The sequence below is a fragment of the Myxocyprinus asiaticus genome, chromosome 45, assembly GCF_019703515.2.
Source record: "Myxocyprinus asiaticus isolate MX2 ecotype Aquarium Trade chromosome 45, UBuf_Myxa_2, whole genome shotgun sequence".
Classification (NCBI taxonomy): domain Eukaryota; kingdom Metazoa; phylum Chordata; class Actinopteri; order Cypriniformes; family Catostomidae; genus Myxocyprinus; species Myxocyprinus asiaticus.
In genome coordinates, this window is record NC_059388.1 from 31,060,723 (window position 1) to 31,190,722 (window position 130,000).

The 130,000-nt window shown below is 39.4% G+C and overlaps 3 protein-coding genes and 1 long non-coding RNA gene across 4 annotated transcripts in view; 1 reads left to right on the forward strand and 3 right to left on the reverse strand.

Moving 5' to 3' along the window:
- The window catches only part of LOC127435231 (uncharacterized), a 24,067-nt gene extending 12,924 nt beyond the window's left edge, over positions 1 to 11,143 (reverse strand). Inside the window, exons 1-2 of the long non-coding RNA XR_007896157.1 lie at positions 10,981 to 11,143; positions 10,767 to 10,850 (exon numbers count right to left, since the gene is read on the reverse strand). This is a non-coding gene — a long non-coding RNA (uncharacterized LOC127435231). The remainder of the gene's footprint in view (positions 1 to 10,766; positions 10,851 to 10,980) is intronic.
- Positions 1 to 35,984, forward strand: part of LOC127435198 (muscarinic acetylcholine receptor M2-like) — a 108,020-nt gene extending 72,036 nt beyond the window's left edge. Inside the window, exon 2 of the mRNA XM_051688470.1 lies at positions 33,618 to 35,984. Within this exon, the coding sequence (XP_051544430.1) occupies positions 33,680 to 35,170 (1,491 nt within the window). The 5' untranslated portion in view covers positions 33,618 to 33,679 and the 3' untranslated portion in view covers positions 35,171 to 35,984. The remainder of the gene's footprint in view (positions 1 to 33,617) is intronic.
- An 11,207-nt stretch (positions 35,985 to 47,191) lies between these two features.
- Positions 47,192 to 104,069, reverse strand: LOC127435222 (pleiotrophin-A-like). The gene is made up of 5 exons (XM_051688505.1): positions 103,884 to 104,069; positions 59,381 to 59,469; positions 57,608 to 57,781; positions 56,331 to 56,489; positions 47,192 to 49,411 (listed from the first exon to the last, which is right to left on the reverse strand). The coding sequence occupies exons 2-5, from the start codon at positions 59,466 to 59,468 to the stop codon at positions 49,356 to 49,358; spliced, it is 477 nt and encodes a 158-aa protein (XP_051544465.1). The 5' UTR covers position 59,469; positions 103,884 to 104,069; the 3' UTR covers positions 47,192 to 49,355.
- An 18,096-nt stretch (positions 104,070 to 122,165) lies between these two features.
- Positions 122,166 to 130,000, reverse strand: part of LOC127435201 (tubby-related protein 3-like) — a 17,693-nt gene continuing 9,858 nt past the window's right edge. Inside the window, exons 8-13 of the mRNA XM_051688474.1 lie at positions 128,090 to 128,278; positions 127,888 to 128,000; positions 124,868 to 124,985; positions 124,687 to 124,785; positions 124,434 to 124,605; positions 122,166 to 123,583 (exon numbers count right to left, since the gene is read on the reverse strand). Coding sequence (XP_051544434.1) covers positions 123,450 to 123,583; positions 124,434 to 124,605; positions 124,687 to 124,785; positions 124,868 to 124,985; positions 127,888 to 128,000; positions 128,090 to 128,278 — 825 coding nt within the window. The 3' untranslated portion in view covers positions 122,166 to 123,449. The remainder of the gene's footprint in view (positions 123,584 to 124,433; positions 124,606 to 124,686; positions 124,786 to 124,867; positions 124,986 to 127,887; positions 128,001 to 128,089; positions 128,279 to 130,000) is intronic.

The window sequence follows — 130,000 nt, forward strand, 5'->3', positions numbered from 1 at the left end:
GCAGTGACCCGGCGCAAACCCTAGAGATCCTCATCACACACACACACACTAAAAAAACACAGTGTACAGCTACCCATCAGCCCTGAGCCATCATTACTGCTAGGGTGACCATAATATGACTGCAAGAATGTGTGTGTGTGTGTGTGTGTGTGTGTGTAAGAGAAAGAAAGAGATGCACTGCTGTCTATTGCCTACATAGCAGCAATTACGGGGCCGAGCACACCAATGACAAACATTTCAGAATCAGAATAAGAATCAGAATGAGGTTTATTGGCAAGTATTCTCACATACACAAGAACTTTTTTATTTTGGTGATAGGAGATACAAGTGCACACAGAACATTACAGTGAGACACAGAATATAAAACAAGGTAAGAGTATAAACAGACAAACAAATAATAGGACATAACAGAATGGCATATGTACATGTGAAATTGGTAATGTATGTGCAAGGTAGGGGTATGTACAGTTATTGAATTAAATATGTGAATTTACATAAGTACATGAGATATGTATTTACATTATTGCACTATGGATTGAAAATAGAATTGCGTGATGATTTTAAGCAGAGTGGTGAAAAAAGACATTTGTTTAATTACTTAGTGTTGTACCAATGTGTATAACTTCTGAACAATAGGTGGCGCTGTCACGAAATTGATTTGGTAATGTAAGGGCTTGGTCACAATGCCATATAAGAAGTTTCATGTAAATACGCCAAAGCGTTCAAGAGATACATCCTCAAATCCTTTTTTGGGATCTTGCCATTAAATGTATTGGTGCGTTAAACGAGAACGGTTTGGTCTATCAAAAAGTTTTTCATAACTTTTTGTCATAAGTGTCTCTAGATGAAGCTAAAATTTGTGAAAATTGGAATAGGATTTTTCTCCCCAATTTGGAATGCCCAATTCCCACTACTTAGTAGGTCCTCGTGGTGGTGCGGTTACTCACCTCAATCCAAGTTGCCTCCACTTCTGAGACCGTCAATCCGTATATCTTATCACGTGACTCGTTGTGCATGACACCGCGGAGACTCTCAGCATGTGGAGACTCATGCTACTCTCCGCGATCCACGCACAACTTACCACACGCCCCATTGAGAGCAAGAACCCCTAATCGTGACCACGAGGAGGTTACCCCATGTGAATCTACCCTCCCTAGCAACCGGGTCAATTTGGTTGCTTAGGAGATCTGGCTGGAGTCACTCAGCACACCCTGGATTTGAACTCGTGACTCCAGGGGTGGTAGTCAGCGTCAGTACTTGCTGAGATACCCAGGCCCCCGAAAATGTAGGCCGACCATGTCAGATTTGGTATCAACGTACCTGGCATGACCCAAGAAAGATAGCGACACAAGTCTCATGACAATAGGCCAAATTAATCAAAAGTTATAAGCATTTCTTTGTATCTTTTGACCACTAGGTGGCACTGCCTTCTAAGGGGCTATTCACACAAGAGACATTCTTGCATTCAAAAATAGCTAGACGCAGCAATAGAGAAAGTCTTGAGACACATTTTCAAAAGAACAATTTTTAGGAGCTCTTCACATAGGATGAGTTCCTGCATTCGTATCCATTTTTCAATTCTCAAAGTGTTTTTTAAAGGCAAGAATGTGTTATTTAGGGCTTTAAATAAAGTAAGAATTGCATTTCTTAGTTCCAAATATGTCTTCCTCAAAAGTAGAGTACTCGGAATGACCCAAGGAAGTCTCATGACAATACGCCAAATTTACGCAGACAGGAAAACTGGGTATCATATGACTGTGTATGCCCAGACAGACCGACAGACAAAAGTACGAAAAGAACTGTGAATGGAATAGTTAAGGAACCAGAATCGTAATTGTTAAATTCCTTATGATTCCCTTTTGTCCTGCCAATGTAGGCTTTGTAGGGTTGTGTAACACAGCCATAGAGAGTAGTGTAGGTGTGCTAATGGCCGTGTAGGTCTCCACCTCTAGTGCCCTGGTGTTGGAGTATCTGCCCCAGCGTGCACGACGACTGCACATTAAAGCAGCCTCTGTCCCAGCCTTCAGCCATAACCCACCATACACTAATATATATGATAATGACACCAGCACACAGTAGCGAGAGCTAATATCATTTTCCCTCCCATTAGAGATTTCCTGTCTCGCTTGGCCAGCGTTCCTGCTGTCAGAGTGAGCACACGCCTCCTGAGGGTCCCGCTACATGCAATATACACTCAGCTTTCTACAAATCATTCACACTCAAATACACTTCATATGCATATCAAAACATGGGCTATGGCATGCTGCCATACGATAGCCCTAGAACTGACCATACGACAATGTCTGTAGTATGCAGTATAGGTCATGTGACAGTTGCACATACTGCCTGAAACCTTTTGAAAGGAGACAGTACAGTAGGGTGAATTTAGATAAATTGCCTATTTTTTGACAGTCACCTCAGTGTCAAAAAGTTCCCAAATTAACCTGAATTCACTGTACATACTGTACAGAATACACTGTAGTATTCCATTCATACTGAACCCCTCTTAGTACACACTTCACATATCCTGTACGTAGGCATTGGAGTGATGGAGAGACAGGTCTCAGCTCTGCAGGCAGTCTGCTAGTACACAAACAAGCAAATCAAATGCCGTTAACTAAACAAACAACACGAGAAAGGCCTTAAAGCACCATTAATAGCTCATTACCGAGCACAAATGAAACCCCACTCACACTATTAGCCTTTCTGAACATATGAGCTTTTATGGAGCATGTACTGGATGACTGATATTCAGTGCAGCTTTAATCAGAGAATTTTATTTTGTAAACACTACACTGCAACACTACAGCAACACTGACTAAAAACACCTTTCTGCCAAGAGAAAAAAGCATACAAAAGAGCTAATGGGTTCTTTCATGTCAAATCAACCAAATTTCAGTAAAATCACCGGCTGAAATTTTTGATTTTGTTAAAACTTTTTCTGAAGAAAGATAAGCATAATATATACTGGTACAAGCACACCAATGGCAAACATTTAGATTGAATATAGAATTTCTGTGATGATTTTAAGCAGAGTGGTAAAAAAAAGACCTTTGTTTAATTATTTACAGTGTAGTACAAATGTGTATAACTTCTGACCAATTGGTGGCGCTGTCACAAAATTGACATGGTAATGTAAGGGCTTGGTCATAATGCCATATATGAAGTTTCATGTCAATACACTAAAGCGTTCAAGAGATACAGCCTCAGAATCATTGGTGCGTTAAACGAGAACGGTTTTGTCTATCAAAAAGCTTTTCATAACTTTTTGTCATGAGTGTCTCTAGATGATACATGCCAAATTTCGGGAAAATAGAACTTACGTTCTAGGAGGAGTTCGAAAATTGTAGTATGAAGTATGGCCAAAATTGTAGTATGAAGTATGGCCGACAATGGCAAATTTGATATCAATATACCCAAGGAAGCTAACGACACAAGTCTCATGACAATAGGCCAAATTAATCAAAAGTTATAAGCATTTCTTTGTATCTTTTGACCACTAGGTGGCGCTGTCCCCAAACATTCAGGACATGGCCCCAATGACACATACCAAATTTCGTAATGATACGCCAGTGCGTTTGTAATCTACAGCAATTTAAGATAAATTCAAAATGGCCGACGCCCAATATGGCGGACATAGGAAAATTGGGTATCATATGACTCTGTATGCCCCTAGGAATCTAAAAAGACCAGCCTCATAAATTTAGGCCAAACTATTCAGAAGTTATAAGCAAAAATTGTTGAAGCATTGTGAAGATACAGCCTCACGTCCATTTTGGCGTGTTTGCAGTCAAATCCGTTGAAGCGCTACTTGAGAATGGTTTTGTTTATCATAATAATAATAATAATAATAATTTGTTAAATTTATATAGCACTTATCTAGACACTCAAAGCACTTGACATAGTATAATAAATCTCATAACTTTTTGTCATGAGTGTCTCTAGATGTTACATGCAAAATTTCAACTCGGCATGACCCAAGGAAGCTAGCGACACAAGTCTCATGACAAGAGGCCAAATTAATCAAAAGTTATAAGCATTTCTTTGTATCTTTTGACCACTAGGCGGCGCTGTCCCCAAACTTTCGAAGTACCTTAAGGACATGGCCTTGATGACACATACCAAATTTCGTAATGATACGCCAATGCGTTTGTAATCTACAGCAATTTAAAGTAAATTAAAAATGGCCGATGCCCAAAATGGCAGACATAGGGAAATTGGGTATCATATGAATCTGTATGCTCCTAGGAATCTAAAAAGACCAGCCTCATAAATTTAGGCCAAACTATTCAGAAGTTATAAGCAAAAATCGTTAAAGTGTTGTGAAGACACAGCCTCACGTCCATTTTGGCAAATTCGTTGAAGCGCTACACAAGAATGGTTTTGTTTATCATAATAATTCGTTTAATTTATATAGTGCTTTTTTAGACATTCAAAGCACTTTACATAGTATAATACATTTCATAACTTTTTGTCATGAGTCTCTCTAGATGTTACGTGCAAAATGTCAAGCGAATTGGACATACGGTCAAGAATGAGTTTGAAAAAGTAGTTTTAAAAAAAACAATCTAAATAGCGGTAAATTCAGTGGGTGGAGCGGAAAAAAATTATTTTGTTACTTGCAGTTCAAAAGTTATAGGCCAAAACATAAGTGCAACTTTGTACTATTGGGGGCACTACAGGGTTTGTGTAACAGACCCCAAATTTGGGTCAGTTACACTTGAGAGTGTCCTCTATCAGTGTGCCAAAGTTAATAACTTGCCTATGTACGGTTCTACGGGCTGCCATAGACTTTCGGCAGAAGAATAATAATAAGAATACTAACAGATACAATAGGGGCTTCTCATCTCCGGTGCGTGGCCCCTAATGATGATGAAAGTCAAAATATGAAATGCCATGAATCAATATTTGTAATCCATTATTTTGTATGATTTTAGAGCAAAAACAACAACAAAACACTTTTCTGTGTTGTTTTCCAACGCTGGAGTGCCTATAACTCCAGAAGTATTAAAAATACTTTAATATCCTTATAGATAATAATTGTTGTTTCACTTTCAGTTTGTATCTTCATTTGTAAGGCCCTATATGGTTCAATCCCAGAGATATGGGGCTCTCAATGTGGCTTCATGCATACATTTTTACATTTTATCAATTTTCAATGGTCAAAAACTAAATGTGGGTCACAAGAAGCTTGTTTTTATGGTCCAACCAAACAAAGTTCTGAAGTATAAATAATGTTGAAACTAGAAATGTACCTTTATTTATTCACACAAGAACAATTTTATGAGTTTCAAGAGTCCAAAAATACACAGTTTTGAAGAATAAGCGACAAATGCGGCTCTTCAGTTACTGCAATACCTATTATCTATTGTTTGGATTCAGAAATGTACATCTGCAAAGCATTGGAATGCATCATTAGGGGTCCAACAACCAATTAGTGCTTCAAATATAACCTTTAATCACTTGCTTGTTGTCTTGTTGACCCCAGCCTAGCTGGGATATGTGAAAAAGAAGAATTTCACTGTATATGTGCAAATGTATAATGTGTGATGAATAAAGAAAATTATTAATTATGAATTATTAATTATTATTATAATTATTGCTACATTTAACTGACTGATTGGCATGAAAAGCCAACTCATGAGTCAGAAAAAAAGATCCAATTGAACTCAATCAGGATGAAATTTCTATCTGATTGAAATAAGTGGTGCTTTGCTCTGCTGAGGAAAAAGTAAATAAAATAATAATTGCCATGAAAACTTTTAAATCTGACTTCTTTCATAACTATAGGAGGGTAGGGGATACAATATTGGGAATTGATGACATCGGCTACAAAGACAACGTTTATGGATTGGCCTCATTCACATCCATTGTAAGTGTCTCACTGTAACCTCGATTTTTGCTTTTTTTAAAGAAAAGGAGGGACGAGTCAAAAATAGTTTTTGTGGGAATCAACATTATGCCGCAAATGCTGTCGATTGAGCTTAACTTGAAAAATTCCTTTAAATACCACACTTAAACATTGCCTATTTTACGAAAGCCCTGGAGTCTTGTTGTCCTGGTTTATTTGCACGCTTCCTAACGAGGATGTATTAATGGGTTTATTTTGGCAGCAGCTTTGAGAAATGACTTTATTTGCTGTACAGCTGCCAGTCCTCTTTTCTCCAACACTCACGTCTCTTTCTCAGTCTCAGTCACATCTCAGGGGCAAATCACTGCACGCTAATACAATCATTAGAACGTCTGCTCTGAATCGCAGCATAACCATCCAACGGTTGATATGAAATCAGCACTTATTCACAATGCGGACGAGGTGCCCACCAAAACTCAGAATCCATAAATGAGTCAGCTGCAGTAACTCAGATCTCAGATGGAGGATGTTGGAGGAGAGTCAGACAGGCTGTGGGCAACACCGAACTCACTCACTCAAATACACCACAGTATTTTAAAGCCATTACTCGTCCACGTTATAGCTGAGAGGAGAGAAAATGAAAACCAATCACCCTTGAGCACATTACAGACTTCAGTCACCCCCGCCTCTCTCGTGTCCTCTTTATCTAGCCAATAAATCTCTCTCAGCACAGCACAATACTGTCATTCACACACAACACTGTCCTCATGTCAAGAGTTTAGACGGAGGACTGTAACAGCAAATCTCAGAACGTAGAAAGTCAATTATGGAATTCACAATCACGTACAACATCAACGTATGAATATTTCAGGTCATTTTCAACTTAATGTCTAACCATAGACAGTCATTTCTACTCGTCTCTCAGTTTGTTAAACAGCACCAAAAGCTGATTTTGGAACAATCGGTTTATCAGCAAAAATGAACAACGAGGGGCCTGGGTAGCTCAGCGAGTATTGAAGCTAACTACCAACCCTGGAGTCACGAGTTCAAATCCAGGTCGTGCTGAGTGACTCCAACCAGGTCTCCTAAGCAACCAAATTGGCCCGGTTGCTAGGAAGGGTAGAGTCACATGGGGTAACCTCCTCGTGATCGTGATTAGTGGTTCTCGCTCTCAATGGGGCGTGTGGTGAGTTGTGCGTGGATCACGGAGAGTAGCATGAGCCTCCACATGCTGTGAGTCTCCGCGGTGTCATGCACAACGAGTCACGTGATAAGATGCGCGGATTGACGCCACCACGAGGACCTACTAAGTAGTGGGAATAGTTTTAAATAAAAAGAAAATGAGATGAAGAAATTTTCATTTGTAGAATATTTAATCCACTGGAATATATATATATATAACTGTTATGTAATATATTTGAAAAATGTTAGGTTGAATTTCAAGCCAAAAATAGCTATTTCGTGATATAGGGGAGACTGGGGCTAGTTGTCACAATTTTTACTCAGGGAATATTTCTCAGGATAGGTTTATTTTTGAAAGTCAGTACAGCCTATTAGAGACTTTTCAGCAAAGAAAAAGTAAAAAGAAAAGTAAAACAATTATGAAACACATGATGATTTATTCAATAACAGAAATGGAAAATCTGACATAAAAAAATATCAAAACATTGTTTTGGCCAACAAATATCTTTGTTACAAATTATGACATTTAAAACACATGTGACAACATGCCCCGATTATACATTTAACCGATCTATAAAAACATGCCTTAATAAAATAGTTGATATACTGTAGGCCTTAATGTATGGCAGTTTGGTTTGATTACGTTTGCTTGTTAAGAGCTATTAAAATATATATAATGATAGGGTAGGTGTTTGAAACTAACATACAAAACCTCTACTAGAGAAAACACACATTTGTGTAATTGGACTTTTGACTCCAAATCTTATCATTACTGAGATAAAGCCCATGTGACAACTAGCCCCGGTCTCCCCTATACCATAACCATGATATGTGATTTTTCTATTGTACTGCCCACTATTACATGAGTTATGTTCAAGTATGACTGTTCAAAATGTTGTTGCATATTTTAAACGAAGCATGCTAGCCTGCTATTCTTCCATTGTACGTGAATTACAGTAAACATGTTTCCTGTCCATTTCTATACGGCAAGAAACTAGTTCAAATTCTTGTCTGTGTTAATCGACAACATGCTGTCTATAGACATTAGAAGTAATCTAGAATGTTCCTTCGGGAGCACTGAGACACGACCATACGACGATGAAAACCTACAAGGTGAAGGAAACAGAGTTCATCATCACCCTCTCACCCGCTTTTCTGCTATTCTGCCAACTGGGATGCAGAAAATTATGCAAATGAGCGGATGTGCAAATGTGAGGTATTTAATATACAGTATGCATAATTAATGAGGGCAGAGGAGGAGAGAGAGACAGCGTTCACTGAGCGGGGGATAATTGAGGTGCGCTTAGTGAATAGCTTAGAACTTCTCTGTTCGGCATTTGATGAACAAAAAGATTTTCAAGGCTGATTTTCATATGACGGGAACACGGATAGAAGTGGCAGAGAGCTGGCGAGCGGCACACAAAGAGCAAAAGCGGGCTATTAATTCATTACAGCTGACTCATTACTGACCCGCGTGCTCACATTTACACTGTCGATGTCAGACATGGGCGCCATGATAAAGGTTAAGCCACTTGAAATGTGATGTGTCCTGTAAGAGTGTGTTTGAGGTGGGATAAAGTGTCGGGTTAATAGTGGATCAATTGTGCAGTGTTATGACAGCTGCAGGCCATACATAGAACGATCGGCTCAAAACTCCATTCCAGGGATTAAATGTCATCAGGATGGGCTGATAGCACAACTCTCAGCCACTGTCTTGAAAATATATGCTACCTATCAGGATGTGCTACCAATGCTATATTCGCATAGTTTTAGGGTTAAGGTTTGGGGTAGGGTTAGGACTTAGTACAGCCTCACACCATATCACACTATCTGATAGTTATGCTGGTAGCACATCCTGATAGGTATTATCTGCCTGACAAGATGTGCTACCTAGGTTTTTAACACATTTCATGCTATTGTAGTACATACAGACAGGTTCTCCCGTGCCTCCTGACATGTGCTACCCATGTTTTAACTTTACATATCACTGTTTTTACTGCTGGTAGCACATCCTGAGCACCGGGTTTGCCGAGAACAATGGCGACTGTCTGTACTAGACATGATGACACACTTCCTCTAAACAAAAGCATCTGTAAGATACATTAAATGAGTGTATGATCCTAGATCCGCTGTGCCCTTGTTAAGCAACAGGAATCATTACCAGAATCAGAAACGGAATTGCTAAATTTCATGCGATACCCATCCCTAGCAACAAACTAAAACACTTACAGTCGCAATAAAAAGTATGTGAAGCCTTTGGAATGACTTGCACTTATGTATAAATTTGTCTTAAAATCTGGTTTGAACTTTATCTGAATTACAATAATGAACAAACACAATCTGTTTTTACTGATAACACACAAATTATTGTATTGATCTTGTACATATTGAATACATCATTCAAACATTCACAGTGTGGGTTGGAAAAAGTATGTGAACCCCTAGGCTAATGATGTCAACAAAAGCCAGTTATAGTCAGGAGTTGGAAAACCTGGCATCCAATTATTGAAATGAGATTGTAGGTGTGGGTTAGAGCTACATCGACTTATAAAAAGCACTCAAACATTTTGAGTTTGCTATTTGAAAGAAGCATCTGCTGGACCATGCCTTGCAAAAAAGAGATCGCAGAAGACCTACGATCAAGAATTTTTGCTTTGTATAAAGCTGGAAAGGGTTACAAGGTTATTTCGAAGAGCTTAGATATTCATCTGTCCACCGTTAGATAAACTGTCTATAAATGGAGATGATTTAGTACTATAGGTACTCTCTCTAGAAGTTGCCGTCCAGCCAAGATGACTCAAAGGACACACCGCAGAATGCACAAAGAGTTCAAAAAGAACCCTAGAGTGACAGATAAAGACTTGAAGGAATCATTGGAACTGGTTAACATCTCTGTTCATGAGTCTACTATACAGAAAACATTAAACAGGTATGGTGTCCATGGCAGGACATCACGAAGGAAGCTGCTGCTTTCCAACAAAAACATTGCTGCGCACCTGAAGTTTGCCAAAGACCATCTTGACACTCCACAACGCTACTGTGAAAAATTTTGTGGACTGATGAATCTAAGGTTGAATTGTTTGGGAAGAACACACAGCACTATGTATGGCGTAAAAAGGGCACCGCATACCAACATGAAAACATTATCCCAACAGTGAAGTACGGTGGAGGGAGCATCATGATTTGGGGCTGCTTTGCGCTTCGGGACATGGACCGCTTGCCATCATCAAGGGGTATCAAGATATCCTACAGGATAATGTCAGTGCTTCTGTGTGCCGGCTGAAGCTCAGTAGAAGTTGATTGATGCAGCAGAACAATGACCCTAAACATCGACGTAAATCCACTACAGAATGGCTTCAAAAAAAGAAATTCCACCTTTTGGAGTGGCCCAGTTATTAAATCCAAGGGTTCACTTACTTTTTCCACAGCACTGTGAATGTTTAATGGGGTGTAAAGACATGTAAGATTATAATTGTTTGTGTGTTGTTAGCTTAAGCACATTGTGTTTGTCTATATTTGTATTTTCCATAAAGATGAGATCACATTTTATGAGCAATTAATGCAGAAAACCAGCTAATTCCAAAGGGTTTACACAGTTTTCAAAACAGAATAACTTTTCAAGTAATGAGCTACTTAGTCCAAAAAGGAGCATTGTAGCATGATAAACCACATTGTTGACCAGACTTTCTGCTGTTTATCAAAGGTCTGGCTACTTCAATAATGAGTAGCTTACCTTTCCAGTGTCCTCTGAAATGTCATAAAAACCTGTTTGCTACCGGATTCATTTGGCTCTGAAGTTGTGCATCACGTATTTACCCTGTAAGATGAGAGAGATGGAGAAACAGAGAAACAAAGAAAGGGAATAAGAGGTCAGTGAAAATAATGAAGAGGAACAATGCTTTATCTCTTCTCTGCTCTTTCTTTTTCCCATTTTCTCTATCGCTCACAATCTTAATGAGTACGTTTGGTCCTCCGTCCTAAAGCAGCACACGCACCATAAGTCACCACGAGAGCCAGAGAGGTAGACGAGACACAGAAACAGCTCAGCAACGGCACCAGTGAATGGACAACTCCACACACAAACACACACACATCTCTTGCATCTCTTTCTCAAGGACACCACTGAAAGAAACATTTCTTTCTTATTGCATTGCTCTCCTTCCTTTGACCTACTGTTGCGTAACTGGTGTGTTTGTGTAGCTGTTTGTTCTCGGAGAACCATGAAACACAGTATGAAAGCATTGTAATGATGAAAAATCACAAGTGAAACCTCTTTAATATCTCGATTGTTTCTCCTAGACAGCTGTGAGATTAAATGGAGACAGGCATTATGATCAAAACTGAACAAGTGCTTTGAAATTTGCAGACAAATCAAAGTGTTTTGTTTTGATAATTTATTTAAAAAATTGCACTGCACATGTTATTGCAATCAGTTAAAACATCGAACTCATTAAATAGCCATGTGTCATATGTTATTGGAAAGCTCTCAAACAGTAGAATACAACCAGCCTATTTGTTTTACTCACAGATAAAAATATAGCGAGTAATAGCTAAGTATATTTCTTTGACAATTATGTTGGTGTTACTTATATGCCGCGTTTTCGCTTATAACTTCACAAAACATAAACGGAACATAAAATATCACATTTCATTACTTAGAGGAGGCAATTATCTTTCAAACGAGCCCCCACAGGGTAATCAGATGCATAGATCATTAGATAATCCACATGAAGCACAATGTTATATATGGCCACCAGGAGATGGCGCCAAATACATGACACATACTCAATGATGACTCAAATGACACAGAATGAAACTCTAAAATCATGTCTGCATGCTATGCAAACTTTTAATCATTGTTGTGTTTGCATGCGTAATTAGTTCTTATGTACAATTATTATGTTTTATTTGTTTGGAGAGGCTTTTGGACACTAGGATAAATTATTTTTGTAATGCTATAACTTTTGATTGCTTTGTCGTATCAACACAAACTTTTACTCAGTTACAGTTGACATGATTGAGAGCATGATCAGAACTGCCTTATTTACACCCAGAGATTTTATGTATAATGTAAAATAAAATTAAATAATTTTTAAAAAAGGACATTTTTGGCACGTTTTTTTTTCAGCAGTTTCTTAGGCTGAGAGTCTCAGAATGTATTATAATCTATATCATTAAAAAATGTTTAAAGTTGACCCTACTTGTTTTTGTTTTATGTAGAGTCTTTAATTTTGGGTATGCAACTGAAACACCATCAGAGCTTAAATTAATAAATAATATATAATTTTTTCACATAGCGGTAATGAAAATATCATTATGACCATCTTTTTTCCACATTGCGGTAATGAGAATTGGGGGGTAAAATGTGAGCAACTGTTATGAAAATAATGTCACAATGTAAAGGCCCTAAAAATAGGCTTCATTTTCTATATGCAGAATATAGCCTGATTTCATATTGGTTTTCTATTGATATTGGAGTAAAATAGGACCAGGACATTTTCTTGACAGGGTTCATGAAAATCACCCAGATATGAAATTATCAGAACATCCAGCACTCTGGGAATTCTTCATTTATGATTCATGTGATCTGTTTAAGAAATCAAGAAATTCAGTCTAGAGAGATTCATTGTGTATTCTCCTCTTTCCTCTGATGTAACGGTTGACTCGTACAGCTGGTAAATCTGATGGCAGTGTGCGTGTATCTGTAGTCTAGACAGCAAGGGTTCGTGGTTCATCTCAAACATGCAGACTTGTATTTTCGACGTAATCAGAGTCGGCAAAAAAAAAAAAAAAAAAAAAAGGAGGGTCAATTCTGAGACACTCAGCCTAAAGCTAGGGTTAGGAAACTGCTGAAAAATCACAAAAACAAAATTGAGCCAAAATATTACTTTTTATTTTATTTTTTCTGATTTGACATTATATATCTCAGGGTGTAAATAAGATGGCTCAGAAAACCTGCTTTTGTTTTGTACCCAATCATGTCAACTGTATCTGAGACATTTTGTGTTGATACGACAAAGCAATCAAAAGTTATAGCATTACAAAAATAATTTATCATAGTGTCCAAAAACATCTCATAATTACTGGGTAACATTTTACAACAAGGTTTGCATTAGGTATCATTAACAATGTATTTTTAATTTTAAAAATGGACTACTATATGTAGAAATTAATATGAACTAAGATTAAGTATAGTTCATTGTTAGTTCATGTTAACTGATGTTGTTAACTAATGCTAACTAATACAATCATAAGTGTTACCCAGAGTGTACAAGTGTTGGCCAGAATGTGTGCAAAAGTGAATGAAAGTTAAAACATCAGTGAAAATCAGGTAACTACATAAAATGACATTTTAAATAGGGCCTATAAACACGACACCTCGAAATATACATTTGTAAACAAATGTTACGAATAAACACATACCTCTTAGAGAGCAGAGATCTTTGCAGACAGGACGATTTGGTTATTTTCCAGATTAATTGCTCATATTTTCATATATAGACTTTATATCGGCAGTGTTTTAATTCCTTCCCCGGCAGATTATTCTTGAGAAAACGTGAAAAGCCCTGATGATATGGCAAGCGCTGTTTCTGCTATCCTTTACAAAAAATAAACCTCACAGACTCAAATATCCACAAAGCAATATTTTTCATAACTTAATTCCTGCGTTTCTGTCAGGCGTGTATTATTCAGCAAGGTGTGCATTGAACTGGACTGTGGAGAATTTCAAAATAAAAGTCATCAATGTTTCTTAATCTTATGACTAGTTAGTTAATTGACTTTGCACATGTTTGCGCCTTTGCGGGCCCCCCCAGGCACGTCGGGAACCTAGGCGACCCCCTGTTTTGCCTGTTGGATGGGCCAGCCCTGCCTACATGCATTGGATATTAGAGCTACAAAGTTATCAAACGATACTTATTTTGTGTCGGTCAAGACTGTAGTTATTCATATTTTGACTACTTTTTTTCTCACAGGTTAATTAAACATATTGCATCCCCATCATTATTGAATCATCATTCTTTGTGTTTTTTGTTTACAGTTTTGTTGTAGGTCCTGTGTGCAACTTTGGTATTTATTATTATTTTTTATTATTTGCTTGCTTACCGCAGTTTCAGTTATTATGCACTAAAATATTTACAGGTTATTCCAATTCTACTTTCATAGACACAAATTACACAAGTAAATTATGATTATATTTGAGTTTTCACTGCAAATAAAAAAATATGCAAATTGCATTGCATCTTTAAAGAAAAGCCAATTCAGTCATTATTGGCTACAATATTTGGAAGAAGTCTAGCCAAGACCTGGTGGACACGTCTGCTTCTAAGATTGCAGAGCAACAGTTTGAGAAAGTTAAATGTTGACATGTTTATAGCTAGCTACCTAAAGAATAAAACGTGGTTTAAAGGCCAAGCATTTGCAAACCAATGAAACTCTATTTGCAGTAATGGGAGTGTTATTTATGGTTGTCGATGTGCTCATAGAAGTTGCTAATGAGTTGGGAAAGTTATAGGTTGTGGGTGTAATTCATATTAATGGCCTTGAACAGAAAAACAAGGCTATTTAAGCAGATCCTGTTTCCCATTTCAGTTTGGACACTCTGTCACAGGTTGTGGCCATTCTGAGAGACTATTAGACTCTGTGGACACAAACACACACACTTTTGTGGGCGCAGTGCTGAGGCTCATTGCTATGCATTATGTGGACCCAGGCAACAGCAAGAAAACCCACTGCTAAACAGCACGCGGTCAAACTGTAATGGCTTATACAAGAACATTACCACTGAGACACACACACACTCCTGATGTGAGACACAAACGTCTTTCGCACACTTCCCTCTGCCAAGATTGCAACAACAGGCCAGATCTACATGATGAAATGAGTTACTTACCATCTTCATTTTTAAAAAAGTATCTTAACAAAGAGGAAAGCCATTATCCAGAAGACTGCTGTGACAACAGCAACCAGCCTTATTGAATGACCAATGCCATCTAAAGTCCAATGTCCTAAAAATAAAAAATAAACATTTGAAAGTCTCAGAAACAAAAAGGTTTTTGACTGTTTTTAAACTCAGAAACAAATGAAAAGGCAGTAAACTGGAAGATGGAAGACTGTTTTCTAGGTGGTCACTGTTAAAATACTCATGGTTATTTTTGCAAGAGCTATGTGCACTATATGTTGTGTAATCTTTAACAAAATTAAAATAATAAAACTTGAATACATTTTGGTAATGATTACACAATACAATTTGGTGGAAGTTTGTTATGAAATTGAAAGGCGTAAATCTTTTTTTATTTTATTTTTTAATGTATTTTTTTTCCCCTTTTTCTCCCAATTTTGGAATGCCCAGTTCCCAGTGCGCTTTTAAGTCCTCATGGTCACGTAGTGATTCGCCTCAGTCTGGGTGGTGGAGGATGAATCCCAGTTGCCTCCATGTCTGAGACCATCAACTCACGCATCTTATCACGTGGCTTGTTGAGCGTGTTGCCACGGAGACATAGCATGTGTGGAGGCTTCACGCCATCCACCGCAGCAACCACGCTCAACTCACCCACCAAGAACGAACCACATTATAGCGACCACGAGGAGGTTACCCCATGTGACTCTACCTTCCCTAGCAACCGGGCCAATTTGGTTGCTTAGGAGACCTGGCTGGAGTCACTCAGCATGCCCTGGATTCGAACTAGCGAGCTAGCGAACTCCAGGGGTGGTAGCCAGTGTATTTTACCACTGAGCTTCCCAGGCCCCCTGAAAGGTGTAAATCTTTTTTTTTTGGGGGGGGGGGGGGGGATTTTTCCCCTTTTTCTCCCAATTTGGAATGCCCAATTCCCAATGCGCTCTAAGTCCTCGTGGTCGCATAGTGATTCGCCTCAGTCCAGGTGGCGGAGGACGAATCCCAATTGTCTCCGCGGCTGAGACAGCCAACCCGCGCATCTTATCACGTGGCTTGTTGAGCGCGTTGCCACGGAGACATAGCACGTGTGGAGGCTTCATGCCATCCACCGCGGCAACCACGCTCAATTCACCACGCGCCCCACCGAGAACAAACCACATTATAGCGACCACGAGGAGGTTACCCCATGTGACTCTACCCTCCCTAGCAACCGGGCCAATTTGGTTGCTTAGGAGACCTGGCTGGAGTCACTCAGCATGCCCTGGATTTGAACTCGTGAACTCCAGGGGTGGTAGCCAGCGTATTTTACCACTGAGCTACCCAGGCCCCCCGAAAGGTGTAAATCTTAAATATTTTAGCAATAGCATTCCCACAGCATTCAAGGCAGTTCAATTTCGGGACAAAATGAGCAGAATTCTGCAGAATAGATTTGTTAAAATGTGTTGGTAAGCTTGGTATCGATACAGATTTGATTAGATTTCGACTCAAAAGCTCTCGATTCAATTCAGTTCATATTCATTTGGGTATATTTCATTAATAATGTCCATTTTTCTAAGCCTACATATAAAATAAATTAACCCTCTGCTAATGCTGTTAATTATACAGGTACATTATGAAAATATGAATTTTACAAATTTTATTTTATCATTCGTTTTTCATAATTTGTCACATTTCAGTTTTAAAAAAAATTTACAAATCCATGTGTTCCATCAGTATAATTCCTTCAATATAATATCTTGAAATTGCATATATTATATTTAGTGCAGTCAGTCGATAATTTTTTTAATCGTGATTAATCGCATAATTTTTGTAGTTAATCGTGATTAATCACAGATTTTCAAAGTACTGAAATTTGACACTATACATACTTCTTTTCCTGTCGAAATGCATTTATTTCCATCTTAGAAAAGAAAACATAATGTAACAATATAATGCTTTAATAACATTTTCCAAACAAAGCCTTCCACAGTATAAAGATAGAAATGCACTAAAACAGCAACAATTCAAGTAACATTAAACGTTTCCCAACGTCTAAGTGGGAATCTGACTATTTTAAAGAACTAGTTTGCACACAGGTTGCACATTCATTTCAATAGGAATTAAATCTCTTAAACTCTCATCCTCCACAATAATAATCTGCCAGGTGACTGTGACTATCCACTTACCTAAATCATGAATCATGAAGCCGCAATCATGATTCCTGTTAGGGCGTCAACGCCAGCGCCATTTGCGTTTTGAACTCCACATGAAAAGCGCTTGAAGAAAAAAGCGTCTCATTCTGCATTTTGGTGGTAGTTAAGACTAGAAGTGCTTCTGTGGTAATTAAAATGTGCCTTACTTAGGCTGAAAAATGCTTGATTTCTTTCTTAAGTCCCATATGGGCTTGTTTTGTACATCAAATACCGTTAAGAGCCTTTCTCCATCATTTCTTCACTGACACTGAATCACTGCTGTGTGTATGTTTGTGGTGTGTGCGTCAGTCTAATGACTATGGGCGGACACATCGCGAAGTTTCCGCCCTTCCAATCAGTGTTTATGCTGATTTATGCTGTATAAATTGTAAATGCGTAAATCACGATTAAGAAAATTTAACTTGTTAAACTTTCTTTATTAATCGCAGGGGTTAACACGTTAATTCTGACAGATCTAACTATATTGCATATAATCTTTTTGTTACATGTTTATTGTTTACATGCATCATTTTTTTTGCAAAAATGATTTGCAAATATTTGCATTGATTTGTAAAACAAGTGCTAAAACGGTGCTGTCTCTTTAAGAATAGCGTCAGTTCAGTGAGTGTCTTACAGGAGTGTTTTGGTTGAGCTGAGCACATATTAACGAAAGAGTCATGCGTCTTATTTAGCACATCCATGTTACGTGTGATTGGAATTACATATTTCTTTTTTTGCTGTTTTTGATCAACAATTGACTGTAAAGAACATAAAGGATATATGTGTGGATCTTGTCTTTGGACACATTACATGAAATGGGTCAAATCAAACTTTAACTTTCAACACACAATGAAAGGATCTCGCTGCTGAATTTCTTCTCCACTATACTACTCAATCACTGCTGAGTGAAATCTCAACATTTAACAGCCAGTGATTAATCACAGACATTTTTAGTCACATAGCGCAAAATTTGATCATGTAATTTGCTCAGATTTTGGAGGGTTGAGCACAGAGTAAAAGATTCATCTTGGGATTTAAGAAACGATATCAAATGAAGATCACGAATCGAAATTTTTACCCAGCCTTAGAACTAAGCATGCTTAACTCTTATTGGTCGCTGAGAGCCAAAACATTTAATAAACGAACACGCAAGTGGTGGAGACGTGTAGAATTTTGTGAATGGTGGGAATTCTATAGAAATATGTGGAGCAGATTTAGTACCATGTGTGTCCATGTACTTATCAAAGAATCACCAAATGAAAAACAAGGCGTTTATGTGTGTGTGTTAATCTGTCCTGAGCAGAGACCCAAGATGCCAGATGTTGCCGCTACTGTGTGTTTGTGTGCCCTTAATGGGCTGTTTCAGGGCACTGCCAGCGTCCTCCATCCCCCACTGATCACATCTCAATCTGCCAACACTAACAGCTGAGACCTCACGCCACAATCGAGTTAACCTGTCCAAGAGACCATAACACACACACACAGAGTGTAAAGGCCGAAAAACTCTCTTCAAAAGTACATGAACGCAGATGCTTTTAGCAACACAAGTTTGAATCTGTGCATCGTTGCGTTCCAGTAAGAATGAGTTTTCCCTTTCAAGCAAACTAAAGATGGCGGAGCAACAGCTAAAAGAGAATATTTCTGAGAAAGTAAGTTAGTCAATATATTTATAGCCATTTTTATCGCCCCTTTCTGTATTGAGCTTTGTTATTTCCAGAGTAACACAAGAACGCACAGTTAAGCATGTTGAACCCGACCACGCATTGTAATGCGTTGACCAAGCGCTCGCATCTGTGTACACGTAACACTTGACACATACTCTACGCAACTATGTAAATGCAAATGCATCTAGTTACATGTTGTGTTATGAACATAATTCATAACAAAAGTACACTCTGCATTCTCAGTACTTCCATAAGGGGTGCTATAGTCGGCATTACACCGTGTAACAATTTTTTTTTTTTTCTTTTTTTTTTTGTGGTTCCTGGGTAGTAAGTGTTATTTCCTAATTGCTTATGCCTCAAAAGTATAGAAAATGGCTATTATTCCCCACAAACTTTGCTTTTGTGACCAGGACAGTGATATTATGAAATTTCCAGAACATTCCAGATAGATTCAGTGCTGAGTAAACTTGGAGTAACTTCTAGAACTTTCCATTCATATAAATAGTAGTATAAATACAGTGGCCTTAAGCCCACCAGTTCAGTTTAGTTCCAGCTGCCTAAGTGGATACATATCTGCATTTTTCTGAGATGGCATCAAGAGGCTGCAAGCATCCGGCAGACACATTTTGCTCAAGACAAGAGCGAAAAAGTACTCTGTGGAAGCATCTGTTAAGATGTGTGAGGCCTACAAGGCATATTTCGGCATGCCTGTTGGGGATCAAGACAAACCCTAGGCACATAATTTCACCTGCGAGCACTGCAGAAAAACTCTGGAAGATAAGATGGACAATTGTTGCTCGGAATTTTATGTTATAAAACTTGTTAATTTTTAAAATTGTAAAAGTTTTTAATTTTAAAATGTTTTACAGTTTTCATTGTTATTGAAATAATATATCATATATGAAAAATGTTGCAAGAATCTCTTACACATTAGTCATGGGTGAAATAAATGTATTTTTGTAAGATGGTACAGAGGGGAAAAGAGAGCCATGAAGTTCGCTATCCCAAGAATTTTGCGGGAACCCACTGACCACTCAAGCAACTGCTACTTCCAAATGTCGGACTGGCAAGATTGCACCTGCTATCACATATCCGGACCTTCCTTCATCCATCGCCCCGGTGCCACGCTGCCATGAGCTCCCCGTTCTCCCCGCAATCGGAATCGACTTTAACCAGAATGAGTGGCGCCTCTTCATTGACAGCTCATCCAGGAGCCTCAAAGCCGTGCTGGTCCATAATGGTAACAAGTACCCGTCTGTTCCCCTGGCTCACTCGGTGCACTGCAAAGAGGATTACAACAGCATCAAGACCTTGCTGGACGCCTTGAAGTATGATGAGTACATTTGGGGGCTGATTCATGAAAGTGATTTACAGTATAATCGTAAATCTCGAAAAACTACTCACTTCTAAATCTTTTGTAGTCATTTTTGTATTACTTTAGAATAAATACATGTTAATTTGGATTCATATGTTGTTTTTTTTCTGACTTTATGTGAACGAAAAGACACAAATTCACCCATTTTCTCATTTGAAATAGGTACATTTCAAAATATCACTGTCCTGGTCACAAAAGCAAAGTTTGTGGGGAATAATAGCCATTTTCTATACTTTTGAGGCATAAGCAATTAGGAAATAACACTTACTACCCAGGAACAAAAATTGTGTTACATAGTGTTGTTAGCGTTGACTGTATTCTTCTACGGTCATTTTTCTCAGTCAGGTCAACTACTGTAATGGTTGAGCAAAATTTTGAAAAGAGTTCTTAAAGTTAGTTTAACTATATAGCTAGCTACCTGGATAATAACATCCCCATCGAACGGCACAGATTTTTGAAGGTAACTTTACCGCCCCATTGAGAACTGATGTTTGTTACCGTCACAGTAAAAGCCAAAGTAAACTTCGGTTTTCCAAGTGATGCAAATTTCGTCATCAGCACAGTTCGTGCAGACTGTCAGCGTGCAGCTATGTTTTTCGAGACACGCGGACAGTCCACATCTTGACTGTCCTAAAGGTACAGTCGTAGTGTGCATGTGTCGCATCGGCTCGTGGTTAAAAGACTATACTTTGAAGGTTGAGCACTCGACTGTTGGCAAGAGGTAATGGTATGTGGTAAAACACTCGAATGTTGGCAAGACGTAACGGTGGGTGGTAAAACACTCGACTGTTGGCAAGACTTAACGGTATGTGGTAAAACAAAGTATACCCTAGTTTTAACGCTTGCAATATTTTGGCCAAGCATTCGAGTTGGCTTTTGCGTACTTGCATAGAGTATGTATGTGGCCTAAAGCTGCTGATATTGTGTACAAGAGACGCACACCACTCTTAAGTTAAACTCTTTGACCTCAGGTTTGCGTTATGACCGTTTACAGTCAAGGGGTCCATCTGAGAGCAGCTTACTCTTGTGAACATCTTCCAGAATGATTCTGAGATGTTAAGTGTGTTTGTCAGTCGCTGTCATACATTAAAAGTCCAGACTGACAGCGACAGATGGGAAAGACGACGCAAACTCTACTGCTGCCTGTCACGAGCAATCAGCACTCTGTATCAGGACACAAACACTGACTGCTTACAATAAACACACACACAAATTTTGATATTACCAAATCTTTCCAACAAGACACTCATTTGCGTGTGGAATCTCATGTTGTTTGTTAGCTTTTGTACGTTTGACTTCAAAGCGTCTCTGCTCAGTTTGTCATGAATCTTTCAGCCTGCCCGAGTCAGCCGACACACCTGCTGCTATACACACACATACACAAATACACACCTGCCTGGCACCCTAAAATACTCAGAATAGCAGGCTTCCTCTGTATCGGAAATCTCTAACAAGGTGGAAAAATATATGTCTGCATTTTCACTCACCTGTAAGAAAGGAAAATCACAAATGAGATCTATTTAAAGGGTCAGTTCACCCAAAAAATGAAAAGTCTGTCATCATTTACTCACACTCAAGTTGTTTCCAAACCTGTATGACTTTCTTTCTTCTGTGGAACACAAGAGTAGATCTATTGAAGAATGTTCAAAGTTCTCTGTCCTAAAGGGGACTGGGATGTCCAGCTCCAAAATTTGCACAAAAGCACAACAGATAACCAAGTCTGCGGACCCACTTTATATTAGATATCTTTAACCACTATGTACATTTGATAAATGTTTATGCATTTGATATGATGTTTTTATTATGTACATACGTGTTGTTGCATTGTACTTACATTTAAAGTACCTGCATTTATTTACATCTGTAGTTACACTGTTAACCTTACCCCTAACTCTAAACCTAATCCTTAAACCTACACATACCTCGACCTCAAGAGCAGCAAATGTGTGACATCTTGTGAGAATTTTGCAGAACAACATACAGTATAGTTACACAATAAGTGCATTGTATTGTATGCAGACCTGGTAAAAAGTTTCCCAGTCATTTTTATTGAGACCTTTATATAACAAAAAGAAAAAAAGGTAAATCTGTTTGTTAATACAAAAACTCAACCCCAGGGACATTAAAGTGCTCAAAGTTGGCGAAGCACCCAACTACGTCACCTGAGCTATGAAAAAGCAATAAAATCACACACACACCAACCACGACCCCAAAACACCCCTCAACGTGTCCACGCCACGATCAACTATGCAGGAAAGAAAGAATCTCTACACCAGAGAAACAACATCATTAAAATCTCATTGAGGCATCATTCATCCATTTAGATTGAAATCTCATGCCACTTGCTAATCAGAGACCACAGCTGACTTGACATTCAGTCAATAATGAAGAAGACACCGGCACTGTATTCACGGAGTGTAAATCCTCCCCCATCACAGCTGTATGTCAGCACATCAATATTGAACTCTAATGGTACTGCAATACAGACAGTTTGTTCTATGGGCTAGTGCTGTTAATGTTTAAACTTTCTTTACGAAATGTATTATATTCTAATATAATACACCCATGGCAGATGAGCCAAAAAATTCCATAGAGTTACACTGAAGAAGGGACCTGAGCCATATCAAGAGACTCGAATATCATAGAGAATTAAAGGTAAACTCTTTTAAATTGGACCAGTAAGCAACACTTTAGCAACCACATAGAAATTCCCTATTTATCAGGGATGTACCGATGTATCGGTTTCCGATATTTATCTGCCAATTAATGACAAAATTAAAACCATCTGCAAATCGGGTTAAGCATGAAAATGGTGATATGGAAAAATGACGGTTCATTTATAATTAATTATCATCGCACTTTGTGAAAACTCTTTGAATTCAAATGCACAATACAGAAATAATGATAGCCACAAAATATACTCTAAAGACCATGTAATATTTAATTTTTATTATTTCTCGTTCTCACATTAATGAGGAAAAACCGTCCGTGCGTGACACTTGTGAAAGCGGCACTTACCTATACATGATGAGGTAAAACCATCCAAAACGCTTTGAAAACAGCAAACTTTGTCTTCTGAGACATTGGTATTGTATCCTGCACGATTGACTGAGATAAGATTGAAATCGCAATAAGGTCTTGCACAATTACAAAAGCTTGAAAGGCTGCATTTAAAAATAGACTGCATTCAGCACTTCAGTCAACACTGTGTAAGCAAGCGGCGCCCTCTAGTGGTCTGGACAGCATATCCCATTATCCATTACACCACTATAGAATTTAAAAGGGCATTTTGTTCCTTTGTTAACTATTTATTTTTAATTATGTGGTTGACATTATCATGGAATTGCCCTACATAATATGTTTGCATAATATGAATTTGTGATATTCTATTATATACAGTACAAACATGTCAAATGTGAGTTCTGTTGTTTTGAACTGCACAAACAGAAGTGCAAAATTGTTTTTTTTACATCAAGCATCATGCTATGATATTTAGTTATTTTTCAGTATTTTTTTTTTTTTTATCTTTTTATCTTCTATTTATCTTTCATTGTGGCTCTCTTTAAAATTTTGGCCTGACGTGTGTTCAGATCCAATGTTCAATGGAAATTACTTATTGTTAGAAAAGCTTTTGTACCTCTTTGTACATTTTTAAAACACAATTCCTGAGCAAAACAGTGATCAGATGACAAAATAAGGTAAGTGAAAATATCAAAATAAGCAAAGCAAAGGTAAGCAAAATATCGTTATTGGTATCAGTATCGGCCAATAGTTATTTGTTAAAATCAGTATCTGTATCAGCCAAAATTTTCATATCGGTGCATCCCTAATATTTATTATTTAATAGAAATTAATAGATGCAAAGACAGGGTTGGTGTGGTGAAGGGATGCCTATAAAGTGGTAAGCAGCCATTTATAATCCGAGTTGTGTTTTAAAACGCCATCAAAACATTAGCAAAACTATCTCAGCAAATAAATTATTGGCGTAGACTCATGTTAGAGGTTCTTCTGAGTGTCTTTTAGCAGAAATCTTTGTGGATCCATTCCAGAGAGCATTATTCCTGATAAACACTAAAGCTGCATCTATTATACAGGTCAAGAGGACTGTTGAGTGTTTATGTAAATATGCATCCATGGCTGACAGCTGATATTCATCACTGCAACAGTGACTGCACTGCGGACACAACCTTAAAACGGCTTCTCTTCGAATGGAGAAGGAAAAGAGTAAGCAAAGGATAGAAAAGGGCAAAGAGAAAGCTGTAAAAGTTGAAGATCAGTCCCTGGCGCGTCCCACAGGGCAAACGCAATTTTCAGCTCTACTGAGCCAGTTCCACAACGGCTGAAGTCCAAAAAGCTGACAAAACTTATTCATAACGCCAAACTCCTCGCTTCTGTCATTCAACATAAGGCTTCAGCCGGTCTCAAATTTGGACCGGAGATCAGAGAAGTCCATTAGTAAACAGCTGAGGGATGTGAATGCAGAATCATTTTAGGAGAAATGAGAGCAACAAACAACAGGGCTCATAAGAGCCAAGTATACAGATGCTTAATGAATCGAAAGCATTCCATTACACCTGATTTGTCAAGCAGGTCTGAGTTTTCACAACTCTAAAAACCGATTATTATCATATTCTAAATGAAATGATGCCTGAAGTCTAGTGACTGGAAGGGGGAGTGCGGAGAAGTTAATATAAAGGAGGATCAATTCAGGTAAAAAATATTTTGAAGCCAGAAGAAAGGCTGTGTCTTTCGAGATGCTGTGGAATGTATGACACACAAGCTCTGTTCCAAAACTGTGTGCTGCCTAGACAGTGTTGTAAGGCATCATTGGCATACCGACACAAAGGCCATTTCAAAAGCTAGGCAGCAACCTTATGTGGTCTTCTAAGATGCCTAATTTTGGCCAAATTCTAAGGCAGCATTCAGTATCCTTGGAGAATAAGGCTATTCCCGAACGCATTGCAACCAGCTCAATTTTTGCACTTCCTGTGAGGAGCACCAACTGTATGATGCACAGAGTTGCTATCCATGCAGAACGTTTCAAATCGGTCCCTTAAGAAGTTCCATTATAGTTTGGATGCTGCCTTAAGGAGTGGTCACTCTTACCTTTGCACGGCAAAATTCCGCAGGCAAAGAAGGCTTGGATAGATGTTGGGCATGTATAAAACCAGCAAAAAACGAATTGCAAATGTAATGGGAGCCAGCTGGTACATGATAGCTGTGCGGTATGTGTAAACCTCACTCCCCTGGCCTCAAGAGGCGCACTAGCGACTGACGCTAGAGGCTGTAGCCTTAAGCCTCCTCGTTAGCGTGCCCACCTCCCATGCCAGAGATGCAAGTCGAGCAGGACTGGTTACAGTGGTGCCGTGAACCAGATGGGAGTGAGGTTTAGGAGGGTGAGTGTAATGGTAGCCAGCTGGTAGGTAGCTGTGCATTGTGTAAACCTCACTCCCCTGGCCTCAAGAGGCACACTAGTGACTGACGTTAGAGGCTGTAGCCTTTAGCCTTCTCATTAGCGCGCCCACCTCCCATGCCGGAGATGCGAGTCAAGCAGGACCGGTTACAGTGGTGCCGTGAAACACATGGGAGTGAGGTTTAGGAGGGTGAGTGTAACGGGAGCCAGCTGGTACATGACAGCTGTGCGGTATGTGTAAACCTCACTCCCCTGGCCTCAAGAGGTGCACTAGTGACTGACTCTAGAGGCTGTAGCCTTTAGCCTCCTCATTAGTGCGCCTACCTCCCATTTCGGAGATGCCGGTTCAAATCCCGCTCAGAGTGGGTCAAGCAGGACCTGTTACAGTGGTACCGTTACCCGGATGGGATTGAGGTTTAGGGGGTTGAGTGTAAGGAGCGGGTCGAGCAGGACTGTTTACAGTGGTGCCTTGACCCGGATGGGATTGAGGTTTAGGGGGTTGAGTGTAAGGAGCGGGTCAAGCAGGACCGTTTACAGTGGTGCCGTGACCCGAATGGGATTGAGGTTTAGGAGGTTGAGTGTAAGGAGTGGGTCAAACAGGACCGGTTACAGTGGTGCCGTGACCCGGATGGGATTGAGGTTTAGGGGGTTGAATGTAAGGAGCGGGTCAAGCAGGACCATTTACAGTGGTGCCGTGACGCGGATGGGACTGAGGTTTAAGGGGTTGAGTGTAAGGAGCGGGTTGAGCAGGACCGTTTACAGTGGTGCCGTGACCCGGATGGGATTGAGGTTTTGGGGGTTGAGTGTAAGGAGCGGATCGAGCAGGACTGGTTACAGTGATGCCGTGACCCGGATGGGATTGAGGTTTAGGGGGTTGAATGTAAGGAGCAGGTCGAGCAGGACCATTTACAGTGGTGCCGTGACCCGGATGGGACTGAGGTTTAGGGGGTTGAGTGTAAGGAGCGGGTTGAGCAGGACCATTTACAGTGGTGCCGTGACCCGGATGGGATTGAGGTTTTGGGGGTTGAGTGTAAGGAGCGGATCGAGCAGGACTGGTTACAGTGGTGCCATGACCCAGATGGGATTGAGGTTTAGGGGGTTGAGTGTAAGGAGCGGGTCAAACAGTACCGGTTACAGTGGTGCCATGACCCGGATGGGATTGAAGTTTAGGGGGTTGAGTGTAAGGAGCAGGTCGAGCAGGACCGGTTACATAAACATAGCAATCAAACAAAAGTGTACCAGTCTAGGGTCACTGTTTTCCAAAGTATGCAGTAATAGAGAGTGTTCCCTATCTGTCACTCACTCAACATTGTGTCGATGTAGTGACACTAGGGGTCACTCTTGGGAGCCTGAGACACCTCTGGTCTTTGATAAAAGGCCAATGAAAATTGGCGAGTGGTATTTGCATGCCACTCCCCCAGACATATGGGTATAAAAGGAGCTGGTATGCAACAATTCATTCAGATTTTCTCTTCGGAGCCGAACGGTCATGCTCACTGAGCTGAATTCCCACGACTGTTCATTCACCTCTGCTGGATCTGACGGCGCATTTCAGCGGCTTCTCCCCCCTCTGCACTGGTGCAATGCAGAGAATGCCCCTGGGCGCTTCGGCAGAAATAAAAGAGTATATTTCTCTAAAAGAGCGGCACACACGGAACGTCTTTTTAAAGACGCGTCTTTCTAATCCATCTGGCACCATCTGGCACCCGCGACCAGACCTGTGGAATCTCCATGTCTGGCCCCTGGACGGGACACGGAAGACCTAAGCGGTGGTAGACACGATCACTCAGGCTAGGGCCCCCTCTACGAGGCGCCTGTATGCCTGTAAGTGCCGTCTGTTTGCTAAGTGGTGTTCTTCCCATTGGGAAGACCCCCAGAGATGCGCAGTCAGATCAGTGCTTTCCTTCCTGCAGGAAAGGTTGGAAGGGAGGCTGTCCCCTTCCACCTTGAAGGTGTACGCTGCCGCCATAGCAGCACACCACGACGCAGTCGACGGTAAGTCCTTAGGGAAGCACGACCTGATCATCAGGTTCCTAAGAGGCACCAGGAGGCTGAATCCCTCCAGACCGCGCTTCATTCCCTCATCGGACCTCTCTGTAGTTCTTCAGGGTCTACAGAGAGCCCCCTTTGAGCCTTTGCAGTCAGCCGAGCTTAAGGCACTCTTCTTGAAGACTGCCCTTCTGACTGCACTCACTTCCATCAAGAGGGTAGGTGACCTGCAAGTGTTCTCTGTCAGCGAAACGTGCCTGGAGTTCGGTCCGGGTTACTCTCACGTGATCCTGAGACCCCGACCGGGCTATGTGCCCAAGGTTCCCACCACCCCTTTAGGGACCAGGTGGTGAACCTTGCAAGCACTGCCCCAGGAGGAGGCAGACCCAGCCCTGTCGTCGCTGTGTCCGGTGCGCGCTTTACGCATCTATTTGGATCACACACAGAGCTTTAGAATCTCTGAGCAGCTCTTTGTCTGCTTTGGTGCACAGCGGAAAGGAAGCACTGTCTCCAAGCAGAGCATCGCCCACTGGCTCACTGACGCCATAACTATGGCATATGTCACCCAGGACATGCCACCCCTGGTAGGGCTACAAGCCCATTCTACCAGGGGTGTAGCGGCTCCCTGTGCCTCTCTAACAGACATTTGCAGTGCAGCAGGCTGGGAAACACCCAACACCTGTGCAAGGTTCTACAACCTCCGGGTGGAACTGGTTTTGTCCCAGGTAGTGGCACGCAACACAAGAGGATGAGCCCGGGATAGCCGGCCGGGTGTATCGCTTGCACATAGTGCCTTCCACCTCCTTTTGAGCTGAAGATGTGCGCCATTAATTCCCAGTAGTGTTCACAAGTTTGTTCCCTGGTTGACTTCCTCCGTGCCCTGTGGCAGTCGAGTTTTCGGAGAGATTAGCTGCCGGCCCAGTACACATGCTAACTAAGAGCCCTGTTCTGGGGTAGGTGCTCCACATGTGGTGGTTCCCTGTAAGGCTAACCCCATGCGATTATATATCTTCCGCTAATTCGTTTCCCTGTTGGCAAACTGCGTCTTCCTTGGGCAAAGCCCCTCTGCCCCAGTCTCCATGTTTGTAGTAACTCCTCCCCCATTGGGCAGGATCTACCTTGAAGACTCTCCACATGGTTGGAAAGACCATGTGATGTATCCTTCCACTTAAATATCCCCCCCTCTCTTTGGGCGAGGTGTGGTCTCCGCTGTGTCTTCCCCTTGGGAGGGACACCCCCCGACTAGACCTGGCGGCCCAGTCGGATAATCCCCCTTCTTTTTTAGGGAGTGGAAAAAAAGAAGGGGAAAAGAGGCCATGACTGGGTTAAGCCTGTCTCTAACTTTTGGGTAGTCAACTTGTCCCAAAAAGGGCCGTTCGACACTCATAACTATATTGGGGGAGGTTACGTGTCGACCTGTTGTGCTGGCTATGAGGCACACAGTAGTCTGCCCACCACACACCGCCAGTTCACGTAACACAGTTCAGCCAATTGTGGCGTTTCGTATAGGGACCCCTAGTGTCACTACATTGACACAACGTCGAGTGAGTGACAGATAGGGAACGTCATGGTTACTTGTGTAACCTCCGTTCCCTGATGGAGGGAATGAGACATTGTGTCCCTCCTGCCACAACGCTGAACTACCCGCTGAAATGGCCGGACCTTATACCGGCTCCTCAGCATAAAACCTGAATGAGTGGTTGTATACCAGCTCCTTTTATACCCGTATGTCCAGGGGAGTGGCATGCAAATACCACTCACCAATTTTCATTGGCCTTTTATCAAAGACCAGAGGTGTCTCGGGCTCCCAAGAGTGACCCCTAGTGTCACTACATCGACACAACGTCTCGTTCCCTCCATCAGGAAATGGAGGTTACACAAGTAACCATGACATTTTCAAAACACCCCATTTTCGATGGAGGAAAATGGCATTCAAATGAAAGAATACACACTAATCTGGTTTAATTTGAAAAATCCGTTTTCAGTTTCTGAACATCATCATTTTCCAAAGTACGCAGCAATGGAGAGCGTTTTCAAACTTCGGTGCAGGAAAATGCAGATCTAGTGTGGATGAGAGGAGTAAAAGAAGAAAAATTATTATGTTTTCAAACTAAAACGTATTACTCCGTAATTTTCCATAGTATGTGGTACTAGAGAGCGTTTTCTAAATGGACTGTCCCAGTGTAAGAATGAGAGGTGTAAACGACACGAAATCAAGGTGTTTTCAAATGAAAACTTATTTGTAAGGACGTGGTCTTAGAAGGCAGTTGCCTATGTAGGCCGTAGACAGCACAGCAGCTTGCTCGGTTTTGGAGCAGAGCTTATTTATATGCGTGTGCATGTTTGTCTGAACGTATCGGCCTTACAGATAGTCTGTAGCGGGCAGCGATGTATTGTGTTGTGGTTATTGACTCCTCCCTGGCAGACTTAGCGGGCCCTCTCTGCATTGTTGCCATTTGCCTCTTCTTAAAACACAGATTGCTGGACATGAGCGTTTTTATAGCGATTAGTTTGGCTTAGTGCCGTGGCTAATGCCATGATTAGGGCTTTCTGGCACTGGAGATAAGTGAATTCTCTCTGGTTATTCAGAAGCTGTTCTGGGGGAAAGAAGCAAATAAGGCGACGTTTTAATGGAGAAAAACAGAGTGAACTGTCGCTCTGTAAGACTGATAACCTCTTCCATCTAATCACCATTACCGGACTATTCGCATTCACTGAGAGAGAAAGGGAGGGGGAGAGAGACTGGCATTAGGTTAATTTTGCCCCCAAGTGCTGGTATGGGAACAGTTCCTCTGCTCTAATCCTGATTTTTAATACAAAGAGGAAAGGCACGACTGAGCGAGCACTGGGAGATTAAACTGACAGTCTGAATTTGTTCTTTTTCCTGATGGTCCAATATATCAAAGCACTATAATGTTCAAGAACAATCAACCTGTTGTGAGCAGTCATCCATGAAAACATTCACATACACATACAAAAGTGTACATATGAGATGCATTTCAAACAACAGAAAACAGGATTCTTTTACACTTTTAAAAATACAGGTTTCAGAAGAGTCTTTGCTCAACATAAGGTGCTTTGAAGAACATTTGAATAATGCAATATATATTTTTAAAGAGTGTAAGACAACAATAAATTCAGTCATGAAAGAACACACAGAGGGAAGATATGATTATATTCTGGAGCTGGATCAGACAGCATGCGTGTTGTTGACTTTGAAGCACAAGTTAAAAGCCACAGACGCTTTCAAGTGTGAGCAGTGCTTAACATTTCTCTTTCACTTAATTTCACCCATTTCATAATTCACAACGGTTGAAATCTGGAATCCACCCTTTACATTTTAATTGACACGATGTTGGAACTCTTTAACATGGTAATTTGGTGTTATGAGTGTGACCATCAAAACTTATTAAAAAAATACATGAGAATATTTGGTTCTGTACATTCACGTGATGGCACAGATGTTTAATCACATTTGACCACTCAGAACTGTGCAGTTCCCTTGGTGAAAAACCAGTTAATGAAAAATCTATTTTCTAAATGCATGTTATTGATCTTATTGTGAACGATTCATCCATACAATTTTTTTTTTTTTTTTAAACATATGTTTTCATCTTTAATTGAAATGAAATAACTTGATCTTCCATTGAAATGACAGACTTCTCTCTGGTGATGTATGCGGGACTTCTCCAATCATTTAGTCCACTTAAACCCTGCCCCTTTCTTTTTCTTTTTTTCTTTTTTCTCCCAATTTGGAATGCCCAATTCCCAATGTGCTTTTAAGTCCTTGTGGTGGCATAGTGACTCACCTCAATCCAGGTGGTGTAGGACAAATCCCAGTTGCCCATGCATCTTATCACGTGGCTTGTTGAGTGCGTTGTCACAGAGACATAGCATGTGTGGAGGCTTCACAACATCCACCGCGGCAACCACGCTCAACTCACCACGCACCCCACTGAGAACGAACCACATTATAGCGATCACGAGGAGGTTACCCCGTGTGACTCTACCCTCCCTAGCAACCGGGCCAATATGGTTGCTTAGGAGACCTGGCTGGAGTCACTCAGCACGCCCTGGGATTTGAACTAGTGAACTAGCAAACCCCAGGGGTGGTAGCCAGCATCTTTACCACTGAGCTACCCAGGCCCCCCTGCCCCTGCCCCTGCCCCTGCCCCTGCCCCTGCCCCTTTCTTAAATACCACAACCTTACGTAGAGTTGAACAAAGGCTCAATCGCATGTTGGTGAAGATGGCAAGGTGTATTTATTATCGTTCCTTAACCCAAACTTCCTTGGTCACGGGTCAGCTGGCTTGAAATTACATTTCGAATGAGGAGGAATAACGGCGAATTCGCTGTTCACTAAGGTGATCCCTAATGAATACAATGCTTCAGATGCCTCTGGAGTTTATTTATCTTGGGATGCACAGCATGAGTATGTGTTTTTTTTCCCTTTATATTTAGTGTATTGTGATTCAAAGCATTAAAATATGGTTATCTTTTACTCACTCGTTTTTCAACAGCTACAGCCTCTTCGTAAGCAAAGATCATGATGTGCTTGTGCGTTTATGTTGTCATTTTGATCATAAATGTGTTGAGATCACTGCTCAATTTCACCGATAACTGGCTCTGAATCAAGCACCATGGTGGTAGGGGTGTGTGTCCGCTGCAAACTCGCATTCACATCTGCCTCCGTTCCGCTATACAACGGCCATATTTTCACAATCCAATCAACAACCAATGGATAAACTCAAATCCACACCCTACATTATTTTCTTGTTCGATAAGCTGTTTTACTCAGAAGTACGTCACAATACGGAAGTAAAGTCGGTCGCAACTTCTGTTTCATGCCGGCTTTAAACATTGAACTTACCTTTGTTACTTCATCTCAAAATGCGCCGTCGCGGTTAAAGTTTTGACGAACTCTGTGTCAAATATACAGCGGGTAAATTCATTAAAATCACTGTTAGGATTCTTATAGCTATACAGAGTTTAAATCCCAACTGGAAAGGACACATATACAGATATTTCAGGGAATATTTCAAAAATGTTCCTCTCAGATGAAAATTGTCTTCATTCATGACGTCTCCATCACCTAAACACTTATTAGCGAATGGCAGATTTCTCATCTGGTTTGTGTTGGAAGCTGCATTAGTCTATTAATTATAATGTTTTGTTTTGATGTCAAATCCAATATTAGTAATGCATCAAATGATTAAATAATAACTGTTATGAGAATATTGTTATTTGACCATTTAATATTAATTTCGTAATAAATGTTGGATATAACAATTGTTAACAATTGAATTCAACAGTCTTTGAATCGAGTAGCAGGCTACTTAACTTTACACTAATAGAGAGTATCATGTCAAGTCATTTTTACTTGTATAGCGCTTTTCACAACACATATTGTTAAAGAAGCTTTACAGAAAATTATGCTTTAACAGAAAAAGAAACTGTAATATCTGTAATGTCTTGAGTCATAATTGTGCGACTATAATGTTTAATTGAACATGTACCATAATAGTACCATGGTTTTCTTTGAAGTACTGCGTTAATATGGTACATAAATATGGTAATTGTTCAGTACCATGGTACATGTCTCAAGATATGTTTTTGTGAGTGAAATTAAAGGAATATTCCAGGTTCAATGCAATATTAGCTCAGTCAACAGCATTTGTGGCATAATTTGGCGTGTGGTAAGTTGCGCGTTGATCTTGGAGAGTAGCATGAGCCTCCACATGCTGTGAGTCTCCGCGGTGTCATGCACAATGAGTCACATGATAAAATGCGCAGATTGACGGTATCAGAAGTGGAGGCAACTGAGACTTGTCCTCAGCCGCCCAGATTGAGGTGAGTAACCGCACCACCACGAGGACCTACTAAGTAGTGGGAATTGGGCATTCCAAATTGGGGAGAAAAGGGGATTATTTTTTGTGGGTATTAACATTACAAATGCTGTTGATTGAGCTACCCGGTATATTCCTTTAATGTGAAAGTTTCTCTTTCCAACCAAATACATGTCTAATCACTCATCATCATTTGCAAATTATTAAAGCTAGACTTTTCTCTCCTTTGTAGGTGTCAGAAGTGATCCGTCCTGCCTAAAGTGAACTGACTGACTATACCCGAGTCTGGACACCATGGATACAATTAACTTCACCTTCTGGAATGCCTCTGAGGGCAATGAGACCATGGAGACGGTGGACGAGAGTCCATATAAGACTGTGGAGGTGGTGTTCATTGTATTAGTGGCCGGCTCACTTAGTCTGGTCACTGTGATCGGGAACATCTTAGTCATGCTCTCCATCAAGGTAAACAGGAGCCTGCAGACCGTCAACAACTACTTCCTGTTTAGCCTGGCCTGTGCTGACCTTATCATTGGCCTTTGCTCTATGAACTTGTATACAGTCTACATTGTGATTGGATATTGGCCACTTGGCCCAGTTGTGTGTGACTTGTGGTTAGCGCTGGACTATGTGGTGAGCAATGCCTCTGTCATGAACCTGCTTATCATTAGCTTTGATCGCTACTTTTGCGTCACCAAGCCACTCAGCTACCCGGTGAAGAGGACGACCAAAATGGCTGGCATGATGATTGCAGCAGCTTGGGTGTTGTCCTTCATCCTCTGGGCGCCAGCCATCTTGTTCTGGCAGTTTATTGTCGGTGGACGCACAGTGCCAGAAAAAGAGTGCTACATTCAGTTCTTCTCCAACGCTGCGGTTACTTTCGGCACAGCTATAGCCGCTTTCTACCTGCCCGTTATTATCATGATGGTGCTGTACTGGCAGATATCCCGTGCCAGCAAGAGCCGCGTCAAGAAAGATAACCGCAAGCCATCAGGCGGCAACCTTGATGTAGCTTCGCCCAATCAGACCCGTGAAAACATGGCCAACAAACCCAACAACAACAACGTAAAAGCAGAAGAAGCAGACAGAGGTCAGACCCAGATAACAGATGATGCAGCCAACCAGCACAACACCAAACTTCAGAACGGCAAAGCGCCATCCACAGCTAGCAGAGAAGTGGAAGGGGAGGGCGAAGAGGGAGCTCGGGGGAATTGCGTTCCTGCCGAGGAGAAAGAAAGCTCCAATGACTCCACCTCTGGCAGTGGCGCCATAACCAATCAGAAAGAGGAGGCGGCGCCATCTAGAGCCAACGACAGCCAAGGTCCCTCAAGGCATTGCTCCAAAGCTGGAGGTTCCAAACTTACGTGTATCAAGATCAACACCAAATCGCCAAAAGGAGATTGCTATGCTCCCTCGAACGCAACCGTGGAGATCGTTCCGGCCGCCGAGAGGCAGAACCATGTGGCGAGGAAGATCGTGAAGATGACCAAGCAGCCACCTAAGAAGAAAAAAGCGCCAGCCTCGCGGGAAAAGAAGGTGACACGCACCATCATGGCTATCCTGGTGGCGTTTGTGGCTACCTGGACACCCTACAACGTGATGGTCCTCATCAACACCTTCTGCTCCAGCTGCATTCCCAACACGGTGTGGACCATCGGATACTGGCTCTGTTACATCAACAGCACCATCAACCCTGCCTGCTATGCCCTCTGCAACATCACCTTCAAAAAGACCTTCAAACAACTGCTGCTCTGCCAGTACAAAAACATACGCTCAACCCGATGAACATCACTATAGTGTGGATGTATGCATGCATGTGTGCATTGTTATATTTTATGTGTGTTTTGATGATAACAGACGTGAGAGTATACATGTGAAAAGAGAGCAGGGGAAGTGATTGTAAAAGGGCGTTCACATTGAGCACATTTATATGCACGTTCTTACACTTACAACATGTAAGGTCCCGTAAACGCCTTAAACTAAGGTCATAAACGGTTTAAGCAAATAACAATTGGCACACTATTAACACGATTTTGCAAAGGTGTAAACACCTTTTAGTTGTCTGTGTATTGCTGTGCATTTAATAGCGCTCCATGACTAATTATTAAATCAAATTCCTACTTGACTGCAGTATCGAAACGTATCTGCGCTCCTTCTGTAGTCCTATATGTTGCTACTCACAGCAAAAAGTTAGTGCTCACTCATGTCGCCTCAAATCACCAACTCTCACTGAAAATAAATTACTTCAGGTTGCTGCCAATTGCTGTCAGTGTGAACGCCCCTTAAGTCAGTCGCAATTCAAACAGAGATTGGAAAGTAATGAATAGGTCCGCATGGAATCTGCGCCAGCTGAAGGGTCAAAATTTTGTCAAAAAGTACAAATCCTCCACGCCTTGCGGTTTCATTTATAAAATACTTTGATGAATTTGATTATGCTCTCAGCTTCCAATAAGTCTGTGTTACTCTGAGCTCCATTTAAAAATCTAACCCACAAATTATCTCCTAAAATCAGTGCAGAAAATGTGAATAAAAGTCTCCAGATTTCGTGCGGGCCTGATAATAAGTATTTCTCAGTGGGTCTGATAGACATGTGATTGAATTCATCGGGGTTTTTTTTCTTTAGATGTAGCACTTTACACACGTAGAAGTGATGCATGCTGCAAAATGAGTGGGAAAACGTGCTCAAATATTTTATTTATAAAAAAAAAAAAGTTAAATGTACAAAAAAATGAAAGTATAAATAGTTAGAGTCTGTACTATTCAATAATACACAAATAACGGGACAACAGGGCTGACTGAAGATCCAAACCAAATGTGTGTTTCAGTGTAAAAATCATACCTGTATATAAGTGTACATAATCATGTACTGTATGTGTTGCGTGTGTGGAAGCATGCTGGATGATGATGGCGTTTGAGATGGAAAGCTAGTTTCAAGTAAGCATGAAGCAATGTTTACAACCCATTTACTTCCATAAAAGCATGTATTTCAGATTGAAACAGGATATTCAACAAGAAAAAAATGAAGGTCCATTAGAAATAGATTGGATCGTGAAAATGTTTAGTTGCATACCAGAATGAAGCCACACGTTTGAATTTGAGGGGTTTGTGAAAAGTCATTTGATCTTTTTGATGAAAGATTATGAAGACAATTTGTTACATTTGGAATAACGTGCACAATAAGATCATGAACATGCATTAAGAAAGCAAATGGGGTCAATTTTGAATTCATGTTGACTTCAAAGCTTACGTTAAAAGGAAGTGTCTGATTACGCAGCTACAACAGGTTGCAGTGTTTATGTGTGTGTGTGCTTTCCCCTTTCCGAGAGCAATAAGAGAGTTAAAGAGGCTCTCTGGTGTGCCCGTATGTTAAAGTGAATGAGTTTTGAGTGCTCGGGGTCTCCAGGGATGCAAATTTGAAGCTTTTAAAGTGAGCAGACGCGCAGGATAAAGAGGCTCTTACAATCACATCCACCTCACCTCTGCTTTGCATTTACACAAAACAGTTCACTCACGGCTGCGTGAAAAAAGGAAAATACCATCTACACAAAATGAACAGTGCCGTAATTTAAATCAAATACTACAAATCCGGTCATGAAACCGAAATCTTTCAAAGTCCCTTTTAAAAGGGCAAAACACTTGACAGGAGACGACTTGACGCTCATTGGCTCAGCAAAAACGGCACTTTGTGTTCTTTTTTACAGTGTTAGTCTGTTTTTACAGTCTTTTCTGAAATCATTTCTTCTTTAAAAGTCTTTTTTTCTTTTTTTGATAAATAATTTTCTCATCCCAGTTTAATATGGCAATTTTAAGTCATTTGTTGGTTGATTTTATAGGTTGATAAACACTGTAGATCTAAGCATCCCAAACAGACGGACACAGCAATATTTGTTTAAACAATGGCATGAGATTGAAGCAGAACTATCTGTTTGTCCAACTAATGGAACATGGGGGGGGGGGTGGAGTACCAAGTACTATAAAGGCCAATATTGACAATATAATTGTGATCAAATTAGTCATTTATATGATAACATAATATGTTTCATTTTTAAGATTTATGCATTTCAATTTAATAACACATTTCTATCAAATTGCTTTGTGTAATCTTAAACAAAATAAAAATTTATGAAACTTAAAATAGGCGATTTACTTTTTTAATTTAATTTTTACTCAATTTAATTTGATGTGCAATTAAAATTGAAATGCTTAAATCTTAAAAATATTTTTGAGAGCATATCTGTTTTTACAATTATAGGCCAAAATAGAACTTCTGTATTGTTTATCATTTATTAACAACAATTACAGTACATTATCAATGTTTTAACAACTTTTAATTTAAAGGTGCTGTAAGCGATTATTTTCATGGAAAGGTATTCAAAAAATGTTTCTACTTCCTGAAAGATATCACTGAAATAAGTGTTGTGAGATATCTCACCGGTCTCTGTGACAGCTCTAGACTCTGTAAACAGCAAACAAAAATGTGTCCGCGGTCTCTGACACTTTCAGCCTGTCAATCATTTTGCATGATCTCATAGTATTGTAGTTGCAGTGAATTATTGAGGCTTAATGCCATTTTTATGCCATGTTGCTTATTACAGTTGTCAGTAGAGGGCGCTATTTTGCTGCTGTTGTTTTTAATAACTGTTTCTGCATGATGTCGGTCTCAATAAAGCTAATTTGATATCTTAGGAGTGCGGGGTTTTGGAAAGAGGGGGCGTGGCTAATCCAACAGCACAGTCTCTTGGAAGTAGAACGGCTGAAATCGCTTACATCACCTTTAAGTAAATTTACAACAAATGTCACACAAATCCATTATAATAAATGCCAAATTTAGATTAAATAGTAGAATAAAACTGCACGTTTTTTGTCTTCAAAGCTTCAAAACTTTCATGGTCATTATGATTATAAAAATGTAATCAATATTTTTATGTGAGGTTTGTTATTCTTGATACATCACTATTGGAAGCACTGATTCGCTAGGATCAATCAGCCCGTCCCGGTGATGCTGGTGGTGCAGAAATTACACACTTTAGACACATTGGGGTGGAATAAATTAAAGGAATATTGGATTAAAGGCTCCTGACATCTCAAGCGAGCATTCATGGCCTCATTTTAAAGGACATCATCAAACACAGGAAGTTAAACTGCGTGATTCGTGGCACCCGCAGCCATGCGTGCACTCTGCTGGAACTTGTGTTAAGAGAAGTAGCCTGCAGATACACGACGTCCTCACGACCTGATTACGTTCCTGCTCTCTGGGTTTAGGTCTGCCTGTGGGCGACATGTTTGAAACAGTTGTCTTTTGTAGAATTTGCCTTGTTTTTTCCAACAGATTTATGTGTGCGCGCGTGTGTGTGTTTGTGTGTGTGTGTGTGTGTGTGTGTGTGTATGTGTGTGTGTGTGTGTGTGTGTGTGTTTGATTACCCCGGAAAGGGGTTTAATATAAATCACAGGTATTTGCCTTGTGAAATTAAAGGGCTAAAGTACATAAGCTTTCTCATCTCATAATAATATGCCATGTTCCCATTTGTTGTTTTTGATTCATTCAATCAGATAAATAGAATTAGAGCAGAGGATCATGGGATATGCCAGTCAATTGATCACAGAACCGCAGCTATTATGTGACAGTGATGTATGCTGGGGGAATTTATCTTTTATGATGGAAGTCGATGATTGACGTCAATGGACAGGCTTGTTTGTGTCGTGTACAGTAGAGAGGGTTTTACCATGTTGGTTGCAGTAATTTTGCACCATAATCTGGATAAGAGTGATAAGTCCAACATAAAAGTTTCATGTGGTTAAATCAAAATTCTTAAATTAAATTACAATGGTAATAATAGTTTCCACTAAAATAATGTAGTTAAATCAGTTATTGTTTCTGTTCCAGATATTTGTTAAGTCTTAGTCATTATTCACTTTCACTGCATATTTTTCCCAAACAATGAAAGTGAATGGTGACTGAGGCCGCCATCTTTGTGTTCCACTGAAGAAACAAACAATAATACGGGTTTGGAACCAAATAAGGGTGACAACAGAATTTTTATTTTTCTCATTTAACCCCAAATAAAAAAAATAAAAATAAAAAAAATTAAACTATATTTTACATATAGAAAATAAAGCCTGCATTGAGGACCTTTAAGATTTGTTGCATTGTGACATTGCTTTCTGGACACTTTAAGCACATTTTACCCCCCAAAATATCATTACAGTAACACGTCCAGATGTTTCACTTTTACTATTCCCATTGTTTTCAATGATGATTCTCATTAAGATAACACAGTCATTTTTTTGTGTCACAGTAAAAAAGCTGTAATGCTGTTGTACAATGACAATTCTTTACATTAAAATCATCAAAAATGAAAGGCATTTCCAAGGGAGAATTACTATGATGTATAATTGAAATAGCCATTTTCTTTTTTCATTTCGCGCAAATGAAAATATCTTAATGATCATCTTTTTTCGAATCGCGGTAATGAGAGTTAAAGGGTAAAACGTGCGTAACTGTCATGAAAATAATGTCACAATGTAAAAAATCTTTTAAAAAAATCTTAATTTAAGAAATATACAAAAAAATCATTTTGCTGTAATGTGAATATCAAAATGACCATCTCTTTTTGCATCGCGGTAATGAGAACTGGAGTGAAAAATGTGTGTAACTGTCACGAAAATGATGTCACAATGTAAAAGATCTTTAACAAATTGTAATTTAAATCATATAAAAAAATTCACTTTGTGGTAATTAGAATATAACAATGATCATCTTTTTCGCATCGCGGTAATGAGAGTTAAAGGGTAAAATGTGCGTAACTGTCATGAAAATAATGTCACAATGTAAAAAATCTTAATTGAAATAATATAAAAAAATCTTTTTACAGTAATGAGAATATCATAATGACAATCTTTTTTCGCATCGCGGTAATGAGAATAAAAGGGTAAAATGTGCGTAACTGTCATGAAAATAATGTCACAATGTAAAAATTTTTTTTAAAATCTTAATTTAAATAATAGTTTTAAAAATAATTTTGCTGTAGTTTTCGCATCGCGAAAATGAGAAAAAAACTGTAAAATGTGCGTAATTGTCATGAAAATAATGTCACAATGTAAAAAATCTTTTAAAAATCTTAATTTAAATAATATATAAAAAAAATATATTTTTTGCTGGAATGAGAATATCATAACACTGTTTTTTTCCGCATCATGGTAATGAGAATAAAAGGGTAAAATGTGTGTAACTGTCATGAAAATAATGTCACAATGTAAAAAATCTTTAAAAATTTGTAATTTAAATAATTTATTTTTTATTTTATTTTTTATTTTTTTAAATTGCGGTAATGAGAATATCATAATGACCATCTTTTTCTTATGTTGGTAGTGATAATTGAAGGGTAAAATATGCATAGTCAAGAAAATAATATCACAAATCACAATGTAAAAAATCTCAATGGCTCTGAAAATAGGCTTCATTTTCTATTTGCAAAAAACAATGTCTTATTTGTTTCTTTTAATATTGGGGTAAAATATGTAGGACCAGGAGAATCATCTTTTTGGGTGAAAATTACTTTAAGAAAAAATCAATTCACTTTCCATTTAATCTCATTGCTATCTAGGAGAAACAACTGAGATATTTAATACTGTATATTATATTTTGGTGGAAACTGTGGTTACCATGGTAAATTCTTGTGAGAAGAGGAGGGAAAAAACACCTTGTATTTATACAACCATGTATATATTCATATTTCCTTTTATGGTACACTCTCTCTCTCTCTCTCTCTCTCTCTCTCTCTCTCTCTCTCTCTCTCTCTCTCCCACACACACATTCATTCTGTGAGTCTGTATTTTCACCTCATCCCTTCATGCAAAATTATGTTTTTTCGTTTCTCTGCAGATTATCTACTGTCCTCCTTCAGCTTGTCTTTGACCAAAGCTGCTATTGTATAATGCCAGTAGAGCTGAGTCTCGCACACTGACACACAGACAGCTGTCTCACCCCTCTACCCGCTCTCTCACGGGCACCACGGTGCCCCCTTTGCCCTCACTGGACACATCAATGTTTGTTTACTCTAACAGACAATGTGATTGCGCATCTTTGCCAGTTTTAAGGCAGTTTGACTTAGTGAAAGAATCTCATGTACATGTCCGGGTCATATTTCACGTGGGCTCATTTGCAAGATTAAATAATTGTATGTTATAAGCGAAAACGCGCATATAAGCAACACCAACATAATTACTCACTATATATTTGTCTGTGAGTAAAACAAATAGGTTGGTTGTATTCTACACTTCTTGAGCTTTCCATCGACATATGACACATGGCTATTTGATCAGACTGATGTTTTTACTGATTGCAATAATATGAATAGTGCACATTTTTTTAGAGGTGAAATATGACCTTAACATTTGGGTGAGGATAACCCTTGCAGTGTGTGTGATTGTGTGTCAACTTCAGATCTTTATATAAGTGGACATGTGTGTGATTAATCTCCATGATGCAGGTCAGAGGTCGTGAAAGGTGCACGCCGGTGTCGCTGATTGTGAATGTTATTAGCTGCATGCGTGACAGGTAGTGCAGATGTCAGAGTCTTTGAGTTACACGCCCCCCACTGAGACCCCATCCTTAAATGGGGCGACACCCATCTGACTCACTCTGTCCTTCAGATGGAGAACGGAGAGAGTGTGAGAGAAGATAAGATGATACTGTAATTCTCTCATCATTCACTCACCTTCATGCCGTTCCCACAAATTAAGATATTTAGAAGAATTTATGATGTGTCTTAGTCAATGGCGTCCAACCCTTTCAAGCTCCAAAAAGTACAAAAAAGACAGCATAAAAGTAATCCATACCACTCAAGGGGTTTAATCCATGTCTTCTAAAGTGATATGATAAGTTTTGGGTAAGAAACTGACCAAAATAGAAGTCCTTATTCATTATAAATCTTGACATCTGGCCCGAACACAGAACAGGCTTCAAGACAGTAAGCGTGTTTACATGCACATTCTTACACCATTTATGCATAATAAGCCGACAACGTGCACGTTAATGTAAATGCATTAAACAGCTTTCCTTTATCGGTGTAAGGTCATAAACAGCCAAAGGATAAACTGATCGACACGGGTAGATTTTTGCCAATTATGGCAATCTCGCGTTACATGTAAACACCTTAACCGGCATTCTCATCGGCTTATCCAATGTGTGCACGTGTTGTGCGTATGCCTCTTCATCAAAAACAGAGAATAACGGGATTATTTCATTATTTTCCTGCTTCGTCAGATTTTTTTATCAAGTTGATTTTTAGGAGTTATCAGTGTATTGGTGTGCATGTAATCGCGCTCAGTGATTATTTGATGCTGCATGTGGTTGCCAGGTCCTCAATCTTTGTATTATTATACATCCATTAGATGTTGCCTTTTCATTTTCTACTGTTTTTCACCAACCTTTTGGCAACTGCGATACATGGTGAAAGTATCCTAAAAAAACTCAACCCGCAACTCTCATTTTAACTCGCGTCTGCATTTTCAAAATAGCCCAACTGGGCGTGAAAACCGTGAACCTGGCAACGTTGTGTCTGATTCGTGTACAGCACTCTGTGCATGCGTCAAGCCTGAAGAAGTGTGTGTGCTTCTCTCATGAACACGCCAGAGACGGCAGATGTCAAGATTCATTGTGAATAAGGACTTCAAATTTGGTTTGTTTGTCACCCAAATTGATCGTATCACTTCAAGGAATAGTTCACCCAAAAATGTAAATCCTCTAATATTTACTTACCTTTAAGCCATCCCATATGTGTATGACTTTCCTTCTTCAGCAGAACCAAAGTGAAGATTTTTATAAGCACATTTCAGCTCTGCTTGTCCATACAATGCAAGTGAATGGGTGCCAACAGGCTGCTGGCTATTTGACGGTCCAAAAGTCATATTGAGGCAGCATAAAAGTAATCCACATGACTCTAGTCGATCAATTAATGTCTTCTAATCAATTAAAAAATCGCTTCCTGCCAGCAGTCGACACATCGTTGCTGCCACGTGACATAAGTGCAATGGCGCGTTCACGTGAGAAGTTGGAAGTGCGCGCTTTGTAAACAACAGAGGAATGAACGTTAAGCGAGAGTTAGGTCATTTCAAACAGGAATACAGCGCTGGCTAGAAGCAACGATTAAAAAACGTTTTAATTATCAATTTGCTTCTTACACCAACCTATCGGTTTGCTTCAGAAGACATTAATTGATCGACTGGAGTCATGTGGATTACTTTTATGCTGCCTGTTGGCACCCATTCACTTGCATTGTATGGACAAATTGAGCTTAAATTTGCTTATAAAAATCTTTATTTCAGTTCTGCTGAAGAAGGAAAGACATGCAAATCTGGGATGGCTTAAAAGTGAGTCAATCATGAGAGAATTTTCGGTTTTGGGTGAACTATTCCTTTAAGAAGACATGGATTAAACCACTCGAGTTTTATGGATTACCTTTTATGCTGCCTTTATGACCTTTTTGGAGCCTTGAAAGTTTTCGATCCCATTGACTTGTATTGTATGGACAAAAACACCTCATACATCCTTCAAAATATTTGCATTTGTGTGCTGCAGAAGAAAGAAAGGAAAGAAATAAAGTCAAACGAATTTGGAGCAGCATGAGTGTGAGTAAATGTTTAAAGGAGAATTGTCATTTTGGGTGAACTATCCCTGTAGAAAAATACAAAATGTAAAAAGATGTTTAAAAATCTAAAAGCTTCAAAGAAATGAGTTACAGCTCCTAATATATAGCCTACACTTTCCCTTAAACTACAAACAAACACACTTTTTGCTGTTAGAGCTGAGCCATCTTCATCCATCATCATCATCATCATCATCCTGCTAATCAAACTGACAGCACAATTAATATACAGTAAAAGGGCTTGAATGTTTTTACGTTTAATCAACATAACAAAAACATTCTGCTGTTCTCTATATTTCTTTATGTAAAAAAAAAAAAGAGTTACACTAAAAACAGGTGTAACATATTTCATTTATAATAGTTCATTATTTACAGTGGTTAGTTTAGCTGTAAATGATTGTTTCTTGAAATACATTTCTTCTGTAAGCACAACATTTTTTTGTATGCTGATACCTGTTGTGTGTGTGTATGTGTGTGTGTGTGTGTGTGTGTGTGTGTGTGTGTGTGTGTGTGTGTGTGTGTGTGTGTGTGTGTGCTGGTCACACACATGTCTTTTGTATGATTTGCAGGCCCATGACACAGGGATCCATACAGAAATATCTTTCCATTTACATGCTCTCCAACAGTGTGTGTTATCCCTGGAGTCCCTCAAGCCTCTCATGAGTGTGTTTCTTGCATTGTATGTATCTGTGTGTGTACAGAGTGTGTATGTGTGTTTGCAGAGAGAAATTATCTAAGTTTGGACAATCAGCATGTGTGTGAATCTCAAATTTAGCGTGTGATGGAGGTCACGCGTGCTCACACGGCCGTTAATCTCTACAATGGCTGCCAAAGACACACTATTACCAACCTACTGACAAATACACAATATTAATGTTTTTTTTAATCAATGAATGAATGAATGTTACATTTATATAGCGCTTTTCGGACATTACACTCAAAGCGCTTTACACAGTGAACAGGGGACTCTCCTCAACCACCACCAGTGTGCAGCATCCATCTGCAGCCATAGTGCGCCAGTACACTCACCACACACCAGCTATTGGTGGAGAGGAGAGAGTAGAGTGATAGAGCCAATTAATGTATGGGGATTATTAGGAAGCCATAATTGATAAGGGCCAATGGGGGAAATTTGGCCAGGACACCGGAGTTACACTCCCACTCTATATATACTCTATACTCAATATGTAAAGTAATTCTGCTGTATATGAAATATGAATGTAGTGGTAATCACACTCTGATCGGATTACAGCAAAAATGAACCAAGCCATACGAGGCCATTAAACCTGACAGAAAATGGCGTGAAAAAAGCTAAATGAAGTTGGTGGTGGCCATATAGCGACAAAAACGGTAAATTAAACCAGCTAAATTTGTATATTCTAAAGAGCTTTATGGCTATTCTTGATCAAGGGTACAAACATGTGCATAAAAACTAAACAGACAGTCCAACTCCACTTGTAAGATTGTATTTTGGCATAAGGACGGGCAAGGAGGAGGCGGGAACCGGCTGAAAAAGGTTTTCATTAACGAACACAGACACACATGCAGCGCGGCCGTGTCTCGCTCTCCTGATCAGCTAATTCAGTGCCGGCTGTGCACCATCACGACTCGGCCAAGCCCTCCTCCTCGTCACACTACTCCCCCGCCCGATTCAGGCCGAGGTGCCACCGGACTGACTTACTCCATCCCCCCACCTCAGGAGAGGAGATACCGCCCTTCTGGCCGTTCCGTCAGCCGGTGGTCAACCCTGCCTCCTGTGAGCCTGGGGGAGAGATGAGGGGAGGCGTGGGGAGAGGGAAATGGCGAGCAGAGACACACAGAGAGAGAGAGAAAAACTTGCTCGCCGGTTCCCGGACACGCTGTCGCCCGGCCCCCAACCGCTCCTCCGCCCTGTGGTGGATGACAGCTCGCTCCTCCCCCGGTGGACAGCAGTAGTCCTCCGGCCCCTGGTGGATGGAACCATTCCTCCCCTTCTCGGCGGCCGGCAGCGACCTCTCCGTCCCCAGGCAGATGGCCGTGGCTGCTCCCCTGGCGGATGGCAGCGGCGAGGACTCCGCGACAGTGCATCCCTCCTCCCTCCCAGATTTTGGCAATACTGTAACAGCATAAGGACGGGCAAGGAGGAGGCGGGAACCGGCCGAACAGTCAACATAAAGGTTTAATGATATAAATGAACTTAAAACAATATATAACATAAACGAAGAAAGACACATATGCAGCGCGGCCGCGTGCATCTCTCTCTCTCTCTCTCGAACTGCAGCCTCCGGCTCCCCTTTATCTCGCTCTCCCGCTGACCAGCTGATTCAGCGCCGCCCGTGCACCATCACGGCCCGGCCACGTCCTTCTCGTCACAATACCAATTTGCTTCCGTTATGTTTCTTTAATTGACACACCCCCAAAATCGTCGAGTTTCTGGCACTCTTAAATACGATCATTCTGACAGGTAGCTAACTATAAACTTGCCAAAAGTTTTCCCAACTTTAACCGTACTCAGACAGATTATCCTCAAGCTGTTGCTCTGCCATGACAGTAGTCGATCTGTACGAGAAAACGTACAAACGTGGTGCTCATTGACGCATGTGTACATAGACCAACAATTAAAAATAGCGCAAATGGAACGCTGTGAACAGCCCTAATGTGTTTCTGCATTCTGATAAAAGCACAGACCTGCCTCGTACCCGAGGCGTGAATTTTTATCAATATACCAAAAAATAATACATTTTTATCAGCTGATTTTCGGGGTCCTTCCAAGGGTGTGTGTGAAGTTGTATCTATAGACCCGAGTGTGTGGACAGCGCCTCCCAGAGGCCGGTGTAAATACTGAATATTGTTTATTTCCACCGCTAAAGTGTCGTGGTTTCTATTCACTGTGAGTTGTGGCTTCCATTCAGTAGCTGTGTGGTTTGTTATCAGCTTAACGTTTGTATGACATATACAGTCGACATTCTATGTGTAGCACAGCTGGTGTAAATACATGTGTCTATTAATTAATATGAATGTTTTTGATCTTTATTAGAGCAGTGATCAGAATGGCATTTGGGATTGTTGATCATTGATCACGATGAAGCAGTAACATAAAAGTGTATTTATAAGATTTGCTGTATTGTGTCGATATAGCTACTTTTGGAGAAGGATTCTAGCAAATAAAAGTGATACGACAAATATTTCTGTGTGTTTTATTAATTTAAGCATTCACACAAGAGGACACACATCTGAATCATTTTCATTTATGGATGGAATTAGAGGTTTTATTGACTAGGAAATGAAGTTACATCCATGAGCTACATACAGGGGCGTAGATTCTGGGGGGAAACAAGCAAGTACAACCCCCCCCCTCCATTATTTCTACCATGATCAATGGAAACATGTAAATGCTTCACGGTGCCACCCCCCAATATATACGCCCTTGGCTACATATGAACAGTCAATACAAAATCCACCTTTATTTAATTTTATGCATGCATTAGTTTGACTCTAAATGTGTATTTTATCCGTCTTATTGTACAACAGAAGGAATTCAGTGGAATATTACACAATTCACAGTGCAATGGAATGGAATGGAAGCTGTCAAGCTCCAAAAAGGACAAAAGAGCACCTTAAAGTATCATAAATGTATTCTATATGACTTGCGCTTTATTCCAGCATCCATTTTCACTAGTAGAATTTCACTATGATCTTTCGGTCACCCCTATTCAAAATGCATGTCTATTATTTATTTCTTACTAGTTCTAGACTAAACATATTTTGGCCTATTTTTAAGACTTACATATTTAAATTTCATACCAATATTCCATCAAATTGAACTGTGTAATGTTTAACTCTGTAAAGCCTGACATATGAAAGAATTGTCAGAAAATTCTATTTTTTACATTTAAGTGTTTTTAGTACCATTAGACAAACTATGAAAAAGAATTCGTAAACAACAAATTGCACGTTTTTTAATTTTTGATACATTAGGCTTTAAAAGTCATTATCCTCCTGAGGTCCAGCAATTAATTTTTGTTGAATGTGATGGTGATTGAGAAATATTCCTCAAAATCCTGTTGTATTATATTTGATACATGGATTTCTAAGGGAGATTTTCAATAAAATAATATTCAAAATTTTAATCAAGCACAAGTTGCTTATATTCAGCAAAAACTCATTTTAAAATATCAGTAATAATATAATAATTACTGTCACTTTTACTTTAATAAAATCAGCAAAGATTTCACATTAAAAAAAATATTATAATAATAAAAACGAGTGCATGAAATACAAAAGCGGACATTTTTGAAAAATTAAAAAAAATGTTTTTCCATCAAGAAATGCCCGTAAACATCCACCAGGTGGTAGCAGACATCTAGTACACTAAAGACAACAGGATTTTCGGCGCATTTAGATTATGTTAATGATGCACAGGCTTTAGAAAATAGTGTATCAAATTTGATACAGGTGGCGTTATAGGGTGATAAAATAAAAAATAAATAAATAATTGAGTGTTAAAATTTATATCAAATAAAGTCAAAAAGTTACTAGTTCAAATATCCATTCTTGACATCAACAATGGAATTAAACTAGTAAAAATGCTAATTTTTGTCATTTGTAAATGCATTTTCAACATGTATTAGATATCTGGAAAAAGATATCTACTAGTGAAAACCAAATTACCAATATAAATAAAATGAGCATTTTTACTACCAGGAATGGACATTTGCACAAGCAACAATGTAATTATTTATATAAATATAATTTTTACTAGTAAGAAGTGCATTGCTGATATGTGTATTTGTAATTTTAACCAGTAAGAAATAATTATAGATATCTGTAATTGCGTTTTGAACAGGAGTAAATGACAGACCATTTTTTATATCAAGAATGAACATATTTACTAGTGTAAACCTCACACACAACTATTGTATGGTACTTTATGGTACTTGTATGATGATTTTTGTCCTTTTTGGAGCTTGATAGCGTCCATTCTCCTTACATTGTATGGACAAAAAAAGCAGCGTAAACATTCTTCAAAATGTCTTTTCTGAAAGTCATACAGGTTTGGAATGACATGAAGGTGAGTAAATAATTTTCCCTTTAAACAAGAAGCTTTATTTAAATGTCCGGCCCTGAAGGCCTGGAACAGCATTAGAAGGTTAAGCACAATATTTTAGCACATTCATTTGTATTCCTTACATATTTTTTCCATTATTCAGCAAGATGTAAATGAAAACTATAAAAGATTTTAAAATCTTCTGTTAGACAGAAAAAATCATTTCTTCCTCTCATGAAGGCAGATATATCCACCCTCTGTATCTCTGCCTGAGGGAGAACGATCCGCTCCTCTCGTCTCAGTCTGTCTGGCTCTGTTCCTTTTTCTTTCCGTCTCGTTTTGGTTTCCGTAAATCTGTAGAGAGATGAACAAGGATCAGTCACACACACACACACACACACACACACACACACATACATAGACAGACTATATTCCAAACATTTAACTTAATATGTTTTATAGACTGTTAAACAGTCTATTTTTACTGTATTACTATCATAAAATTGTAATTGTAATACTGCTGTGAAGTATAAGTACATTTTAAAATAATATATACTGTATATGCAAATGAAAGAAAAACCAATCTTAATGTTCCCAAAAACAGGCATCATGTTCTTTAACCTCCTGAGACCCCGCGTCCACATGCGAGGACATTACGTTTTGGCTTCGCTATAAGCTGTGCATAATTTCATTTCATTTAAACTGACTGATCTCAGTTCAGGAGACTCTGGGCTGTCATTAAAGGGTTAAACTTTTGATGCACGAGTCATGTGACAAAACAACACGGCGCCGATCTCAGCTGAGTTTGTCTTTGGGAGAAACGGCAACAAAACTGTATCTGGTAAGAAACCTCATTCAGTTTTTACATTGAAACCTGTTTGAGTCAAAAGATTAGAGTCTCTAGTTTCATCCGATATGCCATTTTAAAAACCGCATTGATTTATCGCGAAACAGCACGCTGTTAAACACAATGATCACGTATGTGGACTATAGGCTAATCTTCCTAAAAATATCCTATATTCACTGTGCATTATCACACCACATCCAAAAACTGGAAAATTTTGCTTTCAGAGGCTTTATATGGAGTTAGGATGAAAATAAGGTGCATTTCAAACTGTTCTGAGACCAGTGCAGACAGACAGCACACTGGAGGTTAAGTCATTCACTAAATAGGGAGCAAGGGAGCATCCTATAGCTCTCTATGCAGTTAAGTGCATTCACTCCTAAAATCTGATGAAAAGTTCAGTTTCAGGCTGCGGATGAGGTTTGGATCACTCAACATGTTTGACAGACATGTGACAATGATAATCAGTACATAGATTCAGAATTTATAATGTATCATTTTATTTTAACATGGTTGACAGTGATTGGATGATGCTGGACATTACTTTGAATCTGAATTAATTATGCTAATTTATGATTAACATCTCAAAAACATGAATAAACAACACTCCTGGAAACATAATAAACTATTTGATGAAATAAAATCAGACTTTCTATAGTTTTGTGTTATTTAAAATTTCACAACTTAGTCCCGCTGTGCACATATGAGGACATCAGTTTTTTGGAAAACTATTTGGTATAAAAAAATAAAATACAAAATCATTCACCTCAAATTATACCATTGTTATATTCTGATATTTATAAATCTGCATAAATCTCATCACAGATATGAAATGAACCTTGACTTTGATTAATTACCATTCTTTGTGATTTACCAGACAGAAACAGAGAAAATCACCTGTTACTAAAACTGTCAAAAAGTCAATATTTCTCATCAACACCTGCTGTCTGTCGTCGTGTCTGAACTCGTCACGGGTCTGAACTCTCAAGTTTCCACACAGAACAATCAACATGTGGAGAAAATCTTCAAATCGTTAGTGGCTCAGAAATGACACATTGTACCTTTAATACAAGCAAAATGATGTCACCGTCCAAGAGAGGTAGACTGAGACTTTACAACATCATTGTGCATCTTTGTCAGCGTTCTCTTGTATCCAACCAAACAGAGCTTGAGAAAATGCCACTGCATTGTCTCGTCTTGAATGTTATCGTGAGTGATGCAATGTCCCCTCCGACCTGCCGTACTGAGGGACATGGTAACAGGTGAGATAGCCTTTACTGTGTGTTTACCTGTTTACCTCTCTGCTCATTCATCTGTGACAGTGGCACCCTCTCCCAAACCCCCACAATCCTCTCTGCTGTGCTCTTATCACCTCAAACAGACCCGGACGACAACACCCTCACATGTGTGTGTGCTGTTGAGGGAATAGAGTTTCTAATCACGTCTGTCCTGTGTTTGCTGGCACACTGGAAAGGGCATGAATACACATTTAACTGTATTGCACCTGCAGATATCACACACACACACACACACACACACACACACACAACACTGTTCAGCCATTCCCAGAGGAACATTTTATTTGGGTCACTCTTTCATAGCTCAGGAGACTTCATGGCCTTTTCATTTATGTTTATGATTAACCACATTCATATGTGGTTTGAAATAGGATTAAAATCAGATTCATTCATGAAGGAATTTTAAATAGTTTTTTCTAGTCATTTGGAAATACGAGCTGCTCTCATAAAAAGAAATGTGACTGTGGCGACATTATTGCAAAATGATACTACGTGGTTCATTACGCGTATCGTGGCCGTTCCGAGATGAAATGTCCACTGTGTGGCGCTAAAAGCGAGTTAAATGTTCTCCCAAACAGATGAGGTTTTTAAGGTTAATGCTCTATCGAGTTTTAAATCAACAACACCAACCTCCATAAACCTAAACCTAAAGCAAATGTGAGATGAAAAACGCAAACACAAACGTCATTTTGTGGTGCTTTTATGATACTTTCATTTACATTTACATTTATGCATTTGGCAGACGCTTTTATCCAAAGCGACTTACAAACGAGGAACAGAACAAGTGATACCTCATAAAAAGACAGTAACATTACAGTGCATGTATTCCAGGGACAATCCCTCCAGAGCAACCTGGAGTTAAGTGCCTTGCTCAAGGACACAATGGTGGTGGCTGAACGGATAAAACCAGCAACCTTATGCTTACCAGTTCTGTGCTTTAGATATGGCTCACTTTCGGCTCACGTGTCGACAAAAATAATATAGCTATAATAACTTAAAATAAATAAATCCACAAATACATACAGTATATAAATAACTAAATAATTTCACATATTAGTGCATAAATAAATATATAAAAATAATTAAATATGCGAGGAGATATACAAATAATTAAATAAATAATTTAGATAAATAGTGCAAATAAATGCTCCCATTAGTGCAAAAATAATACAAAATAAAACATAAATAAATGGTTGGCGTAATGCAAAAATGTTAAATGAAATTCCAAATTAAATATTGATTTTTAATTCTGTATTTCTAAATTTCTACACGATATGCCGATTAATTAATCGCAATTAATCGCAATTAATCGCATACATAAATATTTGCTTAGAAAGCCCCTCAAATAACAATAATTAAATTTATAATGATTAAATAATTATAAATAGTTATATTTAAATTATAAATAAAATATATATACATTATAATAAAAAATTATAATACGCATAATTAAAATGCATTAAATTACTTTGGCACACAAGTAAAGCATTAAAAAAGTCAATACAAAAAGTGGCTTTAGAATGCAATATATTGTTTATTTTTATATTATTGAACATGAGCCAATCATTGGCCTACAGTTCACAGCAATCCATTATGCAAATAAATTAATCAATCAGTCCGAGATTTATTATGAGGGCTTGTTTTTTTGGGGGGATTTTTCTCCCCTTTTCTCCCCAATTTGGAATGCCCAATTCCCAATGCACTCTAAGTCCTTGTGGTGGCATAGTGACTCGCCTCAAGCTGGGTGGCAGAGGACGAATCTCAGTTGCCTTCGCATCTGAGACCGTCAATCCGCGCATCTTATCACGTGGCTTTTGAGCGTGTTACCATGGAGACATAGCGTGTGGAGGCTTCACGCTATTCTCCACGGCATCCATGCTCAACTCACCACGCGCCACACCGAGGGTGAGAACCACATTATAGCGACCACGAGGAGGTAACCCCATGTGACTCTACCCTCCCTAGCAACCGGGGCAATTTGGTTGCTTAGGAGACCTGGCTGGAGTCACTCAGCATGCCCTGGATTCAAACTACCCAGGCCCCCATTATGAGGACTTTTCGAGCATCTCAGTTGCATTGCGTGATAAATGTACTGTTTGTAGTTTGCTGTGTCAAGTTAAACGAAGTTTGAAACGTAAAAAAACATGTCTTGAGATCCTTGCATTAGGATTTGCGCTCCATCAAGCTGTGCTTGAAACATGGAGCTCTAAAATACCCATTTGAATGCAAGAACGTGTTCTCATCTTGTGTTGTCTGCTGTTAGTAAGTGTGGTTTGTTCTCTATATAAGCTGCATATTGCCTATACAGCTGAAGTTTCGCTTACTGCCCCCTGGAGAAAACAGGTGGTACGTCAAGCTTGAATTGCACAGGAATATTCCTTATTATGGTCCAAGGACATGATTAATTTTTTTTGCATTATTTCTTGAAGAATTAATCACACAGAATTAACTCATGAAATCGACAGCCCTATTCTGTAAACATTTATTTATTGCTGTATGTACTTCCGGATGTATTGTTCCTTCGCAAATCATGCTAATGAGAAGAGATGTCAATCAATCATCTATAGATGACACCATTGGCTGATCATTGTAAAAGTGACTTATGACATTAATACTGGCATTACCCAATTTTCACAATCAATGAATTAATAAAAGTTGAGCAAAGGATCTCACTCTCACGATACTCCAAATGATTCACTGCCTCAGAGCAACTCTTCGCCAAACCGTTGCACTCCACTGTCTACCACGATAGTTTGACAGTGATGCATGAACAGCTGTTGACATCTTCTCATTAGCATGTTGGCTTAGGAAAAATACAAACGGAACTGCATAGAGAAATAAATGAATGATTAAAGAAATTAAGAATTAAAAATACATTGAGAATTTTTTCCATTTCCCCTTCCATTTATTTATGTTACATTGTATTATTTTTGTATTGATATGTGCATTCATTTAATTGTTTATTAATTTATTTGTATTCCTCATTGCACATTTAATTATTTATATATTTATTTATGCAAGAATTCAGGATTTATGTATTTATTTATTTGTGGATTTATTTATTTATTTATTATCTTTGCAGGTTTCGTTCTCCATAGACCCCAGTCTTTTACATCACAAGTGCAACCCTCCATCGGTTCAAGTACCACGCAATTTGATCGCACTGTAAAAACCGTGTAAATGTAGTTGTTGTAAGTTATGTAATGCAAACGTTAAAATGAGTCATGCGCTATAGTAAGTGTTTAGATGTCATAAGATAGCATTGTGTGAGGAACAGAGCGAAATAAACGGATTATCTGCCGTTTTACTCGTGATTTGTGTGAAAGTGAGATTGTAGCGCCTCTAGTGTTCATTTCGAGGAGCATACAGCGAGCCAGGTAAATACAAAAATGTAAGTATAGTAAAGTATTTTTCTTGCCAAACAGACCTCTATTCCTCTGATGTTTGATGATGGATTCGGCCCTTTAAAGTCTTTCATGGTGGCTGCAGCACTTGAGCTCCAGTCCAAATCCTGATCAATTTGACAAGTACGCAGGAGCCCTCAAATCCATTACAGAGCCAAATCCATCTCCCTTACACTTCCTCTCTTTCTCTTTCTTTCTTTCTTCCATTTTGCATCATCTTTAGCGCTTGTCTACAGTCAGCACAATCCAAGCTAAATCAAATCACAGTGTATTTTAAATGCTTCTTCAAGGGTGAAGTGTGTGTGTCCTTTTTGCAGCAGAAAATTAAATCTAAGCTTTTGTTTTGAAAAATGATGCTTGCAAAAGATTAAGACAAATTCTCTTTTGAGTAGACCGAATCGTTGCCAACATTTACATTTGCATTTATTCATTTAGCAGCTGCTTTTATCCAAAGTGACTTAAAAATGAGGAATAGAACAGCACAAGTGATTCATCATAAAAAGACAATAATATTAGAAATACTGTGGTAAAGTGTTGCCAACAATCAAAAACAAAGAAAGAAAGATCATCATTTTAATCTAACCTTTTAATCACTCCACTCCTGCAGTTTAACTGCAATTGAAACGCATACAATTATTCTGTCACCAAGATTAAACAACAATCTCTAACTTTGTGCGACCCCACATCCACATGCGTGGTCGTTATAGTTTGGCTTCACTGTCCACAAAGCATAAACCTACTGAATTGTGTTCACAAGACTCTAGACTGTCATTTAAGGGTTAAACTTCTGGTGTACCGAGTCACGTGACACAACAACATGACGGCAAATTCCTGGAAGCGCTTCTACGGGTGCAGAGCCAACAAAAGTGCCTCTGGTAAAAAACCTCTTTACGTTTTTTCATTACCACGTGTTTGTGTGTAAAGAGGAGAGTCTATAGTTTCGTTTGATATGCTGCTTTAAACAATTCATATATTTTTTGTTTGTCAGCGCCCTGATAAACATGATGTCCACATACGTGGATTTTGGGACATTATTCCCTCAAAAGTTGAAATGTTAGTTATTTTGAATACATTTCAACATGAACACATCTGTGGGTCATTTCGCTTCATTTTAATATAAATGTTGTTATTTTATTTTGTTATCACTGTACAATACGGTTCTGTTCATTAACATTAGTAAATGCATTCCTATATTTACTGTACATTATCACTTTGAGGATAAATGTGTTCATCCAAAAACTGATAAATGTGTCTTTCAGAGGCTTTATATGGAGTTAGGATGAACATAAGGTGCATTTCAAACTGTTCTGAGACCAGTGCAGACAGACAGCACACTGACGGTTAAGTCATTCACTAAATAGGGAGCAAGAGAGCATCCTATAGCTCTCTATGCAGTTAAGTGCATTCACTCCTAAAATCAGATCAAAAGTTCAGTTTCAGGCTGCAGATGATGTTTGGATCACTCAACATGTTTGACATGTTTCTGTTGAAGCCATCCGTCTGCTTTAATTCAACTTCACCAATTAGAGAATCACGGTAAACAAAGCGCACCAAAGGACCGCCCACTTCCCTACACTCTCAAACTTCTTATATATTTGTACATATCTAAATATTTAGAAAAAGGACATGTGATAGTGATATGTGTTATGTAATGTTGTGGTGTCTCTCTGCACACATTCATTTACTCCTTTGTGTGTGTCAATGTTTGTATGTGTGTGTGTTTGTACCATGCAGCTTGGTCTTGGGTTTGCCGCAGGGTTTGGTGGCGCTGACTGTATTCGGGCAGTTTGCGTCCATCAGCGCTCGCTTCAGCGCGCCGGTGCGTGTCTTCATTCCCGTGGTGGAATCACATTCCCCCCATTCCTGGAAATCATACTTACATTCGCCTACAGAAGACACACAACACACACTTAAGTGCTTGACTTTAGCATGTGGAATCAGTTCACAAAAATGATACATGCACCATGTCAGAAATTGCAACAAAGAGCAAATGATGTTTTACTGAGTGAAACAGGATATTCAACAAGGGAAAAATGAAATGCATTTTGTTTGTTGTTTATTATTTTCAGTTTTTCATATACTTTGTGTTTTTAATGTAAATTGACTTGTTTTAAATCAATAGTTTTCCATTTTAGTTTTAGTATACAATAAAAATTCTGAAATATACCTGTCAATAAAGAGAATTCAGAATCTGACTTTGATTTTAGAAGTACTTTGGACGATGTTTAAAATGCAACACCTATTCAACACTCTCGTTTCTTTATTTTATTTATCTTCTCATTTCTTCTTTCATTCTTTCTGTCTCTGTGTGTGAGCGCTCTCTCTTTCTATGCAGGAATGCATGCAGGTTAAACTGCTTCAATCAAGCACAAAATTGTCTCTAATGACATATTTAAAGGCAAAGATAATGTAATTTCATGCAGGAGCCCTGCAGCTGAATGGCCACTGTCCTGCATCCAGACCCTCAAAATGAGACCAGTGTGGAAAAAGAGCTTTTAAAACTCACAGAGGAAATATTCTAAACGAGACAGCAGCATTTCAACACTAAACTGCACTGACACAAATGCTGAACTACACAAATCTACACAGCAGGATTCAACACTGAACAACATTTAGTGCGATCATGTTTCATTAAATCAGAATTTCCTGATGTGCTTTCTAAGCGAGATTGTCTGTACGGCATGTTTCACATTCCTAGAGAGAGGCTTCACAGTAAAACACCCTAAAGTTTCAGTGTTTGTTTATAGTTTATGTGCACACCTAAAATCCAGAGGGAAGGTGGCATATGCTTTCACAAACACAAACACACACACACACACACACACACAATGTGCTCTCACCACAGCCGTGTCATTCAAGAGTATGAAAATCTGCTAGAATCTCCTGCTTGTTATTGAACAACGGAGGCTTATTTCTCATGATCCCTGTGTGTGTGTGTGTGTGTGTGTGTGTGTGTGTGTGTGTGTGTGTGTGTGTGTGTGTGTGTGTGTGTGTGGCTTCTCACCTCCAAACTGTTTTTTCCAGTTGCAGGGAATTTTGCAGCGCTGGGTTCTGATGGTCTGTTTACAGTCAGTGCCGGTGCGTGTTCCCTCTCTAGTGCCCAGACCACAGTCACCCTCATTAGCCACACACACGCTCCACTGCCACTCACCACAATCCGATTTACGCTCTTTCTTACCTGTATGGAGTAATATAGAGCAGTGTGGGGTAAAATAAAGCCATATGGGGTATTATAGATCAGTTAGGGGAAATATAGAGCAGTATGGGACAATATAGAGAAGTATGGGGTAATATAGAGCAGTATGGGGTAATATAAAGAAGTATGGGGAATTATAGATCAGTTAGGGGAAATATAGAGCAGTATGGGACAATATAGAGAAGTATGGTGTAATATAGAGCAGTATGGGGTAATATAGAGCAGTGTGGGGTAATATAAAGAAGTATGGGGTATTATAGATCAGTTAGGGGAAATATAGAGCAGTATGGGACAATATAGAGAAGTATGGGGTAATATAGAGCAGTGTGGGGTAATATAAAGAAGTATGGGGAATTATAGATCAGTTAGGGGAAATATAGAGCAGTATGGGACAATATAGAGAAGTATGGTGTAATATAGAGCAGTATGGGGTACTATAGAGAAGTACGTGGTAATATAGAGGCGTATGGGGTAATATAGAGCAGTGTGTGGTAATATAGAGTAGTAATGGGTAATATTGAGCAGTACGGGACAATATAGAGCAAAATGGAGTAATATTAAGCAGTATGGGGAATATAGTGCAGTATGGGACAATATAGAGCAAAATGGAGTAATATTAAGCAGTATGGGGTAATATAGTGCAGTATGGGACAATATAGAGCAGTATGGGGTAAGATAGAGCAGTATGGAGTACTATAGAGCAGTATGTGGTAATATAGAGCAGTGTGGGGTAATATAAAGCAGTGTGTGGTAATATAGAGCAGTGTGGGGTAATATAAAGCAGTGTGTGGTAATATAGAGCAGTAATGGGTAATATAGAGCAGTATGTGGTAATATAGAGCAGTATGGGGTACTATAGAGCAGTAATGGGTAATATAAAGCAGTGTGGGGTAATATAAAGCAGTGTGTGGTAATATAGAGCAGTAATAGGTAATATAAAGCAGTGTGTGGTAATATAGAGCAGTGTAGGTTAATGTAAAGCAGTGTGTGGTAATATAGAGCAGTAATGGGTAATATAAAGCAGTGTGGGGTAATATAAAGCAGTGTGTGGCAATACAGAGTGCTATGGGGTAATATAGAGCTGTATGAGGTAATATAGAGCATAATGGGGCAATTTATAGCAATGCGTGGTAATGAAGAGCTGTATGAGGCAATATAAAGCAGTAGTGGGTAATATAGAGCAAAATGGAGTAATATTAAGCAGTATGGAGTAATATATAGCAGTCAGGGAAAAATAGAGCAGCAAGGGACAATATAGAGCAGAATGGGGTAATATAGAGCAGTATGGGGTACAATAGAGAAGTATGTGGATATATAGAGCAGTATGGGGTAATATAGAGCAGTGTGTGGTAATATTGAGCAGCAATAGGTAATATTAAGCGGTATGGTGTAATATAGAGCAGTCAAGGGAAATATAGAGCAGAATGGGGTAATATAGAGCAATGAGTGGTAATGTAGAGCAGTAGGGCATAATATGGATTAGTATGGTGCAATAAAGAGCAGTATGGGGTATTATAGAGCAGTTTGGGGTAATATATAGCAGTATGGGGTAAAATAAAGCAGAATGGGGTAATGTTCAACCTTGTTTCTCCATTTTCCCACCATCTGCCAGCGTCTCTGTGACAACCAGGAGGGCTATAAAAGCCACACACACCCACTGCTTCTGCATGCTGGGAAAACAAATACACACATTATAAGTATAGCTCATAATACAACAAACATCAAACTGTAAATCCTTCATCAACAACATACAACAAGAGACTCTCTCTTTCTCTCTCTCTTCTCTCTGTCTCTCTGGAGGAAGAGTAAAGGTGGGTTGAATAATTAGTAAGCCATTTTATCCCAAACGCATGACTGCACTTCAGCTACAGTAGCGGTACAGCCCAACAGCGACATCACCTCCATTTCAATTACTTATGGGGCTCCCTGTCTCTCTTTCTCTCTTCCTAATTCTGCTTGGCTGATTTCCTACTGTGCCCATTAGCATCAGTTCTCTCTTTTTTCTAGTTCTGCCTCATGCTAAAAATGCTCATTTTCATTGGTTGACAAAACCTGTCAAGAGTATCTCCAGGTTAAATTTCATCCCAAAATCAACAGAGAAATTAACACATATATTTTGCATTAAAAAATGAGGTAAAATGTGACTTGGAATTGTTTCTGTGAGGTGTCTGCATCTCTTTGTGCTGATCACAGTGGAAGTTATCAGGGATGTCCATTCGGCTGACACCTGAGCTGTTCCACTTCAGTCTGACTGTGAAATCATCAGCGCCACATAATAACCGATTTCAGTCATTTGGGCAAAAACCTTCCAATCAAAAACTCACGAGTCATGATATACAAACACATTCTGATCGGTGATAACATAATCTGCCCTCCAAACCCTGATTAAACGGGATCTAGAATTGTAATTTAAATTTCAAGGAAGAATAATAAAAAGGTTCACTCAAACATTCAATTTGTTATTATTTATTCACCCTCATGTCGTTCGAAACCTGTATGCTGAAATGTTAATTTATTACATAATTTGACTCATTTGATTATGCTTCATTGAGTGTACTTCTTACGTGAATTTTCTTCATAGAATTCATTATAAAATATAATCACGTCTGGTAACATATGTATGTAAAGGCAAGAAATAGCATTTTAGCTTAGCATAAAGCTAAATGTTTACATGACTGTTTACACATTTATGCTGCTACAAACTTCAAAACCCCACAGACTGTACACAACAACATCCTTTTCCGATTGTATGTGGATTCTGATCATAGAATGAGGCAGAAAATCCATTATTTGTACATTTCTATGCAATGTTAAAGGCTACATTGGTTAGCATTTCTTGTAAAAAATACCCTAACAACATAAAAAACATTGGCAAGGCTTGTAATCGCGTATTTATTGGATTTATGTTTCATCTGTTAAAGCGTGCCCTTCTGGCCCCGCCTGCCGGCAGGTCATCCCCACCTCTTCGGACCTGGGAGGGTGACAAGGGGAGGGACAAACAACAACAACAAAAAAATGAGAGGGAAAGGCCAACACGGAGTGACAGCGGGAGAGAGAGAGGAGAGAGAGAGAAAAAAAAAACGTACTCGCCGGTTCTCCGTAGCCTGGTCCTTGGCCACTCCTCCACCCTCTAGTGGACGACAGCCACACCTCCTTGGGCGGATCGGAGGTAGTCCTCCAGCCCCTGGTGGACGGAATGCCCCGCCGCATTTTCGGTGGACGGTAGGGGTCTCCCCCGCCCCTGGCAGTGGTTCTCCCACTCCAGGTGGTCAGCCAGGAGCCCCTCCCCGCTCACAGTCGGCGGTCCTCTCTTGACCCCGCCGCGTTTTAGTGGCCGGTAGGGGTCTCCTCCACCCCTGGCAGCGGCCCTGACCGCTCCAGGTGGTTGGCTAGGAGCCCCTCCACCCCTCGCGGTCGGCGGCCGTTCCTCCACTCTCAGGCGGCCGGGCTCCTCCGTCCCCCGGCGGATGGCCGCGGCTGCTTCATTGGGGTGGATGGTAGTGGCGAGGACTCTGCTACGCCGCATCCCTCCTCCTTCCCGGGTTTCGGCACCAATGTAACAGGGTTCAATGTAAAGGAGGAGGGGAGAACTGGACGAAGAATCAAAATAAAAGTAAGCTAAATATTTTACTACTCCCTAAAAGATATTAATGAAATAAGTGTCACTGGTCTCTGTGACAGCTCTAGACTAAAATGTGTCCACGGACAATGACGCTTTCGACCTGTCAATCATTTTGTGCATTCTCATAGTATTGGGGTGGATAAAGGTATTGTAAGGGAATGCAAAACCATATCGGAAAATAAAGGTGCTACATATGAGTTATCTGTTACTTTAAGAACCAATGCACCAGCCTTCCAGTAATCTGTCAACTGCAAATGAGTACAGCTTTCTTCTGGTGAAAAAAAGCATGTGTGTGTATGTGTGTGTGTGTGATGAATCACTCTGTCAGTCTCTCCCTCCTGTTTCTACACTGATCAATGAGCTAATGGAGTGTTAGAGCAGGATAACAGCTTTAGCTCACTGCACACACACACATACACACACACACTGGCGACCCACCTCAGGTCTTCATTCTTTAGGGGTTTGCAAGTGTGATTCGTTGTGTGTCACTAGCGAACATCCTTTAGGGTCTGTTGGTGGATCTGCAGGGGCGGGAATCTTTAGGCACCTCACGTTTGATTTCGATTCAAGATCCGATTCCAAAACAGTTCAATATTTCAGCAACAGCGTAGTGATGCAAATCTTTGGCTTTGAGTTAAAAGTGATGTGTGGTAAAATATGTTCTTCTATCCTAGCTTTATTTATAAGCAAGCCATTTGTAGGCTGAAGTTGGAGAAATGGTGAGCTGTGATTGACAGTGTTTGATCCAGAGATTCTGACTCGGACCCAGATCTGGATCTTCTGGGATTAGTCTGTTTGGACCTGACTGAATGCAGAGACAGCACACAGAGAAACCCAGAGGAGATGAATGAGATGGTGTGTGTGTGTGTGTGTGTGTGTGTGTGTGTGTGTGTGTGTGTAGCTGCCTTCAAGTCCATCTGGGAAGTTATTACGAGTTCAGAAATCATAATTACGACATGCAGTACAAGTGATTTTGGTTGGAAAAAAATGGACAAATAGGGAAATTTAAGATATATTTCTCTTTTTAATTTGCTGACAAGTGCAGGAACCTTTATTTAGTGCAAATTGCAACAGAATGAAGAGCAAAAGACATTGTATACGTTAACATTAGCATATGTTATTTAGATATTTGAACTTTGGGCACTTTCCTATGGAGCCTCTAAGAGGACAGAGGGGGGGGATTTTTTTTCTGAAATAGTTTTGCGTTCCCTCACAATAGTTTTTCATTCCCTAGCAACAAATTTACCATGGTTTAACTACAATGACCATATTTTAACTATGATATTCATAGTGGGTGGATCAGTGGGTAGCACTGTCGCCTAATGGCAAGAAGATCCTCGGTTCGAGTCCCAGCTCACCCAGGGCTTTTCTGTGTGGAGTTTGCATGTTCTCCCTGTGTTCGTGTGGGTTTCCTCCAGGTGCTCCAGTTTCCCCCACAGTCCAAAAACATGCAGGTTAAGTAAACAGGGAACATCATAGGTGAGAGTGTGAACGTGCCCTGTGATGGACTGGCCACCTGTCCAGGGTGTTTCACTGCCTTTGGCCCAAGACAGCAGGGATAGTTTCCAGCACTATCTGTGACCCTTCAGAAGATGATGGATGTATGGATATTTGTAGTGAAACCATAGTGATAATACAGGAAAATGACATCTATGATAATAAAAATAATAATTTTGTGGTTATTCTGGTTTTACTTACAAATACCATAGTTTAGCTATGATTTTACTGTAGTACTCATTGTGAGGGAACGCAAAACTATAGCGAAGGAACGCATGGCGAGGGAACGCAAAACTATAGCAAAGGAACGCAAAACTATAGTGAGGGAACGCAAAACTATGGCGAGGGAACGCAAAACTATAGCGAAGGAACGCAAAACTATGGCGAGGGAACGCAAAACTATAGCGAGGGAACGCAAAACTATAGCGAAGGAACGCAAAACTATAGCGAGGGAACGCAAAACTATAGCGAAGGAACGCAAAACTATAGCGAGGGAACGCAAAACTATAGCGAAGGAACGCAAAACTATAGCGAAGGAACGCAAAACTATAGCGAGGGAACGCAAAACTATAGCCAAGGAACGCAAAACTATAGCGAAGGAACGCAAAACTATAGCGAGGGAACGCAAAACTATAGCGAAGGAACGCAAAACTATAGCGAGGGAACGCAAAACTATAGCGAAGGAACGCAAAACTATGGCGAGGGAACGCAAAACTATAGCGAAGGAACGCAAAACTATAGCGAGGGAACGCAAAACTATAGCGAAGGAACGCAAAACTATGGCGAGGGAACGCAAAACTATAGCGAAGGAACGCAAAACTATAGCGAGGGAACGCAAAACTATAGCGAAGGAACGCAAAACTATAGCGAAGGAACGCAAAACTATAGCGAGGGAACGCAAAACTTTTTGCGGGGGAATGCAAAATTATAGCGAGGGAACGCAAAACTATTTCAGTTAAAAATTACCCCCCAACCTAAGGGGGTTCCGTATTTTCCACTTGTCCCAGGTGTTGATTTTTGTTAAAACAAACAGAACTTTTTTCTTTTTATTATATGAAGGTCACATTAAAACTGAATTGAATACTTTTTAACAGGCATTCATCATTCATTTTTGGTCATTTTCAAATGTCTTTTATATATAGATTTGACTGTTTTAGCCTTGTCTCAGACTCAGACTTTCAATATTAAACTATGAAAATAAATTATAAAAAGACAAGTGTCAGTAAAGAGCATGCTTGAGATGAAATAGGAGACAAAACTAAGAAAAATCAAGGGAAATATCACATGTGAGCAGAATATTCTATTAATCAAGCTGGATTTGTGCCAAAAATCTGAAAACATTATTCACAAAAAATGTCATAAATCTCCTTTGTTGCATGTACATACAGTACATAGTTGGAAATTGCTAATAGACAAGTAAAAAAATAAAAAAATAGTGAGAGTGTGAAATGTTTTAACATGACTTTACTTTCTAGAAATCCAGTGCTAAAAGTGGCCAATGTTGCAGAAACACACAGTATTGGTATATGAAAGCTGCATTCCTCTCAAAAACAGCTTGAAATATCCGTATGGTGGTCTTCCAGCCAGGTCAACAGACAATATACTCAAAACCTCTCTAGGCAAAACAGACAGTGAAGGGACCAGATAACCACCTCAGGCTGGTTCAAACTGGTTGTCTCAGCAGGAATATGTTAGGATGGGAGGAAGTGTGAATTGTTAGCAGCACATTTCCAAACTAAAACTCTGTAAAACTTTTTATTCTGCAGGTAACACACATACACCTGTCAACAGGTCATCTTAAAGTTAACAAGCACCTTGACAGTACACATATATAACACATTATTGTGCTGTGCTGTGTGTGTGTGTGTGTGTGTGTGTGTGTGTGTGTGTGTGTGTGTGTGTGTGTGTGTGTGTGTGTGTGTGTGTGTGTGCTTGCTTTCAGCTGGTTTATTTGGCGAGTTCAGGCATTTAAAGTGTAAGAATCCCAGATGCCTGCACAGAGTGTGTATGAGCCAAAATTCAGTTTGGTGTGAATCTATAAACATGATGTAAATATTACACAACATTCACAGCACCAAAGACAAACAGATATATGGCATCGCCTCAATGGATGTCAATGGTATCGCCTACAAGTCTGATCACTTAGAATAATTTATTTTTAAGTTCAGCTTTTTTCACAGTAGTTTACCAGTAATGAGCTTCATTTTCCATTGAGAAGAGCTGTAGCGTTACAAAACGCTTCATTTGTCACATTGTCTTGCAACACACTCACCTAAACACTGGGAAAATCGAATCGTTTATTTGAGTCAGTTCTTTCGGAGAGTTCATATAAATGAACCTGTTACAAAAATTATTTGTTTATATTTAGCGTTGGGAACTCTGAATCATTTAAGGGAGTCGGTTCGTTTGAAAAGTTCATGAAAATTAACTGGTTAAAATAATTATTCGTGTATATTTAGCGTTGGGAACACTGAATCATTTAAGGGAGTCGGTTTGTTCGAAAAGTTCATGTAAATGAACCGGTTAAAATAATTATTCATTTATATTTAGCGTTGGGAACTCTGAATCATTTAAGGGAGTCGGTTCGTTCGAACAGTTCATGTAAATAAACCGGTTAAAATAATTATTTGTTTATATTTAGCGTTGCGAACTCCAATTCATTTGAGGAAGTCGGTTCGTTTAGACGGTTCATGTAAATGAACCGGTTAAAATAATTATTCATTTATATTTAGCGTTGGGAACTCTGAATCATTTAAGGGAGTCGGTTCGTTCAAAACGTTTATGTAAATAAACCGGTTAAAATAATTATTCGTTTATATTTAGCGTTGCGAACTCCAATTCATTTAAGGGAGTCGGTTCGTTTAGACGGTTCATGTAAATGAACCGGTTAAAAAAATTATTCGTTTATATTTAGTGTTGGGAACTCCGATTAATTTAAGGGAGTCGATTCGTTTAGACGGTTCATATAAATGAACCGGTTAAAATAATTATTCGTTTATATTTAGTGTTGGGAACTCCGATTCATTTAAGGGAGTCGGTTCGTTCGGACGGTTCATGTAAATGAACTGGTTAAAATAATTATTCGTTTATATTTAGGGTTGGGAACTCCAATTCATTTAAAGGAGTCGGTTCGTTTAGACGGTTCATGTAAATGAACTAGTTCACTTAAAAGATTCACTGATTCACTTGAGCCCTGCGCAGCCTTAAAGGGACTTTGCTTTCTTTTTTTAAAGTGAAATATTTAGTGTATTGCTGCAGTTTATCACTATATTAAAATTTTGTGATATAAAATAGGGTGTTTTCTAGTTTTGGTAGTGAATATTAAGTTGTCAATTAAATGCACTAGAACTTTTGATTACATACAGTAAAGAATATTATCTGATTGTTACATTTTCTTTTTTAAATAGCTTCAACGTAGTTAACAGCTTTTTGTTTGTAACTTCTAGTGAAGCTAACTTTATTTTTAAAAGAGTAGCTTGACTGTAGTTTAACTACTTTAAGTTATGAGTAGCTTTAAGCTTGTGAATCTACAGTCTGAAAGTAGCTTCACCAACACAGTATAATACTTTATATTACGTGTTTGTTAAAATTCTTAACTCTACGATGTGTGAGCAATAGTAACAGTGATGCTTGACTCAAATGATACTCCCCTGTTTTGCTCTTTTATTAATACTGCAGGTCAGAGAATCACTGCAGCAAGTGCTTCTGAGCGTCTGATCTCAGTAAACACACCACAAGACACAAATCAAACAATCTGATTAATGCGAGAGAAACCCTCTCTCACACATACAAACACACACGGAGCGACACTAAGCCACGAGTCTAACACACACTCAGACAGATGGAACTGGCCCGGATAAAGCCGGTAGCTCTCAGATAAACCTGCCAGGCACCTGTAATCCCAAATCACTTTCACACATATTCATATATACACACACACACACACACACACACACACACACACACACACACACACTAAAATACATTCACACAGATCACAGCCTGGAAAGCCCCCTAAAATGGAAAATAAATGGGATGTGTTGCAAATTGACTTTTTGACATTTGTGTATATCCACGAATTTCACTCCTGAGAAAAGTTCAGCTCACACTCAGGGCACACACTCCTAAAGCATTTTTCAGAATATTCTAGAAACTCTTCCACACAGACTACACATAACATTCACCAAAGATGAGCTGTTACCTCACTCAACCATTGATACACAGCTAGGTTATTATTAACTAAAACTAAAATGACATTCTTCTGTATACTACATTTGGAAAAATGTGCAATATGATTTTTAACATCTGTTTCTTATTTTTTCATTGACCTGCCAAAAGTTAAGGTATATTTAAATCAAATGAAATAAAAAATGCAACATAACTATTTCCGAGATGATAACAGGATGCAACTCGCTGAATTTAACATGCAACCTAATGAGTCAAGTGGCAATGTAGCATACTTTTAAAGTACTTTTTCAAATACTATTATTAATAAAAGGAAAATATAATAGTATGGTATAGACAAAACATGGTATTACCATTTGATATGTTAAAAAAAACACTAACACTAAACACTATTTAAAGAAAGAAATTTCCTTGCCGTCTCTTTATTCTCAATTTTCAGTATCATAATTTAGATGCAACGTGTTGAATTGTCTTGTGAGTTTTTCTCGGGCTGATGACAGATGGTGCATTTGGAAGCAGGTGCGTGCACAATGCAATTATGTCCAAAATAGAGCAATGGCTTCATCATTCACACCCCCACCCACGTCTACTCACCTCTCATCCTTAAAACAGGGCGACATTTGGGGCTTTTTAAAAACAGTTCTTGTCCTGTTATGTAAAAGTCTTCCCAGTAATATTCTTTAAAAGAGTATAAAACAGAAACTTTGAAAATGCAAACATGGGCCCATTCGGTCAAAGCAGAGAAACAATGCGTACACCTGTTCTGAATCAGTATTTACACCTGTACTAGATCAGTGTTTACACCTTTGCTTTATACTTGTACTATGTAGGTGTTGATTCAATAAGTGTTCAGTGTCTATTTAATAAGCGTTCATTGTTTATTGCAGCTGTGCATCAGTGCAATTCAATGAGTGTTCTGTGTTTATTTCAGCTATCGGTATATACTAACTGTTACGTGTTTATTTAATAAGCATTCGTTATTTGATTGGACTGCAAAAGTTAAGACATTTAACACTGGGTTTCATTCATAAAACACGAGCAGAACAAATTTTTTTGTAAATCGTTCGTAAAGCCGCTCTGATGTAAATTTTCAGATTCATGAATACGAGTATCTTCAAAATGTTCGTTGGTACGAACAAAATTTGCGTCTGCTCCGGACGATGTGTAAATCGTGTGTAAGACATCCTTAGGCTTTGGTGTTGTTTTGAAGTGAAGTGAATTAATTAATGAATGAAATTAACTGAGAATTAAATGAATAAAATTAATCTTAAAAATAACATTTAAAAAAATGGCTTGTTGTTTTCTTTTTAAACTTTAACTTACTTAAACTTAATTAAAACGTATCTTTGATACTTGCATTTATTTTTTCAAAGTTTATTCCCAACTCTGCTTCATAATTTATATATTGTTTTTCCTAACGTACTAACATACACACGTTTTACTAACAAATCTAGGGGGTACGAAGTGTTTGTGAACCCGGAGGAATGTTTTCGTGAAGGTCAATTTTGTCATCAAAAATATGGCTGAGCCAGCTCTTGCTCCTTGAGGTGTGTGTCTGTGAAAGCACTTAAGTGTATACAGTATGTGTGTGTAGAGAGAGTGCTAGACCAGAGGCTGATCAAAGCTGTCGACAATCACTGCAGAAAACCGCCTGACAAGCACAATAAACACTAATAAGGGCTGGTTTTTCTGTCTCAGCTGTCGCTGGTTTTCTGAAATGGTATTTATCTCCCACATTCTTTCCTCTTAGATTTTCATCAGAGGTGATGATAATTGGTCTTAAGCAGACTGTGCTTGATATAAGAAAACTCAGTGTTCAGTCTATAACCCTTTTAAGATCGGATGGGCCCGCAATAAAAAATATAATTATCAAAATATTAATAATTACAGTCTTGACCAACACAAAATAGGTATCGCTTAGAAGCTCTACTTTCTAATGCATGCAGGCATTTTGACCAAAACTGAACAAGTGCTTTGAAATTTGCAGACAAATCAGAAGTGTTCCATTTTGATAGTTTATAAATAATTTTGCACTGCACATATTATTGCAATCAGTAAAAACATCATACTGATCAAATAGCCATGTGTCATTGGTTGTTGGAAAGCTCTCAAAGAGTAGAATACAACCAGCCTATTTGTTTTACACACAGACAAAAATAGAGTGAGTAATAGCTAAATATATGTACTTGTCCAAAAGCATGGTATTACCATGGTACTTGTTCAAAGCATGTTATTACCATGGTACTTGTCCAAAAGCATGGTATTACCATGGTACTTGTCCAAAAACTTGGCATTACCATGGTACTTGTCCAAAATCATGGTATTACCATGGTACTTGTCCAAAAACTTGGCATTACCATGGTACTTGTCCAAAAGCACGGTATTACCATGGTACTTGTCCAAAAGCACGGTATTACCATGGTACTTGTCCAAAAGCATGTTATTACCATGGTACTTGTCCAAAAGCACGGTATTACCATGGTACTTGTCCAAAAGCATGGTATTACCATGGTACTTGTCCAAAAACTTGGCATTACCATGGTACTTGTCCAAAAGCATGGTATTACCATGGTACTTGTCCAAAAGCATGGTATTACCATGGTACTTGTTCAAAGCATGTTATTACCATGGTACTTGTCCAAAAGCATGGTATTACCATGGTACTTGTACAAAAATATGGTATTACCATGGTACTTGTTCAAAGCATGTTATTACCATGGTACTTGTCCAAAAACTTGGCATTACCATGGTACTTGTCCAAAGCATGGTATTACCATGGTACTTGTCCAAAGCATGTTATTACCATGGTACTTGTCCAAAAGCATGGTATTACCATGGTACTTGTTCAAAGCATGTTATTACCATGGTACTTGTCCAAAAACTTGGCATTACCATGGTACTTGTCCAAAAGCATGGTATTACCATGGTACTTGTTCAAAGCATGTTATTACCATGGTACTTGTCCAAAAATATGGTATTACCATGGTACTTGTCCAAAAATTTGGCATTACCATGGTACTTGTCCAAAAGCATGTTATTACCATAGTACTTGTCCAAAAGCATGTTATTATCATGGTACTTGTCCAAAAACTTGGCATTACCATGGTACTTGTCCAAAAGCATGGTATTACCATGGTACTTGTCCAAAAGCATGGTATTACCATGGTACTTGTCCAAAAGCATGGTATTACCATGGTACTTGTTCAAAGCATGTTATTACCATGGTACTCGTCCAAAAGCATGGTATTACCATGGTACTTGTACAAAAATATGGTATTACCATGGTACTTGTCCAAAAGCATGGTATTACCATGGTACTTGTCCAAAAACTTGGCATTACCATGGTACTTGTCCAAAAGCATGGTATTACCATGGTACTTGTCCAAAAACTTGGCATTACCATGGTACTTGTCCAAAAGCACGGTATTACCATGGTACTTGTCCAAAAGCACGGTATTACCATGGTACTTGTCCAAAAGCATGGTATTACCATGGTACTTGTCCAAAAACTTGGCATTACCATGGTACTTGTCCAAAAGCATGGTATTACCATGGTACTTGTCCAAAAGCATGGTATTACCATGGTACTTGTTCAAAGCATGTTATTACCATGGTACTTGTCCAAAAGCATGGTATTACCATGGTACTTGTACAAAAATATGGTATTACCATGGTACTTGTCCAAAAGCATGGTATTACCATGGTACTTGTTCAAAGCATGTTATTACCATGGTACTTGTCCAAAAACTTGGCATTACCATGGTACTTGTCCAAAAGCATGGTATTACCATGGTACTTGTCCAAAAGCATGGTATTACCATGGTACTTGTACAAAAATATGGTATTACCATGGTACTTGTCCAAAAGCATGGTATTACCATGGTACTTGTTCAAAGCATGTTATTACCATGGTACTTGTCCAAAAACTTGGCATTACCATGGTACTTGTCCAAAGCATGTTATTACCATGGTACTTGTCCAAAAGCATGGTATTACCATGGTACTTGTTCAAAGCATGTTATTACCATGGTACTTGTCCAAAAACTTGGCATTACCATGGTACTTGTCCAAAAGCATGGTATTACCATGGTACTTGTTCAAAGCATGTTATTACCATGGTACTTGTCCAAAAATATGTTATTACCATGGTACTTGTCCAAAAACTTGGCATTACCATGGTACTTGTCCAAAAACATGGTATTACCATGGTACTTGTCCAAAAGCATGGTATTACCATGGTACTTGTCCAAAAGCATGGTATTACCATGGTACTTGTCCAAAAACTTGGCATTACCATGGTACTTGTCCAAAAACATGGTATTACCATGGTATTTGTCCAAAAGCATGGTATTACCATGGTACTTGTTCAAAGCATGTTATTACCATGGTACTTGTCCAAAAACTTGGCATTACCATGGTACTTGTCCAAAAGCATGGTATTACCATGGTACTTGTCCAAAAGCATGGTATTACCATGGTACTTGTAAAACAATATGGTATTACCATGGTACTTGTCCAAAAGCATGGTATTACCATGGTACTTGTCCAAAAGCATGGTATTACCATGGTACTTGTTCAAAGCATGTTATTACCATGGTACTTGTCCAAAAACTTGGCATTACCATGGTACTTGTCCAAAAGCATGGTATTACCATGGTACTTGTTCAAAGCATGTTATTACCATGGTACTTGTCCAAAAATATGGTATTACCATGGTACTTGTCCAAAAACTTGGCATTACCATGGTACTTGTCCAAAAGCATGTTATTACCATGGTACTTGTCCAAAAGCATGTTATTATCATGGTACTTGTCCAAAAACTTGGCATTACCATGGTACTTGTCCAAAAGCATGGTATTACCATGGTACTTGTCCAAAAGCATGGTATTACCATGGTACTTGTCCAAAAGCATGGTATTACCATGGTACTTGTTCAAAGCATGTTATTACCATGGTACTCATCCAAAAGCATGGTATTACCATGGTACTTGTACAAAAATATGGTATTACCATGGTACTTGTCCAAAAACTTGGCATTACCATGGTACTTGTCCAAAAGCACGGTATTACTATGGTACTTGTCCAAAAGCACGGTATTACCATGGTACTTGTCCAAAAGCACGGTATTACCATGGTACTTGTCCAAAAGCATGGTATTACCATGGTACTTGTCCAAAAGCATGGTATTACCATGGTACTTGTCCAAAAACTTGGCATTACCATGGTACTTGTCCAAAAGCATGGTATTACCATGGTACTTGTCCAAAAACTTGGCATTACCATGGTACTTGTCCAAAAGCACGGTATTACCATTGTACTTGTCCAAAAGCACGGTATTACCATGGTACTTGTCCAAAAGCATGTTATTACCATGGTACTTGTCCAAAAGCATGGTATTACCATGGTACTTGTCCAAAAACTTGGCATTACCATGGTACTTGTCCAAAAGCATGGTATTACCATGGTACTTGTCCAAAAGCATGGTATTACCATGGTACTTGTTCAAAGCATGTTATTACCATGGTACTTGTCCAAAAGCATGGTATTACCATGGTACTTGTACAAAAATATGGTATTACCATGGTACTTGTCCAAAAGCATGGTATTACCATGGTACTTGTTCAAAGCATGTTATTACCATGGTACTTGTCCAAAAACTTGGCATTACCATGGTACTTGTCCAAAAACATGGTATTACCATGGTACTTGTCCAAAGCATGTTATTACCATGGTACTTGTCCAAAAGCATGGTATTACCATGGTACTTGTTCAAAGCATGTTATTACCATGGTACTTGTCCAAAAACTTGGCATTACCATGGTACTTGTCCAAAAGCATGGTATTACCATGGTACTTGTCCAAAAGCATGGTATTACCATGGTACTTGTACAAAAATATGGTATTACCATGGTACTTGTCCAAAAGCATGGTATTACCATGGTACTTGTTCAAAGCATGTTATTACCATGGTACTTGTCCAAAAACTTGGCATTACCATGGTACTTGTCCAAAAGCATGGTATTACCATGGTACTTGTCCAAAAGCATGGTATTACCATGGTACTTGTACAAAAATATGGTATTACCATGGTACTTGTCCAAAAGCATGGTATTACCATGGTACTTGTTCAAAGCATGTTATTACCATGGTACTTGTCCAAAAACTTGGCATTACCATGGTACTTGTCCAAAGCATGGTATTACCATGGTACTTGTCCAAAGCATGTTATTACCATGGTACTTGTCCAAAAGCATGGTATTACCATGGTACTTGTTCAAAGCATGTTATTACCATGGTACTTGTCCAAAAACTTGGCATTACCATGGTACTTGTCCAAAAGCATGGTATTACCATGGTACTTGTTCAAAGCATGTTATTACCATGGTACTTGTCCAAAAATATGGTATTACCATGGTACTTGTCCAAAAGCATGGTATTACCATGGTACTTGTTCAAAGCATGTTATTACCATGGTACTTGTCCAAAAACTTGGCATTACCATGGTACTTGTCCAAAAACATGGTATTACCATGGTACTTGTCCAAAGCATGTTATTACCATGGTACTTGTCCAAAAGCATGGTATTACCATGGTACTTGTTCAAAGCATGTTATTACCATGGTACTTGTCCAAAAACTTGGCATTACCATGGTACTTGTCCAAAATCATGGTATTACCATGGTACTTGTCCAAAAGCATGGTATTACCATGGTACTTGTCCAAAAACATGGTATTACCATGGTACTTGTCCAAAAGCATGGTATTACCATGGTACTTGTTCAAAGCATGTTATTACCATGGTACTTGTCCAAAAACTTGGCATTACCATGGTACTTGTCCAAAATCATGGTATTACCATGGTACTTGTCCAAAAGCATGGTATTACCATGGTACTTGTCCAAAAGCATGGTATTACCATGGTACTTGTCCAAAAGCATGGTATTACCATGGTACTTGTTCAAAGCATGTTATTACCATGGTACTTGTCCAAAAACTTGGCATTGCCATGGTACTTGTCCAAAAACATGGTATTACCATGGTACTTGTCCAAAAGCATGGTATTACCATGGTACTTGTCCAAAAGCATGGTATTACCATGGTACTTGTCCAAAAACTTGGCATTACCATGGTACTTGTCCAAAAGCATGTTATTACCATGGTACTTGTCCAAAAGCATGGTATTACCATGGTACTTGTCCAAAAGCATGTTATTATCATGGTACTTGTCCAAAAACTTGGCATTACCATGGTACTTGTCCAAAAGCATGTTATTACCATGGTACTTGTCCAAAAGCATGGTATTACCATGGTACTTGTCCAAAAGCATGGTATTACCATGGTACTTGTCCAAAAAATGGTTTGGTAAATTTTTGGTACTTGTTTTGCTGCTCTCTTTTTATGGCCTGTTGTTTGGGCTGATGGACTCTCACACACATGTATATATTAACGGAGGAGTGTGTTATTTTTGGTGAGTTCTTGGAGTGTGAGGAAGAAGAAAGCGACAGATGAAGAGAGAGATGGAGTGGGTGAGCTCTTTAAAGAGCATCCTTCTCTGTGGGGCATCCGCTCCAATCTCGTCAGTAACACACACACAGGTCATTGTTTTTATCCCACAGCAGGTTCGGCTAACTTTAGAGGGTCGTCAGAACTCTATACAACAGAGAGAGGTGTGAAGGGAAAGAGGGCGTAAACGTGGGAGGCAGTTCTGACCCAAAATCCTGACCACAGCGATTCATCTAATGCGCTTTAGAAGCTCTGGAGTTTTATTTACAGACCTGTGTTTGTCGTGTTTTTGTGGGTGGACACTTCTCTGATTATCTTTGAAGGTTTCCAGAAGCTGTCCTCTTCCTTGGTCTGTTTGGGGAGATATCAGCCAACACAGCTCCGTTTTAATCCAGATTACAGGATGAGATCAAATAATCTTCATATTAGAGTCACTGTTAGTTGCAACACTTCAAAATGAAGACCGTTCATTAAAACACGCAGCAATGTCAAGACCCATCTCTGAGTATAGCGAGCCGAATTCACATTTAATCACGTGAAGGATATGAATGATAGATATCAAAAATTTAATTTTCACTAGTTAAAATACCAAATCTTGATATCAGGAATAGAAGTATTACTAGTAAAAGAGCTCATTTTTTATATCAGTAATTACAGTACATTTGCTGTAGTAAAAACATTCATTCTTGATATAAAAAATGACGTCATGACTCGCAGAAATACACATTCTTGATATTAAAAATTGGATTTTTAACTAGTAAAAACATAATTATTGATATCTGTAACTACATTTTTACTAGAAAAATTTCACAGTGATCTGTCAATTACTCCAGTTCAAAATGCATTTAGATATCTATAATTAATTTCTTGCTAGTTGAAATTACAATTTCACATATCAGCAATGCACTTCTTACTAGTAAAACTTGTCATGTTTTTATATCAATAATTATACTGTTACTAGTGCAAATGTCCATTCCTGATATCAACAATTGAATTACAACTAGTAAAAATGCAAAAACACTTTTGATACTGCATCTGTAAATGCATTTCAACATGTTAGATTTGTTTTTGAAGACATGTGGCAGTTAATTTCAGCTATCGATAGAGGTAGACCGATATATCGGTTGTACTGATTAATCGGTGCCGATTGTTTCTTTTTGGAACCGTCAGTTATCGGCAAATATCTATCGATAATTGCTGATAGTTTTTTAGCATTTTGTCATTTCAAAATGTGTGTTTAAGGCTTGTTTATACTTAAAGGTGCAATATGTAACAATTCTCATGTAATATTCTGAATGTGTGAATGTGTGAACGGCTTGTAACGCAACTTAAAAAGTTATCCCTTCCTGGACTTCCTAGGTTGCCTATTAAAGCCTGTAGACTGCTTTTCATGCGAAGGGAGCAGGTCGCTTTTGCTGGGAAAATTCAAAGGATGTGATGTTTATGCGTGCTTCTGAGAGCCTTGCCTCAGTGCTTCTCTTCCGCTATTCAACAGCAACAACAAACTGCAACACTAGGTAACGTTATCTTAAAGATGAGATCCAGCAAATGTCCGGCTCCCAGCACAACACCAACTCCTACACAAACTCAGAGTAAGCCAAAAAACAAACCAAAACATTTATCTACTGAATCCCGACTGGCTATGCGGGAACGTGATCTTGGTTGAACGAAAACCAGAGTGAACATCGGCAGGGCATTTGATTCCTGGAGGGACCTTCGTTCGGTTTTGGGGATTAAAACCAACTCTGAATTGGCGTTCTTCTTATTGGACAGGTAAACTTACATAAGTGCAAAGCATGTGAAATATAGTGCCATAAGGATTGATCTGTGTAACTACAATAACACATGAAATGAATGCTAGACAATGTTCAAGATAATGCAAAAAGCTCCATTCATTAGTGTAACATAACTTGGTTATACAGAAAATATATACAATCTATTATTATAAAACAATAGCGCATTGATATATCAAAATGACAGATCAAAACTGAATTGTGTCAACATTTATAATGTATAGTCTATTTTATAAACAGCTACTGTCATCATCCACCAAATTTAGCTAACAACTATTGATAAAGCTGGCTAGCTAGCTAACGCCGACATTGACTGCATTTATACGATAGCCTATGTATCATGCAAAGAAAAGTGACTACTTCAAACTACAGTCTCGCATCATATCCACACTTTGTTTTAGCCCTGTTCCAGCACTGGAGAGTCAAATATAATATACAGTCTCAAAGTTTGTAGTAAAACAATCATAACTGTGTAATTTTAATTATGCTACCTCATCTGTCAGCATGATACCGGTGGATCACGTTCAGTCTCTTTGTACGTTATGTCATTGTTTTGTCCGATGCTCGCTCACGTCATTATGGAGTGTGTGCACGAGTGCGAGCAACAGGCTGCAGTTCACTTAACGGCCACAGGTGTCACTAATAACAAGGGTTTCTGAATCTTACATACTGCACCTTTAAAAGTCCTGCGTTATGCACCAAATCTTCATTTTTCTTATTTTTAGGATTTTAGTTGAACAAAAAACTGCTTCTGGGATTTTACTCATTTTGGACTCTTTGTCTTTGCCTGCCATGGTAAAGAATTATTATTATTTTTTATTTATTTTATTTATTTTAAAAACTATCGCCAGATTAATCGGTTTTCTGCCTTTACCACCATTTAGTTATCGGTATCGGCAAAATCCACTATCGGTCAACCTCTTGATATCAATAAATTGGAGAGTAATTCAAGATATCTTCAAAAACTTTCTTACTTGTTACAATCACATTACAGGTTAACATTGCCACTAGCGAAAACCAAATTACATATATCAAAAATTAGCATTTTGACTAGCTGTAATTCAGTTGTTGTTACCAGGAATGGACATTTAAACTAGTAACAATGTAACTATTACCAGTCATTATTAAATTAGTAAGAAATGTATTTTAGCTATCTGTAAATGCATTTTGAACAGGAGTGATTGACAGATCATTATGGAATTCTACTAGTAAAAATACAGTTACAGATATCAATAATTATGTTTTTTACTAGTTGAAATTCAAATTTCATATCAAGAATGGGTATTTCTGCGAGTCATGATGTCATTTTTTATATCAAGAATTAACATGTTTACTAGTGCAAATGTAATTAGCACTTTTACTAGTTGTAATTCCATTCCTGGTATCAAGAATTAGCATTTGAATTAGTCCAAATTCATTTGTTGTTATATAACATTCATATCTTCACGTGATTAAATGTGAATTCGGCTCGCTATACTCAGAGATGGGTCTTGAGATCACTGCATGTTTTAATGAACGGTCTTCATTTTGAAGTGTTGCAACTAACAGTGACTCTAATCTGAAGATTATTCGATCTCATCCTGTAATCTGGATTAAAACGGAGCTGTGTTGGTTGATATCTCCCCAAACAGACCAAGGAAGAGGACAGCTTCTGGAAACATTTAAAGATAATAAGAGAAGTGTCCACCCACAAAAACACGACAAACACAGGTCTGTAAATAAAACTCCAGAGCTTCTGAAGTGCATTAGATTAAACAACTTGCGATACTCTGAGGGAGGATCAGATTTAAAGGAATAGTTCTCCCAAAAATGTAAAACATTTACAATAGCTCAAATTTCATTCACAAATGCACATATTCAAGCTTTCCGTGCCATTCAACGTCTGTGGTATGTGTCATAACCGAACACAATGCAAGTTTGAAAATGCATGACCGCAGATTAGATGATTAGTCTGGAAGATTATTTTTAAATAATGATGGGGTCTGGGTCTGTTTCTTACAAAAAGCGTACAAGTTGCCTAGACTACTTTTAAGGTAATTTTATGGTGCTTGTGGAGTGATGTGAGGGTAAATAAATGATGATAGAGTTTTTATTTTCATCAAACGATCAATCATAAGGTATCTACGCATTCCAGGTATTGATGATATAAAAGGCCACTAAATCAACATGCAAACTGATTAGATCTAATCCATAATTTCCCTGGAGGGTGGCCGGTCCGTTATCTCATATACTGCGGCTCTTTAATTGGGTGTCTGATGCTGACAGCTGTAATGACTCGAGGGCCTCAGAGAGGTTTGTGTTAAAAGATAGACACAATAAAAAATCAATATGGGCCATAACATTTGAGCAACGTCTCTATTATCATCTGTGTTCACTATAGACGCTCTTAAGATTATAGATGTGCATTATGTTCCCACCCGATGATCTCTAAAGCCCCGAGTGAGCGTGCATGAGTCAGCCTGGCCAGAAGAGCCCTATTAGACACTTATTCCAGCTCATTGGGACCACCATTAGTGTACAGCAGCCTATTAGCAGTGAGATTACAGACAGAATACACATCACTGCTGTCCACCCCCCGTATGGACACACATCCCTCGGCATAATGATCCCATGCACACACGGGTGTTTCTGCAACTACGAGCACTTTAATGTCCATGGGGTTGATTTTTATTAAATCTACCAGATTTTAACTCTTTTTTTATGATATGATGGTCACATTTAAACTTGGATACTTTTAACCATGCATGTGTTTTATGTAAGTCACTATCTTTACTCAGAAACATAAACGAGAGCGCATGAGATGAGCAGAAACGGCTATTGATCTGCTCCGTTCAAGTCAATAACACAGATAGTGTTTTTACTAGTGTTTTAGTCAACTGGGAGACTACAGGTCTGTGAGAGAAAAACTTGAGACTTTCTGGTGAGATGTTGAATGTGTTTGAATGCTTTTATGGCTACAATTGTTTTACAGTCACATTGAACAAATTGAGTTTTAGATTTCTCAGGGTTGTTTTACAGAACTGCTGTTGATTCTGCGTTGAGATTCAGAACTCCAAATTCTACTTTTTTTATTTTTATTTTAACCCTCCTATTACATTTAGAATCATCATGGTTACTGGTGTAACCTCCGTTCCCTGATGGAGGGAACGAGACGTTGGTGTCGATGTAGTGACACTAGGGGTCACTCTTGGGAGCCCGAGACACCTCTGGTCTTTGATAAAAGGCCAATGAAAATTGGCGAGTGGTATTTGCATGCCACTCCCCCGAACATACGGGTATAAAAGGAGCTGGTATGCAACCACTCATTCAGGTTTTACGCTGAGGAGCCAATATAAGGTCCGGCCATTTCAGCGGGTAGTTCAGCGTTGTGGCAGGAGGGACCAACGTCTCGTTCCCTCCATCAGGGAACGGAGGTTACACCAGTAACCATGACGTTCCCTATCTGTCACTCACTCGACATTGGTGTCGATGTAGTGACACTAGGGGTCCCTATGCAAAACGCCACAAGGCTGAACTGTGTTACGTGAACTGGCGGTGTGTGGTGGGCAGACTTGCTGTGTGCCTCATAGCCAGCACACCAGGTCGACACGTAACCTCCCCCAACATAGTTATGAGTGTCGAACGGCCCTTTTTGGGGACAAGTCGACTACCCAAAGATAGAGACAGGCTTAACCCAGTCGTGGCCTCTTTCCCCTTCTCTTTTTCCACTCCCTAAAAAAGAAGGGGGATTATCCGACTGGGCCGCCAGGTCTAGTCGGGGGGTGTCCCTCCCAAGGGGAGGACACCACGGAGACCACACCTCGCCCCAAGAGAGGGGGGGATATTTAAGTGGAAGAATACATCACATGGTCTTTCCAACCATGTGGAGAGCCTTCAAGGTAGATCCTGCCCAATGGGGGAGGAGTTACTACAACATGGAGACTGGGGCAGAGGGGCTCTGCCCAAGGAAGATGCAGTTTTCCAGCAGGGAAAGAACTAGCGGAAGATATAGATCGCATGGGGTTAGCCTTACAGGGAACCGCCACATGCGGAGCACCTACCCCAGAACCGGGCTCTTAGTTAGCGCGTGTACTGGGCCGGCAGCGAGTCTCTCCGAAAACTCGACTGCCACAGGGCTCGGAGGAAGTCAACCAGGGAACAACTTTTGTGAACACTACTGGGAATTAACAGCGCATGTCTTCAGCTCAAAAGGAGGTGGAAGGCGCTATGTGCAAGCGATACACCTGGCCGGCTATCCCGGGCTTATCCGCTTGTGTTGCGTGCCACTACCTGGGACGAAACCGGTTCCACCCGGAGGTTGTAGAACCTTGCACAGGTGTTGGGTGTTGCCCAGCCCGCTGCTCTGCAAATGTCTGTTAGAGAGGCCAGGGACCTCTGGCCAGGGCCCAAGAAGCCGCTACACCACGGGTAGAATGGGCTCGTAGCCCTACCGGGGGCGGCATGTTTTGGGCGAGATATGCCATAGTTATGGCGTCAATGAGCCAGTGGGCGATCCTCTGCTTGGAGACAGCGCTTCCTTTCCGCTGTACACCAAAGCAGACAAAGAGCTGCTCAGAGATTCTAAAGCTCTGCGTGCGATCCAAATAGATGCGTAAAGCGCGCACTGGACACAGCAACGACAGGGCTGGGTCTGCCTCCTCCTGGGGCAGCGCTTGCTGGTTCACCACCTGGTCCCAAAAAGGAGTGGTGGGAACCTTGGGCACATAGCCCGGTCGGGGGTCTCAGGATCACGTGAGAATAGCCCGGACCGAACTCCAGGCACGTTTCGCTGACAGAGAACGCTTGCAGGTCACCTACCCTCTTGATGGAAGTGAGCGCAGTCAGGAGGGCAGTCTTCAAGGAGAGTGCCTTAAGCCCGGCTGACTGCAAAGCTCAAAGGGGGCTCTCTGTAGACCCTGAAAAACTACAGAGGTCCGATGAGGGAACGAGGCACGGCCTGGAGGGATTCAGCCTCCTGGCACCTCTTAAGAACCTGATGATCAGATCATGCTTCCCTAAGGACTTACCGTCGACTGCGTCGTGGTGTGCTGCTATGGCAGCAACGTACACCTTCAAGGTGGAAGGGGACAGCCTCCCTTCCAACCTCTCTTGCAGGAAGGAAAGCACTGATCTGACTGCACACCTCTGGGGGTCTTCCTGACGGGAAGAACACCACTTAGTGAACAGACGCCACTTAAAGGCATACAGGCGCCTCATAGAGGGAGCCCTAGCCTGAGTGAACGCGTCCCGTCCAGGGGCCAGACATGGAGATTCCAGAGGTCTGGGTGCGGGTGCCGGATGGTGCCCCTTCCCTGAGAAAGAAGGGCCTTCCTCAGGGGAATTTGCCCGGGGGGAGCTGTCACGAGGAGCGTGAGGTCCGAGCACCACGTCTGGGCGGGCCAGTAGGGTGCTTACCAGGACGACCTTCTCCTCGTCCTCCCTGACCTTGCACAGGGTCTGTGCGAGCAGGCTCACTGGGGGAAAACACATATTTGCGAATGCCAGGGGACCAGCTGTGTGCCAGCGCGTCTATGCCGAGGAAGGCCTCGGTGAGGGCGTACCAGAGCGGGCAGTGGGAGGATTCCTGGGAGGCGAACAGGTGCACCTGTGCCTGACTGAATCGACTCCAAATCAGCTGGACCACCTGAAGGTGGAGTCTCCACTCTCCCTTGAGGGTAACCTGTTGTTACGGCGCGTCCGCCGGAGTGTTGAGGTTGCCCGGGATGTGAGTGGCTTGCAGCGACTTGGTGCTGCTAACTCCGTTGGAGGAGACGGCGGGCAAGTTATGACATACAGCGGGAGCGCAGACCGCCTTGGCGGTTGACATATGCTACCGCTGCCGTGCTGTCTGTCCGAACTAGCACGTGCTTGCCCTGGATCAACGGCCGGAACCTCCGCAGGGCGAGCAGAATTGCCAGTAACTCGAGGCAGTTGATGTGCCAACGCAGCCGCGGACCCGTCTAGAGGCCGGCGGCTGCGTGCCCATTGCCAACAGCGCCCCAGCCCGTTTTGGAGGTGTCTGTCATGACCACGACGTGCCTGGAGACCAGTTCTAGTGGAACACCTGCTCGTGGAAATGAGAGGTCGGTCCAAGGGCTGAAAAGACGGTGACAGACCGACGTAATGGCCACGCAGTGTGTCCCGTGGCGCCATGCCCGTCTCGGGACTCGAGTCTGGAGCCAGTGCTGAAGCGGCCTCATATGCATCAACCCGAGCGGGGTGGCCACCGCCGAGGATGCCATATGCCCCAGGAGCCTCTGAAAATGTTTCAGTGGAACCACTGTTTTCTGTTTGAACGCCTTCAAACAGGCCAGCACCGACTGGGCGCGCTCGTTCGTAAGGTGCGCCGTTAAGGAGACTGAGTCCAACTCCAAACCGAGAAAAGAGATGCTCTGAACCGGGAGGAGCTTGCTCTTTTCCCAGCTGACCCGAAGCCCTAGTCGGCTGAGGTGTGAGAGCACCAGGTCCCTGTGTGCGCATAACCCGTTTCGAGAGTGAGCTAAGATTAGCCAGTCGTCGAGATAGTTGAGAATGCGAATGCCCACCTCCCTTAACGGGGCAAGGGCAGCCTCTGCGATCTTCGTAAAGACACGAGGAGACAGGGACAGGCCGAAAGGGAGGACTTTGTACCGATACGCCTGACCCTCGAACGCGAACCGCAGGAAGGGTCTGTGTCGGGGAACGATCGAGACGTGAAAGTACGCATCCTTCGGGTCTACCGCCACGAACCAATCTTGATGCCGGACGCTCGCTAGAATGCGTCTTTGCGTCAGCATCTTGAACGGGAGTCTGTGTAAGGCCCGGTTCAGTACTCGCAGGTCCAAGATTGGCCGCAACCCACCGCATTTCTTTGGTACGATGAAGTAGGGGCTGTTAAACCCTTTCTTCACCTCGGCTGGAGGGACAGGTTCTATCGTGCCCTTCCATAGGAGGGTAGCGATTTCCGCGCGCAGGGTAACAGCGTTTTCGCCCTTGACGAAGGTGAAGTGAATACCGCTGAACCTGGGCGGGCGCCTGGCGAACTGAATCACGTAGCCGAGTCGGACGGTCCGGATCAACCACCGCGATGGATTGGGAAGCGCAAGCCATGCGTCCAAATTCCGTGCGAGGGGGACCAAGGGGACAACGTCATCGGACGTACCGGCAGGTGGGGCCTCGCGGCGGGGCGGAGCGCGAGGTGCCACAGCACGTCGTGGCCGTGCTGAGTCTAGGGACATCAAAGCACTTACCTGGCTCCTTGTGACCACCCCCGGAACAGCCTGGGACGGGGGAGGAAGAGACCTGTCCTCGTGACCCGTGGAGACTGTCACATCGGGGGCGGATTTGTGCCACAGCTGGGCGCTCAGGGCGGGAGACCGCCGCTGGAGTGCCAACCTGCCAAATGGAGTGGTGGACGGTGGTCGTGATGCCAGCCGTACACACCGGATTTGTGACCCAGGGAACAAGGAAACCACTCTTGCTGAGCTCTTGAGTACTGCAGCCACTTGAGCATGCAGCGCAATTAAATGCAAAAGGTAACAGAAAGATGAAGATCTGCTTACCAGCTCCAGAGCAGCGGGTTTCGTTGTCCCTGGGTCGCCCGTCTCAGGGGCGCTTCAAAGACCTCCGTGGGTTCTTCGGTGCCGGCTGTGAGACGGGTGGCGTCGGCTTCCTGCGGTGGGCTCCACGCCGGGGCCGGGCCGGAGGGGCGGGCTGCGGTGGAGCCGGTGCAGTCACCACAGGGGGACGCCCTCAGCGATGAGTAGATGGGGTGTGGGATCTTGAGCCGCGCCGGGGCAGGATAAGCTGGCTAGCATCCATCTACTGCTCTACCATCAAGAACTGCTGGGCAAAGTCCTCGACGTGTCGCCGAATAGGCCCGCCTGGGAAATGGGGGCAGCAAGGAATCGTGTCCTGTCGGCCTCACCCATCTCAATCAGGTTGAGCCAAAGGTGGCGCTCCTGGACCACTAGTGTGGCCATCGTCCGCCCGAGAGACCGCGCCGTGACCTCCGTCGCTCGGAGAGCGAGGTCAGTCGCCGAGCGCAGTTCCTGCATCAATCCCGGGGCGGAACTACCCTCGTGCAGTTCCTTTAGCGCCTTGGCGGACTTGCAGGAGAGCCATGGCGTGCAGGGCGGAGACGGCTTGTCCAGCGGCACCGTAGGCTTCGGCCGTCAGAGATGACGTAAACCTACAGGCCTTGGACGGGGGCTTTGGGCACCCGCGCCAGGTGGCGTCGCTCTGCGGGCATAGGTGCACCACGAGCGCCTTTATCCACCGGGGGATTGCCGAATAACCCTTGGCCGCCCCACCATCGAGGGTAGTGAGAGCGGGGAAGCTGAAAAGATCAGGACCGGGCAGTAAAAAGTGCCTCCCGCGACCTTGTCAGCCCTTCATGCACTTCCGGGAAGAAAGGATCGGGGCGGGGCGTGGCTTTGAGCAGCGCCGCGAGCCCAGGAACCAATCACCGAGCCACGAGGGTTCAGGGAAGAGCGGTGAAATCTACTCTAACCGACGCTCGCGGCTGTCCGGGAAAGCATGTCGTCATCTCCGCGTCAGCCTGTGACTGGGCGATCGACCCCGAAGGGAGGAGCCCAGCTGAGGCTTCCGACTGGACGAGCCCGCTCTCCGATGCTGCGCTCGAGAGCTCATCACTTTCGCGGGCTCCGAATAAGAGGTCGAACTCACCGTGAGACGAGCCGGCGGACTCACCCGGAAGCCCGCTCGGGGCAGACGAGCGTGCTGGGGAATGGGAGGTCCGCGGGGGGATACCCGGCGGAGGCGGTCCCATTGGGGTCCCCAAATCGCCCCCAGTGCTAGACGCGCTGGCCTCAAACCCGTGGGTAAAAGGACCGAGGCGGGAGCCTCTGGGGTGGCTCGCTTTCTTACGAAGGCGAGCCGCGACCGCAACGTTGCCATGGACATATTCTCGCAATGAGAACGTGACCATCCACGAACGCTGTCTCCGCGTGAGCAGTGCCTAGACACGAAAGACAGTGATCGTGACCGTTAGAAGGCGAGAGATAACGAGCACAACCAGGAATAACACACAATCGGAAAAGCATCTTTAAAAAGACGCGTCTTTAAAAAGACGTTCCGTGTGTGCGCTCTTTTAGAGAAATATATACTCTTTTAGAGGGGAAAAATGCTCTTTCAGAAAATATACTCTCTAGTTTTTCTGCTGAAGCGCCCAGGGGCATTCTCTGCAGTGCACCAGTGCAGAGGAGGGAGAAGCCGCTGAAATGCGCCGTCAGATCCAGCAGGTGAATGAACAGTAGTATTCAGCTCAGCAAGCATAACCGTTCGGCTCCGAAGAGAAAATCTGAATGAGTGGTTGCATACCAGCTCCTTTTATACCCGTATGTTCGGGGGAGTGGCATGCAAATACCACTCGCCAATTTTCATTGGCCTTTTATCAAAGACCAGAGGTGTCTCGGGCTCCCAAGAGTGACCCCTAGTGTCACTACATCGACACCAACGTCGAGTGAGTGACAGATAGGAAACTGCAGGTCAATTTTGACCCGGTGGAATTCAAGCTTACAAATCATACATAACCCAATGGTTTTCATCTAAAACTATATTGTAAGTCATTAATCGGTTCTTAACTGTTCATACATATAAAAAGATAGATATTTTTGGCATGTTAACTGACAAATGTAAAAGTTAAAAATAACAGTCAAAATATTAATAACTACAGTCTTGACCAACACAAAATAGGCATCGTGTGAAAGCTTAGAAGCTCTACTTCCAATGCATGTAGACATTATGACCTAACATAAAACATCACACAGCATTACTTAGAGGAGGTGATTGTCTTTCAAACGAGTCCACACACAAGTTAATCAGATGTATAGATCATTAGATAATCCACATGAAGCACAGTGTTACATATGACCACCAGGAGATGGCGCCAAATACATGACACAGACTCAATGATGACTCAAATGACACAGAATGAATCTCATTCTGTGAAATCTCATTACTAAAATCATGTCTGCATGCTATGCAAACCTTTAGTCATTGTTGTGTTTGCATGTGTAATTAGTTCTTATGTACAATTATTAAGTTTTATTTGTTTGGAGATTTTTTTGGACACTATGATACATTATTTTTGTAATACTATAACTTTTGATTACTTTGTCGTATTATTTTTCAGCAGTTTCTTAGGCTGAGAGTCTCAGAATGTATCATAATCTATATCATTAAAAATGTTTAAAAAGTTTTCTTTACAATGATTACAAACACTAGACCCTCCTTGTTTTTGTCAAGTTATAAGCCTTTAATTTTGGGTATGCCACTGAAACAGGAAATCTTTAAAAACACCTTCAGAGCTTTAAGGGTTAATAAATATGCACATTTTTTAGAAATAATAAAATGTACAAATTCTTTGACATTTCAAAATCAGCAAAACCAGTGTGATACATGTGAAGACATCTTTTTTTTATCAACATTTCTGTGAAATTTGATCTAAATATAACATAATATACAATTTATATTAACATCTAATATGAGAATTAATAGTAATTTGAATACATTTAAAATTAATTTGAAACAACTTGGTGGTCAAAAGTGATGAAAGCAACGTATTCTTTTTCAACTAAACTTCATCAAAACAAGTTTACAACTCAAGTGTACAACATTAATACTTCTTTACTATGTTTTTAAGATAAATCTATTTTATTTACTCTCATGAAGTGTTGAATGTTGATGTGCGAGTTCCCCATCTGTCACTCACTCGACGTTGGTGTCGATGTAGTGACACCAGGGGTCACTCTTGGGAGCCCGAGACACCTCTGGTCTTTGATAAAAGGCCAATGAAAATTGGCGAGTGGTATTTGCATGCCACTCCCCTGAACATATGGGTATAAAAGGAGCTGGTATGCAACCACTCATCCAGATTTTCTCTTCGGAGCCGAACGGTCATGCTCATTGAGCTGAATAGCACTGTTCATTCACCTCTGCTGGATCTGACGGCGCATTTCAGCGGCTTCTCCCTCCTCTGCACTGGTGCACTGCAGAGAACGCCCCTGGGCGCTTCGGCAGAAAAACTAGAGAGTATATTTTCTAAAAGAGCGTTTTTCCCCTCTAAAAGAGTATATTTCTCTAAAAGAGCGCACACACGTAACGTCTTTTTAAAGATGTGTCTTTCTAAAGATGCCTTTCCGTTCGTGTGTTATTCCTGGTTGCGGTCGTTTTCTCTCAACTTCGGATGGTCATGATCGCTGTCTCTCGTGTCTGGGCGCGACCCACACGGAGGCAGCGTTTATGAATGGTTCATGTTCTCACTGCGAGAACGACCATGGCAACGTTGCGGTCGCGGCTTGCTTTCGTAAGTAAGCCTCACCGAGGCTCCCCTCAGCATAGATGCGCTGGCACACAGCTGGCCCCCTGGCATTCGCAAATACGCGTTTCCCCCAGTGAGCCTACTTGCACAGACTCTGTGCAAGGTCAGGGAGGATGAGGAGCAGGTCGTCCTGGTAGCACCCTACTGGCCCACCCAGACATGGTTCTCGGACATCACGCTCCTCGCGACAGCTCCCCCCTGGCAAATTCCCCTGAGGAAGGACCTTCTTTCTCAGGGACAGGGCACCCTCTGGCACCCGCGCCCAGACCTCTGGAATCTCCATGTCTGGTCCCTGGACGGGACGCGGAAGACCTAGGTGGCCTACCACCCGCGGTGGTAGACACGATCACTCAGGCTAGGGCCCCCTCTACGAGGCGCCTGTATGCCTTGAAGTGGCATCTGTTCGCTAAGTGGTATTCTTCTCGACATGAAGACCCCCAGAGATGCGCAGTCGGATCAGTGCTTTCCTTCCTGCAGGAGAGGTTGGAAGGGAGGCTGTCCCCTTCCACCTTGAAGGTGTACGTTGCCGCCATAGCAGCACACCACGACGCAGTTGACGGTAAGTCCTTAGGGAAGCACGACCTGATCATCAGGTTCCTAAGAGGCGCTTGGAGGCTGAATCCCTCCAGACCGCCCCTCGTTCCATCATGGGATCTCTCCGTAGTTCTTCAGGGCCTACAGAGAGCCCCCTTTGAGCCTTTGCAGTCAGTCGAGCTTAAGGCACTCTCCCTGAAGACTGCCCTCCTGACTGCGCTCACTTCCATCAAGAGGGTAGGTGACCTGCAAACGTTCTCTGTCAGCGAAACGTGCCTGGAGTTCGGTCCGGGCTATTCTCACGTGATCCTGAGACCCTGACCGGGCTATGTGCCCAAGATTCCCACTACTCCTTTTAGGGACCAGGTGGTGAACCTGCAAGCGCTGCCCCAGGAGGAGGCAGACCCAGCCCTGGCGTTGCTGTGTCCGGTGCACGCTTTGCGCATCTATTTGGATCGCACGCAGAGCTTTAGACTCTCTGAGCAGCTCTTTGTCTGCTTTGGTGCACAGAGGAAAGGAAGCACTGTCTCCAAGCAGAGGATTGCCCACTGGCTTGTTGATGCCATATCTATGGCATATCTTGCCCAAGATATGCCGCCCCCGGTAGGGCTACGAGCCCATTCTACCCATGGTGTAGCGGCTTCTTGGGCCCTGGCCAGAGGTGCCTCTCTAACAGACATTTGTAGAGCAGTGGGCTGGGCAACACCCAACACCTTTGCAAGGTTCTACAACCTCCGGGTGGAACCGGTTTCATCCCAGGTAGTGGCACGCAACCTAAGCGGATAAGCCCGGGATAGCCAGCCGGGTGTATCACTTGCACATAGCGCCTTCCACCTCCTTTTGAGCTGAAGACATGCGCTGTTAATTCCCAGTAGTGTTCACAAAAGTTGTTCACTGGTTGACTTCCTCCGAGCCCTGTGGCAGTCGAGTGTTCAGAGAGACTCACTGCCGGCCCAGTACACGCGCTAACTAAGAGCCCGGTTCTGGGGTAGGTGCTCCGCATGTGATGGTTCCCTGTAAGGCTAACCCCATGCGATCTATATCTTCTGCTAATTCGTTTCCCTGCTGGCAAACTGCATCTTCCTTGGGCAGAGCCCCTCTGCCCCAGTCTCCATGTTGTAGTAACTCCTCCCCCATTGGGCAGGATCTACCTTGAAGGCTCTCCACATGGTTGGAAAGACCTGGCGGCCCAGTCGGATAATCTCCCTTCTTTTTTTAGGGAGTGGAAAAAGAGAAGGGGAAAAGAGGCCACGACTGGGTTAAGCCCGTCTCTATCTTTGGGTAGTCGACTTGTCCCCAAAAAGGGCCGTTCGACACTCATAACTGTGTTGGGGGAGGTTACGTGTCGACCTGGTGTGCTGGCTATGAGGCACACAGCAAGTCTGCCCACCACACACCGCCAGTTCACGTAACACAGTTCAGCCTTGTGGCGTTTTGTATAGGGACCCCTAGTGTCACTACATCGACACCAGCGTCGAGTGAGTGACAGATAGGGAACGTCATGGTTACTGGTGTAACCTCCGTTCCCTGATGGAGGGAACGAGATGTTGGTCCCACCTGCCACAACGCTGAACTACCCGCTGAAATGGCCGGACCTTATATCGGCTCCTCAGCATAAAATCTGAATGAGTGGTTGCATACCAGCTCCTTTTATACCCGTATGTTCGGGGGAGTGGCATGCAAATACCACTCGCCAATTTTCATTGGCCTTTTATCAAAGACCAGAGGTGTCTCGGGCTCCCAAGAGTGACCCCTGGTGTCACTACATCGACACCAACGTCGAGTGAGTGACAGATGGGAACGGAGGTTACACCAGTAACCATGACGTTTGCTGTAAGCATATGTGAACAATTTCCTCTTTCATGCACTATTTAGACTAATGTGTGCATTAACTTTTGCTCTCTGTGATTTAGTTTATTTGTTATGTTTGTTACATTTGTCATGTCTGTTTTGTACAAGAATGTGTGTGTGTGTGTCTGTTTGTTACTGTATGTGTATGTGTGTGTGCAGTCCCAGTAAGAGACAAAAAGCGTGTGAGAGAGTTTGGGAAAGAGGAAAAATGTAAGTGAAGTGTTTATAAGTAAAAATCGAATTCATAGATGTAAAAAAAAAATTAAAGCCCGAATCAAAATTAAGCCACAAATGCAAAAGATGTAAAACATTTTTTTTTTTAAATTAAATGGCTAAATCTCTTAAACAATTTGATAATAAAATAAAAAATAAAAAATATTATGTGTATTTTGATAGTCTTGACAAAATCTGAAAGTTTGATTCCTGTACTAAAAACAAAGTGGTACTTAAATATTATTGTCTAGCACGCAATAGGAGGGTTAAAAGCAACAAGCCACTCAAGGATACATTTTTAAAATTAAAACTTGTATGCGTTAACAATAGTTAATGCATTATGAATATGAACTAATAATGAACATTAGTAAATGCTGTAAAAAATATACTGTTCATTGTTAGTTCATGATATCTAATGCAATTACTATAATAACTCTAGCTGGAATTAACGATTCTGGTTCCAGTTTGATTCGAAGACCACTTACAAAACCATTAACCCTCCTATTGCGTTCGGGACATTTGTATCACGGGAGAGGTAGATAATAATTATTAAATACCATATTGTTTTTCGTACAGGAATCAAACTTTGGGACTTTGTCAAGACTATCAAAATACACATTTAAAACATTTTTTTTCAGATTTTTAAATAAAATTGTTTAAGAGATTTAACCATTTAAACAAATTGTCACATCTTTTGCGTTCCCGGGTCAATTTTGACCGAGCATCAATTGTGGCTATGAATTAGATTTTTACTTATAAACACTTCACTTACATTTTTCCTCTTTCCCAAACTCTCTTACACACTTTCTGTCTCTCACTGGGACTGCACACACACATACATTTTAATACTTTATTTGATAACACCATGAAGATACAAGCACATCAGGTATAAAATATAGGATGATTCACAGGTCATTTACCCACGAGACGTTCTACTACCACAGATCAAATTTGTAAGCATTACCAAAGGCAGCATATACACATTTCATCTTAATACATCCATACAGTCACACACAGACACACACACATTCCTGTAGAAAACAGACATGACAAATGTAACAAACATAACAAATAAACTAAATCACAGAGAGCAAAAGTTCATGCACACATTAGTCTAAATAGTGCATGAAAGAGGAAATTGTTCACATATGCTTACAGCAAACTCACACATCAACATTCAACACTTCATGAGAGTAAATAAAATAGATTTATCTTAAAAACATAGTGAAGAAGTATTAATGTTGTACACTTGAGTTGTAAACTTGTTTTGATGAAGTTTAGTTGAAAAAGAATACGTTGCTTTCATCACTTACACTGGTTTTGCTGTAAAGTAAATTCTAAAATGTCAAAGAATTTCTACATTTTATTATTTTAAAAAAAATGGCATATTAATTAATACAGTAACTTTTATATTTGGACAGTTAACATGCCAAAAATATCAATCTTTTTACTTGTATGAACAGTTAAGAACTTATTAATGACTTACAATATAGTTTTAGATGAAAGCCATCAGGTTATGAATGATTTATAAGCTTGAATTCAACCGGGTCAAAATTGACCCATGAATGCAAAAGGTGTCTGCAGATTCTGAATGCATTAGGAGGGTTAAAGGTGCAATTTTTTGTGTATGTCGTCCTGGACTTACACTGACACCTAGGGGCCTGGATGTAGCATTATTTAAATGCAAAAGTTTACCGTTACCAATGCCATTGTAAAAATTCAGTATTCTTAGTCAGACATGATTAATCAATGTGGGAAAGTGTGCAGTAGCAGGGCGGTCACTGAGATTAAGCGAATAGAATTTGGCTGGTCATGTGACCGTAAGATGGCTGCCCCCAAGGGGGGACCCTCTCCATGTAGATTTAAACAGATTTTTTAAGCTTACTGAAATCACTGGATTCTTCATCTAATTTTTTTTTAAAGGAACCGGTTCTGCATAAAAACCCTACTCACAAAAAAGCAATACAGTCAAGATTTCAGGCCTGTAAATCACAACTGTAAAATTCCCTGATTTTTCTAGGTTCTGTGGGAACTAGAAAATGTTCAGTGAATATTTACTGATGTTTCTTCCCTTTTACCTCATTAAAAATCTGATATAATTTTCTCTTAGCGTCTTTTTAAATAGAACTGTGTACGTTAAAAGCCATTCAGAGTCACTCTATCTGTCAATCACTCGAGTTACTTCACAGCTTCTTTTCATTCAGTCTTTGGTGACTTCATACTGCGAGACAATCATCTGAATTCATTAGAAAGACACAAACAACCCAGCAGCCCCACAGGAACGGGGGGGGGGGGGGGGGGGAGATGCCGACCGACAGAGAGCGAGAGAGAGGGGGCGAGCCAGGTGACCGAGCGCTACAAAGCTGGCTTCATCGCAACTGCGTTTGATCGTGTCAATGAGATCAATAATCGAGAGCATCCGCGCTCCACCTGCAACACTCCTGTAAAGTGCAGTGAGTCAATCACAGGACAGCCGGAGCGATGTATGCTGGGAAAAGCAGTTTCATGTATTAACTGATCATTATTACTAAGTAAAAAACAGTCATTCAATCTCTCTCAGGGGAGAAAACAGCCAATCAGAGACACTCCTGAATCACATGACCAGGCGTAGACACTTTGAAAAACTCTAATTGATACTAATAGCAAATGGAAGGTTTGATCTGATTGGTCAGGACCGAATGACATCAGAACATCACCACAACAACTCAAAATGCCAATCAAAACTAGATGACACAAAACTAAATCGAAAAACTAGATTATAATCAACTAATCTGTCTACAATTGGTGCCTCACATCGTACGTTCATGTGGACGTCACTTTGCACAGCTACTCCGTTCACTTTATTATCTCCGTCCATATAAAATAAAATTATTTTATTTACAAATACTTCTGACTGGTACATTAAAGCCAGCTCATGAAAAATAGACTGTGAATTTGGTGACTGCACGTCAAAAGTTTTGCTGCTGAAATGGATCTGTGCTTACCAAAATTTGAATTTCGGATTGAATTTCAAAGCTGGAAGTGTTGTTGAAAGGAAACGTGTGAGCTCCATTTTCCAGGTGAAATGTCCACAGGGGGGCGCCAAAAGCGAGTTGTTTTTTAGTTGTTAATGACATAAAACAGTCAAAAAGAATGCATATTGTATTAACCATACTGCCCCAAACCTCAACCCTAAACCTAACTGTCAGAGCAGTAAAAATGTAATTTTAAAGTGAAAATGCAACCTCCGAATCAAGCTATCCATTGTTTATGTGAACGCAATTACTTCCTGGTTCCTATGGGACCGGAAACAGTGTCTCGGGTGTCAGTAGCAACAGAGGAAAATGTTCATGGTAGAACTGATGCAAAAATGTCTGACGGGACCTGCCGTTTGTAACTAATTTGGCTGAATGGGGTCGATTTCAGGGTACATGAACTTTCAGAAACAACGTGTCAATTTCCCGTGTGATCAGGTTGTAAAGCACTGAAACAAAATACTTTGGATGTTAAAATATGTTCTCAAAACTTATAAGACAAAGACAGTGATGCACTGTTTGTTTGTACACTCCGAACAATATTTCAGCCAATTTTTTAAAGATTTACGCATTTTGTGGGCCTGGGTATCTCAGCGAATAAAGACACTGACTATCACACCTGGAGCTGCAAGTTCAAATTCAGGGCATGCTGAGTGACTCCAGCCAGGTCTCCTAAGCAACCAATTGGTCTAGTTGCTAGGGAGGGTAGAGTCACATGGGGTAACCTCCTCGTGGTCACTATAATGTGGTTCTCGCTCTCGGTGGGGCGTGTGGTAAGTTGTGTGTGGATGCCACGGAGAATAGCGTGAAGCCTCCACACATGCTACGTCTCCATGGTAACGTGCACAACAAGCCACATGATAAGATGCGCGGATTGACGGTCTCAGACGCGGAGGCAACTGAGATTGAGGCGAGTCGGAGGCATTCTAGAATTGTACGTTGCTCACTTTCTGTGTAGAATTTATTAAAAATGTGCATTTTCCATTTCCCTTTTTTATTTGCAACTAATAGCTCCTAATAAACAAGCAAATAAATAAATATATATATATATATATATATATATATATATATATATATATATATATATATATATATATACATTTTTTTTTTCTAGAGCAAATAGTTTTCCTAAAAATTAATGTCTAATTAATTAATTCAGATTTAAAGTAATGACCAGCATCATCCAATCACTGTCAATCATGTTAAAATAAAATGATACATTATAAATTGTGAATCTATGTACTGATTATCATTGTCACATGTCTGTCAAACATGTTGAGTGATCCAAACATCATCTGCAGCCTGAAACTGAACTTTTGATCAGATTTTAGGAGTGAACGCACTTAGCTGCATAGAGAGCTATAGGATGCTCCCTTGCTCCCTATTTAGTGAATGACTTAACCGTCAGTGTGCTGTCTGTCTGCACTGGTCTCAGAACAGTTTGAAATGCTCCTTATTTTCATCCTAACTCCATATAAAACCTCGGAAGGCAACATTATTCAGTTTTTGAATGAACTTATTTATTCTCAATGTGATGATGCACTGTAAATATAGGAATGCATTTACTAATGTTAATGAATACAACTGTATTGTACAGTGATAATAAAATAAAATATATCAAAATGTAAATTAAAATTAAGCAAAATCACCCACAGATGTGTTCATGTTGATAGTTATTCAAAATAACTAACATGTTTTTTCTACTTTTGAGGAAATGCAGTGCCAGTGTCCACATATGTGGCATCATGTTTATCAGCGTGCTGACATGCGAAAAATGAACAAATGAACAGCCTATCAAACGAAACTAGAGATGCTACTCTTTACAACCAAACAGGTTTCAATTAAAAAACGTAAAGATATTTCTTACCGAAGATGCTGCGTCCGTAGGAGTGTTTCAAGGAAATCGACGGCATGCTGTTGTGTCACGTGAATTATGCGTTGCGTATAGCAAAGTCAAAATACAACGTCCACGCATGTAGACGTGGGGTCGCAAGAGGATAGTAAAACTTTTGCTTTCCATGTACAGTAAATAGTCACTCAAAAATGCAGTTCTCAGTTTTTGTTGCATAAATAATAAAATATGCCATGCATATTTTCCACACAAAATAAGAATTTTCATGTAAATTCTATTAATTGAAATAATTTCAATTACAATATCAAAGGAAATAATTGACAATTATGATTTTGTCATAATCGTGCAGCCCTAAAGCAGCGTTTCCTAGCCATGTGTGTCACAGTCTGGCCTGACTGTGCCTCCCCTGACTATTTATCTGTCTCGTCTGAGTGTTTGCCTTGTCTCTTACACCCTCTTGTGTCTTGCAGGTGCCACGTTGAGTTTGCCAGCTCCAGTTGCCTTGGTAAGAATCATTATTCCAATCAGCTGATCATCCGTGGCACCTGCTCTCCCAATTACCTCTCCCTATATAAGCTCTCCAAGTGTTGAGTCCTTTGTCAAATCGTTTGTATTGTGGTGCTGTTTTTATCTTGTCGGTTTTGTCCTGTTCCTGTTATTCACTCTGTTGGTTTCTGGTTTTTGAGAGTTCATCTAGTTTACCTTTCTGTTTTTTCCCCCTCATGGGAGTTTATGTGTCTACAAGAACAAAATCGTCACTTTTGGGGAAATTGGCACAAAATAAAAAATAAAAATGGAAGTTAAAGCCACTGTGGCTCTTTTATAAAATGTAATGAATTACTTGCGATTTAGAACGTGCAGACAAAATGCTCTGATGAACTTCATTTTTGCTTGCGCTCAGTGGCAAATGCCTTATGTCTGGGAGCGAAAGCGTGTCACATGACTCTTTTGATGCGCATCCATATATTCTATATAAATTCTATAGGAATATATGAGCATTTTGGAAACATTATTTGCATCTTGGCGTTTCCGTTCAGCATTTTTGCATGCAGTATCCTAAAGTTTGCACATATGTGGATTGAAACCCAGCTATAGTCAGTGATGTCATCGTTCAGCTGGTCGACACGTCAGTGGAAAAGTGGGCTGGATCTGAGAGCCGCCCGAACACCAGCTCTGGGACCAGTTCAGTGGAGAAGGGATAAGTGTGTATGTTTCCATGGAAGACCTTATGAGAATTTGAACAGTGTGTGTGTGTGTGTGTGTGTGTGTGTGTTCTTTACTCAAGAAGAGTTATGTGTTTTTCAGTCTCTGCACCTTAGCAACCCATATATGAGAAAGTGGCTTCAAACAGCCCGCGTGAAAGAGAGACTCAAACAGAACAGAAAGATAACTTCAACACCTCCCAGCACGCTTTTGTGTGTGCATGTGTATATAAACACCAGTTCCCGCATATCAAAGCAAACCAACGAGAGATTGATCTCACAACATCTGACTGATCTCAGAGCAGTTTCCTGCTCACTTTTAAAAATCTTTCTCATTAGAGATTCAATATGTGCTGAATGTAAAAGGAATTAACTGCTGGGTTTTTTAAAGAAACGTTCCAGGTTCATCACAAGCTAAAGGAATAGCCGGAAAGGAATTCTGTCATCATTTACTCACCCTCATGTCATTCCAAACTTTAACGACTTTCTTCCGTGCACAGTTACAGTAATCCACTTATAATAACTGAAGTCTATGAGGCATGTATATTTATCAGAAATATGAAGTTTGTATATTTGTTAAAGGAATATTCCAGGTTCAATACAAGTTAAGATCAATAAAAGTCTCATAAAAAAAATCTTTCACGCTCTTACTAGATGATTTAGTTTGTCTACTAATATTCAACTGTGTATGTACATACATCACAGGATCATTTGTTATTCATTTCCAAAACATCTCAAATTTTGTATTGTGTTTAATAGAATTCTGTGTTGGAAATGACGCTGATGGAAATTATATATTTAACATTTTCAAATAATATGACAAATTTTTCATAAAAACGTTATTAGGGGCAAAATGATTTGGTGTGGTTGAAATGATGCCACACTGTGGAAAAATTTATAGAAATAATTTTCACATAATAAATATTGAAGTGGTTTAAGTTTGTTTTACTCCTTGTTTAGATGATCATAGTTTTAAAAATGTAATAATTTTTATTTTAATAATGGATTTTCATAGTTTAATATTCAAAGTCTAGATCTGAATGCTAAAACAGTCAAATCTATACATAAAATACATTTGAAAATGACCAAAAATAAATGAAGGCCTGGTTAAAAGTTTCCAATTCAGTTCTAATGTATGGAGCCCCTTAGAGGACAGGACGGTAATTTTTTTTCTGAAATAGTTTTGCGTGAACTCGTAATAGTTTTGCATTCCCTCGCAATAAATTGACCATGTTTTTACTAAAATAACCATATTTTAACCTTGATATTCATAGTAAAACTATAGTACTAATATAAGAAAACAAAAACTATGGTAATAAAAATCTAAATTTTGCAGTTATTTTGATTTTAATTAGTAGGACTTTGACAGTAAAACTATAGTAACAACATGATTAACCATGGTTACTATATGGATACAATATACAGGTAAGCAAAACTTATTGCGAGGGAACGCAAAACTATTGTGAGGAACACAGTAATCATAGCGAAGGAATGCAAAACTATTGCGTGGGAAAGCAAAACTATTGTGAGGGAACGTAAAACTATTGTGAGGGAATGCAAAACTATTGCAAGGAACGTAAAACTTATAGCAAAGGAATGCAAAACTATTGCAAGGGAACGCAAAACTATTGCGAGGGAACGCAAAACTATTGCAAGGAACGTAAAACTTATAGCGAAGGAACGCAAAACCATTGCGAGGGAACGCAAAACTATTGCGAGGGAATACAAAATGTATTGCGAGGAACGCAAAACTATTGTGAGGGAATGCAAAACTATTGCAAGGAACGTAAAACTTATAGCAAAGGAACGCAAAACTATTGCAAGGGAACACAAAACTATTGCAAGGGAACGCAAAACTATTGCAAGGAACGTAAAACTTGTAGCGAAGGAACGCAAAACCATTGCGAGGGAACGCAAAACTATTGCGAGGGAATACAAAATGTATTGCGAGGAACGCAAAACTATTGCGAGGGAATGCAAAACTATTCCAAGGAACACAAAACTATTGCGAGAGTACGCAAAACTTATATTGAAGGAACACAAAACTATTGCGAGGGACGGCAAAATATTGTGAGGAAACCCAAAACTATCACCAGGGAACACAAAACTATTGCGAGCATACGCAAAACCTATTGCGAGGACATGCAAAATATTGCAAGGGAATGCAAAACTATTGCGAGGGAATGCAAAACCATTGCGAGGGAACTCAAAACTATTGCAAGGAACGCAAAACTTATTGCGAGGGAACACAAAACTATTGCGAGGGAACACAAAACTATTGCGAGGGAATGCAAAACTATTGTGAGGGAATGCAAAACTATTGCGAGGGAATGCAAAACTTATTGCGAGGGAACGCAAAACTTATTGCGAGGGAACACAAAACTATTGCGAGGGAACACAAAACTATTGCGAGGGAATGCAAAACTATTGTGAGGGAATGCAAAATTATTGCAAGGGAATGCAAAACTATTGCAAGGAACGCAAAACTTATTGCGAGGGAACACAAAACTATTGCGAGGGAATGCAAAACTATTGTGAGGGAACTCAAAACTTATTGCGAGGGAACGCAAAACTTATTGCGAGGGAACACAAAACTATTGCGAGGGAATGCAAAACTATTGTGAGGGAACGCAAAACTTATTGCGAGGGAACGCAAAACTTATTGCGAGGGAACACAAAACTATTGCGAGGGAACACAAAACTATTGCGAGCATACGCAAAACTTATTGCGAGGACATGCAAAATATTGCAAGGGAATGCAAAACTATTGCGAGGGAATGCAAAACCATTGCGAGGGAACTCAAAACTATTGCGAGCATACGCAAAACTTATTGCGAGGGAATGCAAAACTATTGCGAAGGAATGCAAAATTATTGCAAGGAACGTAAAACTATTGCAAGGAACGCAAAACTTTTGCAAGGGAACGCAAAACTATTGCAAGGAATGCAAAACTATTGCCAAAAAAAAAACATTCCCACCCTGTCTTCTAAGGGGCTCCATACTAATTAAACCTGCATTTAATAAAAAGAAAAATTTGAAAAGTGTTAATTTTAATTAATCAACCCCTGAGACATGAAAGTGCCCGCAGTTGAAGAAACATCAATATATTGTTTAACTCTTGTAACAATACTTTCGAAACAATGTGAATTTTAAAGTTTATCCTGGTGTTTATCCTGTCTAGATGTTTTTTCCTTCTTTTATTCTCTGTTGTAATCGACGTTATTCCTCCAAAACTTTCGATAGAGTTTAACTTGTATTGAACCCAGAACATTCATTTAAGAGAGAGAGAAAGACTGGTTGTACAGTTGTGCAGGAGTCATTCTGATAGGTTAACCAATAACTATGGCAACAGCAGTGGCATTGAGGCCCGATGCTCCGAGCTCACAGGGTCGCATGGCACCCCACTTATTCTCATTCCAGTCATGGATGAACCACTTCACACACCATCCTGGGAAAAACGGCCCCTCTTAAATGCACACATGCCCTATATGTGCAGTCTGAATGTGGACTATACACCTACATACAAGACGTGTTTGCAAAAGCATCCAATATAAAACAGCAGACAGCAGGTTTTCACCAGTCACGATGAGGAGAGAGCGAGGGATACAGAAAACATGATGTGTATGCTGATGAGGAAGGCACAACACTCTTCACTTGCATATATTTCACTTTATCTGTCTATCTCTCTCTCCTGTCGTCCCCGAGGGGATGTTCTGACACAGACGTGAATCGGACACAGCAAACATGTTTAAATGCTTTTCTAAGGAAACGCTTTGAAGTTTATGCAGGAAAAATGTGCTGTCCTGCATAACAATGTGATTTATGTCCTTTGAACATCAAGAAAACCACAAAACAAGCATTGTTATGATCAGTTGCCTTCTATAAGCATACAACTGTAACACTTTTACGTTCACACTGCAAGTGCCCAAGACAAGATTGCACTCAAAAAGAGCAATTTCTAGTCACTGAAATACTGTAGAAATTTCAATAGATTTTCCACAACTTTTTCCATAAGATTGTATTAATTTAACTGAAATTTCCAGATTTTCCGTGTTTGTGCAAACCCTGTAAATCTATGCATTTAAAGGAATATTCTGATCATTCTTAGTCAACAGCATTTGTGGCATAATGTTAATTCCCACAAAAAATAATTTTTTCCTTAAAAAAAAAAGAAAAAAAAAAAATCGAGGTTACAGTAAGACACTTAAAATGTTTACATTTTGGAGGGTTTAAAGGTAGAAATGTGAAGCTTATAATTTTATAAAAAACTTGCTTTAAAGAACAGCTCCTATCTGCTTGAAAGGGGATAGACCGAAATCTCCAAAAGATTGCGATCAGATAACGAATTTTAAATCAGTAGAAAAATCTGATGGGGGCCTGGGTATCTCAGCGAGTATTGATGCTGACTACCACCACTGGAGTCATGAGTTCGAATCCAGGGCGTGCTGAGTGACTCCAGCCAGGTCTCCTAAGCAACCAAATTGGCCCGGTTGCTAGGGAGGGTAGAGTCACGTGGGGTAACCTCCTCATTGTCGCTATAATGTGGTTCGTTCTCGGTGGGGCTCGTGGTGAGTTGTGCGTGGATGCCGCGGAGAATAGCGTGAAGCCTCCAAACACGCTACGTCTCCGCGGTAACGCGCTCAACAAGCCACGTGATAAGATGCACGGACTGATGATCTCAGACGTGGACGCAACTGAGATTCATCCTCCGCCACCCGGATTGAGGCGAGTCACCACGCCACCATTGGGAATTGGGCATTCCAGATTGGGGAGAAAAAGAAATCAGCAGTAAAATCTGAAATCAAAGGTATCTTTATCTCTGATCACGCTAAAAACAACAATTTTTCAGGCAGGTCCTGCTAATGCGGCAGGTGATGTCTGTATCTATAAAGTGATCGGCTCTTTTACCTCTAAGGCGGGACTTCCGTTTCATATAGTTTTTTTATTTATTTTTAAAATTCATTTTAATGCAAGTGCTCCGTCTTGATTCAATATTACAACACTTAAATGACTTAAACTCCTCTATAACATGCAACGAACAGCTGTACTTGTTTCTTTCCCTAACCTAGCTCAGGGACATATTTTTTTGCGAGGAATATGTATGGTATGTGAAAGTTTATATAATGTTTTTTTATCTATATTTTTGGTTTGTCATCATTATTATAACCATTTAAAAAATGTAGAATTCGTCATCTATCAATTAATATAATGTAATGAAATTAAGGATGCACCAGTGTATTGGCTGCCAATATTCATCAGCCAATTACTGACCAAATTAAAACCTTATAAGCATGAAAATGCTGATATGAAAATCCGATGGTTGATTTATAATTAATTAGTAACAAACTTTGTAAAAACTGTGAATTCAAATGCACAATCCAGAAATAATAAAAGCTGCACTATGAAGAAGGGTTGGCAAGAATATGTAATATAAATTTTTTCTTCCTCTTCGTTTTCACAATAATGCGAAAAAACCGCCATGAACGGACGCGACAGCTGTGAATGCTGCACTTACCTATAGGCTACATGATTAGGAAAACCATTTAAAACACTTTGAAACCAGCTTTGACTTTGGGAACATCTGTATGATATCCATTAATACTGCATGATTGATTGAATTAAGATTGAAAAGGCTGTGGTTTATTAAAATTGAGTCTGCAATCAGCGCTTCAGTCAGTGCTGTGTGAGCAAGCGGCGCCCTCTAGCGGTCTGGACTGCATTATCCTTTATACCCCTATAATACAGAATTTAAAGGGGGGTTTTGTTCCTTTGGTTTGAACTTTTTATTTTTCCATGATGTGCTTGACATTTCTGTGGAATTGCCCAATATATGCATAGTATGAATTTGTAATGTTCAATCATATACAGAACATACATGTAAAATGTGAGTTCTGTTGTTTTGAACTGCAAAAACGAAAGTGCAAAAATGTTTTAAAAGTACAAAATGGCCATTTTTCATATCAATCATCATGTTATCATATTTTGTATCTTTTAATCTTCTATTCATCTATTTATTGTGTCTCTAAAAATGTTGGCCTGTCATGTGTTCAACAGATCCAATTCATGTTCAAATGGTAATTATTTATTGTTAGAACAGGAAAAAAGCATGTGTACATTTTTGAAAGCATAAATCTAAAGTAAAACACTGATATGATGACAAAATAAGGTAAGTGGCAAAATAGCAGTATCGGCCCATAGGTTTTTGTTAAAATCGGTATCGGATCAGCCAAAAATTTTCATATCGGTGCATCCAGGAAATTGCATACAGAATAATAATATGAGTTGTCACTGTTTGATATAATGTGTACACTTTACAAGTATTTACATTCATTTGTATTACAAGTGCTAAACCGGTACTGTCTCTTTAAGAAAACAGGCAGTTCAGCGAGCGCTTCACATAGTGCATGGATTTTCTTTACCGCATCCATGCTATGAGTGATTAAAAATCAATGTTTCTTTTTACTTTTGATCAATAAATTACCGTGAAGGACAGAAAGGATTTTAAAAGACAAAATATTATTCAATGAAAGTGGAGTGTGTGATCTCGTCTTCATTTTAAGCACTTTTAAGCACTTAAAAAAATAAAAAAAAAGTTTTCTAGTACTTAAATTTCGAAAAGTAAAATTCAAGCACTTTAAGGACCTTGTCAGAATGCTGCAAATAGTGTTAAAAAAAAGTCACAAGGAGATTGTGATGATGGTTCGTCATTTATTTTGGTTCGCGATATTTCGAAATTCAATATATTGTTCCATCACTAGAATGAATGAAAGTAAAACTGTTATTATGTTGCAGAATAATTTTTTCTCATCATATTTTCATCAACATTATGGTCTAATTAATATTGATTGTTGTCATGATGCGTCTCTTTCGTCTCGTCTTATTTATCATTGATGAAAATCAAAAAAACCTTAATTTCATTGGCGAGAAGTCATAAGTTGCAAAAAAAATCTAATGTATCCAATTTATTTCCCCAGTTCATAAGTCAAAATTGATGAATTTTCTGAATGTGATTCTATGTGATTTCTGCTTTTCACATCCAAAAAACAGATGTCACATGAAAAAACTCTTTATTTAAACTTTTTTTTAGGGGGGGAGGGGCTTTAAAACATTTTGCTCACTTGTTTGTTTGTTTTTTTAGATTTTGTGTTATAAAATGGTCAACAAGACACTCTGAGGTCCTAAAGACTTTCTGTCATCACAATTCATGACACAGGAAGAGATTTCTCCCAGTTTAAACCCTGACAGCAGCACAGTGACACGGTTAAGTCACCGCACAGAAAGGCCTCTAGTGTCCAAACCGCTGAAATACTGCCGTTATCTGTGTCTTTCATCCTCCACATACTCGAGAAATAACAAGAGGAAAAGAGACTATCCTTGTGTACAGGATTTGAAGAGCTTCTCTCTTGAGCGTAGAGATTTTCAAAGCAAAGAATTCCATGTTTTGCTTGAAACAAGTTTTAAAGTAATACATTCGGAGTGACTGTGAGCTTCTAAACAGACATTTAAAGTCACATACCTTCAGTTTGAGGAAGAGTATGCTGTTTGTTTTCTACAGGTTGCTTCCTCCTCGTCTTAATTCCTCTTTGTTTGTTGTTTTTTGCTTTTTCTCTTTCTGACTTTATCTATAGCTTTCTTTTTCAACCTCAGAGTCGTGCTAATGGTATCTGTGAGAGCGACAGACTGAATGCATATGTGTGTGTGTGTGGAGGGAGGGATTGCTTGTGTATTTGCTGTGAGACGAGCTGAAAGCCCAATGGACTCGTGATCACACACTCATTAATACAAGGTCATTCCAAGGACGAGAGAAAGACGAGAGAGAGAAGACGAGGACAATGATGAAACTGCTGTCTGTCAGTCAAAGTGAGGTGAAAGAGCACCAGACAAATAAAGAAAGAGGGATATATTCTCTGTCTGCTGTGTGAAATTAAACTTCAATGATCTTTCACTCCATTCAAGTTGTCTGAAGTTTATCCATTAAAGTTTCTCTTAACTTGCTTCAGTAAAGTGATGTTGTAGTAAAGTCAGGATGTAGTAAGCATCACCATTACTGTTGCTCATACTTAGAGTTAGTGATTTGACTAAACGCTTACACTGCAGGATTAGTCAGTATTTTTTGTCTTGTTTTCCAATACAAATATCTAAACATCTGTAAAACTTCATTTTTATTTAGTTTATCTTTCTTAACCCATTGGCAAATTGTATGGTTTAGTTTTAAGCAAAAATTTCACTAAATTTATGATTAACAATATTTTTGGTTTATTATTTTAAGATTTATTTTAAGATAATACGGCACTATTAATTGAAAATCTAAGCAACTTGTTTTATTTTTATATATATTTTCAAATAAAATTAACTAACATTTTATTTAAAAAAAATATTAAATTATTTTTATATTTTTTTATATACTTAACATTTTTGGGATATTATTTTAAGAATTATTTTAATATATCTTATTTGAATATATAAACATCTTGTTTTTTTATATTGTTTATATATATATATATTATAAAGACAGTAAGATATTTCATAACATTATAACATATTGTTTATTTTGTACAGATATCAATTTAAAATATAAACAACTTTATTTTTATATATTTAAAAAAAATCTTTATATGTTATATACATTTTATATATGTTGTACATAAATATGCTTTATATTATTTTAAGAATTATTTTAAGATATCTTAATTGAATATATAAACAACTTGTTTTTATATATTTTATATAATAATAATAATAATAATAATAAATAAATAAATATATATATATATTTAAATGTATATAGATTATAAATTTACATATTGGTATACATCTTTTATTTTTGTACATATTATTTTAAGATATCTGAATTTAAAATATAAACAACTTTATTTTATATATTTTAAAATAAAATATAATCATAAAAAATAATAATATTTAAATATTTGAATTTTATATAAATGTGATTAAATTATACATTTTATACATATTTTATATACTTTTTATATACATTTGTTGTATATTATTTTAAGAATTATTGTAAGATATCCTGATTTAAGATATAGACACACACACAAAAATTATTTACTTTAAAGTTTGTTTATAATGTGGTTTATTTTACAACCTTTTTTTAAAGGACAAATCCACCTGAAAATACTAACCTACTTATGAGACAAAATTAAGCCAGCATTCCTGTAAAACTGAACTATGTTGGTTAATTAAACGACCCAATTTACCTAGTTCTGTAATTAAACAGTGGCTGAGTTAAAAACAACCCAAAATAGGTTGTTTTAACCCAGAATTATTTTAGAGATTAGTTTTTCCTCAACAGTGCTTATTGTATTAAGTTGGTACCTTGTAAAGCTTGAGTGTACTTTTAGAGGTTGCCGATCAGATTTGAATTGCTGAATTCAAGCCAGTTCACGCAAGTTGTTTGTGCAATATGGACTGTGGCCGTTCTGGCAGAGGCTGTGACGTGTGTGTACACATAGATAGAAATGAAACACTACTTTGCAGATTGATCATACGCTAAAGAAAAGATCTATAATAAAGTCATCAGTCCAGCTGGATATTCCATCTGCAGTACTGTCAAGAGAGTAGAATCACACAAACACACACACAATCACTTCAATATAAAATATTAATAGAGTCAGTGAGGGACAGAGACACGCTCAACACCTGCAGTATCACATCTCTGTTCTTCTCCTCATTTCCTGCTCATGAATAAAACACTCCCTCCATCTCATGGATAAACTCTACTCTTCCTCTCTCTGTTCATTTCTTTTCTTTTCTTCTTTAGAAGAACCTCAGAGCATGAGGTCTCATTACACATACGGCCACTATTATTTACAACAAACTCAGTCTGTCTGCCCACACCAGCCCTTTGAGTGTGTGTGTGTGATGAAACACAATGAAATCTCTAATTCTACATCATGCAGGACACACTCTGAGTACTATAGTAACTATCACACATGCACTTTCTCACAAAACACACATTCAAATCACATAATAAAAATGGCAGACTTCAAAAGTTTCTTGTCAGTTTTTACTAGCGTCAGGAGTTGGCAAACCTGGCATCCAGTTAATGAAACGAGACTGTAGGTGTGGGTTAGAGCTACTTTGACTTATAAAAAGCACGCAGACATTTTGAGTTTGCTATTTGCAAGAAGCATCTGCTGACGTAGACCATGCCTCACAAAACAGAGATTTAAGAAGACCTACAATCAAGAATTGTTGCTTTGCATAAAGCTGGAAAGGGTTAAAAAGTTATCTCTGAGAGATTAGATATTCATCTGTCCACAGTTAGACAAACTGTCTATAAATGGAGATGATTTAGTACTATAGGTACTCTCTCTAGAAGTGGCCGTCCAGCCAAGATGACTCAAAGTGCACACCTCAAAATTCTCATTGAGGTCAAAAAGGACCCTAGAGTGACAGATAAAGACTTGAAGGAATCATTGATACTGGTTAACATCTCTGTTCATGAGTCTACTATATGGAAAACATTAAACAGGTATGGTGTCCATGGCAGGACATCACGAAGGAAGCCGCTGCTTTCCAACAAAAACATTGCTGCACGCCTGAAGTTTGCCAAAGACCACCTTGACACTCCACAACGCTACTGGGAAAATGTTTTGTGGACTCATGAAACTAATGTTGGATTGTTTGTGTGTTGTTAGCTTAAGCATATTGTGTTTGTCTATACATGCGACTTTGATAAAGATGAGATCACATTTTATGACCAATTAATGTGAAAAAACAACAACAAACAAAACAGCTAATTTCAAAGGGTTCACATACTTTTTCTTGCCACTGTATATTACAACCAGAGGCCCTTGAGCATGACATCATATCCTGTCCATTGTGCTGTCCAAAATAATTTTGCATGCCTAAAGCCGAGTGTGACCGTGACAAAAGGGTGAAGACGTGAGTGGCCGTTTGTTCCAGAACTTTTTTAACTGTTTGAAGCCAACATGAATAGAGTTCAAATCAACATTCGTTTTTGTCCTTATTTTTGACCTAATATAAGTTAGCTTTTGTTGACGTCATTAGCCTAGGGGTTCACATACTTTTTCCAACCTTCACTGTGAATGTGTATGTACAAGATCAATTCAATAATTTGTGTGTTATTAGTTAAAACAGATTGTGTCAGTTCATTATCGTAACTTTAAGACAAATATATACATAAATGAAGGTAATTCCAAAGGGTTCACATTCTTTTTCTTGCCACTGTATATTAAATCACACTTAGAAAATGATACCTCTCAAGACGCATTTTTAACAGTCAAACTTGACACGTCATCTAAAAACACGGCACTCTGAAAAAAACAGCGAGAGAGACACAAAAACGTTTAGTGTGAACGGCCCCTTAAAACAGAATTTGCAGCCAAATGTGAGTGTTATCAGCATTTTACAATGGCTCCGAACATGAATCATCCAATCAGAATTTAGAGTCTGAATTGTCTGTTTAATAAAGTAAATTAATCTAGGCTCTCTCTCTCTCTCTCTCTCTCTCTCTCTCTCTGCGTGTCCCGCATACAATTATAGGTCCGTGTTTGTTTTTTTGAGCTCAAAATCTCATTCATTTAATACAAGAGTGTTCGAGAGCTTTGCAACAGCACAAACATGAGCTAATAGTTTTGCATAATTCAGTACAAAGGTTGTGATGATAAACAGATTGCTTCATTTTACCCCTGTCTAACATCATTTGTTTGTGCTTGTAAACGTGTATCTGCTACCTGGCTGATCACGCTGGGATGCCAACATCCGCCATTTGGCTCTTACAAAAGCGACTACAAAAACAACTCGTAGAATGAATGCAAAGAAAATCAAATTATACTCCAAGCTGAATGAACACACACACACCACTTTGATTTCTCTTGTTGTTAAAAGTTACTTAGTTAAAGAAAGGAAGGGGGAAACCTTTCACAATGAAATCCTGCCAAAAATAAAATCCTCCTCCAAACTAAAAGCCAAAGAAATTTGCAGGCTGTCAAGCATGTCGGTATGATGCCAGATTTTGAATAATTGGAACTTCAGAGAGAAGCTCTGTGTGTGTGTGTGTGTGTGTGTGTGTGTGTGTGTGTGTGTGTGTGTGTGTGTGTGTGCAAGTTTATACTACATTGTGGGCACCAAATGTCCCCACAAGGATAGTAAAACCTGAGATCACCTACATTGTGGGGACCAGCCAGCAGTCCTCACAAGGGAAATAACATATTAAACGTTGTTTTATTGAAAATGTAAAAATGCAAAAAGGTTTCTGTGAGGGTTAGGTTTAGGGGTAGGTTTAGGGGATAGAAATTATCATTAGATCTGTATAATATCCAAAACATGCATGGAAGTCTATGGAGAGTCCCCACAATGATATAAAAACAAGTTTGTGTGTGTGTGTGTGTGTGTGTGTGTGTGTGTGTGTGTGTGTGTGTGTGTGTGTGTGTGTGTGTGGTTGAAAAACCCCTCGAAGCGGTTCAAATATTGAAACCATTAGTCGGCTCTTGCTTTGCATATTTTACTGCATTTGCTCCCATATCTGCTGTTTTCCACTGATCCAGAAAAACCAAGTCAAACTGAGACATTAAAACCTGCTCTGCAGAGAGAGGGGTCTACACACACACTCACCTTAGAGGAATGTTCCAGGTTCAAAACAAGTTAAGCTCTTTGTACCACATCTGTGATATGATGCCAATTAACAGAGGCGATGATTTTGACTTTGTAAAACAAATAAAAAGTGTTTACAATAATGCATATACAATAGAAATCTATGGAACAAGTGTTCGAGAGGGTCTCAGTGAAATATGAAGCTTGTATGTTTGTTAAAAACACATATTAAAGGTGAAGTGTTGACTCAACAAATGACTCTTATGAGTCGGTTCTTTTGAATCTACAGCACAAAACATACAGCGTGACCAGAGTAGTCTGATTCCTGAATTAATGACTCTTATGAGTTAGTCCTTTTGAATCTACAGCTCAAAACATACAGCGCGATCAGTGTAGTCCGATTCCGGAACGAATGACTCTTATGAGTCAGTTCTTTTGAATCTACAGCTCAAAACATACTGCGCGATCAGTGTAGTCCGATTCCCGAACGAATGACTCTTATGAGTCAGTTCTTTTGAATCTACAGCTCAAAACATACAGCGTGACCAGAGTAGTCTGATTCCTGAATTAATGACTCTTATGAGTCGGTTCTTTTGAATCTACAGCTCAAAACATACAGCGCGATCAGTGTAGTCCGATTCCGGAACGAATGACTCTTATGAGTCAGTTCTTTTGAATCTACAGCTCAAAACATACAGCGCGATCAGTGTAGTCCGATTCCTGAACAAATGACTCTTATGAGTCAGTTCTTTTGAATATACAGCACAAAACATACAGCGTGACCAGAGTAGTCCGATTCCTGAATTAATGACTCTTATGAGTCGGTTCTTTTGAATCTACAGCTCAAAACATACAGCGCGATCAGTGTAGTCCGATTCCGGAACGAATGACTCTTATGAGTCGGTTCTTTTGAATCTACAGCTCAAAACATACAGCGTGACCAGAGTAGTCCGATTCCTGAATTAATGACTCTTATGAGTCGGTTCTTTTGAATCTACAGCTCAAAACATACAGCGCGATCAGTGTAGTCCGATTCCGGAACGAATGACTCTTATGAGTCAGTTCTTTTGAATCTACAGCTCAAAACATACTGCGCGATCAGTGTAGTCCGATTCCCGAACGAATGACTCTTATGAGTCAGTTCTTTTGAATCTACAGCTCAAAACATACAGCGTGACCAGAGTAGTCTGATTCCTGAATTAATGACTCTTATGAGTCGGTTCTTTTGAATCTACAGCTCAAAACATACAGCGCGATCAGTGTAGTCCGATTCCGGAACGAATGACTCTTATGAGTCAGTTCTTTTGAATCTACAGCTCAAAACATACAGCGCGATCAGTGTAGTCCGATTCCTGAACAAATGACTCTTATGAGTCAGTTCTTTTGAATATACAGCACAAAACATACAGCGTGACCAGAGTAGTCCGATTCCTGAATTAATGACTCTTATGAGTCGGTTCTTTTGAATCTACAGCTCAAAACATACAGCGCGATCAGTGTAGTCCGATTCCGGAACGAATGACTCTTATGAGTCGGTTCTTTTGAATCTACAGCTCAAAACATACAGCGTGACCAGAGTAGTCCGATTCCTGAATTAATGACTCTTATGAGTCGGTTCTTTTGAATCTACAGCTCAAAACATACAGCGCGATCAGTGTAGTCCGATTCCGGAACGAATGACTCTTATGAGTCGGTTCTTTTGAATCTACAGCTCAAAACATACAGCGCGATCAGTGTAGTGCGATTCCCGAACAAATGACTCTTATGAGTCGGTTCTTTTGAATCTACAGCTCAAAACATACAGCGTGACCAGAGTAGTCTGATTCCTGAATTAATGACTCTTATGAGTCGGTTCTTTTGAATCTACAGCTTAAAACATACAGCGCGATCAGTGTAGTCCGATTCCGGAACGAATGACTCTTATGAGTCGGTTCTTTTGAATCTACAGCTCAAAACATACAGCGTGATCAGTGTAGTCCGATTCCTGAACAAATGACTCTTATGAGTCGGTTCTTTTGAATCTACAGCTCAAAACATACAGCGCGATCAGTGTAGTCCGATTCCGGAATGAATGACTCTTATGAGTCAGTTCTTTTGAATCTACAGCACAAAACATACAGCGCGATCAGTGTAGTACGATTCCGGAACGAATGACTCTTATGAGTCGGTTCTTTTGAATCTACAGCTCAAAACATACAGCGCGATCAGTGTAGTCCGATTCCGGAACGAATGACTCTTATGAGTCGGTTCTTTTGAATCTACAGCTCAAAACATACAGCGCGATCAGTGTAGTCCGATTCCCGAACAAATGACTCTTATGAGTCGGTTCTTTTGAATCTACAGCTCAAAACATACAGCGCGATCAGTGTAGTCCGATTCCGGAACGAATGACTCTTATGAGTCAGTTCTTTTGAATCTACAGCTCAAAACATACAGCGTGATCAGTGTAGTCCGATTCCCGAACAAATGACTCTTATGAGTCGGTTCTTTTGAATCTACAGCTCAAAACATACAGCGCGATCAGTGTAGTCCGATTCCGGAACGAATGACTCTTATGAGTCGGTTCTTTTGAATCTACAGCTCAAAACATACAGCGCGATCAGTGTAGTCCGATTCCGGAACGAATGACTCTTATGAGTCGGTTCTTTTGAATCTACAGCTCAAAACATACAGCGCGATCAGTGTAGTCCGATTCCGGAACGAATGACTCTTATGAGTCGGTTCTTTTGAATCTACAGCTCAAAACATACAGCGCGATCAGTGTAGTCCGATTCCGGAACGAATGACTCTTATGAGTCGGTTCTTTTGAATCTACAGCTCAAAACATACAGCGCGATCAGTGTAGTCCAATTCCGGAACGAATGACTCTTATGAGTCGGTTCTTTTGAATCTACAGCTCAAAACATACAGCGCGATCAGTGTAGTCCGATTCCCGAACAAATGACTCTTATGAGTCGGTTCTTTTGAATCTACAGCTCAAAACATACAGCGCGATCAGTGTAGTGTGATTCCGGAACGAATGACTCTTATGAGTCGGTTCTTTTGAATCTACAGCTCAAAACATACAGCGCAATCAGTGTAGTCCGATTCCCGAACAAATGACTCTTATGAGTCGGTTCTTTTGAATCTACAGCTCAAAACATACAGCGCGATCAGTGTAGTCCGATTCCGGAACGAATGACTCTTATGAGTCGGTTCTTTTGAATCTACAGCTCAAAACATACAGCGCGATCAGTGTAGTCCGATTCCCGAACAAATGACTCTTATGAGTCGGTTCTTTTGAATCTACAGCTCAAAACATACAGCGCGATCAGTGTAGTCCGATTCCGGAACAAATGACTCTTATGAGTCGGTTCTTTTGAATCTACAGCTCAAAACATACAGCGCGATCAGTGTAGTCCGATTCCGGAACGAATGACTCTTATGAGTCGGTTCTTTTGAATCTACAGCTCAAAACATACAGCGCGATCAGTGTAGTCCAATTCCCGAACGAATGACTCTTATGAGTCAGTTCTTTTGAATCTATATGAATATACATATCCATGCAATATTTAACATACCATATACATAATTCATACTGCAGAAATAGGCGTATATGGTACTACGTAGTAAACTATTCCAAACATTACCAGAGGAGATCAGGATGAGCACTAATATTCCCCTGATCTCAATATAAAATGCTGAGCTGGATTACACAGCAGACGGGGGTAATCTCTAATTTAACCTCAATGCTGCCCACATAATCCCACATAATCTGCTAGGATTACAGACAATAAAAATTTTAATCTTTTTAAACACAACTTTAAACTTTGATCACACTTTTCAGAGCTCGTTATGAACCGCATGCATTATTAATCGGAATATATTAGTGCTTAGAAATTTAAATACTTAGACCTACACAGACTGTGCATTAATTTCCATGGGAACTCAGGGCCTGACATTTGAACTCAATAAAATGATCTTTCCTCCCAAATGAGCTCATTAATGAAGAGAAGGTGAATGTACTTTAATACAGCCGTATAATACTGCAGGAAGATCAACAAAGTTGCTCATTTGCATTTCTGTAAGAGTCATAAAATGTGAGTTTTATTATTGCAAGAGAACGTTCTGATCAGATTCAAGATGAGATTATCTTTCTTTACAGTAAATGTGACTTGGTTTATTTTTAGGCATGGCGTGAGTGTCCAAATTATTTTTGGGGCATGCATACAATTCTTAACCTTCAATTCTATGTCAGAAAAAGCTAAATAAACAGTCCATTAGAAGATGTTTAACTGATGTTTAACTTTAACTTCATCAGTTCATAAAGAGAGTCATTAAATCTATGATCAGGGTGATCTGTACTGTTAAATCAATAGAGTCATTATCCATAACAGGAAGCTGATTAGGAAAAGCAGTGCCACAAATTCAATAAAACACGACCTTCACTGTCCACCGACCAATCAAAGACACCGGACAACCGATTATCCCGCCCACTTCCTGTTCTATATGCTGACCTCACATACATCACTGCTTATCAAAATCAAACGCAGCCGTTTGCCTCGTATCGAACCAAGAGATGTTCAATCAATGAGTGCTTACTGGACAAGGTTTTTCCAGAGAAAAATGCAGGGATGGTTTGCTTTCTGTCAAACATATTAAGATGAATAAAGACTCATTACTCATGAGGGCCTGAGGAGGATCTTAACTCACTTCTGTCTCGGTTTCTCATCTCTTGAATAATTAAACCTTGTTACATCCTGTGGGAAAGTGGATTATAAACACACATCATTCTATAATCACTTGCTGTTTGTTAGACGGTACATATCAGCACTCAAAATAATCTGAATCATGTGATGTTTCTCGTCCCAGCACATCTAAGCTCTGGATGAAAAATATATAATAATACAAAAAAATACATAAGGTTGTAATAGATGAGGAAAATCTCAATAGTCAAAAACTTTCACAAAAACTGTCAAGAAATACTCTGGGTCACATTTCAAGTAATAAAAAAAAATATATATATATATATATATATATATATATATATATATTGTATAATGACCAGAGTAGCAATAATTTTCTCCACATTACTGTAATATGTATTATTTTATTTTATTTAATATAAAAAGTATATATATATAGCTAATATTTCTATTTTTATTTTATGACAATTAAGCAAATTTTCTCCCAATTTCTACCAATTATTTTAATGAAAATTTTTATTTTATAAACTATAAAAATATCACAAAATAATAATAAAATTATATTGTATAATAATAATTATATTATCTTAACTATATATACATATATGACAATTAAGCCAATTTTCTCCACATTATTGTAATGAATATGTATTATTTTATTTTAATTAATGTATATATATATATATATATATATATATATATATATATATATATATATATATATATATATATATATATAGCTAATATTTCTATTTTTATTTTATGACAATTAAGCAAATTTTCTCCCAATTATTGTAATGAAACATTTTATTTTATAAACTATACAAATATAAAAAAAGTAATTAATTTTTTTATAATAATTATATTATCTTAACTATATATATATATATATATATATTATTTTAATTGTAAAGTACATTTGTAAAGTACAACTGTAAGTATAATTCATGGTACTATTTGTTATACTGAATTTAATCACTGCTGATTTGAATATATAAAATACATTTATTGTGAATAAATATATAATGTAGTTATTATGAACCAAAAACTAATTAAATATGAATGAGGAAATAATAAATAAATTAATAAATATTTTCATTGCCATAAATAATTTTTAAATATTGTTTATTAATATTATTTCAATATCTATTATTGAAAATAATGAAGAAAAAAAATGCAACCAAAAAAAATAAAAAAATCTTTATGCAGAATATGATTTCTTATTCCTTTCGTTCGTTTTTGGGTTTGAAATATGACCCAGGGCATTTCCTCGTGAGATTCACGCAATATCTTTATTCAATTACACATACGCTGAGTAAGTTTGGAAATTTTTAAATCGTTCAATTAAGATGAGATATGAGTTTGCTCTACATAGAGAAATATGAGACATTTGTGTAATTTTAATAAAGGTCCTGTGGTCTTCTGCACACTGTAATTGTGAGATGAAGCATTCCTGCTTTGCATCCCAGCAGGCCGCATCTGTCTCTTCCCACGCACGGGGAAACGGAGGACATCTATTTACCTGAGCAATGCACTTCCACTGTCCCTCCATTCATCAGTATGAACTTCGGTCTGATCCTCAAACACACACACAGATTAACGTCATCACACTTCAGAGGACAGCCACATTCTGGAACACTCTGGAACTCTCTGTTCTCATGTTCATACTCATACACTGAAAAAAGGGGTGGTAAATGATCAGTAACTTTATAAGGGAACCTCGGCAATATAATCAAATGAAAATAATGTGTGATACAACTCCTTTAAGTATGATTGTGTATATGTGTCCCTTTTCATGTTCATATTCATCACTCTATACTTACTTGTGTGTGTGTGTCAGATCTCAGCCAGTATGTGCACTAGAACCCAATCTCCATCCACTCCCAGAGATCCCGTTCATTTCTCCATGCTGTCAGCTCAAAACATATGGCTCTCTACATCAACAGTTTGAGAGATTTCAGGCTACAAATGCATTTCCTGAACACAACCCTACAATACTTCTCTTTCTCACTGTTTTAAAAGACAGATGAGATTGCGGTGGCGAGCGCTTCACTGCAATTGCGCTGCTGTGTCATCTCTGATTTTGTGAATTGATGTTACTCTTTTAAACCCAGAGTAAGTGAGAAAAAGGAAGATATGTTCACCATGTAAAAATGTCATTGGTCAACGCTTGCTTTTCCATAGCTCAGGAGACTTAAAGTCAACAAGAAATCTAAATGGATCCTATTTACCGTTTAAATACAAATTCCTGGTATTATTGTGCACAATTAATCAGTGAATGTTATACCAATGGAAAAAAAATGGCCTTTATAATCTTTAAGCAATATGTAATAATGAAGGATGTCGATTTAACAGGTTCATTTAGTGCGATTAATTCTATAAAAAATAAAGTGTTATAAAAAAGTCAATTTATCATGCCTCCTGATCCGTACGTAAACTCCGTATTAAAATAAGATACATTTCAGCTACTTTTAAATGGACGCAGCATTCTAAAAATCCATCTGCGTCCATCTGACTCATATTGAAATAAACCAACCGATAATTAAAAATAGCACAGACGGAACGCTTAAACTGTCGGTGAGAATTATATACAGGATACAGTATATCTATACATGTACAGTGACATTATCTGCATTTATGTACAGTATAACTTTAAATGATCTTCATCAAAGTTTCAATAATGAACAAAGGAGTGTCTGCCAACGTGTAACATGCCTCGCTATAAAGAGATCTCAGAGGACCTACGATCAAGAATTGTTGCTTTGCATAAAGCTGGAAAGGGAGAGTGACAGCTAAAGACTTGAAGGAATCATTGGAACTGGTTGACATCTCTGTTCATGAGTCTACTATATGGAAAACATTAAACAGGTATGGTGTCCATGGCAGGACATCATGAAGGAAGCCACTGCTTTCTAACAAAAACATTGCTGCACAACTGAAGTTTGCACAAAGACCACTTTGACACTCCACAACACTACTGGGAAAATGTTTTGTGGACTGATGAAAGTAAGGTTGAATTGTTTGGGAAGAACATGCAGCACTACGTATGGCGTAAAAAGGGCACTGCATACCAACATGAAAACATCATCCCAGCGGTGAAGTACGGTGGAGGGAGCATCATAATTTGGGGCTGCTTTGCCGCTTTGGGGCCTGGACCGCTTGCCATCATCAAGGGATATTAAGATATCCAACAGGATATTGTCAGGGTGTCTGTGTGCCAGCTGAAGCTCAGTAGAAGTTGGGTGATGCAGCAGGACAATGACCCTAAACATCAAAGTAAACCCACTACAGAATGGCTTCAAAAAAGGAAAATCCATCTTTTGGAGTGTCCCAGTCAGAGCCTAGACCTTAACCCAATAGAGATGCCGTGGAATGACATCAAGAGAGACACCAGACATCCTAAGAATATGTCTGAGCTGAAGCAGTTCTGTAAGGAAGAATGCTCCAAAATTCCTTCTGAACGTTGTGCAGGTCTAATCCGCAGCTACTGGAAACACTTGGTTGAGGTTGTCGATGCCAAAGGAGGATCGACCAGTTATTAAATCCAAGGGTTCACTTACTTTTTCCACATGAATGTTTAAAGGGATGTGTTCAATAAAGACATGAAAGATTATAATTGTTTGTGTGTTAGCTTAAGCACATCGTGTTTGTCTATACTCGTGATATGCTAATCAAGTCTTGATTTTATTTATTTTTTATTTCTGAACATGAAAGACATTTGCAATATTTCTTTCCTATGGTACATAATCAGCATTGGATGAAAGCAAGCGACCGATGCACCTGCATATCAAGAGTCATACTTAGTGTCTAAATCTGTCTCTTTGCCCTTGGCAATGACGGTCTTTTTGTCTACATGTGCCACCGCTCACAGCAGAGACGAGACTTTAATTCAAAGGTGACTGGCACTTAGTAAGCAGCTCTGGTCCATCTCGTGAAATTGTGCATTTAATCCAATTTCTGTGGAGGTCTGAATTCATGTGTGAAAACTCAAATGAGATGCACTCTGATTTCCATCACACACAGACCGTGGCTCGAGAAACACAAATGTGGAGGGCATGTAAAGATGGCCTGATGACAGGCGATAATTAATTTGTTGATGAGAGACTGAATTTGAATAAAGCGGTTTACTTCACGATGCCAAAAATGGCAGCAAATTAAAAAATACAGCCAGTATTTTTCTCTTTTTGTTTACCCGAAATGAAAAATCTGTCATTATCAACCTCTGCCATATGCACACTAATCTATTTTCATTTGAAAACACATACATTGCTCTACATTCACTCCAAAAAATATTTTCTTAATGAATATTTTTTTATTTTCCAGCAAAAGTATCTAAACATTCTTAAAACAAGAAAAATGTGCTTGAGAAGCAGAATGGCGTGAGATATTTGGGGGTCAAGCAATGAAAGTGCATAGGCGCCAATTGTGTTTATTAGTGTTCTTCTTATTATTATTATTCCGCCATTGAAGTCTATGGCAGCCCATAAAACCGTACATAAGAAAGATGTGAAATTTGGCACACTGATAGAGGACCTAAATTTGGGGTCTCTAACGCCAACCCTCTAGCGCCACCAACTGTTCAAAGTTTCTCGCATGTTTATAATTATAACTTTTGCAGCCTATAATCAAAATTCTTTTTTCCTCTGATTCCATCTCTCATGCCGAGTCGAAAGCACACCATGGTTTCAATTTCCACCCACTAGATTTTCCGCCATTTAACATTTTCTGAAAAACCTACTTTTTCAAATGTATGTCCGATTTGCACGAAATTTGTTGTGCATTATCTAGGGACACTGGGGAGGAAAATATATCAAAAGCTTTTTGATAGATCAAACTGTTCTCGAATAACGCTTCAACGAATTTGACGGCGAGCACGCCAAAATGGACGTGACGCTGTATCTTCACAATGCTTTGGCGTATTGATACGAAACTTGGTAAATGTAATAGCCATCATGACTTGAGGGTACCTGCAGCATTTATGCACAGCGCCACCTAGTGGTCTGGAGATATGAAAAATGGCTATTTTTGCTTATAACTTCTGAATAGATTGGCCTAAAATTACGAGGCTGTTCTCTTTAGACTCCTTGGGGTACAACGAGTCAAATGATAGCTAATTTTTGGCCATTTTTAATTTTGTCGTAAAATGCTGTATTTTATATACGCATCGGTGTACCATTACAAATCTCTGTATGCATCATCGGCACTATGCTCTGAGGGTACCTATAAAGTTTTGCGCCACCTTGTGGTTAAAAGTTATATCGAAATGTTTAAAAATGCTTCTAACGTTTGATTGTTTTAGCCTATCGTCCTGTCACTGCTCTCTTTAGATTATTTCGGTCATGCCGAATACGCCGATACCAAATTTGCCATGGTCAGCCATACTTCCTGTCTGCAATTTTGAATTTCATTGAAAACCTACTTTTTTTTAAACTCCTCCTATGCCGTAAGTCCGATTTGCACGTAATTTGTCGCGTATCATCTAGGGACACTCACGACAAAAATTTAGCAAAAGCTTTTCGATAGACAAAATGGTTCTCGATTAGCGCACCAACAAATTTGATGGCAAGTCACCAAAAAAGCATCTGATGCTGTATCTCTGCAACACTTTGCCGAATTATCATTACACTTTGTGTGTTACATAATGACAACACCCTGACCTCTGAACTAATGGTCAGAATTTATAATTAATTGCATTTGAATTTCAGCAATTCTATCTATGTTTTTTATGCTGCATTTCTTAAAGTCATAGTGATGTCCAGAGACACTTTCGTACATGCCATACGTTGGTGTGCTTGGCCCCAAAATTGCTGCTTGCAGCTATATTTTAGATTGTTTTCAGAGAAAGTTAGTAACAGAATTTAACAAAAATTTGCCAATACGAAAAAAAAAAAAAACTTGATTCAAATGGGGAAATACGTTTATATTTCCCAGCCAATTGGCTAATTTTTCTAGTTTTAAGCATAAACCCCATCAAATTTTGTTAAATTTCTTTGAAAGCAAGACTTAATATCTTATGGCATTCTGCTTCTCAAATAATTTGTTCTTGTTTTAAGGATGTTTAGACAATTTTGGCGGAAAAAGAGACAAAAATACTCGGTAAGAAAATGATTTTTTGCAGTGTTTACACCTGTCATCCACACTGGAACAACATTTTCCTCCACCGAAAACGCTCTCCATAACCGCGTACTTTGGAAAACAATGACATTAGAAGGTCTCAAATTTAAACGGATTAGTGTGTACACAGCCCTCATTTAGTTTCCAACACCTAAGCTGTTATTTTATGAAGAATTTATGAAGAATCATCACAAAACACAGCTGTCAAGCTGCAAAAAGAACAAAATAATTAATTATTTTGTCCATTTAATGCATGCGTTATATTCAGGGTCTTCTGAAAACATACAGTAGCTTTGTGTGAGAAACAGAAGAAATTTAAGTCATTATTTGAGAAATGTGAATATACAACCAAATTTCGGGGTGTTACAAAAGCTATCATATGACTTCAGAAGACTTGGAATATTGTAAGTCATATGTACTGCTTTTATTGCCCTTTAAAGGTGTTTTTTAGAGCTTAACATGACTTGGTCACTATGAACTGTCGTTATATGGAAAAGAGCTGCGTGAAGATTCTTCAAAAATTCTCCTTTTGTGTTCAGTGGAAAAAATAACAGCATACAGGTTTGGAACAACATCATGGTGAGAAAATAATTACAGAATTTTGATTTTGATTTTTTAACCAAAAATTTTTTTAGATGCATCCTTTCATGCAAAAGCTGTTTACAAGTCCTTCCAGCTTTCTCACTCAACTTGCTCGAGTTTAGATGGCGGTTTTGCCAATTTCAGCATTAGGATCGTTTGAGAGAGAGCAGTCCAGTGACGTGAGATAGAAGAAAGAAAAAACTGACACTGACAAAATTGGTGGCAAAGAAACCGCGCCAGTGTTGTAGAGGCGTTGAGGAAGTGTTGCTTCCCACGTGGAGCGCAGCAGACAGAACAGGAGAGTCCTGGGAGATGAGCGTGCACATCAGAATTCAGACAGAAACACCTGATCCCCACAAATATTACAGCGCATGCCTCCTATCTTTCATTTTTCCTTTCTCCATCTCTCTTCCTTTCTGTGGGTTTATTAAAGGAATAGTGCATGCAAAAATCATCTCATTCCAAATGTATATGACTATGTTCCGCAGAAGAAAGCCGACATGAGGCTGAGTACATGATGACAGGACTTTCATTATTGGGTGAACTGTCCCTTTAAGAAGAGGCTTGATAACAAACAGTCGAAGTACCCTATTGTAATTAATAAGTGCCAGAGCTGCACTCTGTGTACCTGTAGGACTCTTAGTTACTATATGCTGGAGAAAAACACACTAATGAAATAAAAGCACACAAACTGCTGTGACACAAATGCATAGAAAATGTAGTCAGACTATTTTCAGCTTGCTGCACACGTTCAAGGCTGTATATGCACATTTTTGGCACCCACTTTTTGGGTGGGTTTTTTATATTTTAAAACAAATGTAAAAAGAGACGCTAAAAAAAACATGAAATGTTCTTTAGAGAAGCTGAAATTACTTTACATGGATACATACTGCCATCTTGTGGGGATTTTTTGTACTATTTGGGTTCTCTTTACATAATTTTTCCAGGTCTTTCTCCAATGCAACCCTAAAAACACTGGTCCTGACTTACAGGAACTCAAAAAAACACTGAAAACATAGTGATAATTCGCAGTATTAAATCATTAAAAAAAATTAGTTAAAATGAGTAAGATAAACAATCAGAATAAAAAGGCAGTAAAATGTCGCTCTGGGACAGTCATTTAAACGATGATTCAAGTGAACCGGTTCATCAAAACGAAACGTTCGTACAAACCGATTCGCTAAAATTAAATGGACTTCCTAACGCTAGTGAGAGAGACCTTCTAGGAGAGCAGATTTGATTATTGCTCATTACAATCAATACAATTTATGCAAAAAGTCGCATTTACCAGTGAAAAACTTGGCATAAAGATGATCCTTTGTTTGTAACGTTGGACAGAGCGTGTCGACAGCAGATATGACGGAAAGCAACTCCACAATTGAGTGAAAATAATGATGCAGAAAATGTATCACTGATATTAATGAAATAAATGTTGTGAGATATCTCGCCGGTCTCTGTGACAGCTCTAGACTCTGTAAACAGCAAACAAAGAGGTCTCTGACGCTTTTCATTTCGCTCGTTCTCACAGTATTGTAGATGCAGCGAATTATTGAGGCTTAATGACATTTTTATGCCATGTTGTTCATAACAGTTGTCAGTAGAGGGCGCTATTTTGCTGCTGTTGGTTTTGAGCGTTTCTGCACAATGTCAGGTTCTATAAAGCTCATTTGGTATCTTTGGGTTTTGGAAAGAGGGGGTGTGGCTAATTCAACAGCTCAGTCTCGTGAAAGTAGAACGGCTAAAATCGCTTTTAACTGTGTACTATAACAGTGGCTTTGTAAAGGCAACATAAACAAAGCAGGATCTTTAATGATAAATATTTTATTTCCAACCCCGTCTGTCACTCTATCAGGATCCAAAGTAATGTAGTCTTTCAATATTTATGACCTTTAATTATTGTATTCATCATAAAATACAACTTGTACAGTCTGGTTATTAGTTTAAAATACACTGCGCTGACAGACTCACATCATGAATATCAACACTCACAATCACATCAATAGAAACAACAGCTGAATAGGAACAAATGTGCTTGAATTTCCCTTTTTGTAGTTTCTCATGATATAAACACTTTTTCGTGACACGGCGTTCATGCACTATTTACACGACAGCAACTTTCACAGTCCATGCAGCAGCTGTCACAACCAGAAGGATTTTCTGAAGTGTGTGTCAGTGTTACAAGGTTAACGAAAGGACACAAGAGGAAAGGTTACGGCTTCTTTTTGTTTTTTTAACGTGGAGGTTGAAAGTGGCAAATAATCCATCTTTTTGGAAAAACATACCCCAAAAAAAATAAAAAATAAAAAACATTTCTTGGGATTTTTTTTGTAAGCAAAGACATCTGAAAAGAACATTTGTGGTCCACTATTTTAGAAAAAAAAAAAAAAAAAAGTATTCTGACACAAATATAAAAATACATCAAAATCATCCAAATTAAAAAGGTAAACCAGTAAATCTCTTTAAAACATGTTCAGGTCACATTTCACTCAAAAGAACAGAAATTATGTTTTGCATAAAAAAATAAAGCTTTTTTATTTTTTTGCAATTTAGCAATTTAAATAATCCATTGTTTTTTTCCACATAACAGTAATGAGAATTGGGGGGTTGTGCTTAACTGTCATAAAATTATAAATAATTTCACAATGCAAAAAATGAATGGTCTTAAAAATGTCAACATTTAAACATAAGTAAAATATCATTTCTACTTTTTTCTTTTGATTTTAGGTTGAAATATGACCTGGAGATTCACCAAAACAATTTACACAAATCGAAATCCATCAGACACTTACACAACACCACAGAAGATATTATAAAAACCTACATATATTTTCTTCGTTGCAGAATGTCTCTTAGTTTCTAGTCTACTGGTCCATTAAAGCATCAATCCAGCGTTCGGTGAGAACGTCTTCTCTTTTGGAAGATCACCAGCACGATAACTCTAACAAAATGAAATTGTTCTTGTTTGCAAAAGCAGGAACGAAAAAATATTTCACGTGTTTCCTTGAGAGGACAGAATTCATTATCTCACTTTAGTTCTGCATCTGTACACACACTGAATAACTCTTGTGTCCTGAGCAGAAGAGGTGTTTGTGTGTGTGTTGGGCTGAGACAGGGTCACAGGGTCACTCGCAGGCGAGTTTGCTGTCGAAGCTAGACAGGCCGATAGCGAAGGCCTGCAGGGCACACATGGGGTAGTTATAGTCCAGAGTAAAGATGTCCTCTGCCACACGGCCAAACTGCATCACGATGTAGTCAGCTAGAGACACAAACTCACAATCACAACAGCACAATCAGAGAGAAACACGGCAGGTCTGAGTTGTACACTTTCAGCAAAGTATCTCGAGTTGACTCGGAGAAGACGATATGCCAACAGAATTTACATTTCGATATCTCAATACTTCTGCCCTGATATGGCTTAAAAGAGTGATTTATTTGACATCATTTCAACTAAACAGCCACTGTTGCCAAGTAGATTCAAAATGTTTAATGCAAGAAGTAAAAAATCAAGTTAAAAGTAACAAAGTAATGTTTTATATTTAAAACTGTTACATTTATATGCACCAATATAATGTACATAGTTAATGTTTATTTTTTATTTATTGTGAATTAATTTTTATTTTTTTTATTATTTAATTATTTTATTTTTTTATTATATTTATTTTATTTATTTTTGGAACCCAGTGAATTTGAATATTGCTACATTTTAATTATTATTATTTTGAGAATTCTATTTTTTTTTAACACTGTTATGTCTTTTTCTGTGATACTGTCACATTTTTAGATTTGTATAATAACTTAACAGTTATAAATGTTTGGAATTGCGCGGATGTGTGCAAAAAATAATTTTCTTCCTGAGTATTTTTGTCTTATTTTCCCTTAAAAATACCGAAACATCCTTAAAACAAGTCAAAATTACTTGGGAAGCAGAATAACGTAAGATAATTCTAGGAAATCTAACAAAATGTGGTGAGTTATATAGTTAAAACTAGTAAACCCTATTTGCCAATGGGTTGAGAACAATATAAACGTTGCTAAATTTTAACCGCTGAAAACATTGTATCACGAGCTCCACACATGCGCACAGAACAGGATCTCAGGTAACTTACGGTCGTTGTCGTGGACGATCTGAAAGTTCTTGACGGAGGCCTGTGTGACTCTACCGTGAAAGTTCAGCACGTAAGACTGCGTGTCGTCATTCCACACCGGCGCTTTATTATGCAGCTCGATCAGATTCTCCAGCGAATGATTCTGCCATTTACTCAACAGAGACTCCTGCTCCTAAAAAAACACACAGATCGCTCATTTATCATTCAGTCTAAACACATAATGATGATTTGACTGCCAGTGTGTGAGACTCACACAAGCGGGCCGAACCAGAACCCGTTCGAAATTCATATTCATGCCAGGAATAATCACGGTCATCTTCCGCGGCCCCTTAAAACCCAGAACATTAGTCTCCTGTAAAGAGAACACACACAAACACACAACAATAAGTAGTGTCCAAACACTGGGAAACAGAGAGAAAGATAAACAGACTCACGTAACAGATAGCGGCGAGCTCCTGACGCATATTGTTTTCTTCCAGCAGAGCTCCGGGAGCTTTACACGGGTTTGTGCCATTATCATAGATGGTAAACTTCGTGCCCATCAGATTAGACCTGCAGAAAACACTCAACATTAGGACCGGGTGGCTTATAAAGTTTTTATCTTAAAACTAAATGTAAAAAAATTAAAATAAATAAATAAATGATATAATATATATATATATATATATATACACTAAAATACCTATTATGGCTCTATAATTAACTAAAATAATATTTAAATAACCCAGTTATTTTTTGTTTTTGTTGCAGTATAATTTTTACTTAAACTCGCCAGTATCGATACATGAGAATGCCACTAGACATCCGTTTGACCTCACTGCATTAGCACAATATTTCTTCCTTAAAAGTATTAAAAGAATCGTTAATGATCTACGATAATCAATATTGGATATTTGATAAGGGAGTCCAGCTATACAACCCACATTACACAAATGCTTATTTCCCCATTCTCAAATTAATCCCTTAAAATAAATACTAAAATTAACTTAATGTACTCCAGCCAGGTCTCCTAAGCAACCAAATTGGCCCGGTTGCTAGGGTGGGTAGAGTCACATGGGGTAACCTCCTCGTGGTCGCTATAATGTGGTTCTCGCTCTCGGTGGGGGGCGTGGTGAGTTTTGCGTGGATGTCGCAGAGAATAGCGTGAAGCCTCCACACGCGCTATGTCTCCATGGTAACGCGCTCAACAAGCCACGTGATAAGATGCACGGATTGACGGTCTCAGATGTGAGATTCATCCTCCTGCCACCCAGACTGAGGCGAGTCACTACGCCACCACGAGGACTTAGAACGCATTGGGAATTGGGCATTCCAAATTGGGGAGAAAAAGGGATAAAAAATTAAAAATAACTTAATGTACTGTAAAACTAAAACTAAACGTATATTAGAAAATATTGAAAAACTTAAATGAAGGTAAAACTAACCAACAAATTGAAAATGAAACAGAAATAAAATCTAAATTAATGCATTTAAAACTACTATAAACTTGCCTGGCGGAATCGCGGTAAACTAGTAGAGATTTTGACAAAACATTCATTCTACACTTGATATACAGTATAAACGTGGCTATCAGTTTTTCATTATTTACATGAGTCGTGAAAATATAGAACGGGACATGTCCCAACAAGTCAAGATGAGTAAGAACTTCTTATTAAGAGGTGCTATTAAGCACAATATTAGGAAGTAAATGTTTAAAATAGGCATACTTGTTCAATATATTGTTTTATTACATTTCCAGCTAAAATAACAATTTCTTTATAATATACCATTACCATGATATAAAAGTACTCATTACGTGAGAACTCATATTTAGGGCTGGGTATCGACACAGATTTCATGATTCGATTCTTATTCACAAGCTCTTGATTCAATTAGATTTCAATTAATTTAGGTGTATTTCGCTTATAATGTCCATTCTGTTTACATATGAAAGCAATTTGAAAATTCTCAGTACCAATTTAATAACACTCAATACTCCTGGCATAGAATCCATTGCATTTATCAATTTTAAGAATCGATATCAGGATGCTGTTTAACCCTTTAAGCTCTGAAGGTGTTCAAAGGCTTATAACTTGACAAAAACAAAACAAAACACAAGGAGGGTCAGGTGTTTGATATCATTGAAAATAACTCTTTTCAAATATTTTAATGATATAGATTATGATACAGTCTGAGACTCTCAGCCTAAGAAAATGCTGGAAAAAAACAAAACGTGAGCTTAGAACTTTTTTATTTTTCTGATTTAACATTTTATATCTCTGGGTGTAAATAATGTGGCTCTGAAAAACTGCTTGTTTTGTTCCCAATCTTGTCATCTGTATCTGAAAAAAATGTTGTGTTGATACGACAAAGTAATCAAAAGTTACAGTATTACAAAACGAATTTATAATAGTGTCTAAAAACGTCTCCAAACAAATAAAACATAATAATTGTACACAAGAACTAATTACACATGCAAACACAACAATAACTAAAGGTTTGCATAGCATGCAGACATGATTTAAGTAATGAGATTTCACAGAATGAGTTTCATTCTGTGTCATTTGAGTCATCATTGTCATGTACTTGGTGGCCATATGTAACAGTCACCAATCACATGTAATTAGAGTGATTGATCACGTGACTCTCTGCCCAAATATGGATGACTTTTTGCACCGATCTGAACCCAATCCGATTGGTTTAGCATTCCATGACGCTACATAATTTCCGATGACGTCATCTGATCCAGGAAAGCTAACATGTTTTCAACCAGATTGCAAGATGCCAGATAAGAAGATGCTGTGTGCACATTGTGCTTTGTGTCAATTATCTAATGATCTATGCATCCGATTACCTTGAGTGTGGGCTCGTTTGAAAGATAATCACCTCCTCTAAGTAATGGTATGTGATATTTTATGTTCCATTTATTTTCCTTGAAGTTATAAGCAAAAATGCAGCATATAAGCAACACCAACATAATTGTCAAAGATATATATTTAGCTATTACTCGCTATATTTTTGTCTGTGAGTAAAACAAATAGGCTGGTTGTATTCTACTCTTTGAGAGCTTTCCAACAACATATGACACATGACTATTTGATCAGTTTGATGTATTTACTGATTACAATAATATGTAAAGTGCAAAATTATTAATAAATTATCAAAACAGAAAACTTATGATTTGTCTTCAAATTTCAAAGCACTTGTTCAGTTTTGGTCATAATGTCTACATGCATTGTAAATAGAGCTTCTAAGCTTTCAAACGATACCTATTTTATGTTGGTCAAGACTGTAGTTATCAATATTTTGATAATTATATTTTTTCTTGTGGGCCCAAAAGGGTTAAATGAAGATTGCAATTAAATAGAAAACATTTTTTTGTTTTTGTAACCCAGCCCTACTCATATCGTGACTGGGCACTTGCGATCGGATCACCCAAGATGAAGTGAGGTACACGGAGAAAGAAAAGTCTGACCTCAGTTTACCAATGAAGCTCTCGCTCTCTCGGGACATATCTGTGGCGTCTACTGTGATCAGATAGTTTGATGTTTTGCTCTTTTTCCTCTTCCGTCCAGCCAGTAAAAACACCTGAAGAGAGAGAAAGAGATTGAGCAACAGAGGGATAAACGTAAGCAGAACAGAATGTGTGAATGTGACGGAGCTCCAGCTCTTCAGACCTTGCCGTCTTCCCTCTGGAGGTGCATGAAGTATGTGGGGTAGAGGCCGCGGTCCATGCCCTTCTTATCCCGGTTGATGCAGCATTTTACCGTGACCCCACGTGGAGCCGGACGCAGCACAAACTCCTCCAGATTATCCACCTTGATGACGGAGCCTTCAGCTGATGGAGAACTCAGCGGAACAACCTCCTGACAGGACAAACATAGCAACAAAAATCAATTAATTGTTGCACCAAAATGATTCAACATACATTTTCACCATTGTCTGAAAAATGTTGCGTACCAGAACAAAAGCAGAACGCACTTTTATTTTCATTTATGTGCTTTAAAAATACAGTGAATTTGACAGATGCTTTCACATATGTTACCAATAAGTGAGTTTATCAAAACCCATTACTAAAATCTAACATATACAGTTGAAGTCATTAGTTTACATACACTTAGGTTGAAGTCATTAAAACTAATTTTTTAACCACTCCACAGATTTAATATTAGCAAACTATAGTTTTGACAAGTCGTTTAGGACATCTACTTTGTGCATGACATGAGTAATTTATCCAACAATTGTTTACAGACAGATTGTTTTACTTTTAATTGACTATATCACAATTACAGTGTGACAGACGTTTACATACACTAAGTTAACTGCGCCTTTAAGCAGCTTGGAAAATTCCAGAAAATGATGTCAAGCCTTTAAAAAATTAGCTTCTGATAGGAGGTGTACTGAATTGGAGGTGTACCTGTGGATGTAATTTAAGGCCTACCTTCAAATTCAGTGCCTCTTTGATTGACATCATTGGAAAATCAAAAGAAATCAGCCAAGACCTCAGGAAAAAAACTGTGGACCTCCACAAGTCTGGTTCATCCTTGGGAGCAATTTCCAAATGCCTGAAGGTTCCACGTTCATCTGTACAAACAATAGTACGCAAGTATAAACACCATGGGACCACACAGCCATCATACCGCTCAGGAAGGAGACGCATTCGGTCTCCTACAGATGAACGTAGTTTGGTGCGAAAAGTGCAAATCAATCCCAGAACAACAGCAAAGGACCTTGTGAAGATGCTGGAGGAAACAGGTACACAAGTATCTATATCCACAGTAAAAACGAGTCCTATATCGACATAACCTGAAAGGCTGCTCAGCAAGGAAGAAGCCACTGCTCCAAAACCGCCATAAAAAAGCCAGACTACAGTTTACAAGTGCACATGGGGACAAAGATCTTACTTTTGGAGAAATGTCCTCTGGACTGATGAATCAAAAATTGAACTGTTTGGCCATAATGACCAACGTTATGTTTGGAGGAAAAAGGGTGAGGCTTGCAAGCCAAAGAACACCATCCCAACCGTGAAGCATGGGAGTGGCAGCATCATGTTGTGGGGGTGCTTTGCTGCAGGAGGGACTGGTGCACTTCACAAAATAGATGGCATCATGAGGAAGGAAAATTATGTGGATATATTGGAGCAACATCTCAAGACATCAGCCAGGAAGTTAAAGCTCGGTCGCAAATGGGTCTTCCAAATGAACAATGACTCCAAGCATACCTCCAAAGTTGTGGCAAAATGGCTTAAGGACAACAAAGTCAAGGTATTTGAGTGGGCATCACAAAGCCCTGACCTCAATCCGATAGAAAATTTGTGGGCAGAACTGAAAAAGCGTGTGTGAGCAAGGAGGCCTACAAACCTGACTCAGTTACACCAGTTCTGTCTGGAAGAATGGGACAAAATTCCAACAGCTTATTGTGAGAAGCTTGTGGAAGGATACCCAAAACATTTGACCCAAGTTAAACAATTTAAAGGCAATGCTACCAAATACTAACAAAGTGTATGTAAACTTCTGACCCACTGGGAATGTGATGAAAGAAATAAAAGCTGAAATAAATCATTCTCTCTACTATTATTCTGACTTTTC

Coding starts and splice junctions, on each gene's coding strand:
- LOC127435222 (XM_051688505.1), bottom strand. CDS start 59,468: ATGCAGAAGCAGTGGGTGTGTGTGGCTTTTATAGCCCTCCTGGTTGTC. Junction 57,782..59,380: donor TGGGAAAATGGAGAAACAAG/GTTGAACATTAC, acceptor TACTCCATACAG/GTAAGAAAGAGCGTAAATCG. Junction 49,412..56,330: donor ACCCAAGACCAAGCTGCATG/GTACAAACACAC, acceptor ATCTCTCTACAG/ATTTACGGAAACCAAAACGA.